The sequence below is a fragment of the Leptopilina heterotoma genome, unplaced genomic scaffold, assembly GCF_015476425.1.
Source record: "Leptopilina heterotoma isolate Lh14 unplaced genomic scaffold, ASM1547642v1 Lhet_191, whole genome shotgun sequence".
Classification (NCBI taxonomy): Eukaryota; Metazoa; Arthropoda; class Insecta; order Hymenoptera; family Figitidae; genus Leptopilina; species Leptopilina heterotoma.
In genome coordinates this window covers 481,642-602,763 of record NW_025110910.1, presented here as the reverse complement: position 1 = coordinate 602,763, position 121,122 = coordinate 481,642, and the positions used below count along the sequence as shown (strand labels likewise).

Sequence of the window (121,122 nt, the reverse complement as noted above, 5' to 3'; positions counted from 1 at the left end):
ATATGAGATGTGAAAAGTGAAACAATATTTCCTTCACTCAGGCAAAGAGGATCAGAAGTTTCATACTGCTGGTGTCATGCAGCAAAATGTTTCTAAAAGAATATATTTATCCCCATTGTGCTGAAAAATAAACCAAGCTGAATTCTTTGTGAAAGGGAAATTTTTTGAAATCTTCATAATGTTAAAAGCCTTATTTTTTTACCACTAATTGTAAGATAATGAGAAGCTGGGAAGTACAAGTAGAATTAAATTCCAACTTAAAAGATTACACTCAAGCTTTTGCAAACAGTTTGTATGAATAAACCCTAATCGTTCTGCTTTTGAGAAGATTGTTTTCAGTGGAGTTAATTTTTTTTTCATAAAGTGTTCCTCTTGCTTACTTACTAATAAATTTGTAACTTTTAAACTGCTTTCTTTTTGCCGATGAAAATTATTACCATTTACATTCTGCATCATCCAACATCAAGTTGCTATAAAAGTCACTTGAAATTCAACGGATTCGGCATTTTTCCGGATAATGTAACTAATATGATTTAGCATCCCATTACCTGCAGTAACTTGTACTTATCTAGATAGGATACATTTTATTCCATCGTTGATGTTTTATAACTTCTGATTTAAATAATTCAAATTTACTTTCGAAAATTGTTATAATTGATATTAGACAATCGACTTTTTACTGATATCCTAATTTTTGGGACAATTTACAATACATAAAAATCTGTAACATTATCTGAGTAACCGATAATCGTTCCTATATTTACAGTTGTAGAAAATAAGTTTCTTGTAACACGCGAGAAAGAATTGATTCAACCAATGTCGAACAGCAAATATTTCCATGGGAAATAACGATTACTATTTTTAGTAGATAAAAAAAAATAACAGACGACATGTAGAAGAGTGACCTAGAATCGAAAAAACTACTACGTGAAGCAATACCCACAAAAATCCCTGTAATTCGTTCGATTAACGACAATTTATAGCCTCAGTCTCTATGGACGGTGACCCACATAATCTTGCCTAGAACCGCTTCCTCTCATTCTTGTTCTTCCTTCACTTGCCGTTTCCTTCTTTCCACCCAGAAACCTCGTTCCACCAGGGCCGATAACTTCTTTGGCTCTTTTTCTTCTACCTCCCTTGCATAGATTCTTTGAGGAAGCTCCGCTTACATTTCCATTCATGCGCATTTTAGTACTTTGCTTATTGGACCATCTAAAGGTTTTAATTCTAAATAGTGTTCAATTTAATTTGTAATTATTATTATTGTTGGTGATATGGAATAAGACTTTTCAATCATTTAATAATGTGATAAAAAATTTACACGTGGTTTAGACTTACTCATCAAGACAACTATCTCTGCTGCACAACAAAAATTAAAAAATTTGCACATGGTTTAGACTTACTCATCAAAACAACTATCTCTGATTCACTCTAGCGAAAGACTGTAATTAAACCTTCGACAAACTAAATTTTATAAATATAGAATTTAATGGTTTAGATTTACTCATCAAGACAAAATTACCTCTGCTGTCTCCTGGAACAAAACACAATTCAACGGTTTTCAATAAATTATATCTTATTAGAAGCAAAATAAACTAAAACCAGATGAAAAATATTTCATTACTAAAAATTATATTCTTAAGAGGATGTAATATTATTTATAAAAAAAATAATCGAAGTTTTATAAATAAAAACAATTTATAACTTATTTCACTAAAGTATATCGCATAGAGAGGAGCAAAAAATAATTCTAAATAGCACACGTATAATATGTAACAAAAGGTAATTTACTTTTTATCACTATATCCCCAAGGAATATATCATATCATATGATAGCAATAACGAGAGTAACGGAACAAATACGCAGTTTCATTAAATATTTACGATGTGGCGATAAAAAAATAGCTGAGGAAAAATGTATGTAAAAGAATGCGGAAAATTATGCATTTTTTAAGGATTCCCCAACAGCTTCGATTTTTCTTTATTTTAAGTAGAAACCTCTAACTAGAGCATCGAGGAAGACCTTAAAGTTTTATATGGAATTTTACAGTCTATGTACATGCAAGTTGCTGACTTGATGCGTGCTTGCATATAAATTATGAATGTTACATGGGGAATGCGTCTTCTCAAGAAATATTTCAATAGTATTAAAATTAACAAATAGTTGAAAAACATATGTTTCAAACCTGGCAATTTTTTTCACAATCCGATCTATTTTTTTGATCAAACTTAACTCACAATTCAAAAGAGCTGAGATTATTTAATTTTTGCATTGGTAGTTACTTTTTGAATTACTTTTTTTATTACAAAGGGTATACGTACTTTTTCTTATAATAATTTTCGAAAATTCTTGGCGATGCTACAAAACCTAATTTGCAAACAATTTTTCTATTACATGGATGTTAAGTAACGATCGTCAACTTTTTTCATAAAAATTGTAGAACAATCTTCGTAAGCTGCTGGATTAAAAAGTCCGCTTTAATGGGAAGTAACGGCTATACTTTAGACAAGTATTTTCCATGAAGGAGAAGAAGGGTATACGATAAAAATGTATAATGGATGACTTTCTCGGAGTATATCATAAATAAAAATAACAATTACTGTATGCACGAATATATTTTATAATTACATAAACATTCATTCAACTCAAATTGTCATACGTATATGATTTTTATTGGCAATTTATTTTATACCCAGTGAAAAGGGCAATCTCCTCCTTTATATTGCCACGAATAGCCAATAAAAATGAATCGTTTTGCGATTCAACGCGACGTGAATATCAATATCTTTTATAATCATATCATATAAAAGTTTAACACATAACGACCAATGTGATAAGAAAGTAAAGAAATGCGAGTAATAAACCTTTTTTTTCAGACATCGATAATTTCAATGCAAATTGGCGGGACTTGATATAATGGAAAATCAAATTTTATTTACAAAACATTTTCCACTTATGTAAATGGAACATGGCAATTAGTTTATGTAAGTTAGCATTGGGTTCGTTTACTGTATATAGTTGGTTTGCAAATCCGGTCAATGAGAGAAATTCCCATCGCTTGAGCAAAACAAGGTGGATCGTAATTTGTTTGCCTCCATGTTTTCACCTAGAATGGAACTAGGTGACGTTCCATTACCTTCTCTTATTGATAGAATCCTCTCCAGGAAGATCTCAATTCGGATAACACGTCGAAAGAGCTTCCAAGCGAATTTCCTTTCGCATACCTCAGACACTTTTAGCATCAGCATTAGGTATACATGTGAAAAAGAAACGTCACTTGACACAAGAACGGAAATTGCGATAAGAAGAAAAATTTCCACTCTCTTGTGCTTTACGTGCGAATCAGTTTAAGGGGTTTAGCAGCAGTCAGTATTTTTAAAAAATCGATTTTTTGTTGCATTTTCTAAAATTGGTGTACTTCGGAAATATTTAATGGAATTTTTAGAAAGATGCAGTAGTTTTCGAAATGTACAACAATTACTGCGAAGGGTACTCTAACCCTTGACAAAAACTAACTAAATTTTATAAATATAGAATTTAATGGTTTAGATTTACTCATCAAAACAAAATTTTACTTCTGATGTACTCTGGCGATGCTGGCTCTTCAGTGTCTTGACCTGTAGTGCCTCTAGGCATTTGGAGATCAACGAGTCCTCCCATTAGTTGAGGTTATCAAGGGACTTATTGGTAAAATATAATTGGACATGATCCTCGAATATTCAAGAGTACCAAGAAGATGAAAATTGTGTTTTGTTATGGTCCTGTTAATAAAAGTCTTCATCCGGGTCCAACACTAAGACTCTACCTAATTCATGTGTGTTGACTAAAGATATATTTTTCAAAGAGATTGGGTAATTAAATTCGAACTCGATATCAGTGGGTTAATGAAACCAATTTACAAATTAATATAAAAAAACTACCTGCAAGAAGATCCTATTTCTCAAAAGTTGCTTGTAATTAAACTCTACCTTCTATGTGATAAAACATGAAGAGTGACAATAAAACACGAAATGCTGCTGACTGCCAATTAAAATACAAGTCAACTTTAAAATATTCTTATCTCACTTTTCTATCTAAAGTTTAAAAGACAATTTTCTAGTGTAATTAAAAAAAATAATAAACGTCGCTTGCTAGACGTTGAATTCAATTACAGCGTCTTATTAATTACGACGTTCATTCGTTTTCCTCCTTTAGAGGGAATCTCCACCTCGTCAACAGTCTTCCTTGATTAGTGAACGCGATTGCGCAAAACGAGTCACGATGTCACAAAATCCAAATTGCGTGACTAGTTCTGAATGACGAGTGTTAGATGAATTCCTGTTCAACTATAGGAAGCGGACTCGTTGCCAGGACTGTGACTCGCTCCAGGGGATCAAGTCCGGGATTCAGCGTCTGAATTTGGATTTACGATGAAACTAGTCTGGCCAAGCTCCAACTCTCATCATAATCACCGGGGTATCGATTTTACTGCGTACACCCACAGCACCGAATGGGTATTAAGGATCCGAACCTATTCATCAGACGCTCCGGTCGCTTATCGGTCAGTATTGGACTCTAGTGTGTCTGTAACTGTACAGTTTGCGCCACCCGAGATATAAAGTAACCGAAAATTAGCTACTGCAACTGTTCAATTTAAATTATTTCGAATTTATTTTTACCGAGATTTTTTAGACACATCTAGAACTTTAATCTTTAAAAAATTTATCAAAAACTTTTAGGTGACGTCTTTGGAAAAAAAAATTGTTACAATTAAGAAAAATGATAGCAGACAAAATTTTATTTTCTTGTCGGGAAAGAGGATTTTATTTATTTTAAAAAGTTTCGCCTCCGCTGGCCAGAGAATATTTATTGTTTTTATTTTGACAAAGATGTATGATCGTCAATTGATATTGGCTTACTTATTAGAGTTGTTCCAAGTGTATTATCTAAACTGCTTTCATAGAAACAAGTCAAGTAGAGTATTTACGATCTTCTTGCATCTACGAGGACAGGAGTTTCGAAACTCTCGCCATATGCTCGGAAACAGTTAATATTTCATGAGGCGTCACGTATATCATCACATTAAACCGTTTGGATTTATCTCATTCTATCCAGGGAACAATTATTATCAATTGCATTTTGTTTATGAAACATTATATTTCATTGTTGCAAATAATTTAATATTTCGTACATGTAATACTAAAAATAATTCTAAAGCTGGAAAGTCCAAGGAAGTTATTGTTTATGCAAAACAAGAAATATTCACTAGTTAGTTTATTATTTGACAAAAGAATTTTTTTATCTTATATTTAATGCTGTATAGACATATGAAGAATAATTATCACTTTCAGATGATATTTTAAATATAGAATTTACTGGTTTAGACTTACTCATCATGACAACTATCTCTGCTGTACTCTAGCGAAAGACTAATTAATTCCTGAGAAAAATAAATAAATTGCAATCCTTCCTTCCAATCTTACAGCCCTTGATCATACTCAGACGAACTATACTTGCCGAATACTGGTCAACGACCTTTATGTTTTTCCCGAAGGAATCTCTTCAATGACAAGTAAGAATAAAGATTTGTTTGGATTTTTTAAATAACTAATTATTATGAATATTCACCATATATTTAATAATCAATTATTAGGTAACAAAAAATATTACAAGAATCCAAATCCGTAAATAATTAAAAAATAACGGTTATGAAGTTTATTACTGTTTTTATTAACTTTACAAAAAATTAAATTTTTATTTGAAGCCCATATTTAATAAAGCTGTATTCTTTTGATGAAAAATGAAACTCTGTTTTATTTGAAATAAATATTTCAATATTTTTCATTTCCTGACACACTACTATTGTTTTATGGAGAGAAAACAAATTCAATTGATTGGAAATATTTTGTTTATTAACGTAAATATTTTTTAATAATGATAAAAAAAATTTTTATTTCTTTATTGTGAAATTCATCAACCTAAATCAAACGAAAAAATTTCATATTTGTTTTTGTTCATCGAAAATTATTTTTCATTGACAGTATTACCTATATTTCAATATACATTTTTTTATTGTTGTATTTTTAACAGATTTTTTTTTGCAAGATTCAAAAACTTGGTAAATGCTCTCAATATGACTTACTCGACAAAGCTCCTCTTCCTTTTCAGTTCTTTAGTAACAGTCGTTAAAAATTATAGATAGATAAAATGAACAATAACGACGAGATGTCCTCAAGTGGACGACATAAACTTTTAAGCCGTACTTGCAATTCCAAACCAATAAGACCATTGAGAAGTTTAAGAACCTTACCGTGGTCGCTGGTTACTCGACAAGTTTTATATCGACTTTTTTACCTTATACATGATGCTTTATGGACATTTGAATATATGAAGGATAATTATGAAAATATCAAAGAGGAAGAGCAATGGGAGTAGTCTATTCGACGGAATTTAAAGCTAAGTGAATTGACTTTGCCGTTGGGCGTCGATTAATTTTCTAGATAAGTTAATCAACTAGGAAAAAGATTCCTGATATTTGTTTTAATTCCGTATTTCTCTTACTTTCTGATGATGTTTTATAAATATAGAATTTAATGGTTTAGATTTACTCATCAAGACAACTATCTCTGCTGTACTCCAATTATTTGTTTTAATTCCGTATTTCCTTTACTTTCTGATGATGTTTTATAAATATAGAATTTAATGGTTTAGAATTACTCATCAAGACAAAATTGCCTCTGCTGTACTCTGACCTCTTCCGTGCCTTGGCCTCTAGTGACTAGTCGACTACTAATTAACCGGTTCTTACTCATAAAGTAAGAATAAAGTTACAATTGTTGTACCCCTAACCAAAGAATCTGAAAACCCTTAGCTAAGTATCGATTAGCCAAAAAATAACTTTTTAGGTCAACGGTATTACTTCGAAGTTCATCCAATTTTTGAAATGTTTTAGATTCACCGATAAGTCTTCCTTTGATATTCTCGGTTAATTATCCTGAAGATAAAATTAGTTTATTTCTCCGTAATATATAACTACCATACTTTTTGTCTTCATTGTCCGCAATTCACATTAAATTCGATAGGAATCTTTTTTTCGTGATATTTTGCATGACATCTAGAGTACTATCTCCACTGATGGTTTTATCGTTTCGACAAGACGGACAAATCTCTTGACGAACCAATTCGATGGTGTTATTCACAAGGGAGTTATAAGAGAACGATTTACATTTAAATGCAATAACAAGTTTTTGAATAGTTGCGCCATCCTTTCACATAAGATATGGGCAAAAATAGCGTGGCACATGCGATCATCCGGCAAAGCTCGTCATGCGATACGACGCTGTCCAAGTTTGTGCAGGAACTCCTCTCCCTTCACCTCCCCCTTTCGCTCTTTCTCTCTCTACCTCTCAAACATTCTCTTTTTCTCTTTTCCTCTTTGATCCGTCAAAAGCTCGTCTAACTAGAGATTCGATCGTTTGGTAATTCGTGACGTACCCATTTCCCGTACGTTGATGTTTCAAACACATGTAGAAAAGTGTGTGAGGGCATACAAATCGAAGGATCCAATTTCAAGATTTCCTTCCGCGGTATAAAACTTTCCGATGAAAAGTGTCGCCGAGCATCGCATCCTAGGCGAAGATACGGGAAATGCAAAATATCCACCTGTCAAGTAGATGTGCATCTCATTTTCTATATCTCTTTATGGGTACTATAGAGATAAGAATTTTAGAAAACATTCTCCATCAATGTGGAAGTAGAAGAAAAACATTTTTGTAACACACTTTTCAGGTTGTGACTGTTCACTTTTGTCGTGTATTTTTCTTTAAATCTTTATATTTATCCAAGAAGGTTGTTTTAGGGTTTTTCACTGATTGTAATCCCTGCTATGGTGACAGACTTTTGGGGGATCACCCCTTAAAGCAGGAATCTTTTCTTAATTCCTAAAATTAAATTTTAATTAATTACCTAAATTTGGATGTGATTCCCGATTATTCAAGAGCACCAGGAAGACGAAAACTAATCTCTGTTTTAGTTTTGTCAAAAAACTGTCAGTGATCATCTAGAATTAAATGCCCTATCATAAATGGTTGTGGCAATAAATTTTTATCCCTAAGACTTTTGTTCAATTTTCTTGTAGAAATCAATTTGCTATTGTTGTTTATATTTAAAAGGCCAGGAGATTAATTTCATGATTCACACACGGTGGAATGATATTAACCACATGAGTAGTGAGCCAATTGTGAGAATTGGTGATGCCTTTTCCGTTTGTGGATATAGGTTTGTTTCATGGATGCAGAATTTCAGTGGAGGGATATTTGAGAACGCTATGATGTTGGTCTACCGCTTCCATAAATCCTCGCAGTTTTGGTGTTGTCTTTTTGTATTTCGTGAAACTGAATGTCGGTTCCAGGATAGTGAGTGGCATTATTTAGCACAGATTGTACACCCAGCAAGTAACAAGAAACGCGCTGCACACGACAAAAGCTGCTCAACTTTAGTATACGATTCTTAATGCACATGAGAGTCTTTTTAGTGTGTATATACAGCTCATGGTAAAGTTACTTTATATAAACATTAAACTAGTCTTTTCTTAAGTTTTCGTAACACAAACTTGGTTTTTCGAGTCAAGTTTCCTCCATCCAAGGTAGTTGCATATTTATATACTTATATAGACACAGATAGGAGTATTTCAAAGCTTGCATGTTCAAACTTAGAGGACTTCTTTACAACTTCTATAACGATGTTATACGTCCTATTTTCAATTTTAGAAACAATTTTATAAATTTTTATATTCTCATCTTCAGATTTCTATTTTGAAATGAAAAAAATATTTGGGTACTAATTTACAGTTATTAATTTAATTACATTTTTTATAATAAGTTCCTGACAACGGCATTAGCTTAAGGTAAAAATTCTTGACAACAATTTAACAAAAATAAATATATAAATAAAAACTTAAATTTAGTCTATCAAATAATATGTCTGGACGTGATACACGATATTCAATCAGTGAGTCATTAACGAAAATCTGGCTTAATGATCATAATGTAATATTAAATTCTAATTAAACTAATAATCTTTATTATGAATAATGATGCATTCGAGAAAATCGACTGGGGAAAAGTTTCAGAAAGTAAATATTTTTTTTGAATAATTAAAACGTTCTTTTAATTATTAAAAACAAAATTTTCTGCAGTCGATACAAAACATCTGTGTAAATTAAAATTAAAATAAACTGAACAAAATATTTACTTAGTGGTATTCAAAAGCTAATGATGCTATTCATGTCTAAAAGACGAAAATGTTTTCATTCTGCGATTTAGCTTTAATATTCAAATTTTAATCATGTCGGGATAATTATGAGGAAAATTAATTGATTTATTTTCAACTAATCCACTTAATGACGAATCGAACTGATAATGATTGATATGACCTAATTTGTACAAGTATAAAACCCCTTTGCTTTTAAAAAATATTTATTCATACTTTCTTCTTCTTGAAATTAATTCACAGTTTTGGGTAAGTTTTGAATTTTGTATATTTTATCGTCCCTAACAATATTTTTTGCAAAAGTTATAATTTTTGGAAGAGATGAAAAGTGACTAAAATTAATAATAATGACGCGTGGGGAAAATAACTAAAATCAACTTGAAAATAGAGTTAGTTAGGTAATTTGTATTAGAAATCGTTTTTATAGGTTTAGAAAGTTAAAATGGTTTAGATTTACTCATCAAAACAACTATCTCTGCTGTACTCTGGCGATAGGGTCTCTTCCGTTTGATTGTTGTTATTTAAAATTGATTGTAATGATAGAATTCTTTTACAGATAGCTGAGGATAAAATGGTTGGTTTAAAGTCAATTGGTTTTTTGTTGGTGCTGATGGCAACAATCCTAATGATGATAGCTCCTTCAGCTATGGGAGAGAACTGCCTCAGTAATGGTCAGAGATGCAAATCAGATGGAACTTTGGGTAAATGTTGTTCAACCCACTGTCACCAACTAACAGGTCATGGATCTGGAAAATGCAAAAATCCGCATTAAAAAAAATGTTTATACATTTAGCACAATAAATAATTTCTATAATAAGATATACTGTATTTTTTTCTTGCAGGTTTAAATTATATTTTTAATTTCATGAGAAATAATTTTTTTAATGAAAATTTATTTCCTTATTGGATTGCATGCTGCTAAATTACGACCCTCGTGAAAATGATGCTTGCTTTTGAAGAAAGCAACTTTGCTGACAATATACAGAAAACGAGCTTTGTTAACGTAACAAGACAAGCTACTAATTACTTCGTGTCTTGAAACCCGGAATCTTTGCCACTCTTCGAGGACGTTTAAGTAGTTCGTAGATCTCAAACTATAGCTTGTTTTAATTATTCATGAAGCTATAAATTTGGCAAGCCCATTTACTGCTTTCTTAGCCAATATAGTTCTCGAAATTGCTCCTCTTCTGCTTTCGCATCGATTTCCAATTTGACTTTACGATAATCGGCGCAAACAGGGAAAGAACAAGGGTCGTTTTGCAAATTGCCGGGATGTTGAACGGCACTTGTCGATGCTCGATCCAACTGTCTTTATGTGTGTCGGTTTGCGTCTACTTCAATCTGTTCCGATTTCCTTTATATCTATACTATCCTCACTTCCAATATACACCGAAATATCAGATAGCAGGTAAAATGCGTCCTATATACAGTGAAGTTTTGTTAATAAAGGCAAGTCGCGCTTTTCAAAAACGGAAGCCAGTATCGAAACGCATACATATGTATGCATTTTGTCAGTTCCGGGGGCTATCATATTCTCGGCCCTATATACGCTCACACTAAAGCCGCCTCTACACGCAATATCCAAAACAATAGAATTTTACTGCCGCGCAATCGCACCACTACTGCAAATTCTCACACTCAACCCCTTATTCATTCTCTTTCCACTCTCATGTAAATCAACGGTACCCCAGAGGGACACTTACTCTTCACTAATAGTTGAGTGTAAATTAGAATCAAACCCGAAAGTTATGACCAATGAATTTTGACTTACAAGACTTTGGCTCAATATATACTCAAAGATACTACGTCTGGAAAGTACCACACTTTATTTTCTTTGTTATCGTCAAATCGCAACTTGAAAATTAGATGTCGCAGTTAAAAATAAATTCATTGTTCTTCATAAAAAATTAGTCCAGGAATCGCCACCAAGTTAACTTGTCGTGTACTTCCCCCAAGTGTCCTCTTCGTGTCAGTCCAGCAACAGCGACCAAGCTAACTAGTTGTGTACTGTCATCGAGTTTGTTCTTCGCATCCAGTCCAGAAAATCTCTTCAAGTATCAAGAGCCTTCTTCGAGTCTGGACCTAGTCAAATTCATTCAAGGAGATAATTTCTACTACGAGGCACATTTCTATTTTTCTAAGAACTGCATTACCTCGACATCAACTTTAAATAAATAATTCGGTCACCCCTAGGCTGAGGGGTGTTTTATCTAATTTACATCGGCACGCTTTGTCGAATTCGTCAGTCCAGAGAAAGTTGTCTTGATGAGTAAGTCTAAACCAATAATTTGGGTGACCCGAAAACAATTTGAGGGAAATCTACTGGATTCTCTGTTTCCGCTAGACATAATTTCTTCGACCTCCCACTGAAGGAGGTATCGCTTGTTGGGTCTACGACTCTAAGAATAATTTTAAAATGAATTCTGATACTTTTAAATTTTGTCCCCATTTAAATTCTCGATTGATTCCACAAAGTTCTAATTTACAGTGTCCCTGAAGACATCTGGATCTACTCTTTCTCTCTGATTCTAATTGTAAAGGATTGAAATAAAATTTTTAATAAAAATTCTCTTTCTTTCTTAAAATTCTTTTTTCTCTTTCTTAAAATACGCCTCGGTGTGAAAAAGAAAGATTTCCGTCACCTCTTGAGTTGTATTCAAAGTATTAGACTTTTGTCTATAGTATTCCATGTTATGAAGGGAGAAAAAAAATATTACCTGGATTCTCAAAGTTAATCCTCATTTACTATTCGTTAATACAAAATAAACTAGTTTAATTTTTTGGGAAATACTTTTGGAACAGTATTTAATATCCCGCTTTTTGGTATTGAAAAATTTTTTTACGACAACAATCATTCGTGAAATAATATGTATATCCACTTTTATCATCTGATAAATTTTATTTAATAATATTTGATAAAATAGAGCGAGACCTGTTGTCTGAATAATAAAAATGTCTGAGAGAAAAATATTTGCAGGAAAGTGGAGAGAAGTTGGGAGATACGAAAAGAGATATCCCATCTAATTTCGCGAAACGACGATATCCGAAGATGGAACCGGTTGATATATTATTCTCGCCACAACCTACAACTCTTAAGAGATATAGTCCCTTGCCTTTTGGAATCCTCTCTCAATGCGATGTCGTCTTTTCACATTGCTTAAGATGTAGTCTGTGATCCAAATAACCGAGCTCATAAGATTAAGTGAATCTTTGCCTTAAATTAATTATTATCGTCTATTTCAGGTGAGGATTCTGTTTGTTTTTATTAAAAACTATTCGGTATTTATTGAATCCTTGATATCGAATTGGATATCTGGTCACGATATCTAGACTGCTTCATCTACTATCAAAATACAAAGTATTAAAATATTATAAAATATATCGGAACACAAAATTACTGATTCTAATGATTTTTAAACAACTGGTAATCACTATTAATTCACTATCACTTTACTATCACTTCACTTTCACTTCCCTTTCACTTCACTCTCTCTTCACTTTCACTTCACTTTCACTTCACTCTCTCTTCACTTTCACTTGACTTTTACTTCAATATCACTTCACTATCACTTTAATATTTTAATAAATCCTAAGTGAAGTGAAAATGAGGTGAAAGTGAAGTAAAAGTCAAGTTAAAGTGAAGAGTGAGTGAAGTGAAAGTGAAGTGAAAGTAAAGTGAATATGAGGTGAAAAAGAAGTGAGAGTAAAGTGAAGTGAATATAAAGTGAAAAAGAAGTTAGAGTGAAGTGAAAGCGAAAATAAGGTGAAAGTAAATTGAGAGTGAAGTGAGAGTAAAGTGAAAATAAGGTGAAAGTGAAGTGAAAATGAGAAATAATGATTGCCGTCTGTCAAAATACTATATTGTTACCTACCTTAATAATAAATATTAAACTAAAATAATAGAGAAAGCATAAAATTAAAACATTCCGTTTTTTTTTATATTTTCCCTTAGAAATTTTTCCCTGCTCTGACAACATGTGAACTGCTTAAAAAATTTGTTTTATGGTACAATTTATAAAATTAAATTCTTTAAAAATTCCAACTCCTATACCTTTGTTAAATTTTATGCTATTAAATATGATACTTGATAAACTATTTTTTAATTTTATTTTACTGGAACCATTTAGTAGCACGAAGATTAAGAGCAAAGAGGTGAAGTGAACCTCGTTGATGTCCACCGTACAACTGACTGAAGTTATTGATTAGAAATTTATAACACCCTCTGTTCCAGAAGCAAATGTATAATTAAATAAAATCTTGTAATTATCGAAATCGTTACGAATTTAAAATTTAAATCACCTGTGTAAGCTAAACATTAAATACCTTTTACTTGTACATTTTAGTATTTAATTATCTACATCCTCTTAAAACGAATTATATCCTTTCATGTGAGTAATTATTTTCTTGAATCTCTACGATTTTATTTCATTGTGTAAAGACAAATTTCCAGAAATAGTATCAAACAACCTCTTAAGAAAGTCTATTCGTCAATTTCTTGTAACAGGGAACATATAAAGTAAACACATTAAATACTATTTTATAGTGAATTTTATGTTTTATATTGAATGAAATTTTTTTTTTTATTTACAAATAATAAAATTTTTTTAGAACTAATAATTACAGTGAGAGAATATTCATTTAAAATAATGGAATATTTCGGAGTATGGAGACCAATATCCTGGCAATCAATTTGGTCAATTAGATTATATAATCTCTACAGTATCATTATTATTATTTTACTCTCAATTCACTGTCACTTTACTTTCACTTCACTTTCAATTTCACGCTCACTTAAATTTTACTTCACTTCACTTTCACCTTATCTTTACTTCACTCTAATTTCACTCTCCCTTCACTTTTACTTCATATTCACTTCACTTAAGTGAAGGTGAAGTGAAATTGAAGTGAGAGTGAAGTGAAAGTGAAATTAGAGTGAAGTAAAGATAAGGTGAAAGTGAAGTGAAGTGAAAGTGAATTGAGACTGAGTGAGAGTGAAGTGAAAGTGAAATTAGAGTGAAGTAAAGATAAGGTGAAAGTGAAATGAAGTGAGAATTAGGTAAAAGTGAATATGAATAAGAAGTGAAGTGAAGTGAGAATGAGGTGAAAGTGAATACGAATATGAAGTAAAAGTAAAGTGAGAATGAGGTAAAAGTGAATATGAATATGAAGTGAAAGTGAAGTGAGAATGAGGTGAAAGTGAAGTGAAGTTACAAAATCGCGCAGAAAATTTTACTTTCTCTTACAATTAATCATTAATGAACTAGGTATATAAAAAGTGTAACATTTTTCTGTTTAGATACTAAAAATGTCTTACTCCGTATTCAACTTAATAAGGAAAACGAATTAAAATACTTTAAAAGGAAAAATAGAAAATAATTGTTGTACTCATTGTTACCTACCTTCATAATAAATATTAAACTAAAATAATAAATAAACCATAAAATCGCAAACATTCAGTTTATATTCCTATATTTTCCCCTTATAATATTTTAATATTTATTACAATAAAACAACACAAGACTGAAGTGACATTGAAGCCAATTTTCTACAGCACTTTAATTAGCAGAAGTTGGATACTAATTGATTATCAAATCACAGTAGACTTCCTTCCATTAATAGAAATTGCACACCCTACAGTTTTTTCCTTAAATTTTGTCTGAAAGAAGATTATGGACCCTATTTATCTGAAGTGTGATCGATAATGTAAAGAAGGGTCTACATGATAGACTTTTCCCTTCGGAACGTTTTATACTATTGTTTTCGAACTCCCTGTGTCAAAAGTTAGAAATATCAAATTACACCCAAGTTTACAAGTCTTGTTAACTTTTATAGTATCCATTTACGTAAATTTGTTTTTGACACTTGAACAGAAGAATTCCATTAAGCAAAAAAATATAAAATTGTAATAGTAGTTTTATGAATAAAAAATATAACGAAATTTCAATTATTGATAAATTCTTTTTAAAATTTATCACAAACTTTTTGAAACTTTGAAACAAACTTTGAAAACACATTTTACACATTAATTTTCAATTCGTTAAATCTACGCTTCTATTGTCGCTAAAAAATGAAAAAGCAAAACTTTCTTCTAAATATTTTCTCTACTTTTTGTAACTTCTTTCGAAAGCAATGATAAATTCTGCTAATAATAAAATAATTAAAATTATGTGATTTAGTTTTTGAGGAATTTAATTTTGTATTATTATCTTGATATACTAAATTTTGTGAGATGAGTTTTACTAATCGACGAAATAGTCGAAGTGGGAAAGCACTTAGTTACTTGTGCAAATGGTTATTCGATACAGTACAAGCTGATAGCCACGAAACGCATTTGAATCATATAATGCAAATCGTATAATGACAGTAAATTCCGCTATTGATTATTCTCACGTTATTGTTAGATTTCGTAATTTATATTTGGTTAGTAAGATAACAAAATTTGAAAAAAAATATTAAAAAAAAAATTAGTAAAAAAAAGGTTAATTAAAATTACTTTTAAGTACAATTACAACATTGTGAATAATAAAATTTTAGTTAGCCATCAAGGGGTAAATATTCTAAAATTTCTAATGATATTATAATGATAATGATTCTTGTGCGTGGTTGTTATTACTTTAATTTTGCTTGGTGCCGTGTAAAACGTCGTCTGGGGTGCCAAACCACTCAAATTTTCCGTTGAAAATCAAAAAATCATATTTCAGTTCTAGAGTTCATAAACTAGTAAAGAATAATTAGAAATAAAAATAAATTAAAATAGTTGAACTAATGCAAGTTGGTGAAAAACTCTTTTTACACGCCGATGACTTTGTATTATAAAAATTCGAGAGGGAAGAATAGCGTGAAATATTGGAGATGTCAAAATATATCTGACTATTCGGCTATAGCAACAAAACCTATGTATATAGTTTTGGGGACATCGAAGCCAGAAGCTTGCATATCTAAAGATACATTCCAGGAGAGCAAGTTTTTTAAAAATTTAAATTCCCGGTTTTTTATGGGCAAATTTATAAAACATCCATGTGAAATTTTAATCAACAATTAAACAGTTATATTGTAAAATTTTTTAAATGATTAAGAATGAGAACGAAAATTCATTAACAAAAACAAAGACATTTAAATTAAATTATTTTCAATCCTATTATTTTTTATGGTCTGTTACCAACCTAGATTGTAAATGGAATGTTGTTGAGCAACTTCTTGAAAAGTAAAAAATTTTATTATAGCTTTAAAGCGCTTTTAAATAGTAGTAACCACAGCCGAACGCTAGCAGAAGATCATAATTATCATAGAAAAACGTTTTAATTCAATTCTTTTCAAATTCATTATTTTTTATGGACAGTTAGCAACCTAGATTGCTGCAGGAGCGTTGCTGTGCAACATCCTGAAGGATAAAAAAATTTATTGTAACTTTTAAGCGCTTTTCAATAGTAGTAACCACAGCCGAACGCCAGCAGACGATCAAAATTGTTATAAAAATAATTTTAAATTAAATACCTTTTAATTTTAATAACTTTTATGGACTGTAAACAATCTAGATTGTTGCTGAACAACATCCTGAAGGATAAAAAATTTTATTGAAACTTTTAAACGCTTTTTAATATTTGTAACCACAGCCGGAAACTAGCAGGAGATCAAAATTGTCATGAAAATAATTTTAAATTAAATTCCTTTCAATATTAATAACTGTTATGGACTGTAAACAATCTAGATTGTTGCTGGGATGTTGCTGAACAACATCCTGAAGAATAAAAAATTGACGTTAACCGAGCGTGATCCTTGTCCTATTATGTTTCTAGGGAAACCGATACACTACATTAATATACTAGGCGATATATTAGGGTTTCAACCCTGAGTTAATGTTCCTAAAAATGCATCTATCCTATTTTTGCCAAAACGAAATTAAGAAAATTTCTGATAATCCTCGGAGCTTGGGTTGTTAGGAGATTAACACATTAGACACACAATCACTGAATTTAAATTTCCCTTGAATGGGAATGGGGCTTGCAGAGGAGCGACAGAAAACTTGATTTTTACTTCTGATTGTATTTTGTTTTCTATATAAATATAATGTCAAAACGATCCTCCTGCTGGGAACGTCAGCAGGCAATGAAATGCATTTCTCTTCTAGTCTATTCGATACGTAAATCTCGTAGTTTAGTTGCTACGCGAAATGGTTTAAAAGATCTGTTGATTGTGAACTCGTGACAGGTTGCACGCTTCTATCGCGTCAGGCGGTCGTTCGTAGTTGGAGTCGTCGAAGTGCGACGAGAAAAGAAAAATAGAAAAACCCTCCTGAGAGAGTTCTTTTCTGCTTCTATTCAACCCCCTGCTCAACACACATACATACATACACAGTAATAGAAAATGGAACCGATCCCCTATATGCTTCGCTTCAAGAGGAGTTTCTTGTTTGCGATTGGAAAGTGAGAGAGTGAGAGAGCAGCATGCAATATCAAAACATGTAATGGGATATCGATATTTGAGACAGCAAAGATATCGATACTTTAAAAAAAAGTGTTATGTTTATAGTGAAAAATATTTATTAAAATTGTTGTATATTTGCAGAGTCTGTATTTATGCTTACTGCAATTTTAAAAGTTTTTGCAATTCTCAACCTCCCAGTTGGAACAGAGACCTCAGTTATCCTTAGGACGTCTTCTGAACATCTTTGGAAAAACAAAAATGGCGGACTCAATATGGCGACCATTTCAGATTTTTAGAAACTTTCACATTAAAACATTTAATTTTAATTTTGGAAAAAGTGAAATGAGTGGGTACGTGCAAAAATTAATTTTGTTTGCAAAATAATGAACTATTTTGTCAAAACAAAAAATTAGTAAAAGTTTTATGTTTTGTTCCGTTGATTGTATATGCCCCCCTAACATGTTTTGTTTCATATTCAAAGTTCCATCGATAGTATAGAGTTTCGATTGGTTCGTGGTTATCGGGTGGTTCGAGATCGTTTCCAAGGGTGGTTCGACGTCGGTCGCGGTCGGCGCTCTCGGGAGGTGGCAAGAGTCGACCTCCTCCAACCACCAAGGCTGGAAATTTAGCTAAGCGCTCGCGCAGTTGTCTCGAGCGCTCCACCACGAGAGCATTTCTATTTACCGTTCCTTTTCACAAAGCTTTTGTCTCATCCTCGAGAGATAAAAAAAGCAAACGGAAAAATACGAAAATAATGAAAACTATGTAACGAAATTTCGAAAAAAAATTTTTTAAACCATAAAAATGAAAAAATGAACATAATTGTGATTACAGTGAAAAAAGGCACGTGGACACCGAGGTGATTGTGATTTAAGGGTGAAAAAAATATGTACGCATGAAAATGTGCTAAGTGAGTGAAAGTGATATTTACTGTGAAGATGAAACTCATCATAAAAGGATATAGAGATGAGTAGAGACGGTGAAAAAAAATTTTCAGCTACAAGGGTGGAGCACGTGGCGTTATTATACAATCGTGTATGACTTAAAATTCTTGCCAAAAAAAATTTTTTTCTTCCTAAACGAAAAGTAGTTTCACCCAAATAGAGAATTAAAATGAAAAAAAGACTTTCAATTTTCTGCAAATTTAACCCATTAAGGTGTGTTTGAATACAAAATTTTTTATTACAAATTTATCCAAAAACAAAATCAATGGAAATTTAAAAAAAACATTTTAATTATCATTTTACATTTAATTTTAATTTTACGGTCTATAAGGAAAAAAAGATTATTTATTTTATCACAATTTTACAATTACGTTTACTTTTTATTGCTGTTTCTGAATTAATGTTTTCTTTTATTATTCAAAGCAACTTTTTTTTTAATACCAACAAAGAATATTATATGCAACAAAAAGTTGGAGAATTTCTCATCAGTAACTCATAATTTCCTGCTATTTAAAATTTTTTTTCGAAACTTTCCATATTATCGGAGATTGTAATTACTTTTAGAAAACAAAAGAAAATCAAACAGTATTAATGGACATTTTTAAACAATAACTATTTGATAATAATTCAAATATTACAAAATTTCTATAATAATTTCATATTTTTAGAAACTTTCACATAAACGCAAATTAATGAATATTTTTAATTAACAACTATTTGATAATAATTCGAATTTAAAATAATAATTTCAGATAATTACAAACTTTCACATAAAAGCAAAATGAATAAAAACAAGTGTTTCAAACTTTTTTCGAAATTAATTTTAAAGTTAGAATTTCACAAAATTATTAACTTTCAAAAAACTCTCATATATAAATAGCTTTTTATAGAAATAGTTTTAAATAAAATATTGTAAATTTCTAATATTATCAGGGAAAAAATAGAATATAGAAAAATTAATAAAAATTTTCAATACGAAAATAGTTGAATATGTGAAAAGTTGACATTTTATAAAGGAAAAAAAAATTTTGCGAGAAATAAAAAGCAGGATGAAAAAGTTGGGCACCGCCCAAGTGGGAAAATTGTGTACAATTGTATAGAATTCTTTTTGACATATAAAAATTCATAAATGAAGTTTTTAAATAAAAGAATTCAGCATTACTTTTTTTGTTCTCGATGAATTTTTTTATTTTTCCATATTCCCAAGTTGCTCTCGATTTTTGAATAAAGACTCCCATTGCCACCCACACTTTACTATAATACTTTGCATACGAAGAGTTGCAAATTTGAACTATCAATTTTAATATCTTTTATAAAAGTTATCGTAAGCAAAAAAAATTATCATATTCGCAAAATTTGCAGATTTTAAAGTATTGGAATCGTAATCCTATGAATATTTTTTGTAATTCGTCGACAAAATTCGAATTTAATTTAAAATATCCTCAAATTAGTTATTCGCAAGGTTTTTGAACTACGTGATTGCAAATCCAAAACCAGTTTTTAAAAATACAAAATGGCGGATCGAATGTGACTGAATTTTTATTTTTTAGCGGTTTCGTTTAAATCTTGTTATTCGGGGGTTTTTTGAGTCACTGATTACGAATACAAATTCAGTTTTTAAAAATTCAAAATGGCGGATCCAATATAGCGACCAAAAAAAATTAAAACAATTAATAGAATAGTCCAATAAAAAATTATGAAAATTTGTATAAAAAATGTGGAAATTACATTAAACGAGATATTATGATAATATTCAACACAAAATGGTCCGTTTATGAGGAACAAGTTATCACATTTAAGTAATTAACATTATTATATTGACTGAGAATATTTAGTGCGCAATGTAATTAAATCCCTTGATGGACGCTATTTGGCGTTGTCAAACCCATAAAGTTAACAAGAGGTAACCAGACATTGTTTGGGAAAATTTCAAAATCCATAGTTGATGACGTGAAAAGTTAAAGTGCCAAATACACAGAGATCAAAGTAACAGTTTGTGGTAAAATGATAATGATGTACTGTACCCTGATTTTGTATAGAGATAATGGAGACATTAATTGTCAACCTTTTTCGTAAATTGCTACTCCCATAGCGCTTAAAGGGGATTCGCAAGCCCTTCGAACATAACCTTAAAGTAAAAAGCGTTGTTTAACGTAAATTAAAATCAATGTCTCTAAATTTTTAATTATCTCTATGTAGAATTATTTTACTTATATTATATGTGTAGAATTATATCTCCATGACGTCCAAAATTAAATTTTCAATCGTCGACTTAAGGACCCATGTGCGTAAGACCAAAAAAATTTAGGTTTTTGAAAAAAGTGGGGGTAAAGATCTCAAAAATAATTTTTTCCTGATTTTCAATATGGGAGTCGTTTTCAATATAATTTCGTCCTTTGAATACGATCTCGGGTATTAAAAATGTCTAGTACGTCAGGATTTTGAAAAAAGTGGGGGTAAATACTCAAAAAAGGTGATTTTGAAAGTTTAAAAGATATTTTCTTCTTTAACTTGACAGGCTAATTACCATAAGGTCTTAAGTATAAACTTGAAACTTAAACTCACGTGCGCAAAAACAAAAAATTGAAATTTTTGAAAAAAGTGGGGGTAGGAACCCCAAAAATAATTTTTTCGTGATTTTCAATATGGGTGTCATTTTTAATTTAATTTTGTCCTCTGAACTCGATCCCGGGTGCTAAAATTGTCGAGCGCTTTAGGATTTTGAGCAAAGTGGGGGGTTAAGACGGAAAAAAAGTGATTTTTAGAGTTTTTAAAATATTTTTCTCTTTAACTTTATGGGCAGACTTTTATAAGGTGTTAAACAGAAGCTGAAAATCGAAAATTCATTTTCCCTGCGATTTAAGTTTAACGTAATTTAAATTTAAAATGTCAAATTTATTCTCCTTTTTTGTATGATTTTCATATATATGTATATAACCATCAAGAAGGCAGTAATTATATATTCGTTTGCGGTCGATTATAATTTGAAATGATTTCAAGCATATGAAAATTAACGATCGCACGAAATTATATATGTAAATTTCATTCTACAATAATGCGTCGAGCTGCACTTTTAATTGAAGTTTAACTTCTCGCCTCGTCCTCCAGCGATTTTAGCGTAATTTAATACGCTCGTGAGAGCATCGCAAATTTCATTTACACCATTTGTACTGTACGATTGTGACTACTGCGTGTAGAGCGAAGAGAGAAACAAAGTGAATTGCCCATTTGACTCTCTTTCTGTCCTTTTCTTTATATACATATATATTATACGAGACCAAAGGATTCGCCATCTCCATTAATGCGGCTTGTGTTCACTGTTGGCGCTATCGATAATTTTTTTCTCGATATTTTACATTTAATATATATTCACATTCAGCAAAATTACTTATTAACCAACGAGGAAAATAATTATTGATTAAAACAAATTTCAAAAAAATATTTTAAAAATCACCTTTTTGGAAGAATTTTAATTTTTCGAATTTAGTTTATAATATTTTTCGATTTGAATAATTTTTTTTAGAATCGAATCAAGTTTTTTAAAAACGAAACTTGATAGCATAACATTGGGGTTAAAATAAAATACTTGTCCCTCTTTTTCTTTTGGGAGCAAAAAAGAAATAAATAAATAATTGCGGTTTACAATCTTTATATCTTTAGTTTCTTTGAAGTAAAAATTTAATTCGACTTTCCTCTTGCGAATGTCTTGATTATAACTCGATTTTAAATTCTGCTCTTCACAAAAGTACACGGAAAGAAGTTTTGATGGAACTTTTCTTATTAACTAAGAAAAAAAAGAAGAAAAAAAAAACTTATTTCTCTTTGTCAGTAAAAGCTTTTTAACACGCGAAACTTAATTTTTTTAGACGAAATGAGTGGTAATTATGATTTTTTTCACAATTAATTAAAGAAAAAATATGTATTGTACATTTAATGTAATACAGTTAATTGTAAAAATTTTTATAAAAATACAAAGTGAAATGAGAAAATAGTAATTTTTTCAGATTTGAAATAAATTATTACTTCATCTATTTCTGTAAAAAAAAATTTGGGAAATATATTTGTAAAAAAAATCAACTTTAAATAAAAAATTTACTTAAAGAGAACTGTTTTTCCACCAATAGCTTTACGCTTGGAATGATTAACAAATATTTTTCAAAGTAAATTATTCGTTAAATAATTTCAATGTTAAATATTCATAATAATTTCATATTTTTAGAAACTTTCACATAAAAGCAAATTTATGAGTAGAAACAAATTGAATTGAAATTAATTGACTTGAAATTAATTTCAAAGTCAGAATTTCACATAATAAGAATAAATTATTATTTTATTTATTTCTGTGAAAAAAAATTTGGGAAATATTTGTAAAGGAATCAACTTTAAACAAAAATTTACCCAAAGAGAACTTTTTTTTATCCAATATAACTGTACTTTTGAAATGATTAATAAATATTTTCTCAAAGTATGTGAACAGCAAAAAAAATTTATTTTCTCTATCAAAAATCTGAAAATAAAAAAAAATCCTAAAATAAATGTAATAATAAAGGGTCAAAAAAATGTTTACTCTGAAATATGAAGTTAAAAAAAAATAAACGTTCAAATTCTAAAGTGAAAGTTTTTTTATTGGTGAAAATATTTACAAAAAAAATTAAAAAAACTATTTCGAAAATGTGTGATTACCTAAAAAACACCTAAGCGACGAGTTTCAAGCAAATTTGATAGTAAAATGTTTAAAGCGAAGTTATTTTATACTTATATTTTTTTTGTCGGACATATTAGATCCGCCATTTTGAATTTTGAATATCTGATTGAAAATGCAGGAGTTCCGGAAACAAATTTTATAAATGTCTATAATTTCTTGACAGTAAATGAAATAATTAAATTCTTAAATTTTTTGTATTCTTTTGTAATGTTTAACTAAAATTTTATTGTAGCAATAAAATTCAGACAAACTGTGCAAACAAACTTTTTTGTATTTTTATCTTTTTTCCTTTCAATAAACAAGTAAGACGATCACGGCAATAGAATTTTAATCAGTTTCGCAGTTTAATACGATTCTATATAAATAAAGAACTGAACTATTTAAAAAGTTTCAGCTTCCATTTTATAAAAGCATTTTGACACAATTGTGAGAATTAAGTATCGAATGTTAGTTAATATGGAAAATGCCAATTAGATTGTTTCATAAACTTAATGTACTTTATCAGTTTAATAGAATTTTCGAAGATAAAAAATTGTGAAGCGAAAGAATTGTGAGAGAGAAAAAAGTGCATTGATATTCGATTTTCGTGATGATGATGATGATGATGCGCGCCTCTCGAGTAATGAAAGAATCTCGAGAGTCGTTTCTGTACCGCATGCATTACTGCGTTTGGTTTTAACGCGTGAATTCAATCAAAATGAAATTACGATCGTTCTCTACTTCGAAATTGCGTTCCTGCATTGTAGACTACTAATTGCATTCGTCCGAAAATTGAAGCCATTATCGTTTCGATTATGCTTCAGTAATTAAGAGCGCAAGAGACATTTGTAGCGGATTTTTTAAAAAAAATTTATTTTTAGTAAAATTAGTAGCGTAATTTATTAAATATTAAATTCCGTACTCCTAGGCGGATTTCATGTAATTATATTTTGTCGTTAGTTATATGCTACTGTTATGTCATAACTTAACAAAATTTATGAAATTACCTTTGCACTCACATAGCATATAATATTTTCTGAATATTTCAGTGAAAGGTTAAAATATTTTAGTGCGGATCCAATATGGCGGACTAATTTTAAATTCTAGGTAATTTCGACAGCATTTTTTCTATTTCCAATTCGTAACAAAAAAAACAATTAAATATTTAAAAATTATTGTATTTCTTGAAAAATTGAAAGTTTCTAAAAGTCGAGATTTTTAGTTCCTGTGGCAACATTTTGGTAATTGTTATAAATTCCAAAAATATACTGTTTGATAAAAAAAATCAATTTTTTGGGAAGTTAAAAGTAAAAATATAAACGTTAAATTTCATGATAAATACAGGGTTCAATTAAGCCAACTGGGATAGAAGGATTACGCACATAAAATAATTCTAGAGGCTCAAGATTCTAGGAAATGAATCAAGAACGATGGCTTATCGAAACGAGAAGAATGAATTTACGACATAATGAAAGAGGAAATGGATGTATGCACTTCAGGATGATGTATGCCACCTTCTTTGTCATCTACCTTTACAGTAAGTACTCAACGCCAAAGATTTTTTTCTATTTTTTTATTTTCTCTACTCAAAATTTTAGAATTTATATTTTTAATAATTCTTTACTTTTTTACCTTCTAAGACAAGATGATTATTAAAAATATCAAAGTAATTAAAAATGTATTGAAATAATTTTTACTAGATTCAAAATTTTCAAAATACCCCTGCAAAACAAAGTAAAATCTTCAATTCTTCAATCAGGAGACTTACTGCTCCCACCATAATTTCTGACAGACAAAATGAATGAATAAATGAAAACGAAATTATTAGAAAAAATTTCCAGTGAAAAGAGAGTAAAAATTAATTTTTATCGTCTCTATAATTCCGACAGATGGTAATTGATGCGCGCGCATAGATAGAGAATCGGGGTCACATCGATATCTCGCGTCATTTCGAATGGCTCCCATTGTAGAACAACCATAAAATTGCAAATAAAAAATGTGAATGTAACGTGTTATTACAGAAAATAACAGATTTTCCATTGATCCAAATCACTTATTAATAGTTTTGATGTCGGACTTTGTTAATTAGTTATTAAGATTCTAATGGAATTGATGATTAAATTAAGGGATGCCCATCATACCATCCTAACGAATAATGAGGTATTTACAACGCTTTAACGATACATTTGATATTTCCCACAGTTCTTAGTTCGTAATCCTCGAAAAGCACACGCGTCACGTTTGCAAAATCGTTCACTGGGATTAGAGTGTAAATTTACGATGGTTGAAGCAATAATTTTATACTAGTGACCGGCTCATAAATCTGGTGATAATAGTTACTTGTTCAATTAACCAAACAAGGAGTAAACTTACATGTACTGTTCGGACTTGGAATGTTACGGCCGTAAAAATAATAGTTATCGAAGAATTTAGATTAAGTTTATTTCGATGGTGAGATTGAAAATTACATAACCGGCTCACAAATCAGATGAACTGATAATTTGTTTCCCTTTTCCTTAATTCCCAAAAGGCATTGTCTTATGTTCATCATCGCAGACATTCTCAAATCAAAAGATTCTTATTACTCCCCTTCCTTTTCCGGTCTTAAAAATTATAGTCATCGATGAATGGCGATTAAATTAATTCGATGAAAAGAGTGAACATTACATAACCGGCTCACAAATCAGATGAACTAATAATTCCTTTTTCTTTGAATTCCCAAAAACCTTTGGGAACAGTTGCATGGGCTCCCTGACCATCCATTCAGGACAGAAGTTGAAGCAAGAGTGTCAAGCGGTACTAGATTTTACAGTATAGTCAGTATTTTTAATTTATTTAATATATTTTACAAGACTCATTATTTTAAATATTTTCTAACATTTATGTGCATAGTATGGATGTTTATTTTTATTGCTTTCTTAGAAGCAATAACGTAACGTCCGGTATTTTCCTTTAAGGTAAGGAATCTGTAGATACTATGCAATATTGCTCATAATTTAAAAATATTTCAGGAAATCTTTTACTATATGAACATGGTTCATAAGAATATTTGACATGCTTACGATTTGCTTTTGTTACCCCTTAAGGTTTTGGATTATGAGGTAGAGAACCAATTGCTCGGTAATTTCCTCAACGCCTTCGCCAGGGCCTGCTTTTAAAATTTCTTCTTGGTCACCTCAGTTTTCAATATTATCATTTTCAATCTCAGAAATCTTTGAATTTGGATTATCTTCTTCTAAGAGTTGCAAATCTTCTAAAGCTATCGCTTTCGTAGAGTCTTTCCATTGAGCAAGATTTATCTTCTCTCCTCGTTTTTTTAGTATCATAAGTCTTTTTTCAACTATTTTGCATTAAATATTCGAAAAGTGTTTCATTCGAAAAATAATTTCAAATATAACTCCATACTTTAAGATATACATTATAATGATTCATTAATAAGTAAAATTAATAATTATTAAAATACCTGGAATGTAAAATTGTCCAAAGTAATTCGAAAACATTTTTGTGATAGCGTGAAAATGTATCGATTTACACTTTAGATACTAGAGGAGCTAAATAGGTAATAATTACATAGAAGCCGAAACCCTACATTATCAAGATGGTTTGTACGCCATTGTAGAAGGCACGCATCTTTTGAATGTTTGCAGTACCCAAAAGCTATATAACCGATTCTTGCTAGCTTAAGAATTTATGGCTAACCTAAACCGAACAAAGATTCAACTCGAAAAATTAACTGCTACCATTAAATATTTATATAATAATTTCAGATAATTAGAAACTTTCACATAAAAAATTTACTGCTACCATAAGGAGAAAAATATAAAACAATTTGTATTTATTTAGAAAACTATTTTTGTATTTGAAAACAAAATAAAAAAACCACATGGGTATTTTATAATGAGTCGTACTTCTCCAATTAAAAATTCTTTTAGAGAGACCCTAGAAATTTTTAACTAGAATCCACAGGCAAAATATTGTTTGTCATAATAACTGAATTTAAAAGTATCCACAGTCGATGGATTTTGTTGAAATATTTTCGAGAGGTGAAAACTTTTCCTCGAATTCCACTTAGTCAATAGCTTTTTGACGTGAAGTTTATTTATAAATAATCAAGTATTAGTGGAACATGCAATCCGGTAAAAAATTCAACAACAAAAGCTTTGAAGCGATGCAATGTTTTTTGTGTGAAATTAGTACAAGAGAGAATAAGTTCTGTTTTTGTGTTAACGAGAATAGAAATGAATTGTGTAAAGGTAAATGAAAAAGTGCTAACGGAAAACAACAATTCTAGAAAACGTCGTCAATGTAAATGTAACCACATTTTAAATAGCATTTCCGCATGGTAAGATGGTACTTTGTCGGCCCTTCTTGCGGCAGGTGCACAATTACTGCGGGCGCCACGAATGTACTTTTCATGCTAATAAACTTAAGTAACGAACGTCCTTCGTGTTGTGGCAAGTTGAAGTACTTGGCTCGGTTGGACTCAGCGGTTGGGATTATGAGCCGGATAAAATAAGGGAGACACTGACGGCCCTTGTAACTTGCATAAGATGAAGTAAGGATGAAAAACCTCGAAAAACTGCCTTAAAATTATTGCACCACCTTTACATCTTAAACTGTAATTTAAAAAATCATAATTACTTTAATTAAGTCGAGAACTGTGTTACTATTTTAGTCAAGTTTCACTGCAATTACGTAGCTATTTCTAATGACTTCAGCTCGACATTTATATACTCTTTTTAAACTCTGACACTTTCACTCCATTTACCTCTCAACATTCATCGCTTAAATAAGGACCAGAATTCAACATTTTTTAAGACTGCTTTTTCTCCTTCTTTCTCGATTTTCTTTTTTTGGTATATAATAATAATTCCTCTGCGAAATTGTTCATTTGATTACTACCATTCTAAGACGCTCGTCTATAATCAAGAAAGAATATACCATGGAAGAACCACTTAATGACAACGAAGTCTTTTACCTATTTTTCGAAACCGATGGTTTTCAAAATCATGGGACCTTTTAGAAAAAGTTAAAGAACTACAAGATCTACGACGAGCAATAAAAACTAAGATCATTACAAGGCTATTACAATTAAAATTTTTCTTAAATTTAAGCCTAATAATAAATATTAGAATTAAGAAGATTTTTAAAATTGAGAACGATACATGTGATAATATAATCCGTAATGTTTGATAGAAAGGCTATACACATGGTACGAATAGGAATGTTCCATATGCTAACTGAATAAAATTCAGTTTGAAATCGACGATGAAACCCAGTAATGTTCACCGTAGGCAATGCAATGCCAGGATACCTCGAATCTCCATTAGAAAATGGAAAATATCAGAAACTTGGCGTTTATGTCGAATATCTGAACAATATGGAAACAGACGATATCCGTTAAACTAGATGAATTTAGTTTTGAATAATTCTCCTTTCTCCGATAAATCGTAAATGTATTGTCTACATTCGTGTTTTTGGTTTGAAAAAGATATTTGTGATTTGTAAAATTATTTAGAAGTTTGGGTGGAAATTATCTTTTGATTCCTCCAATTCGTCGTTGAGTCAGTCTCAGTTTAACTGTGAATGTGAAACACAAAACATCAATTTTCTCTTCTAGACAAAAAAATTTAAAAGTTGTCCTGATGAGTAAGTCTAAACCATATTCAAAACTTAAAATTTTTTTTTCTACACAACGGCTATTTCTAGACGAAAAATTTAAAAGTTGTTTTGATGAATAAGTCTAAACCAGTATTGTGCCAGTCGTTGAATTTTCTTAAATCCGGTCAGGGTTCTAGTGGCAAGTGGACTAACTAAAAAATTCCATTGGAGTGAAAAGGATGCTCATATCTTCGTCCTTTTCATAATAGTGGAATTATTAGTTTGTTCACTAGACCAGGGCAACTCTGGCTTCTGACTTATCCTACTAATTAACGATCACGGTTCAGGGACAATTCCGACAGATGGGATGACGATTCACTTCGTGTCACTATAATAACAAGAATTAAGACTGACTTTAAACGTTGCAATTAACATTTACAGTTGTACCATTGAAATTTTTCCCAAGGTATGTGTAAGCAGATTTCCCAAAAATCAACAATTACTCTGCCTAAATAATTTCAACAATAAATTAAAAAGTAAAATAATTAAAGGAATTCCACCTCATCCACTATTACAAGTAATCCAAAAAAAATATCTACAAATGGTTGAATAGTTAAAAAAAAGAAATTTGTCATTTAGCATTTATCAAGACGTGATAAAATCTCTCTCAGCACCGATAGGAAATGAATTCCTGGAAAATCGTCTAGCTGGATTTTGAGAAATTGAATCTGTGTGAACATAGAAACGACGTTGGAGAAAGACGAATCGTCGTTTAAGAGGAGTTAATTAATCCAAGTCTTGCAGTTAATTCGATGGAAGGACTTAGTTCCAGTGCGCGATTTTCTCGCGAATGACCCAGTTGTGGACATTGCTTTTGCTTCGTTGGCAAACAAGCATAAGGAAGATTAATCATCATTCAAGGTAGTTTAACTAGAGTTGAACCAATACAACGAGACACGTTGAAATGCAAGCAATAGAAAATAATAATTAAATCTTCAGGAACTGAAATAGAATGCTGTCAGTAATAAACTGTAATACCAGCAGCTTTGCCAAGTGCAGCAGTGTGCATTGAGCTCAAACACTATATTGATCCGAATTATCTGATCAAGAACTTCTTCTCTTATTCCATTCGATTTTCAATCGTAAAAAACGGTATAACTGTAACATCGATTCTTTTACGAGGGTCGTAAAAAAATACCTGAAATACCAGTCCGTTGAGAATTCAAAAAGATCCTAGTTATTTAATTTCGTTTAAAGTGGAAAGCAAAGCCGGTTTTTAAGATATTCTCCGTTTTCAAGTGAAAACCTTTTTTCCATTCAGTTGTACTTTAGTACGTTTATTTAAATTCTTCTTTTCGACAATTTTAATTAAATCGAAAGTTTTTCAAAGTAGAGAACTTCTATTACATCGATGAATTTTGTGATTTATCCAAATTGCTATTGTTTTTGATTGTTGCTGTAGTAGAAATATTCAATTGTGTTTCGAGATGGTTTTTTTGACATAAATTAAAACTCGTTCAATTTTAGCGAGAGGCACAACTTGAAAAGAAAGCTTGCGCTTTAGGTTGGTATCTACGAAAACTTTGGGGTGTGAAATTTTCAAAGTTTTCCAAAGTAGTTTGAAAAGAGAGAAAGTTTAACGGCAAACCGTCTCTGAAGGATCTTGAAGATACTAAAATGTTTTAGTTCTCTCTTTTTTTATCTTCTTTCTTTCCAATGTGCCATACGCTGGACGGAAGTTGTAATTAAATTTTCCCCGAGAATTACAGTAAACGACCAAAGTTTCTCATAACTGTATCAAATTGAAAAGATTATGCGCTACTTGCTAAATGAAAAACTTAGCACGTTGACAAATTTTTATTTTACATGGCGCAATAGTGCTAGTTCTAGTGTATAATTAATAAATGAAAGTGAGTAATTTTACTTTCGTGTTGATTTTTAAAATTGTGCATAAAAAGTTGGAGTTACATGGGTGAAATTCCAAGGTACTTCATGGTTTGCAGTTGATCTTGGGGACGGAAAATTTTGTTCATGGTCTTAGTTCGTGAATTAATTGATTGAATATCATTGGTTTAGATTTACTCATCAAAACAACTATTTCTGCTCTAGTCTGACTATAGGCATCTTGCGGTGAGCAGGATATTTCTGGACTGGTTCATCTGAAATGAGAAAACCAATAAATTTTCGTCAATATAATAGATTCTATATCCTGTGATTAATTGAAGGACCCAACCTTACAACTTTCACTGAAATTGTTTTTAGTAGATCGATCATAACAAGAAAGGTCATTCCCACAAAAGCTTCTTGATATCCGAAAGTATATTTTCCAATTCCCTCGTAAAAAATACAACAATAAATATTTTACCCGTTTAGCGAAATATGAAAAAGAAAAGATGGAACATACAACGTTGGAGATAAATTATATGGTAAAGAATAAAAAAAAGCTAGCTAACTAGATTTTTTGGCATGCTTATTTTATTGCAACATTTCGCTTTGAAGGAATAAAAAATTCCAATAGATTCTGATGATTCAATATTAATGGTGTATCTCTTTGGCAAACTCTCATCGAAATTTTAATTTAATACATGCCTTTGATCTATTTCCCCGATTCTCGAGGTTTCCCTGGGCAACGTGTAATGCAACCTGATTTGAATCTTTCCATACATGACCACAGGATTTACTCAAAATTGGAAATGTGGAATAATGGTATAAACCAATTCTGCTTTACAATATATTATAATTCTATGAAAATTAATTATTTTTATAGTATATTTTCGATATTCCGATAATCGGTTACATTTTTTTTCAAATGTTTTGCTCTTTTCTCAATTTGCGCCCTGTTGTGTTCTTCGCCAAGTTCTCAGATACAATCGACAATCGAGTTCTACCGGATTAAAACGAAGCTTTGAAAAACATTCGAGGCACGAAAATAGAGTTCAAGAGGAAAAGTTTAAACTTGAATTGGAGCAGTTGAGATCGACGAATACTTCGATTTCGATAGGAAATTGCTTTGAATTGAAATAAGTAAAATTCGATTTGATCTAAGAGACATTTGTAATAAGAAATTCAAAAAATGAACTAATATTAAAAAAATCACAAAATGTACCCTCACAGCATCGGGATATTCAGGATATTCCAGAGACGTCCTGGGGATATCGATTTGTTTTCGGAAGTTTGGATATCCCTGGAATATCCTCTGGATATCCATGGACGTCCCTAGGATATCCCAGAGATATCCAAACTTCCGAAAACAAATCGATATCCCCAGGACGTCTCTGGGATATCTTGAATATCCCGGTGCTGTGAGGGTACCTATGCAAATTCAGACAGTTGATAAAAAGAAGTTATTTTATATAAAATATTAACTTTACGAAAATTCACTTTTTTCGATTTCACAAATTTTTTTAATTTCAATTTTGCAACACTTCCCCGTTCTCTAACAGAGAATCGTAATAATAAAGAAAGATAAAACTCAATAAATCTGTTTATATAAAAATATAAATGGTAATTTTGTTATTAGAATCGAGATCTTTATTTCTTCTTGCACTTGATATAGAAAAATATTTGATTCAGAAAGCTATCATTTCATAGTATATTTGCACCTTACAATGCAATATAATATAAAATAAAATGAAATACAGTGCGAAGAGAAATGTGAAATTCATGGTAGTGATTCTTTCATTTTTCAAACACACAGAAAGTGTTTTTCGACAATATTTGCTCTATAACGTAATCTTCGACGAATTTCTAAAAAGGATTCACTATATTCCCCCCCCCCCCCGCCACAATGTGAAGTTATTTTATGCAAAAAAGTATTATAAAAGTAAGCAAACATAAAAGTTTTAACAAAACTGGATTTACCATAACTGCACGCGAGGTTCGTCAAAAAATTTTCATTTCTATACCATAATATAATATGAATTTTGCATATTAGACTCTTCGTATAGTAAAACATTGAGTTTTTTTTCGAAAGAATTTTAAATTTTTCAAACTTTTTCCACAAGCTCTTACAATTTCATTTCATAGTTGACGTCAGTAAATTAAGCCGTCCACTAAAGCTTTTACCGTAGTGGGATGAAATTTTTATGCTTTATTTTATTATATTAAAAAAAGGGATTTAAAAAAAACTTTTTTCTCGAGAGTGACTTGATTTTTATTAGCGAGATTGCTTTTTTATTGTCAATTAAATGGTTAAAAAAATATTTTACGACACTTCACAGTACAAAAGTTGTTTGGTCATTCATAAAAATAATTTTTATATACGAAATACATTAGTTACTTTACACGAAATTAATTTATTGCTTAGGCTGAAAATGACAATGAGTGTAGGGCAAATTTTTATTCTGCAATGATTTTCTAATTGAAAATATAAGTTGAATTAGGAATTAGCTTTCATTCTAATTTTTTTGGAATTTCTTACCTTGACTTTGACTACTGGCAAAATAGAAAAAAGTTGATAAAAAAATTATTACCTTTAGAGACTCTTCCCTGTAGTCTAGGGTTTAAATAGAGACCAAGAACAACAACAAATATTAACGGGTTCCCGAAATATTACAAAAAAAGTCGTAGGTAAGAAAAATTTTCAAACATTGATTCCTCCAATTTGCCGACGAGTGTTGAGTCAGTCTCAGTTTAACTGTGAACGTGACACACGAAACATCAACTGCCTCTTCTAGACAAAGAAATTTAAAAGTTGTCTTGATGAGTAAGTCTAAACCGTATTGAAAACTTAAAAATTAATTTTCTACACAATGTCTATTTCTAGAGAAAAAATTTGAAAGTTGTCTTGATGAGTAAGTTTAAACCACATTCAAACCTTAAAAATTAGTTTTTTACACAAGGGCTATTTCTAGACGAAAAATTTAAAAGTTGTCTTAATGAATAAGTCTAAATCATATTCGAAACTTAAAAATTAGTTTTCTACACACGTCTATTTCTAGAGAAAAAATTTAAAAAGTTGTTTTGATGAGTAAGTCTAAACCACATTCAAAACTTAAAAATTTTTTTCAGCAAAACAACCATTTCCCAGACTTTAAATCATGTTTCCTAAGAACCGAAATATTTACTACTTACTACATTGCTCAATTCATGACTGTGTCTATAACTGTATGTGAACTGACTTCTAAATTAGAAATAATATCTCCTGCTGGTAATCAAAAAACATGATCTTGAAAATACTAAAATTACCATCAGAGGTCTTCCAACAGTTTCACGTAGGACGCGTGACTAAATTGAAAATGAAACACAGAAAGAGAAAAGGAAAAGAAAATAAAAAAAATGTGAAGGAGCGACGGACGACAGCATTGTTTGCGAGCACATAAACCCCTGTTAGGAATCCCGGAATGAAGTACGCCGTTGTACCTTGCGGCTCTATTGTGCCGCCAGCTTCCATATAATAGCTCAGTAACGTGTCCCCTTACGGCGAAATAAGTTAATAACTGAGACCGAGGAAAATCTGTCCCATATATTTACGAATGTGACGCTACTCGAGATGGTGATAATTGGAAAAGGTCGGAGGTAATGACCTTTTGTTTGTAACTTTACGACAGTTGGAAAGGCCAGCCTTAATCTAGTTAGAATTGTGAACACATAACCCAGATGACTCTTTACTTTACTATCAGAAAGGTCTCACGTTGCAAAACTGTCGAGCATGTCCTCAACTACTTTAATGTTTTACAAAACTTTTCTTTGTATTAATCCATCACGTTTAAAACTATCGTTAATAAAAAATTTTCCCATTCCTACAAGTCTATGCAAATTTCCATAAAATCCACAACACCTGACGCTGAAGTCTTTTAAAAATGATAATCTAGATTTTTCCAAATTTGTAATTAAATTCCGGAAGGTTTTTTAAAATTCCCCTCCTGTCTTCTTGAATAATGCGACCTCCTTTTATATTTCAATTTGTAACGATAATATTTTTTCTGACATTGAAACAATAGTTCCTTTTCAGTTTCACAAAAGTAATGTAGATGATAAAACGATTTGTCTAAGTCTAGGAAATTGCAGAATTCAAATAAAACTTTCCATCAAGCTATAGGTTTTTTATTTTCAAAGGAAAAGAGTTGGGGATCCGGAGATGAGTTCTCGCCAAGAAAGTAAAAATGATCGGAACCTACATAACGCGTTATATTGCATTATAATGCAGTATTAAAATTACATTAAAAGATTAGTTTAATTTTTTCTAAAATTGTTAGAACTAAAAAGTAAATATGCAAATTGGGAAATTTAAGTCAGGGAAAGAGAAACAACTTGGTATTATTTTTCAAAAATAACAAAAACATAATTACTTAACTGATTAATCTAGAAACTTTGTAATTAAATAATTAGACATCGGTGAGGGGGAGACTAAGGAAAGGGCACTATTCAATTTAAACTTCGGTATAATTTAATGGAGTTTACTTTAATCCAAACAGGATTCGTAGATTAAAGTTAGATGTACATTAATCTGAACATAAAGATTTAGAAAAAAAGATAATTTTAGGAGTGATTGCAATTACCTAAACAACTTCTATTGGGATTTTTGTCTTAGGAAAAAAAACATTAGGGGGGGACGTCTGCTGATGACCAGTTAATCGACAGTCTAGATTCAGTGGTGAATTTTTGTTCCTCAGTTCGTCTGATGCCGGGCTACAAAGAGCATCTCAATCCTACAGTTAAAAAAACTTTTGTAATATTTAGGGGTACCTAAATATTTTTTGTTTGCTTAGGCACTTTTGGGAAATCTGCATACAGATACCTTGGATTCCACACTCCAAAGTTATGTGGGGATGGTCAAGTTTCAATGAAAATGCAAGTGTCAAATTAATTAAAGTCGCTAAAGATTTCCATCCTACAAAACTTTTGGGAAATATTTATTTCTTTTGGGCCCTAGGAAGATAAAGTCGAGGAGCATCCCATTTATTTCCAAAGCTATGATTCTTTGCTTCAAGTTTCCTCCCCTATGATCAAGACCCAAAACCGATTGTTCAGGCAAAAACGAATACTCCTAATTTCAAGCCATAATGTTGTAATACTCTTTAAGAATAAAAGAACCGGTTCCATTTACATTGTCCTAGTTAACAATCCTGCGTGATCGTGGGCAGTTAAAAAATGTTTTTATATTTTTATCTCCATTATAGTGTACAAAAGAAACTTTTGTTTCCCTAAAATAGCTAATTTGTCCATTTTTATCTACAAAACTATATAATAGACTAATTTAAAGAATAAACATATCATTCCATCTAAAACGCCTTTAAAATCTTTGACATAAAACTAACCGAGGTTTTAATGACTTTCAGACAACTTTCGACTCCTAAATCACTTGGTCGAAGAACTTTATGATTCTAATAATGCATAATAAACCAGAAAGTAAGGTTATCATTCATCGTTCCCCTTTTTTTCTACCAAATAACGTACCTACTTTTTAACTTTTATAAAGTATATACTATACTTGTAAAACAAGTTCTTTTATCCATTTTACATTAGTTTTGATATGCTTACTTTATCGAGGATAATACTTAGAAAATTTTTTCAATTACCATGATTTGTTAAACAAAGAAAATAATTAAAATTTTCGAATATTTCATCTGCGCAGACCAGACGGTTTTATAAATTTAAATTCCTGTACGTCAACTTAAAGTAGCTAATATTTAAAGTGCGGAAAAATTTCTTTTTTCATTCCTTTTAATACACAAGACTGTAAAAATGTGAAACGAAGATAAGCGACTCATTAAGGTGGTACGTTGACAAGTTGCTACCCCAAAAGATAAGAATAGAAGTCGCGTGCAAGATCGCTGCCATTCTCAGCGAGCAGGATTTCTGCTCAGGACTCGAGCAAATTGCGGATTACTTTCAAATCCAGGGATTTCTCAGTAGCGTACTTTAAATTCTAGATCTTCAAATAAATGTGTCTTGATTCTTTTTTATTCTCTTTTATACCCAGTGATGACTAAAGTTGCAAAAAAAAAATTTAATCTCTTTAATTCTCTTACTAACTTTCACTCAGCAGTTGACACGACACTCACAATATCCTATTATCTGCTCAGCGAAAAGATTTTTATCTACCTTATGTTGTTCCACGACTATTCTGCAATTTTATTTTTCTTCTCTTGTCTGTTTTATTCAATTCCCTTTAGGGATTTAATTTTTTTAATTCTTTATTTCACTGTTTTCAATAGTCGAAATATTTCTTTTCCAATTCATCTTTGAACTTGTATTTTATTTAGAATTTCATGAGGTAAACAAGCCACTTAGAGTAGGTGAATGATTATGGGAGGGCAAAACCTGACTAAAATCATAAGATGTAGTTAAAATTTGGGGTCTGATTTTCAAAATTCAAAATGGCGGATTTAATATGGCGGACAAATTTTTAAAAACAGTTGGATTCTTATAAAAGTTGGTATCGTGTCCAGTAAAAACCGTTAACCCTTATTGGGTGGTTTTGGAGTTTGATGATTCCTCCAATTCGCCGTTGAGTCAGTCTCAGTTCGACTGTGAACGTGATAAACGAAACATCAATTGTATGTTTTAGACAAAAAAAATTAAAAGTTGTTTTGATGAGTAAGTCTAAACCATATTCAAAACTTAAAAATTAGTTTTCTGCAAAACGGCTATTTCTAGACAAAAAAATTTACAAGTTTGTCTTGATGAGTAAGTCTAAACCATATGGTCTCGTGTCCAGTAAAAACCGTCGCCCTTTACTTGTGAGCTTTTGGGGTCTGATTACATATGTAATGTCTGATTATCAAAATTCAAAATGGCGGATCTAATATGGCAGACAAATTATTGTTTTTTATATTAACTACGGGTTAATAATTATAAGATAATGTAATAATTGATCTAATTACAGGCAAGATGTTGCTTTAAAAGAAACTAAAATGTTTAATTTATTTAAAGCTTTAATCCTTCCCTCAAAATGATTAATAATCATCTTGATTCTCTATTATTTAAATGAAACAATCAACCCTCGCCTTAGCTCGGAACGAAGCATTCTCGCATTATGATTCTCATTTGCAAAACTGAGAACGCAATTTGGACAGGAAATTATTTTACCAAAATTTAATACTCGAATTTTGGGGAAAGACGACATAATATGGTACATGTGGTTATCGGTTTAATTCTGCAGATGCATTATTAGATAATAAAATGCAGGAATTTAATGGCTCGACATAAAACCTCATGCTTATTCGACAAACGTCATTCACCAATTATTTGCCGTCAGTAAAAAAAATTTTTAAATTTTCATTTCATGTCGAACTTTATTAGAACGATCGTTTTTAATTATAACTAATTGTTTCGAATCGCCATACAGTTATTAATACCTGAAATAATTTTTTATTTTGCAAAAAAGTATGAAAATGAAGAGATTTAAAGATTAATATTTATACCGAGAAAAATGTGAATGTTTTCTAAAAATTACGAGTACCAGAAAGCTTTAGATTTCTCGTTGCGGTTTAGAAGTAATTTATTAAAAAAAACCGCGAGTCGAAAGTTTTGAATCTCAAGGCGAGTACGTATGCTTACTTCAACTTTTATTTATTTATTTTTTTTCAAAATAAAAATGTAGGTATACATCAGGTAAAGCTACATCAATACTTTACAAATTTAATGAGTCGCCGTATACTAAAAAGTTTGTTAACATTTCTATTTCGTTAAATCGGAAGATTTTAGTATTCTATTTATGAACACGTCGTATTCATGAATATTTGTTGAAAAGCAAAACAAATTATATTTTCAATCCTGTGAAAATTAAAATTTCAGCTCTTATATTCAGTATACACAGTATTAGAAAGTAATTAAACTTTGTGTTTCGTGCACCAAATTTCGTTGCAGTTACTACCTCTGTAATAAAATAACTATATATTGGTTCATTTGCTGCGTGTCTGTAATGGAAGGCAATAGAACCAATAATTTCTCATTAGATATAAAATACTATGAAATTATTGAATTTAGCGATGTGGATAAACAGGGAATTGGAAAAATGAGCAATATTAAAAATTAAATTATTTTTGCATTCTTTCGAATTTCCTGTATGAGCGATGTTAGACTCTTAAGTCCCTCCTTGATTTGTTATTATAATTTTTTAATGAACAATAAAAAAGGATCATTACATATAAGAATAAAATTTTTTATGAGAAAAGAACTGTAAGTAAAATAGCGCACATTTAAAAATTCTTTAAATACGTTATTGTCAAACAACTTTATTGCTAAGTGTTAATACGACCTTAAGTGGTAAAGTACTTTACTGTTTACTCTATTCCCTCCAAGAACACTTTATTAAAACGCAAAGTATGAATTCCACATAGTAGTAACAGCTCATCGATAAAACTTCACTACAAGGGATAACAATAAATATTGATTCCGTAAAATATAACATTTCTCATATTTTCACTTCGTAGATTTAAAATATATATTATCCCCACAAATTATTAAAAGCAGCTTTTATCAAAGTACTAAAAGCATTTTATTGTATTTAATTTAAAAAGTGGATAAATAAAATTTTTTAAAAATTACAAACAGGTTGCAAATTAAAATTTTTTATACGTTTCAATAAATGCATGTAAATGTATTTAGAAGAATTTATAATATGTGGGATTTTATATTAAGCTTAATTTAATTAAAGGGGAATATTTGTGGAGAAGTGAAGGCATGCGTTTTAATTTATTGCTGCAAATGTAAATTAAAGCTTGGATTAATAATGCGAATTGGACCCTGGAAATGGAGGTTGCATTCTCTTTGATTTATTTTAAATCGAGGAAACTGTAATTTTAGTCATAAACTCAATGTTCAGATTTCATATAAACTGTATTTCTCATGTTTTATTGCGAAACATATGTTTGTTACAGATTTTTAGTTCTTAATATTTCATTTTCTTTTTATACGCGCATCGAAATTTCTCTCTTCGCGAATTTATTAGGTGCAAAATTCATTATTTTTTTTAAATCGAAGTTTCGTAACGAGTATACATTTTGCGACTTAGCTTTATTTTTTGTTTCGATATTAGTAACGAAATTACTAATAGTAGAAAGACGGTAGATTCAACTCTGTTTTAGGGTCTTACGCCTGCCTTGGAATTTTTCTTAAGCGAAAATAAAAATTCAAAATGGCGGATCCAATATGGCGGACAAATTTTTAAAAAATAATTCGTATCTTATAAAAATTGGTGCACAACAAAATATTACTGGATCTACTCTTTCACACAATATAATTAGGCAGGGCTTTGCAATTGTATTCCATTCGATTTATTCTTGTGACGTAAGAGCAGAACTTCTGCATGACAGTGGGTTTGACAACTTATGTAATTATTAGTCGCAAACAACCTGTACAATAATTTTCCGGGTGCTATTGTTTGCACCTGTCACAGAATTCAAAATAGAATCTCCAATCTTAGGCTCATTCTTCTACACGAGACACTGACCAACTAGATGTCTGCATCTGATGTTACTATGTGCTGAATTTGTTTCGCATCTTCATTGTCACTTGAAACTAAGTATTTTATTTTTCATCTCCCATGTTCATCATCACAGACATTCTCAAATCTAAACATTCCTATTGCTCCCCTCCCTTTCTTAAAAATTAAATCGATGAATGTCGATTAAATTAATTTGATGAAAAGAATGAACATTACATAACCGGCTCACAAATCAGATGAACTAATAATTCGTTGCATCTTGTTTAGAAATTAGCAATTATTTGTTTTATTTTCATGTTTACAATTTTCTCCTCAGGGTTTTCATCTCTTACTCACGATAGTCATCGATGATTTCTTCTATGAATGTAGATTAAATTAATTTAATAGAGAGAGTGAAAATAAAATAACCGGCTCACAAATCAGATGAACTTATAATTCGTTGTCACAGGCGTTCTCAAATCTAAACATTCTAATTGCTCCCCTCCCATTTCCTTAATTCCCAAAAACCTTTGCGAACAGTCGCACATGGACTCTCCGAACATCCGTTCAGGTCAGAAGTTGAAGCGAGAGTGTCAAGCGGTACTGATTTCCCACCCAAGCAGACTTCACTGCGGGGTACCATTTTTTAGTGTTGATCAACTTCTATCAAGAATATCACAGTAAGTTTAATAATTTAACACTTATTTTCTGGACTAAGAGCAAGGACTGGATAATCGCGTCTCATGACACGTGGAGTAGGTAACTTAGCATTAACTTGATGAGCTCATTTTGCTCCCTCTTTTTTTTCATAACTTGGTTTGTCCTTTTACTAAATGTAGTGGTAATGTAGAGGTCAACAAAAAGAGGGCATCATGGGTACGGAAATTCTCTTTTGTCAATTTCTCTCAAGATGCATTTATGCGTTAAAAACTATCAGGAAAAGATCGTAGAATTGAATTTAGAACTGTGTACTTTATCTCATCCTACAACCATTTACAAAGTGCGCCACAACCACGTTTCATGCAGAGCTAGGTCCATGGCGGATGCGGCACCGCACTACAATGACGTAATTCACTGCCTAAATGTGTTGTGTGTCTACTTTTCCGACAATTTTCTTCCCTTCTGTTTATTTACCCACCGTCGTCTCTAATTTTCTAAAAAATATTAATTAAATTTTCATTAAATGTTTAATATTATTTAAAAATTTCACAACTTTCAGTTTAATTTTAATTTCCATTATAAACTCTTCTTAGGAAAAATTTAAAAAGATCATATTAATTCATACATTTTTCTCAAAGTAAGATATAAATTTTCTCCTCTAAAATTATATTTAACCGATAGCTTGCAAATGTCTGCAACTGTATCTAAATTACGCCATTACAAATCTAAATTGGATAATTTCATTTTCTTCTTTCCTTAAATTTTCTACGAGATTTCCTCAAGTACAAGTTTCCACTTCAATACCCTGGTAGTTGCTTTACCTAAGTAAAAGGCTTTTTCTTTATTCCTGCACAAGCAGTAAAATGGAAATGACATGTCGTATGGAGTTCGATAAAAGTTGAGAGAGAAAAAAGCGTTTCCTCTCTGCTCCCTGTAGTTTGTGAAAATAAAATATAATTCTTTATTGTTATTTTTACAGATATTTTGTCCTTTAAAGTAATGAAATCTTTTTTTATGGTCTGACTAAAAAATTTTTTGAATTAAAGTAAAAGTCTGTATTTGCTTTTCTTTCTTGGTTGGTTTTTAAATAAATATTTTCCCACCACATTTAGTAGGCTCATTGACTTATCCTCATCCTAAATTAGGTTTAATTCTGAAACTAAATTTAAACTAGGAAAATTGATAAAACTATAATTTATATTTAATATTTTATTGCAAAGATTCAGTCCTCTGGAATAAATCGGATTTAAATCCCAGACGTAGCATTAACATTGCACTATAAATCCAATTACATCGGCTGTAATTCTGTAGAAGTTTGTCTGAATCATTCTAAAGGAGATGGATTCTCGCTGAAGTTAGGTCTATACACTTTCTAGTTAAACTAGCAATGAATTAAAGTCTAACTTTACCATACATGGGAAATTTTCCCTTAAAAGATTTGCAAATTGTTTTGAAATACTTTGTCTTTTTGAATATTTGTTAAAAGTATCTATTTAATTTTAGCTGCGAACGAACATTTAAGTTTGGATCACTATGGCAAACGAACTCAAAGTCTCTAAGAGAACTGTTGAGTTTGTTACAAGAGAAATTCCATTTTATTAAAACTATAGTAATTTAGTGAAATTCCTAGGAAGGAAAATTAGTGTTCTGTAATTTTTAATTACATGCTGAAATAAATACTGGACGTAAATAAGAACGTTAGAACTAATTAAAACTAGAGAGGAAGTACGTCAAAGAATAACCACTAATTATAATTTTCATTTATGGTTTGCATAAATTTTCTCCCATAAACTTGATACAGTTTTCGAGTCACAAAAGAAATTTTATGTAAAGTTTCATTAACATAGACTGGGTCCAGTTGACTTGACTTTTTTTCTCTCTCTATGTTTATATATTTGTGTGGGAAGTATATATTCACTGCAGGAATATAAAATATACATATTCATTGTACATGTAGAGTCTCTTCAAAGTTGAGTATAGTGGTATTCCCCTTCGGACTATAGTCGAAGCACTACAGTTGGTTCGCGTCTTCATATAGGCACTCAGCAACCGAAGCTCCCCGCGGGATCTCATCTCCCGTCCCATGTCTTCCGCTGGCATGTCTGCCTCGTTGCTCTAGCCTCCGTCTTTCTACTTCGTTCTACATCCGTCTTTTCCAACCTTTGCTCTCCCATCCTCGTCCTTGTTCTCTCCTCTTTCCCTAGTCCCACACTCCTGCCGCATCTGTTTGAACAACGAGGTGAATATTATTCCCCCGACTACCCAAGACTTTCTACGTACATAACCGAGTTTCCTCTATGTGCTCTTTTTCGAAAAAAGAGACTTACAAGCAGCGTTTTGAAAACGATTTCAACTTTATCTTCAAATGCGATTAACCTCCCTTGAAAGGGAACACTTGACGTTCTCAAAAAGTAATGTTTGTTGATGTGGAGCATTGTGGACTGGAATTTCAACTAGCAGATCTGTTGGTCGCAAGAAAAGAGGAAATGCCGCGACTAAGCTCGTCTGCGTGTCGGACCCCCGCGTAGAATGTTTGCATAGCAAGTATAACGCGAAAAGAGGACGAAAAATTAAACAGAATTCTTCTAACCAATGGAGTCCAGTGATAGCTGTTTTGAGTGAGGTTTCGGTTAATTAAATATTAAACAATTTATGAATATTGTTTCTCAACCGGTCAGTCCATACGCGTAGTACCTGCGCCGTCTTAATTTATCACATCACGGTGACTACCATGAATTGGTGACTAGCTGGAATTAATTGCGTTACTCTTCTCTGGGTCCCTGATCATACTGGATTTATTGAAAATGATAGAGCGGATGAACTAACCAAAGTAGGTGCTATGGAACAATTCCGGAAACTATTATATCCATAGGATGTCTTACAGATCTCCTGAGATATCTTAAGGCCACCCTAATCCAAATTAGGATATCTAAATTTCCAGGTGCGATTATGACGTCCGTAGGCTATCCTCGAATATCCGTTGCTGTTAGGGTTTGAATTAATATTTAAAATTAAGGATTCAAAAATTAAATCGAAGTTGCCTAATAATGTTAAATAGAATTCCTAACATGATCACCATCGACAAACATACCTTAACGAAGAACATAAATAGTTCGTCGTCACTGGGAGAAAGGAGAAGTTGGGAGTAATCGACAGTGGTGCGAGCCAGACTTTGGTCAGACAATACAAAGCCTCAAAACTATAGTTCCGGATACCGACAATCTTGGTGGAGTCTAGAAATTGCATTCTAGAATAGACCAGGGAATTCTGCACATGGCGTACTACGAGAAATTCACGTAACTTTTTGTTGCACGCATAGTTGAATCTGTAGCATTCCATATATAGGTAAAGGGATAGTATATATCCCTGCGCAAAACTTTTCTAGTATCTTCCGCTTCCGTAAATAACGTATATGTATATTAGAGAGCTATTCGAGAATGCACAGAATAATAAATATGTAGGAAATGTTATGTGCTCTTATTCCAATTCCTTTTTGGAATTATTCTTAATCGCTGAAATAATGTAACTTCTTATTTACTTTATTTATCAGTTTAGGTAATGCGTACGCGTCACATTTGCAAAAGCGTATAAAAATTAATTGACGACGGAAAATCAATAGTTAAGTCACAAGTCTGGAGATAATGAATACTTGCTTAATATTTAGAACAACAAGTAAACTTTATTCTGTTCGAACATACAAGATTTATGGACAAAATTATTATTTCTAAAGGGTCAAACTTAAACTTAATGATGGTATTGTCACTACGCAAACGTAATTATAACTTTGTATCGAAGAAATCTGAAGACTGACAATGAATTTGCATTGGGTTTTATGGTAGCAAATTTTCTCTAGCGGAAAGCAAGAAGATCAAAGATCACCCCACCGCTAAGCTTCACTTCTAGATCATCCTAAGTATTGAATCACTTCTTGGAGCTTTGTGAACACCTGCACATATAGTATATCGCGAGTACCACTATTCCATGGGTTAGTAAACAATCCCATCAGCAAAACTAAGCTGACGTTTCAGCTGAAATTCAATGTCTTGAATTTCAAAGAAAGAATTTTGTTACCAGAATGGAACAGCGTATAAAATTTTATTTATTCGTGCTTAACGCGAAAAAATTAATTTCAAATAATTCGTCTAATTCCGCAATTCATCCAGTGACTATTTTTCAAAAGGGGACGATTAGAAATATATAGTTCTATTCCCAAAACTTGCAAATTCAAACAAAAAGTTGTGTAGTATAGATTTTCCTTTCAAAAGCAGAGGTGTTTTTCTATGACAGTGAATGCAAAATAAGTTTAATATTTAATTGACTTAGGCAAACTTGAATTTGAATTTCATGTAGAGTTTACCACGGCAGAACTGGCATCTTTCATGCAAATATTTAGTGCATACGTCTTGCTTGTTTACTTTGCTCGCATACAGGTGTAAGTGTAAATAATTGTAAATTACACACAAGGTTTGAATTTACAACAGACGCAAGGCAAAATTATATATTGTAACGCAGTTACAAAATGGCGTACACCTAAATTAATTTTCTAAATTAATAAACCTAGGGAATTAACCTAATTCATTGAAACAGTTTTTATTTTTACTGTATAACAATTTATTTATCAATCCTTTTAGATAATTTCCAGTCTAGATCTGCAGATTATAAACTCAATTATCTTTTTTTTTGTTTCAGGTTCACCTGTACAATGTTCCAGACTATTTAATACGGATTTTCTTCAAGAATGGCCTACACCAGAGACTGGTCCTTATTTCGACACGACTGCCCCTGCGAACGTGACGGGTCTCGTAGGGAAACCAGTTCACCTAGTGTGCAGAGTAAAGAACCTCGGTAATCGAACTGTAAGTACCATGACGTGATCGATAGTACTTTTGCATTTGAAGAAGTGAGGTCATAATGCTCTAACTCTACAGGCAATAATAGGAAACGTGATCGAAATTACCGTAATAGTCTCAAATAATGACAATGCTTGGTATCAAAATGAAAATATCGATATTTTTCCCGTACTTCAAAAGTAGTTCTCCAATTACATTGTCATGAAATAATCAACATAATTTAAATAAGGATTATAATTTCCTTCAGCAACAATTTGATGCTCAGGGATTATTTCTCCTAAATTCATTGACCACCAGAGTCTAAACAATATTAACCTTTTCATATTTAGTTACACTTGGCAAATTTAATTACAACACCCAAAAGGACGCGTAGAAATTAACATTAAGTTTATGTTCTGGTTACTTGGTATCTAATTGCTCCCAAGGGTCAGCTTAGAGGTACGAAAAGTTCCATGTTAGGAAATTTGTTATTTGTTAAAGGTTCTTTGTATACAAATAAAAGTATACAACTTCCAGTAATTAAGATAGTTATTCGTACATTTCGAAATACTGTTTCAAGTAATAGTGGAAATATATTACTTGAAAATTAACACTGGGAAAAATTCTATAGATAGAAACGTCAAATTCTGATCAAAAACTACAAAGTTTTAACACAGTATCGTAGCTCTATCTATTCTTAAATTACATATTTAAATTTTGTGAACAAAATTCCGAATTTTAGGTATACGTTTATTTTATATTCATAGGACAGTCATAAAACAAAATTGATGTACCTAAAAAAATATAAGAAATTGAATATTAATGAGGTTCCTGACCCGAATGGTATTCCTCGAGACCTCATCAGAGCTTGCCGGTCTTCTCTATTACATCCCTTGAATTTACTATTCAACTTACCAGTATCCTTCCCCATCCGAATGGAAAATAGGAATTTAATTTAATTTTATTATGTGTAGACCACCGAAACGGAGTCGATTTAAAAAAATGAGATAGTGTCTTTCCCTTTACCTTTTATATTATGTTACGTCAAAACAAGAAACCCTGTTTTCCCGGTTTTAAATTAGTTTCAGAATTGAACCCACTTTAGGATGAGTATATGTTAATGAGCCTATAAAATTTTGTGAGAGAATACAAACAATTTTAACAATGTTTATTTCTCCTTTCATTAAAAGTTACAACAATAGGGTTGTAATCTCAAATATTTTAATATCTGATGAGCAATAAAATTTAATATTAGACATTAACTTCATAGCCCTGTAATCAGAGTGTGGACATAAATGTTTACAACACTCCACAGTATCTATTTCATCCCGCGTAAAATACTGTGACAGTTTCTCAATTATTGTTCAAATTAGAAATACCTACCCATGATTTATTGAAATAGAATTCATAATAATAGTAGAATTAAACTCTTAACTTTCTAATCGCTTTGAAATATTGTTTTCATTTATTCAGAACAATAAAAATTTTCCCATTTTCCACTAGAAGCATTATACGAAAATGTTGTTAAACTTTTAAAAATATTATTCTTTTAAAAGACTTTGGGCTTTTTGTGAAAATACATCACCGCATGTGTGATAAGATAAGTATGAAAAGAAAATAGAGAAAATAAAACATCAAGGTATAAAGGGAAAAAGTGAGAGAGAGAGGTGACTGTAGTAATTGTACGCAAAGTGCATAATATTCATTACCCTTTTTTGTAGAAACGTGATTGAGATCTCTATCACGAAATTATATAACTAAAAATGAAAATAAACGAAATAATTTTCTGGGTTTAAAGAGAATTTTTAAATTAAATGAATGTTTATACTCTGGGGTCTGTAATTGTGATTATTTTTATTACTGTTTTTGCACTGTCGGGATATTCTTCAAAATATGACAAATACTAGCTCAATTATTCTTTAATTAATATGCTGAATGGTACTCTTGTTTCGAGTTTCAAAATATAACTTTCAACTTGATATCGTCAACAAATGATACTGAGTTTCTACTTGAGACTATGGTTAGTGACGATGTGGGGAGTGGTGGCTCGACGTTTCCCCTCTTGCTCTCCAAGTTCATGACTGAACGTCAACTAAGAGGAACAGGAAGTTTCCTCTCTTATAGAATATATAAGCCTTGACACGTTTTACGCCGTATTGAATTTAATTTATTTTTCATTTTGATTAACTACAGTTTATTGACAGAGTAGAGCAGAGATAAGTTGTTTTGATGAGTAAGTCTAAACCATTACAGTACCAGTCATTGATAAGTTGTCTTGATGAGTAAGTCTAAACCAGTGTTAGTCGGTAAATTAGTAATAAAAAAATTAACAAACATCAGGATCATCATAGTGAGTAAGTCAGATCCAGTATTGTGCCAGTCGCGTCTCGTAGTTGGCAGAAATCTGCTTGACAAGTTGTTCAGGCAAAATTTCCTCTGACGATTAAGTTCTAATTACTAAATAATTATCCACTGAATTGCAGATTTATTCAGTGTTTTCAAATCCTAATTTTTATTTTTCCAGGTGTCATGGGTTAGGCATCGAGACATTCATTTGCTAACCGTTGGTCGTTACACATACACAAGCGATCAGCGTTTCGAAGCATTACACGCACCACACACCGAGGAATGGACCCTAAGGATTCGATATCCTCAACGGAAGGATTCTGGAATCTACGAATGCCAAATTTCTACTACTCCACCAATTGGTCATCCCGTGAATCTCAATATTGTTGGTGAGTAAATTAGAAATATATTTCGCTGGCAAATTAATTTTTATAGATATCTCCAAAAAGGACCAATCCCTTAATGTCACGTTCCAAAATAACAGAAACCAGACAAGGTTCATGTAAAGAAATTCTTCCTGGCAAACTCCTGATATTTCCCTTACTATTAGGAGAGGAAAATACAAATTACTTTTTTTTAATTAATACTTTAAATTAAAGAACGAAAAGGAAAATTAATATAAACTCCCGTTTTAAAAAAAGTTTTTGTTCCTGCAAATATAATTATATCTATTTTTCATGTCACTTTCCATATACAAAAACTAAAATGACAATTAAAAATATTCATCATTAAATATCGCTCCTCTGGGGAAAAGTCAGATAGACATAATGAGGGAAGCAGGAATACTTGCATACACACGTACAATTCAGATACAAATTGTGATTGTTCCACGAATAAATAATGCAACGCGAATACCACCGAGCACTATCTTGAAACTAGCTCGCTATCTGAAAATTATCTGTTCTCTCGTTTACTCTGAATTCACTAGAAATTCAAGGAAGGAGAAACCACTACTTAGATTAACACTGCAATTAGCCTCACCTTAGAGCGAAGACCTATTCTCTTATTTGTTTAAGAAATTTTCACCTCAAACTCAAATTAATCTTTGAATAAAGATTCTCAACAATAGACCAAAAATTCTAAGAGAAAAAAATTATTGTAGTAAAAGAGGTTTTTTACTTTAATGCCCCCAGAACGAAAGGAGGAAATTTCTAAAAATAGAAAATTTTCTTGAAGGTTTTTAGGAACTCTGATTACCAATTCGAGGTCAGTTTTCAAAATTCAAAATGGCGGATCCAATATGGCGGATTTTTTTAAAAATTCATTGAATTAGCTTGAAACTTGGTATTCGGAGGTTTTTGGGGTCGCTGATTAAGAATCTGCTGTCAGATTATTAAAATTCCAAATGGCGGATACAATATGGCGGACGAATTTTTTGCTTGGGGACTTTTGGGAAATCTACATACAAACACCTTGGCTCTCCTGCGTCAGTAGTTAAAATCTAAAACTATTTCAATGTCAAAGCGGAATTTACAGCACAACAACAAGAATTAGTTAGTCAGTTTCTAAAAGAATATATTTTGAAACAAAAAAAATGCCCCCAAAGAGGATAATGAGAAAATGAGAAAGAATTTTAAATTAAAATGATCATTTTAAAAAAGATAATTTTTATGATATTTTATTTCCCGTTTTCTTGCCTTTATTTTCTTTTCTTCTAATCCTTTTCTCTTCTCAACCGGGAAGTTGAAAAGTTCTTGGTGAAAAATAGTGGAAGAATGACTGCCCTCTTTGACGGAACTGTGGGATTTTTTCTCCTTTTGTTTTTTCTCCTTCTTACCAGAAAATTGTCGACCGGAGACAAATCTTTCATTCACAGGAAAGGAAACTTATCAGTGAAGCACATTAAATCTTTAAGAAAGATAATAATTCTCCGAAAAAAAGAAGAAAAAGCTCCTTAAAGACTTTATTATAAAGAACATCAGAAGCAGACAATAATACACAAAGTATAACAAAATATTATTTTCTTAAAACTTGAAAAGATATCGATAAAAAATTTTCTACTTTTAAACTTTATTTGTTGTTTACTTTCGAAAAAAGCTTTAAATTTACCAATTGAACAACATAAAAACACACTGTATTATCATTGTAACAAAGGCATCAATTAAAGAGCATGTTTTTTTTACGAATTTCAGTTTGAAATCCAAACGAATTATAAATGGAATGACTAACTAGTATTCGTGAAACAAACTCGTTAAACGAGAATAAAACACCTAACAAAGGGTTGATGTCACTGAAGTCCTTTGATGCTATTGTCTGACGAAAAAGCAATCTTGTTCACTTTCTACTTCTCTTTGGATTGAAACACCCTTTTTTTAGAAAATCTTTTTAGAACTAGTAATAGTTACACGTTGCTACTACTTTTTTAAACATGTAACCAAGAGTAGAATTTTTCCTTCAATAAAAAAAAATTGACAAAAGTTTTCGTAAAAGAAATTTAAAAATCCTGTTCCCTCAAATAATTATTATTGTTCGAAAAATAATTTTTCCCAACAGTATTATTATTCGTAATTTATATGACAAAAAAAGCGAAATAACTGCCAGACAGCAGTATATTATCATGATCGGGTGATTACACTATAGCTGAGCTTAATCAAAATTTTTTCTTTTTAACTTTTCGCATCAATAAATTCCACTGACAATGCTATCATGTTCATTGATAAATGCTTCATTGACAGTTAAAAATAATAGCTTGGAAAAATAAATTTCAATATATTTGATGAATTGCAGTTTATTTATTAAAATTCATTTACTAAAAAATAAAAATCCCTAACTATGAAAAAAAGTAATATCAATTTTAAAAAGTAGATAAATGTACATATTTAAAATTATCTCCCTCTGGAATTTTTTGACCGAACACAAAAATGTAATCGAATTTAGGAAATTAATATTTTCATCGCTCTAAAAGGGAGAAAGAGAGAGCCAAGGTAGTGGTAATTTTATGAATTAAAATTTTCATATATAGGTATATTATTTGAACAATTGCCAAGCCGCTCAGAGAAAACAAACCGCAAAGAGTAGCACAAGGTTCAAAGTAAAGTTGCTTTGAGGTAGAGAAAAAGAGAACATTAACAATTTACAACAAAAAATAGTTGATGTTATCTTCATGATAAGTAGGTTGGAACTGACTCTCTAGAAAATTAGGTTAGTAAATTCATTTTATAATTAAATTATATTCGTATTTAGAACAAAGTAACTGATGGTTAGAAATAGGATCAAAAGGGATCGAGTCAATTTTTTTTATTTTAACCTATTCTCTATGTAGATTTAATTTTTTAAATTTATATACTTTTTACGACATCAATGAGCTGCTAACTTAACCAAGGTTAAGGGGTGAGTACTTTTCTTCTACCAGAGGAATTCGAGACAATGTTCCTTCTTTCAATTTACCTCTTATCCGATCATCCCAAGTCCTAAATCCAATTCGAATCTATTAGCAAGGGAGAATAATTCAACACAGGTCATGAAAAACGAAAGTATCTTGCTATTTTTAACACAAAGATGAATATTTTTTTTATTTGACCTATTGGATCCACTATTTTGAATTTTCAAAAACTAACTACAGACTCGTAATCAGCGACCCCAAAAACCCCCGAGTCATAAATTTGAAGCTAATTGAAAGATTTTTATTTTTTGGTCCGCCATATTGGATCCGCCATTTTTAATTTTGAAAATCTAACTACAGAATCGCAATCAGCGACCTCGAAAACCCCCGAGTCATATATTTGAAGCTAATTGAACGATTTTCAATTTTTTCGTCCGCCATATTGGATCCGCCATTTTGAATTTTAAAATTCTAACAACAGGATCGTAATCAGCGACCCCGAAAACCCCCGAGTCATACATTTGAAGCTAATTGAATGAATTTTAATTTTTTTCGTCCGCCATATTGGATCCGCCATTTTGAATTTTCTAAAACGATCTATGGAGTCGTAAGCAGCGACTACGAAAACCTCTAAATCATCCAGCTTTTTGTGAGTATGAAAGAAATATATAAGAAAAAGTACCGCAAAATGTTGACTGAAGAAAAATTAACAATTATAATTAAAATAGTCATTTATGATTGTGAACAACATTAATGAATGTGGAGGATAGTTTCATGTGTGCATTGCAGTGTAATATACAGGAGGTTGTATCACTATAGCTATTTCTTTTCATTCCCAACGCGACGGCTTATGAGAAATTTCAAGGGAGGCAAGGCTAACCACATATCCGTCAGTGTTGGCCCCACATAATGACGTAACTTACCAACAGACAAATGTGCTTCATGAATTAATGTTACAAGAAGACAACCAAAACTATCATGACCATGTGTTATACACCATCTTGCCATGAGCACGATATGCTTTACGTTTATAAAACTTTCCTCTAAAGGTAGAACATTATTCACATTGATTTTTAAGTTCATTAAAATATTTTCAAGTAGGAGTTAGGTACGAGAATTATAATTGCTTAATAATTCGTAATTAAGAATAATTAAAAAATAAGGAATTAAATTTTTAATAACTTCCGAGTAGTTTCAAGTACTTTATTTTGACATATTTTAATAATAAAAATAATTTTTCTTTAAACTTCTATAAATAATTTTCGAGAGCTCCGGCTAATATTGGTTTAGACTTACTCATCAAAACAACTATTCTGATCTACTCTGTAGATAGGCATCTTGCGGTGAGCAGGATACTTCTGGACTGGATCATCTAAAAGGAAAAAACTAAAAAAATTTCTTTAATATAATAGATTATCCTGGGATTAACAGGAGGAATAAACAAAATAATAATTTTTTCTGCATCTTCAGCATCTTCTAGAACTTTTTTGGTCTTGTTCATTCACAATAGGCAGGTAGTAAAAAGGGACAGACGCTTCGACAATGTTTACAAACTTGAATGTAACTTGGGGAATATTTAACGGATTGCTCTGAAATTTTCTGAGTGCACTCTTAAATATTACATTTATTACGAAAATGCATTTAAAGAAACTCGATTTTTTCAAAATCCTCATTGGATGTAACCCCTTAAGGAACATCTACTTTTGTAGTAGTAAACTTTTTTGAGAATGTTACTTTTAGACTAGTTTTAGATTAGATTAACATTTTTCAGCATATAATTGTTCGTAAATAATTAGTTACTCGATATACTTTCTAGGGGAATCGAAACTTCAAACGGAACATAAATTCAACAAACTTACTAAATCCGCATCATTCTCAGTTCTGTAAGTTTTGAACATTAACTCGTTGATTGACACAATGTAAACTAATTTACTCAACAATATCCCATTATAGATTCTCAAATTGGCTACATCAAAGTATGGAACTCTGTCATGTGCTCACATCGAAATGCTTCAGTTCCAAACATTTCGTAACAAGTTATCGACAAATTTTTTAATTTTCTAATTAGATATCTCACTGGGTATAAAAATATCTAAAAACTCTGGGTCGTTTGATTACGAATCCCGTATAGATTTTAAAAAATGGCAGATCCCATATGGCGGATGATGATATTAAAAATTAACAACATTCCCTTTTCCCCCTTCCTTCCTTTCCGAATAATTTTGTAAAAAAACTGGAGGGGATGAGAATGGATTGAGAATTTAAACGTACAGACGAAAACGACAGTGTTCATTCAGAAGTTGAGCTGATGACATGAGGGGAGATTTGTGATGTTTTGGATTATGGAGAGCTAACAGAAGGAGAATAATAATTTGGTATGTTAATTTCTGCTGCTTGTAATTATAATTGCTCTTAAGATCTGGGCTTCGTCCCCTAGCTGCTGTAAAACCTCTCCCTTTTCTTAAGGTAAACACTGAATCTGTTCAAATAAAGCAACGAGGTAATACCTACGGCTCTGCTGAATTATCAATTTTACGTTTCATTTAAAAAATGTTTGTTGTGCCGTTTTTACCTCAGACAAATTTCGTTTAAGAAGTCTTTGATTTTCTGATCCATCTTCATTGTTTGATATAAAAAATAAATTCACACATTAAATTAAACTTGAGTTTTTGTTTAAACATAATATTGACCACTAGCAGGAACGCTATGTTTCAACTGAGATCAACATGTAAATATTGTTTTAGGTCCATCTGCTTGAGTCACCTTTCTGAATTGATTAGACTGTCTAGAGATCTAGTTACACTGTACAAAAATACACAATATTTGTCATATATTATAATATTGATTACAAACAATAGATTATACATAAAATAAAGTAACAAAACGAAAAAATACATAATTTCAGGATAAATAAAGTTTTCCTATTTTTGACGTAGCGAAAAAATAATTTCCAATCTTGGCTTTCAACCAAACTATTTTCAAGCGGTTAAACATAAATAAAGAATGGGAGTAAATTGAGAATTTACCAAAAAAAAGTTAAATGCGGAACTACACGTTTTGCTCTAGCGATTTTGTTTTAAAGTACAGAAATTTCACGAACGAAGAAAGTCGCTTTCGGCTTTATATATAGAGAATGATCTAGAATTGTCGGGTTTTCGGTTCTGGTTATCACGCTTGCATTAACTTTCCATTATCTGATATTCACGTCTTGATTCCATTCAATCTCTTTAAGTGTTACTTTTAGTTTTCGACTGTTATTCATCGCTTGTGTTCTGTTAAAAAACTTTGTTACACCGTGGTTTTCAAATTATTCAAATTGCTGTAATTTTGGAAAATTGGGTTAAAGTAGACTTTTTTTAATAAATATAAAAGTTTATATAAATATAAAAATATGTTTTTAGAAATAATTGTGGATCTGATAACATCTTCGGTTAAGAAGTCGAAAACTTAAAGTACCTGGGGATAATATTTCGAAGAGTGAATCTTTGGAAAATTTATTTATTTCTCTGAAAAATTAACTTAATAATTAACTTTAAAGAATTAATTTATTAATTCCTTCTCACTGTATTTGATGTTCTTAAGTTCTGATGATGTTCCGGTTTTTTAATTGCAGGTGGAAAATTGATTTCCCAATGAGGAGCCTTAGATACTAGACCATTATATATGTGTACTCTAAACTTCCCGTCAGACCAGTTGTGGTAAGACTGAGAAGAGCGAAGTTTGCATTTTAGTGGTTAATGTAGGCTGGATCTCTCCCTAAATTGATAGATTTACTATAAATTTGAATGCAATATGCTGGTGTGAGTTAGAATCTCACAACTGTCTGAGTGGATTTCGGTGTTCACCCTTTCTCGTATCGCAATTAATTACTCGATATCCAGTAGTTTTTTCGCGTTAAGCACAAATAAATAAAATTTTATACTCCTACAGGCAGCTTATATGCTCTCCTTCAAGTTTTCGTACATTTTTTTAAAACCGTGGTATTATTATTAATTCGTGGCTTTAGTTATTATTTTGTTCAGGAACTAAAGATTGTGATAGAAATGACGCGGTTTTCAAAAAGCCGGGCGAACCGGAGGGGAAGCATACATGCAGTTACCTGTATTATCTTATACGCGCATTCGTCGATCTACCCAGCAGTCATAGCGTTGTGTCATGAGATCAAATTAATTCATGGGACAATATCGATAAAATTACGCCCACTTATTAAACACAGCAAATGTATAATTAATCAATTAGACGTATTTGGAAAGGTTATACTTGATTCAACAATTATCTCCCATTGGACTCAACGCTTTATTGTATAAAATAATTTCCATTTCTGAACACATAGTTAAAGTCAATAATTTGTCGCGTCCATTTCAAATGGTGGAATCCTAGTCATCAGCAAAAAAAAAACAATTGGCTGGTGTGCTCGTGCACAAAAGCTTAAATGTTTACTCGAAACTCGACTCCATGTAATTCCACGTAATTAGATATTTTTCGGAAGCCTTTACTAAAATATACTTTACTAAAAGTAACGATTATTATTAATCAAAAAGTCTAAAAGAATTCAGAAACGGTTTCACAAAAATGTGACCAATAATTTCATGGAAGGGAGGATAGAAATAAAAAAAGAAGAGGGAATGGTGATAAATAAAGAAAAAGAGAGAGGTGGATTGGGGGATTGAAGATGTAGCAATAAAAGGGTGAATATTCGAATAGTGGAATTTGAACCCACCAATGCGGCAAAAAGTCCATCTAAAGTGTAGATGCAAAATACCAACGGAAAATTCGTATTGCTCTTGTGGCGTTATTTGTGTTCTCTTTTCAAGTCCGAATTGAAATAAGAAAGCAAATACAATGCATTCTTGTTTATCTCCCTTTTTTCAAACCCTTATCTTTTGAAAAGAATTCAGAGAACCATTTTATAGCCATTCTGATGCCTGAATATTGTATCATCCCAACTTTTACTAGTTCCGAATTATCGGAAATGTACTTTTAGCCATTGAGAATAATTAAATTCTACGATATTTTAAACATTCTATCTATTTCATTAATTTCATTGTCAAACAACATTATCAAATTCAATTAAGTGCAAAAGTTTAACAGTTAATGCCTGATTGGAAATTAGAGCAGGATTTGGATCATGATTAACCAATTAACATGTTGAATAGTACGTGTTATCATTTTTACTTAATTAGCATACATGAGGATTCAATTTACTAATCAGAGATAATGAGGTTGGGAAGGGGTCACTACCTATCATCGACTGGGTATAGTCAAATATTAATATAGTTCTTGATTTTCTAATTTATATTGATAGCTCTGAACGACACTATCTCAACTCTGGTGCGTGTTGTAATTCTGTATTAACTCTGAGACGTTCGTGAAAACTGTCTCAACTCGAACGACGCATTGTATTCTGTCTCAACTCTAGAGAGTCGCTGTATAATGTAGTAACTGTTGTGAACCAACAAGGGAACACAAACAATAATGTCGAACAATTAAATATCTTTAATTTATTCAGAAAAATTGTCTTCGGTTAAACTACAAATTGTAGGATTAATTTTTACAACAATGTCGTCTATCGATATTCCAAAGTTAATGCTGAATATATTGGGAAATATGAGTGGACAACGGTCACTTTAGATCTTGCAATGCTGTGCAATATGTTAGTAAACGTCAGGACAATATCGATCTTCTACTACCACGTAAACAGCACCTGAGTGTGATATGTGACACAAATAGTTATTCAGATAAGGCAAGAGATAATTAGAGTGTCCTCGGGGAATCCGCATCTACAATTCAGGTCCTGGAACCTGGATTGGCACTTAGATAAACAATCTACTCCATATACTAAACCAGCTTCAAGCGATAGATGAATTAAAATTTATCCAAAAATAATATTTCCACAAAAGAAGTAATAAAATCATTCAAAACCCACTTTTTCGGAATAATTCCATTTTTCCACTTTTTGGCAATATTCAAAGTTTTCCCATCGACCTAATTCGGGGAAAGAGTTCCAGATAGAAGTAGTATGTGTTATTAGTGAAATCGAATTTTTTACCCAAAAAAAAGCTTGCTTTTCGTTTCATGGAGAATATGAATTTTCGATAAAAAAAAAGGGATTTGAAATAGTAGCAACAGAAATCTGGCCAATCATCACGAAACATGGGCGAAACGTTTTCGTCGTAGCGACACGTGTCGACGGTGATTTATTAGACGTGCCGGAACCGAAAAGTAATCGCCGGTTTCCCATCGGGTGGACAGTAATCGTTTATCGTGTAATGATTTATCGCAAAATGGAATTGGACAAAATACAGTAGTATATGATGCGTGATTCACAGTAGATATAATTTTGTCATTTATGTACGAAATTTAGTTTGGTAGGCACCCTACGTGATCGTAATTAATTACAATCACTGCGGGTAATTGGTGGAACAATTAGAACTTATAACTTCTTAGTCCATGACATTTACCACGAATCAAACTACACGAAAAGAATCATAATTGACAATAAGGTTTGTTAACATGTGACAATAGGTTGAACCAAAAACATCATCTACAGTGTGATTTAGTTTAGTTAAATTAGAAAAGGAATTATATTTAATTAGCGTCATCTCTCAACGCTTTCTTTCTGATGATGAGTCCCAAATCAACTACTTATTAAATTACAAATTCTGATATCTGTAATTGTAGTCTGCAGAGAGTGAGAGTTAGGAGATTAACACATTATGCACACTTTCTGAATTTACAGTTATTGAATTGACAATTAGGAAAACTCCTAATAGTCCGCAAAGAGTGAGGATTAAGGAGATTAACACATTAGACACACTTTCTGAATTTACAGTTATTAAATTGACGATTTCACAGTTAATTCAGAATACTATTTAGGAAAACTCCTAATAGTCTGCAGAGAGCAACGCTTTCTTTTTGATAGTGAGTCTCAAGTGAGCTACTTATCAAATTACAGATTTTGTTATCTACGCTCGGTAATTATCTGCGGCCGATAAAACAGATAGTCACAACTTTCGATAGTCCTTAATTCAATATGGCTGCTGACAGTGTTTTGACAGGACCTAAACAAAGAATTGTTTTCCTCTTCCTGGTGTTCTTGAATATTCGTGAATCACATCCAAATTCTAATAAGCTGATAATGCTACTTAACCTTCTACAACAATAATAAAATGAAATCTCAGTCTGAGAATTCGGGATTCCAAAAGGATTTCCGGTAGAGTACTTGATCCCTCCTCTTTGATTAATTAGAATTGTAGAGTAATCTAATGAAAGTGTTGTAACGTTTTTTTTATCAAACTATTGAGAGGAAATTGTTGAATTCGTTTTTTCAAGACGGTGATTCGGAATATGATATTACATGGAGTGGTATTAGATTGGAATATAAAAAGACGTCGAATAATGATGGGAAGCAATATACCTGCAAAGCACTGTGTTGTCACATAATATGAACATTCTCCCGCAGAAAACGAGGATCTCGAACAAAAGGCGATCGACCACCGAGGATTTTCCTCGACCTCCTTCGGTCAGCAAACTTGCGATATGAGAATCGGAAGGCTCAACAGCAGTCATAAGGATCAAATGGACCATGGAGATTGCTAATGAACTATCTATTCTTGCACACGTTGTTCGATTTTATATCAAGCATAGCCATCTCGACGGGATGTTACATTAACAATACTTTCTTACTGAAATAATTCGCCTGCAAATGAGTTTTATTTTTCACTGTTGGACTTGATGCTGGATTTAATTATTAATTGAATAAAAGTCCCATCGCAATAATTGTGAACATAGATAAGTAATGTGGACTTTTACATGCAGCAACAGGAGTTTCGAGGAAAAAAAGTTTCCATTATCAAAAATATGATGAAAACTTTTAAAAATCGGTCAGACTTGAATATTCCACGAGGGAACTAAATCAGATTTATTTTCTAGCTACTTGAACCAGAGCTGGAGAATAATTGGCATTTCAGAGAAGTCAAAATTTATGGGTACGTCGGTAATGTCAGTGGTTCAAAATTTCAAATTTTGGTAAATATAAAATTAAGTAGGTCTTCTTTATTCTTTTTTCAAATGTTAACTCTACGCGACTAAACGGACCGAATAATTAAATGTATCTTTAGTGAAAAATTAAAATCTGATAAAATAAAGATCTTCAACAATGTTGGTATTGACTTTAATTTTTACTTAGTAATTATTTTTCTTTTCTGCTGCATTCGTACCAAGTAGCAAGATGAGTATCTGAAAATTATTCCACGAAATACAACTACCTAGACGTAATGACTCTCGATGGCATAATGCACACTTAAAGGGCACTTAAGGATTGATCTTCGATACTAATTAGAGTCAATTGCTGACCAGTTTCCTCAGGTATGTAGCTAACGTGATCGGTATGGGAAATTCACTTAATGACGAATTTCCAATTTCATTGAAGACCCATGAGATTCGAAATTAATTGTCAATTGACAAATTCCTCTTTCCGCTTTTTTCCGTTTCCTACCTCTATTAAAAAATTGTCATCTACCAACAGCAGGGAGACCGAAAACAAAAAAAACAATTTCCGTATATATTTTGAAAAACGGAACTCATTTCTTTATGTTTCCTCTTCGAATATACAAAATCGTTCCCACTCTGAATCTGAAAAAGTTAAACCAAGTGAAAAGCTAATGAACCGAAAGTATCGCAAATATATACCTGTCTGAAAGTTGAAAATAATGTTTCCTATGTATTATCGGTTTTAAAGTTTTGCTTCTCTAAAGTAGCCGATATCACATTACCAAAAGACCATATAGCGGAGAACCACAGTAAGGCGAGTGGAAAGAAATATGACACGAGTTTGTAATGTACATTGTCGACAATGAAACGATAGATGATCACAAATTTTTCCGATTAGAAAATTTCTATTTTCTCTATGAGATATAAATTATTTTTATTGAAATTCCAACGTATTTTTAACTATCTTTAGATATTTTTCGATGAGAAAAATAAAAAGAAAAGATAGATTTTCTGTTCGTAATTCGGTCATTCTAATTTAGATCTAAGGAAAAGCAGAACGTGTTTTATTCTTCGTGAAATGTCTTCGTCGCAAAAGATTTTCGTTCCGGCTAGTACGTGTAACGTATTGTCTCGATTTGACTTGGATTCCTTGCCAAGCGGCCAAATGATGCAGAAAAGTATGAAAAGAGAGAAATTGCCAGTTTTGTAATTTCAAATAGAATTCCAAATAGGAGATCTAAACTTCAAAAAGGAAAATGTAATCTACATGGTATTTCGAACGACTGGCTATTTATAATGCATATATACACTATCTGAAATTAGATCTAAAATTACATCTAATAACGTTCAATTTACGGAAATATTGAATTCTTCATTAGAATTCGATTTTATGTCAAAAAGTTCCGCGCAATCAGAATATTACCGTTATGTCATATAGGAAAAAGGAAATTGCATTCACATTTTGAGGTTTTTGTTTTGAATTGCAATAATGCTCCGGTTTAACACCACACAAATCAAAATTAAAGTAATACTATCCGCGCACAATGATCGGAATAAGTAAAAATCTTTATGTCTGCGCCACTTCTTAATTCTGGGTAAAACAATTCATACCGTGAATTTCAACAGTTAATCTTTAATTTACCTACTTTAGGTTACCAATGCTTCCAATCGCCTTTGTATCCTTCAGAGTGGAAGGCTTCTTGTTAAATTTTCCTTTGATTTTAATCCCCGCTTTGTAATAGATTTTGCTCTTACCACTCTCATGTTACTGACATCTGAATTATCTTCCTTGTGGAGTTTGCTTAGAACCGTATACGTCTTTCCTCTAGCGACTTAGATCGTTGAATGTGTTTACTATTTTCGTTTCTGTAAAGTGTTCATTGTTACTCAAGTCAAAGGAGAAACCGAATAATTTAAGTAAATCTATCCTGTACTTTAGAAGATCGAATTTATTTTTGTCTTATGTTGTTTTAATTTAATTGGAAGTGCGAAATCAGGGAAACGCATTTGTGGTGAATGCAATAAAAAATAATTAAGTTTATTTTAATGTGTGAACTTATTCTTTATATTAAACAATGAAGATAGATAAGACAATCAAACATTTCTTAAATGTAGTATGGCTGAGGTAAAAATGTCATCACAAACAGTTCTCAAATGAAACGTAAAATTGATAATTCAGCAGAGTCTTATTAGCTCATTGACTCATTTTGGACAGATTCAGTGTTTACCTTAAGAAAAGGGAGAGGTTTTACAGCAGCTAGGGGACGAAGCCCAGATCTTAAGAGCAATCATAATTACAAGCAGCAGAAATTAACATACCAAATTATTATTCTCCTTCCGTTAGCACTCCATGATCCAAAACATCGCAAATCTTCCCTCATGTCAGCAGCTTAACTTCTGAATAAACACTGTCGTTTTCGTCTCTCCGTTTAACTTCTCAATCCATCCTCATCCCCTCCAGTTTTTGTCACGAAATTATTCGGAAAAGAAGAAAGGGAAAAGTGGATGGCCATCCTTTGGACGTTCTAAGAATAATTATGTCCCCTTTCCTAGCTTCCTGCTTGCCAATTCCATGTTATTTTTGATAAATTAAAAATGGCGGATCCAATATGTCGGAAGAAATTACAATTTTTAGCTCACTATTGACTATTCGGCGTCCTGAATTACGACTCCGATGTTATTTTCTCAAAATTTACAATGTGCATAGTAATCTTCAAATATTTGTTTTTGTAATCTCAATGTAAGTTAAAACTTTCCAATTTGCAATTTAATTACTGGACTGAATTCTAAATGAATATTTATTTAGTAAAATGTTGTGGAACAGAAATATCTTTAATTTCAAAGTACTATTTACCAGCATAACATTTATTTTACGTATCATAAAATTTCTGAAGAAAATGTGCGTCCATGAAGTGTTTATTTTTCAAATAAAGGTTTATGTGGGGTAAAAAAAGCAATCCTATATAGTTTCTGGGATAGTTGGATTTAGCTTTTTACCCGAGGATACCAGAAATAGATGTTAGGTGGGTTAAAGGTTCGCCCGGTTTCTCTCCTTATTTTTTTTTTTTTGAAAAAGAGAGTAAAGATGAGGCGAGACGACTCGTCTAGCATTCCCTTAACGCGATCTATGCTCAGCGGGTAGAGTAAAAGGCACATCAAAGGCGACCTTATCTCTGATACTATAAAGGTTTCGCTTTCCGAACTAAAAGTGACTGCTCTCTCTCTCTCTCTCAATTTCTTAGTTGCTACGAGCAACGGCAACGTTGCAACTTGAGATAAGATCTTCGAAACGAGCTTATGCCTTTCGTTTTTTTTCTGCTTGTTTATAGAACCAATCACCGATGTCGTAGGTGGACCGGACCTTTTTATCAACAAGGGCAGCACAATCAACCTCACGTGCCTCGTCAAGTACGCCCCAGAGCCACCCTCAGCCATGGTTTGGAGCCACAACCAAGAGGTAAAATATTCTCAAGTTCTTTTTAAAATAGCCGCTAGCTATTTCGATACATTACAGTGAAGATTGCTATTTACATTTTTATATGCTAGTTAAAATTTAAATTCAAGTTGAAAATAATTTTTAAATTCAGGGTCGAATCTTCTACTAATTTCAAATTGTGCCAAACAAGTTTAATTTAATTAAAAAATATTAAAAAAGAGTTTCCCTTTCTATTAAGAAAGGGTTCGACTTAACTGCTAGCACACAAGGGTTTAGAGCAAAGTTCTCTCAATTGAAAAATACCAGGAATGTTGAACAAGCCTTCTGTATTTTATGAGCCAGATGATAGTATCAAAGTGGACTTACCGAAGTTGTGTCTGACTTTAGGAACAATTATTTTTAACTTATTTTGTCTTTAACAGCAATATTGATAGTATTACAGCAATTGTATTGTTCTATCTGGGTGGGAAATTAAACCAAGATTGAGTAATAAAATAAAATTTTTTAATAAGTAATAAAATCAGTTGATTTTCAACAATTCTGACGCGAAGAATACAACCTGAAATGGAAAGATTGTTGTGCAGAGATAGTAAAGTTTTTCATCCTCGAGGGTTGAATTTACTTTCCCTTTTCCTATCTGCGATGAGTATTCCAACCATATAGAGGTAGATTGCCATCTACTTAGAAGCTTATTTACTCCACGTTAAATTGTAATAGAAAACAACATGACATCTTTGGGTGCTCTAAAAATAAACCCCTACTCAAGTGCCATAGATCGATCTAAATGAAACTGGTCCTATTTTGTAAAGGACAAAAAATGTTGGAATTGTTTTTTTGGTAAAATTTTTAAAGCCACCAACAATGCGGTAAGATTTAACAATTGTATTTTCACAAATGTAATGAAGATTACGTAAATATTCCTTTTGAAATGAACCACAATGGTAATCACTATGCTTGTCTAACCAGTTTTAGCTGAAACAGAAGAAAGGTCTAATAACATTTATGATCATACTTGAGAGCGGGAATTCTCGTCGATAAAGCCAAATGCAACCTTTACGTGTACGTACTATATATATATCGCAATGTATTCTCTTTATTCGCAGGCGATTAACTTCGACTCTCCAAGAGGTGGTATTAGCCTGGTTACCGAAAAGGGACCCGTGACTTCCAGCCGTTTACTCATTCAGAAAGCAATTCTAAAGGATTCTGGTCTCTACACCTGCGCGCCAAGTAATGCCCATCCAAATAGCGTTCGAGTTCACATTCTTAATGGTAAAAAATTCTCGTTTCTAACTACTCATTAAATACTGAAAGCTCTCCTTCTAATTGCCCTCTGTAGATTTTATTTTTTCGGTATTTTATTTTCCTTTCTAATATCCTATCGTGGTTGGAATCAATTTGGTTGGGGAACTTTCATTGCAATTGGGAAGAAGTGATTGCAATTTGAAAGAGTTTTAAGTTTTTAAGTAATACTTTTATAGTTTACTACTAATTTCAGCGTCAGGTTTTTATTTCGAACATTTTAGGTCGCTGCTTTGTTACTTGACAATAGATTTCAAAATACAAAATGGCGGATCCAATATGGCGGAGAGAAAATTTTAAATTTGTTAGATTTTTATAAAACTTGGTATCTAAGAGCTATCTGGATCGCGGATTACGAATCTGACATCAGATTTTCAAAATTCAAAATGGCGGATCCAATATGGCGGATGGAAGTTTTTAAATTCGATGTATTTTTATAAATCTTGGTATCTAAGGGCTTTCGGGGTCGCTGATTACGAATCTGATGTCAGATTTACAAAATTCAAAATGGCGGATCCAATATGGCGGACCAAAATTTTCAAATTCAATGGATTTTTATAAAAATTGGTATCTAAGGGTTATATGAGCCGCTGATTACGAATTTGACGTCAGATTTTCAAAATTCAAAATGGCGGATCCAATATGGCGGACCAAAATTTGTAAATTTGATGGATTTTTATAAAATTTGGTATCTAAGAGTTTTTGGGGTTACTGATTACGAATTTGATGTTAGATTTTTAAATTTGAAAATAAAAAAAAAACAGCCGCCAAACGATATAGTTTTACTGCTTTAAAAATGAGTTGTTAATTAAAGAGGAAAGAAAGTTGGACGTCAGGATAAAAATAAATTCTCCATCGAAGTGAAATTGAATTATTTAATTGCCATCAAGTATTGAAGCCAAGAAAAAAAAGTAAAAGTTCAATAAAATTTCGAGAATATATCAATTGCAAACGTTACAATGAAACACTCTAGCTGAGGCTTTGTTTCAGAAGAACACCCAGCGGCAATGCATCACGGAAGTGGTGACAGAATGGCAGCGACGTTACTTCCGGTCGTCCTACTTCTCAGGATGATATTCTAGTAGCCAAAGCACAACGTTAGTCAAAACGAAGACTTTGCGAAACTTCCAAGTGCAACAAACGTAAGATCAACAAACAATATTGGCTTACCTAAAAGTGGAAATGCTGACTCAACAATCACACGGAGAAAATGATGCCTAAATACTTTTATTTCAAAAATGTAATATAAACCATTTTTACTCAAAAAAAAGAGAAACTATCTTATTTAATTACAGATATTATTTTCTCCGCGTGTTTTGATATTGTATATCGAGAGCAATTGCATGTTGTGTGTGTACCTGTATTTGATGATGATTATCGATCATGTCCGCTATTTTCTAAGTCAAGCCAGCAAATTGTTTTGAAAACAATTTTTTCTACACGAAGAATCGAGAAACTGAAAATCGATAATTCATTCAAAATGATGAGAAATGTACATTGATATTTTATTAATTCAAATTAAACGATGGAGATAATATACTTTCAAAAATTAACTCGGAAACTTTATTAGCTGAATTATGTCAAGTGTTTCTACCTTGAGAAAGTATTCTTCAAGATGGATTTGCTACGAGGCTAAATTATAGTCTTAGTGGAACTATTTAACGTAATGCGGATGAGTTATCAAGATTTGGCTTTAAATTTTCGTCTTGTTTTCACAGTAATAAAGCCGGAATAAAATGTATCTAATGAGACTTCATTGTAATTAATTCGGTAAAATTGTTTTATTTTCGAGTCTTTTAATTACAGTAGGAGAAGAAAAAGTAATTTATTCTAGTTTCATTTGAGAAAATAAAAAAAAAACTTCCTTAAAAAAATTTTTAATAAAATTTTCTTTTATACGATTTTGGAAGGTTTTTTTCCGAAAAAAAAATTCTCGAGGTTGGAACACTTGAGAAAATTTGCCTCATAAAAAAAATTCTATAAGCACCTTCAGTCTGACTGTTTTGGTAAAGAATCATTTATTTTAATTTAAAGTCGATTTGAAAAAATGTATTTCACTTTATAAATCACTTTTTATAATGGATTTTTTTTCTTTTTTTTTCTTTTTTTCAACCTCGTTTTCAACGACATTCAGTCGGATTTTAATATTTAACAATTGAGTTAACTTTACATTTCGATAAATCTTCATTAAATAATTCATATTTTATCAACCGTGTATATTGAAAGTCTATCATTTCCACCCCTAATATAAGAAATATGAAATTCTTCCTTCACGACTGCGGAGATGTTGTATAATATAAAAATGAGAATAAAGATGGAACTGTATTAACTGAAAATGTATTGTACCTGCCCTTATTAAAAAGTATGACTTGGAAGAAAATATGACATTTATATGTCGGACTTTTTATTGATTACAGAATGAAAATAACAGAAACAGTTTATTTTCTATTTGTACAATGTCATTTATTTTCTGGTACTGCAAAAGGAATGATTGACATTATTTTTATGTAAAGATGGGTTTTGTCATATAAAATTGAAATGAAAAATAAAAATTTTTTTTCTACTAAAAAAATTTTTAAAAAAATAAAAATTTAAAAAAATTTTTATTTTCAAATTTACTTTCAATAGTGTAAAAATTAATTTATTTAGTTATTAAAAAACATTTTATTGTAAAAATACTCTGCTTTTTTATTGTTAAATTTCGACAGCAAAAAAATAATTAATAATATCTACTTTCACTTTTTTTATTTTTCCTCACTTTCATTTTTTTACTTTTTTATCGTAAAAATAACAAATAAATTTCAATTTTATATGAATTTACCCATCTACTTTCGTATTTTGTTAGTGAAAAATTTTTTACAATAAAATCAGTGATGAAATATTGAAAAAATATCGAAGACAAACTTTTTCAATGATTCAACATTAATTTGAAACGAATTTAAAAAATATTTCCATTTCTTTTTATTTTAAAACAATACTTTCTCTTTATGCAGAAATAGTTATTATCGTATCAAGGGCGCAAAATAGGTGATTGCGGCGATGGCGAGATGAAGGGACCGAGGGGACATTTTCGCGCCCGAGGCGAAGCCGAGGGTGCGAAAGTGTCCCCGAGGTCCCGAAATCTCGCCAAAGTCGTAATCACCTTTGCGCCCATATTGCGAACATAATTTTTTGTCCTAACTGCATGAAAAGTATGGCATTCAGGGCACGAGCGAAGCGGGCGCAAAAGTACAGCAAGCGGGCGTAAAAGTACTTTTGCGCCCGCTCGGGCTAGATGAAGCGGGCGCAAAAGTACTTTTGCGCCCACTTGTGTGACGTCAGCGGGCGTAAAAGAACTTTTGCGCCCGCTTCCCCGGCCCCGGGCGAGAATCAGTTATTTTGCGCCCACTTTAAGTGCCCGAAATGACATACTTTTCGTGCAGCTAGGACAAAAAAGTATTTTTTTCATACTGTAAAATGTTTTTCTTTTAAAATTAAAAAAAAAAATTTTATTTTTTTATTTCAAAAAAAATTTTTTTTTTAATTTTTTCATTTAAAATTTAAAAAAAAATTTTAATTTTCTTTATTAAAAAATACTTGTAATAGTTTATTTTCAAATCAGTCAAAAATTCACTGCTTTAAATTTGATTTCGAACTGTTAAAAAATTCATTGATTTTCATAAAGATTGATGCGGTTTTTATTAATGACTAAGTGTCAATCATATTTCATCACTACAGGAAGCTATATATACTGAGCTATATATAGTATAATGATGAGCATTGTAAATAAACACTTCTTTGTACATATCACTGGACAGAGTAAATAGATTAAGCGTTAAAAATTGCATTAACCACTATGTCAAAGAATCATTTCACGCTTATGTTGTAAAACTCTTTTTTGTAACAAAAAGTCTTTTGTAAATTCCCATTCATTAAACTTAGTATAAGATAAACTAATTATTTTACTCACCAAAATCTGGTGTTGAAAACATTTTTACATTTTTTTTTTCCTTAAATATAAAAAGCAAAATGAGACAAAATTATTCGAATGTTGTGCAAGTGTTAAAGTTTGCGGTAAATTTTATCGTGCATTGTTATTGTATTTTTTTTACATTATACAATCGTAAATTTCGAAAAAGAATCATTCTTTTAAAAATAATTTTTGAAATATTTTATTTTTGAAAAGCACGAAAAACATAAATGAATTATTTAAAAATGGCCTATTGTATGAAACATTAGTGTTGAGCCCTTTTCGAAATTCACGATTCATTTATTCATTGCAATTTGTATTACGAATTTCAGTTCAGGTTGCGCTACATAAAATATTTATAATCGAGCATATGGGGTGATTTGTCATTTTACATTGTATCATAGACCGTCAAAAAAAAAAAAAAATAAACGTAAAAAATTTCTCTCAATTTCTATTTATAAATTGTTTTCTATAATTATAATTTTTAAAATTTTATTCCCCTTTTAAAAATTATTCGACTTATCGAATTTTTATCCAGGTAAGTAAACAATTACTTTACTAGAAATAAAAAAAATTATAATAAATAATTAAGAGTAAAATAAAAATTAGAAGGGGTTGAGAAAGACATTTCGATTTTTACTTCTTCTTCGAAAAAAAAATCGCGTTTACTTTGATATCTGTTTAGGTTAAAGTGTATCAGACGCACGGACCGTGAGAATGACCCATGGCCTCTTGCACGGACCGTTAGAAAGACCCAGGGCCTTTCTCACGGTCCGTGCGAGAGGCCATGGGTCTTTCTCACGGTCCGTGCGTCACAACAAAAATTGTGATTTAAATTTAAAAAACACAGTCAGGGTTGGACCACCTATTAAATATATTAGTAAAACCCCATTAAGGTAAGAAATTCGAAATAAACACGTGACCCAACAGTCACATGCTGTTAAATTTATTGATCCAAAAAAAGAGTGCAAGGAAAAATCATGTTCAGCCTCGAGAGAATAGAAAAACTTCTCTTACAATGAAACATTTTAAAATAACCCTCAGTTTCATTTGTGAAGTTATAATGGCACAAGTTCGAGGCGGTTTATATCTTGGTTAAAACGACGGTAAGCAGTAAAAATGTCCTTCTTGGTGTAAGCGAAAAAAAGGGAATAAATTGCTTTTAGTAGAAGGAAAAATCACAAGCATCTCGAGCGTGTTTCATAATTTACAATCTTTATGTACTTTGTTACGACGTCATTTGTCGAAAGTAGAGAAAAGGTTGTTGTGTAGAAGAAAACTTAATAATTTTAAACGTCTCTTCTTTCCTTGCATTTTTTCCCAAAAAAAAAAATCTACACACATTAATTTTTTTCAGCTTTGAAGATTAAATAAGAAGAGAGAGAGAGAGAGAGGGGGGGGGCAAGTTTTATCATTCCTCTACATGAATTTTCGCTCTATTATTATTTTCCCAGCTCTATTACATAATAAACTTTTGGGGTGATATATTTTTGTGTGAATTCGGGTCATGGTGTATCAAAATTGAGTTGGTTTATTCTTTATTGTAAAAAGAAAATTGTGCTTCGGGTAGGAATGCCCTACATTTGAAAACTAGACAAGTCGATTCCGGGAGTTTCTTTCTATAGAGCAGACCTACTCTCTTTCTCTCTCTCTCTCTCTTTCCCTCGTGGTACACGAAAAGTTACTGGAGTAAAGCGACTGCAAAATCGTTTTCAAGCAAAACTTGGTACGTGGAACGTCCAAGTTCTTAACTTCCGAATGCCAGATTGTTGCTGCAAGAGCTTGGTAAAAACGATTGTTTTTTCACCAACTTCTTCCTTCCAATTTCAATGCGAGTCGAATTTTCACGGAAGTATAGAGATAACGGATTTTTCCACCCTCGATGAGAGACTTTTTCGCCAATCAACGCTTTCGTTTCAGTGACTTCCGCGTCTTTAGGTAATATTACACTAATGGGATATCGATATCAAAATTATGTCAACAGTATCGTTGGGTAACCTCAGAATAGAAAGGTTTCTAATTACATAAGTTCGTTCTATTTATTCTTTCGGCAAATAATACACTTAATTGTTCAAATAATGCGGGGTAGTTATTTATCCTATTGTCTTATGTCTAGATGACGAAAAAAATACATGCGGCGACTGAAGAAAATCCCATTGACATTTCGCGGTATCGAAATGGAATTTTTTACTTGTTACCATTAAGGTGGCAGCGGTGGGATTTTTCGATTAAATACAAAATTTTTTCATTCCGATGTTGCTTCCAATGATGAAAAACGTATCAAGCTATAGAATTTTTTGGTATTTTTCAAATTGTCGTTATTCTAGTGACAACAGAATAGGATTTTTTCAGATTTTTTCAAATATTATCATTTAGGTGGCAGCGGTGGGATTTTTGTAGTTTTTACATTACCGTTCGCTTTTCAATTGATAGTTGTGAAATTTTCAGAGTTTTTCAGTGTTAGATTCAAATCTGAAACCAATTTAAAACCGAGAAACGTTAGGTTAGATTTAAAAAGATTTCTTGTTTTGACGTAACAGTACGTTTTACAATATTGCTGTTACATTGAATTCAGATTTGTAATCAGAGACAAAAAAAATTTCAGTAATTAGGGAAATATATAAATATTGTTATATATAAACTCTGACCACTATTATAATATAATTTGTAGTGTTGTTAATATTATTTATTTAATGTATTAACAGTACTGGCTAAGCCGAATTTTCCGGTGAGTATGCCGGAGCTCTTCTCCCATGCCTGTCATTACTTTTCGTGTATGACCGGTGTTACGGATTTAGTTGGGAAATTATTTATTAGAAATTAAATTAACTTTCAGTTCCTCCTCTTCGGATTACCTCTCCTAAACGGATTAGGTTCAGATTCTGTGGGCTTCTTTGGTACATAAAAATTTGATCTGCAATAGAAGAATTTGTCGAAACGATCGAACTTTAACTAGCTTTAAAATAATTCCTTTCTAATCAGAATATATTTATACAAATACCATTGGCTTTTTGCAAACGAAAAAGAAAATTAAAAAAAATCTTTATTCATGACTAATTTAAAGAGAAAAAAACAGCTACCAACTGCAATTTTCAACTATCCAATAAGGTACAATATTCTAGTTTCAGCTTGCATAAAAGAGTGACGCTCGAGACAGTTGAGCAATAATACCTCCTGCAGTGACGAAGACTGCTAAATGGACACGCAGAATTGCCACTTTCCTTTTGAAAGCTTACAACGGAGAGAACATGCGCTAGGCAAAATTAAAAGAAAATACTAGAAGCTTTCTCTTGTAAATTCCAAAGATTATACTCCTCGGAAAAGTGAGCTGAAATGCGAGCTAAAAAGTAATTTCACAAGCTGTAAATTTTACAGACCAATTGTCCATTTATCTGACCAATAGTCAACGGGTTAGAATCTCTGTTTCTGAAAAAAGTCATTTCTAAAAGCGTTTATTTCTATCCTTCCTATTTTTTTAGATAGGAAATTAAATCCACGGATGCAAAAAGAAAAAACTCCACATGATGCGAATTAAATTTTTCCATGAATCTTTGACTCGGGGAAAAATATTTTCCGCCAAATTTCAAGCTCCCTATTCTCCAACTCTCCGAATAATTGTGTGCAGCACTGTTTGCAGGGGGACATGAACAGAACTGGGCGAGAGAAAACGAGGAAGCAGAGCAGGCTTTGGGGGAGAGATTCTCGAGTCGAGGAGGAACGGAACAATCCGAGTAGAAGCAGTTCGTTGAACACTATATAGGGACGATACGATTGCAATGTCTCGAATGAGTCGCTTTTTCATTAGGCAAAACGCTCTGGGCTCCACTCAAAGCTACTTTAATTGTTTTATAGAGGCACCGAGCTAAGTGGAACATGCTTCCTTGGTGTTTGGTTCTCCTTGCTTCTTGTAACCAGGGAAAGAATTGGAGTCGCCCTCGTTAAAAGAGAATATTCACGCGATGAAAGCCTCAAAAGTCATTTTTAGAATATGTTATTTTTAGTTATTCTGATTTCTCTTTATTTTTCACAGTAGGGGAAAAAAATTTATTCTTACATTAATCGAATATTGAATACGAATTTAATTGTTGAAGGGACGGTAAATTTACACTGCAATAAATAACACAAAAAGTAATTTTCTCCTTTTGCTGTGCCATACTGCAATGCGACGTCTAGATCTCCATCTTTTAATTCAAATCGAGTTCCGTCATCAAAAGAGACATTGACTTCTTTATATATGGAAAACTACGCGTATTTTGGCGTGCCTCCAGCTAAAAATGTTACTGCTGAATTTTTTACGTAATTCAAAGCTAGAAAAAAAATTTTTAAAAAGAAGCTGTATATTAATTTAATAATGGAATTTTTATTAATTAGTGACTATACCTTAATTACGTGTGATAATTAATATTTTCCGATTTGTTAAAATCAATTACAATTTACGTTACTCCTTTCTTACTTAATTGGACTCCCATTTCCTCTCAACTAACAATGAGCCTCATCAAAAATAATTGGAACATTTCAGTTCAAAAAATATTTTCTTTTTAACCAAAATTCACTCATATCTTCTCAAAAATGATAGCGTTTAATTTTTTTCTAAAGGAGGTGTAGAAATAAAAATTGGAGATGAAAGTTGAGAATACACATTGGGTAAGAGAAAAGGATAGGGGTTAACTTTTATAATTGCGGATCAGTGACTTGCAATACATTATTTACTTGACGAGAAATTCACACATTTGACCTCGAATTCATCCGGATCAGGATATTAATAAAAAGTAATTTCAGACTATCGGGGATTAAATTAATATATTTTATTCGACGACGTCAATATGGGTAAAGGAAACCAAAAATAGAAGTCTAGGAACTGGTGGATAAAAGTTAAGTAGGTTATAATTGAATTAAGATCCTCGCATCCTTTATAATGTGTCCAAGAATAATAAATGTAAAAATAAGTATGAAATTCTTCTGTAATAATTTGAATGTGGAAGAGAATGATTAAATCCATTTGAATTGGGAAATTAATAAAATTATTGTATTTTATATCTTTAAATATCTATTTGAAATTAAAATTGGAATTAATTGATGACCATCATCAAGAGAAAGGTGGTAAGAAAACCTAAATTTTAAAAAAATCCTAAAAATCAATGTGGTAAATGGCTTCATATAGAATTGTCTATTCAAACTGGAAGTAGGTAACTAAAATCAATTCTGCATTCTTGTGGTGTAGGCAAACAATTCACAGGTTAAAGTACAAGCAATACGTCAACGTCAGTTGCATTTGCTAACGATTAGTTTTTTTGTGGGGATGAGAAAGAATGTTGAATAATGAACGGGACATAATCACTTATCATAAGACATTGTAGATAAATCGTGATATAATTATAAATTATTGCAGGGGTCCGATTTGTAGAATTAATTTATTCTTGCTGTTTGGTTGTCCTTTAGTGAAAAGTCCCGCGACCTCGACAAGGTCTACGGAACATATCCATGATGCATATGATGTTTCCTCGAGGAAAACCGGTTTCCTAGCATATCGATGACATCTATGATGTTCGGCAGTGGATAACCATTAGCGGAGTGTCTTAGCAGGATTAAGGCTTAAGCCACTCCTGCTTGCCCACTGTTCAGCAATCAATGATGATCAGAAATAAATAAATCACTAACTTGGCAATCTGCTAAGTTCGCAATTTTGTTATTTGTAATCCCGACCCAGGATCTATGTCAACTAGTGCAACACATGATGGGTTATACTTTGACTAATTATTCCCAAACACGACCTCCTTTCAATTACGATGGGTTTTACAACCTGAACACCAAGACATGCCGACCATTACTGACGACCCTCACTGCACGCATGGTGGTGTGTGTAATTATTTGCTTTGCTCTTATACCACGACTCTGACAACCCCTTTAGTCTCTTCTTACGACACACGGTGGAATTACAGCTGGCCTATTTTGAGTCCGAGACTACCACGGGGAATTTGCTAGACCAAGGATAATTTCCGTAGCACTTGGCAATTTCTCAACAGGAGTGATTCCACTGAGACCTGTTCTTACACCGCAGGAGCAAACCAGAGTGCGTTTGACCTATTTACTAGACCGAAGTAGGTTGTCTAATTACCGAATTTTCCAGTTCTGACCTAACTGCCATCATGTTCAAATCCTTACATTCGAATCCCTGCTGCATCACTGTTTGGACTTTTTAACTGACCCCAAATGGTTAAACGACTACTTTTATTATTCGCATTTTTCCAAGGTTATTAGACATAGACTAGCAAGCTGTGACTCTTGTCAGAAAAACAGTCTTAGACAAATTATGCTGAGATGAGAAATTATGCGCCAAAAAAACCGGGAGAAAATCTATCAACTGATTTACGGTTCGATACCAACTTTTAAGGAAGGATTCGAATGTGTTTTATCATCAATAGATGCACTTAGCAAATATGTGAAATTGTATACCAGTAGAAAAATGACCACAAAAGCGCTAATTAATAAAATTTTCAATCATCACATAAAATTGGAAGAAACCGAGAATATCATTTCTGATCAAGGTACTCAATTTACTTCAGGGACATGGACTGACAAATTAAAAGAAGAAGGGATACAACCGGGATTTTTATCAATTAGATACTTCGCCCTACTTTCTGTTACTGGTTCCATTTTCCAATGGACTATTACATCAAAATTATTTAGCAAAGATTTACAAGTAGTAGTATTTGCTGATAAAGTCCATGCATCATCATTATTTGCAAAACGATGAATATAAAAATTAGTTTGTATTTACTTCAGCAAATTCCACCCGCAGTGACTTTGTGACAATTCTTCTTCACGATGATAACATTTTTCAATAGTTTTAACGACAAATGAAATATTTCCCAACAAAAAAAAAATATTTCTTTCTCAAAATACAAAAACTAGACATTTCCATCAAAATCAACCATGTCACATATGTGCTTTATTACCACTCAACCGAATTTTTCCGCATGAATAAAAAAATTCTTTAGCTATAATATTAAAAATGACAAATTCTATTTCAGGATCTTTTGCAAGAGACAGATGTTTGAATTTTAATTGAAAAAACTGACGCAAATAACAGACTGGAATAGTGTAAGCAAATATCCAAAAAAAAAGTATAGTAAATGTTCAAAACCTAAGGATAGTGACATTGTTGGAGTGCTGATAAAAAATTCAGACTTTAATTAAGAATACGAAAGAAAAGCCGGTGTGTAAATACCGACTGAAATTAAATTCCGAGCACTCTCTAGTGCCAGTGGAGCATTAATAATAAAATGCACCTCGTATGTCAGACTCATCGTGTAAAATCGTTGTTGGGTCACAAAAGTTTGTTGAAAAAAAAAAGCTTCAAAACAAATCCAATGAAACGAGCAAAGTTTGAAAACATTAACGTTCATAGTAACGAACATGTACACAAATACGAGAATACACGTAATGCAGAGTCGAACTACCAGGGGCAGGAGGTAAAAGTTTTTTTGAAATCTATTTTTAGTTATTACTACAACTATACTTGTATTCAATGAATTCTAACTCCATTCAGGATTTTTTTTATTTTTCATTCATTAATATTGTGGAAAATTATACAATGCCCCTTCTCAAGAAGGGATTTTTATTTCATTAATTAAAGTTCCAAAGTTGTTCTCGCACAATCTGAATAGAAATTAGTTTTTATTTTTATATCCAAATTTAATTTACTGGATATAGCTTTTCATTGAATCACGATAGGGATTAATGTATTTTATTTCTGGCTTATCATTTATTTATAGGTTAAAGATTAATTATTACTAATTGGAATATTAAACTGAAAGATGATCTATAATAATAAATTTGATACTATCGGAAATAGAGTAGTTAATTATTATAAAGATATGTATAAACAGACTGTTTTAGCAAAAGTTTCAATAACATATAACGCAACCTGAATTTTAATTCTAATTTGGAATATTGAGGCGAAGTTTGTTTTTCTTAATTGCATAACAAAAATAGAGCGCGGTGAACACGAGGACAAAAAAATTTAACAAAAAAAAAGACGAAGGGGTTGGAAAGTAACACTTTAACGAAAGTGGCTCCTATATCTTGAATCGTCTATTCAGACTTCATTAAAATTTATAAAATATTATATTCTTCCTGTTAGGAGATGTACACCTCTCAAGTTTAATATAATGTGTATATCATTTTTAAGTTGATTTATGTTGAAAAATATAATGTTATCCGACATGATATATAGACAAAGTATGGTACGGGTTTTTTTTATCGAATTTAAGGTTTTTGAGGCGACGACCTACTATATTTATACGACATACTTTTTAACAATGTGAGCTCCGAGTAAAAGGGAGAAATGGATGTCGAGTTTTCAACAGCGGTGTCATATATTAGGAAATAGTCTGGCAAAAGGTATTTCCCTAGTTGGATTGGCCCTTGGACAAATGGGGGTCGCCGACGCGACGTCTTATCATGACTGCGTGTCAGTAACCTTCTCTCTGTATACATGCATACATATATATAAATGTTATCCGCAACCTGACCTCGCTCCCCTCTTCGTTTACACCCTTAACCCACAAGCTTTGTCTGCTTACCCTCTCGAATCTATTTTCACTGACGTGCCAACGATTCAAGCATAACGCGTCATCAGTCCTCGAAAATTTCTCCTTTTCCTGGCAAACACTCCCCGTCCGAAAGTTCAAACAACCTATGAATTAAATTTCTACCACTCGTCGTGAATCGATCCTCCTACCTAAACAACCAGACTCAACTTTTGATGCTTGTTTTTTTTATTCCCATCCCTCGCTCTCGCGTTGAGAAAATAAGTTTAAATGTACTTCTCTCCTAAAAAAGAAAGAAAAAATTATCGAAAGTTTTAGTTAACGTTTATTGCCTATCTTCTTTTATTAGAAAACTTCTTTTAGTTCGCAATATTTTTTACAACGGCAATTGGCAATGAATTATTGATTTGTAAACTTAATACTGAGTAGGGAGTTACTTTTTTGAAAAAGGTTTTTGCACATGAGGGTGAATACGGTGAATTTCTGAAAACCCACGTGTTCCAAACATGGAAATTATTATCTCACACTTGCGTATTTAACAATTCTCATTCTTATATCATATGATTGAAATACCATTTCAAACGCTAATTAATATTTTCAATGATCGCATAAAGGAATTCAAAAAACAATATCGTTTCCCATCAAGGCACGCAATTTGCTTCAGGGACGTGGATTGGCAAATTAAAAGTAGAAGCGATACAACCGGTATTTTCATCAATTAGATACTTGCAGCAAAAGTTTAAAAAATATTACAAAAGGGAACATGAATTCGCAATTCAGAGTTTATTGACAAAAATAAAGGTGTACCTATCGCATTTCTATTCTTCACCTCGACTCATCCCTGGTGTCGAAATTCCTCTGATTTCTTGACGAACGTCAATTACAATTTCAAGTTAGAGGATAATTTAATCTGGTAAACCGCGTGTCTAATTTTCTGTGCTAATGGAATTTCGTCAGCGCGCTTTGTTTGTACGTGGCGACGAAGCTGCGAGACTACGAATCGCAGCGAGCTATGGAAGATTGTTGCAACTGCCTCCATCATGCAATTACGCACTATTAATTATTAACGATGAATACATCAATTCCTCTGATATTTCACAATTGATTAAATTCCCTCTCATCAATGAATAATAATTATCATGAAGAATATTAATTTCAAATATTATTCATGCACTTACAAAATTGAAATATAATACAAGTCCGAAGAAGTTTCGTTATATGGTAATACAGGATGCGTTGTAAAATAAAACAGGCTTTAGTATTAATTGTATAAACTTTATTAACTGTATAAACTGGATAAACTGTATAAATTGTATAAAATCCACGTTTTAGTTAAATATGCGAATGAACAGTGAATATTCTTTGGCATATTACGCATGTAATTTGCTGTAATGATCCAGCTATCTATAATCATGATATGAGGATCCGGGTTGTATTATGCAGTGGATAATATGTATCACATTTTGAGGTATAAATAAAGACATAGCTAACGCTGTCAATGCAAAAGGTGCAAAATACACATTACGATAATGTCTGTACGTGCACGCATGCATAAATCTAATCGATTGCTACCACAATTCTCGCTCGTACACGATAGGATTTGACAATACATCACGGATCAAACAGCATAGTAATTCAGCCAGTTGGTACAGGGTTAATACAATAGGTCAATCGACATGTGGTGCACCCATCCTGGCATATTCGACCATAATCATTTATGTGTACCTGAATTTGACTGACGCCTGTGTCTATTGTGTATACCCTTAGCCGTTGCCTTTAATTATTTAATGTCATAATTTAAATCACCATTAAATTTTAGCCTGAAATTCGATTTCTCCTCGTGGTGGAGGACCAAACTCGGTGCAAACAAAAATAACCCAGCAAAGAGAGTTAGTGTTATGGAAATACTTCATTTAAAAAAGGATGTTAATGTTGAATTCGTTAGCCTGTGTTGTGTCAACATCACCGAATGCCAACTTCAATCCAGGATCGAGACCTTTCATCACCTCGAATTCGTCAAGATGATGATGATTTGCAGATTGTTGATCAGTAGGGTCAAAGTTAATCATTTCTTTAGGGTTTGCTGAATCCAAAATGATCGGCAGCCCAACACTGTCTGTTATTCTGGTTTTTAGAAAATGCATGGCTTAGTGGAAATAATTGTTATTCATCAAAGGAAAGAGTAAATATTTAAATTTGATTCGCAAAGTATAATAAAAAAACATTTTTAGGATGATCGAATTATTAAGAAGATAACCTATCTTTTCAGTTTACGATCGACACAATCCTTTTATGACGTTAACATCTTATGAAGAAAACACAGTAGCGAAGTAGGCAAGCAAACATTATAAATTTCATTTTACTGCATGTGGAAATGGTTTACGAGATTTTCCACGTGAAGCTTGCGCCGTTTCTTGATATTAAATAAGCAACACGTTTCCGGATCTTTTGCTAAATAAAGCATCGAGTAACGAGGAGCTGGACGTTTCGCGAACATTCCGAGAGAGAGCTTTATGGAGAGTCGACGCCCTAATGCGGTACAGTTTATCATGGTTTATGCAACGTGTTAATGGAACCGCGAATTAAGAGGTCTATAAATTTACTCTTTTGCTGACTGCTCAACTTGATGGTACCTCAGAGTAATTCTTCAACAACGAAGAATTGTTTGCATAAGGTGAGTTTATTCCAACAGAGAAAGTTCCACACTTCCACATTGTGACACTCAAAGAGACGCACTGAAATAGTTTTTTCTACTTAAAAAATCTACAACAAAGTTTAAAATTCAAAAAGACGAAAATATTCTTAAATAATTAATCAATTTGGTTGTAAAACTATTTCATTACTCTAAGTTCTATCTTGATTTACATCTACCACTTAGATTAGAGGAATATAATTAAACTTTTAATTAGGATTCTCTATCAAAATGTTTGTAAGCACTCTGCATAAGCTGAGGGGGGGTGGATGTGTCTTTGGGATTTTCGACTCTACACTAGGCAATTAGGACTCAACTTGGCTGACCGTTAGACCGCAGGTGCACCAACTACTCTCCTTAATTGAAGCTACGTCCTTTTGGAGACATGGAATGTATCCCCAAACTTTCCTTTCAATAACAAATTTCCTTTCTCAATGAAAATTAACGATCAGCACTGAATTAGGTGAATTCTGCTTGCCTAAATTTCTAAACTTTTGGTCCAACAGTGGAAATCGATACATTGGTTCGAGCTAAGCGATGTAAGGAGAGATATAAAACTTTGGTTTTAAAAAAAAAGATCATTTAATTTTTCTAATCACTATTCTGTAATTATAAAATACGACGAGATTTTTAAAGGGAAAGTTTAATACTCAACGTTTAAACAAAATTTCTTTACCAATACTTTTATGGAGAAATTCATTAAGCATGCAGTCATGTTCAAAGAGCGTTGTAAGTTAACCTGAAAGTGCATTTTCAAGTTGAGACTTTAGTTGAAATATCAAAAGGTTAGGGGACTCATGAATTTTGCCAGTCCCTTTGAAAATGGAGTTATTAAATCATCCAAACCAAAATGCTTTATCGAGCTTCTCGCGGCAGATTACCGCGGGTTCAGAGAATCAGAACATATTTTATCAGAGGAATAATCTCAGAAGGTACTCAAGGATTTTGATTGATAGAGTCTGATGTCGACTTGATAAATCTTGTCGTCTTTTATTAAAAGTTATTTTTTGCTTTTACAAACTGTTATCTCTGAAACCGTTACATAAAATATCCAAAAGTATAATCGTAGATAGAAATTGTGATTTGATATCCAGTTAATTAAATCCTTTTCTGATCACTTTTAGAATAATTCCACAATCTAGATTCCTGTTACCGACATTTACCGACAGTCACCAAAAACGTAAATTTTGATACTTTTTTCATCCTGGGATTAAATAAAATTATTTCACAAATTCTTAATCTAAACTCAATTATGTTTTCGCCACTATTTGAAAATTTAATATAAAAAGGAAAATATCTTGAAATGTAGATCATTGTGAGATTGCAAGTACCCACACAATGTGTGTGCGTATGTGTTGGGTTAGGTCTAAGATAAGCTAAGCGATAAAGGACTTTCATCGTCATCACGAATATACGATCCAGCAGGGAAGAACGATAGCGTAATCAACGTCAACGAAGAGGATTCTTATCGTCAATTTCATCCCTCAACTTGTTTCGTAACCCGAAGTTCAACAAACACATTCGAGCCTTGAAATTGTCGACGAAAATATCTTATAAAAACATTTTGTGGGATAAAAAGAAAGTATAAAAATCTAATCAATGGATGCCGTTGCAGTTTGGCTTCCTTTTTTTTCATTGTATTTTTCCATTCCCCTAGAATTAAATTATTTACTGATTAAAAAGAAGGTGTAAAGTGTTTAAAAAAATATTTTTACACTTTTCGACATTATAACTTTTACATTGTGGAATCAAGAACTATAATGCAAACTACTTTTCCAAAACATATTAAAAATTAGTATTATAATTTCAAAACAACTTCCCTGTTGGGAAACATTTTCCAAAATTGACCTATTTAAATTCTCTAAATAAATGATTAAACAGAGAGAAAGTTGAAAATTAACAACAACTCTATTTGTACAATTGCATTATTTACCAGCTTTTTGGGGTTTATAAATGAATTTCCAATTCGATAAGGGGTAAAAAGTTATCAACGTAATTAAGAACTCAACAAACAAATAAAAACATTTAGGATCATTTATAACCAGACAAAATTCTCCATTTATGACAACACTTATTATTTTCTTTATTATAACGAGTGTGGTAAATGCAGACATTTTGTATTGTACACGCGACGACGCGTGCTCAAAAACACTTCGCACCTACTTGCGTAAATACAAAACTGAAAGCGTGTAGAATTCGATAAGATCCGTAACGGCCATATTCCAATCATGATAGTAAAGTGAAAACTGATATAATTAATATAATGCGAAGCGAGCTTTCAGTCGGAATTTATTTCCTAATCGTCGTAAGTCCCGCAAAAATATAGGAAAAGGGAAAAATAACTGACTGTTTAAAAATTGATTTCCGTTCAGGTTCACTACATTAATCACCATAGGTCTTGACAGCGTATGATGACTGCGTTCATCAAATGTAAAACGTAACCCCAGAAAAAAATACATAAACATTAATAATAATTATAATGAAGACATTCTTTATGTACCCCTAACGTTTATGACCCTAACACTACGAAATAATAAATGTGACAAATTCTTATTTTGGGGTTCGATACTAGGGTCCTCCCTAATATCCTAATCTGCCTATTTATTTCTTTTCTTAACATTTCTTTGCAACGAAAAAGTAGTATTTTCGAAAACATAGTAATTACTGTAAGAGAAATGGTTAGGTATGAAAACAAGTTGCTGAAAAGGTTACCCTTTATCAATTATTCAATCAAATCAGATTGAAGGTTCCGATCGAGGAACGTGTTATAATATTTACTGATATTGCAGGCTATCTACTCAAATACGAGAAAATATTTTCAACAACTGTGGGTAGGGATCGATTCCAAACTACTTGAGTATTTTATGAGTTTTTCCAATGTGAAGAGTGTTTGAAGATGTTTCATTTGAAGACTTAAGTTGTTGATTCTGAGATTCCAATTCTTAGCGCGGATAGAGAAATCGAACATACCAATTTCGTGTGTGTGTGTGTGTGTGTGTTACGCAATCCACCGCATTGTAAATTCGCTTTGACATATATAACAACATTCGCTTACTATACAAAGGCAGAATCGAAGTCGGGTACCCATGACTATAAGCATCGATAGTAGCTAAAGGTAATGGGACGGGAAACTTAGTTGAAGGAGAGAACCGTTTCGTTGTCAACGGAGTAAACTTGTTCCTTGTGTTAGAAACGTTCTACATACAGTGGATTCCTCTTACCTTCCTCTCTCTCTCTCTCTCTCTCCCACTCTCGGTCTTCCTCCCTTGTGTTGATAGATGGTAATTTTGGCAAACATTATGTTACTAGAGCGTAGACGATTCCTTTGGAAATTACCAATCTAAGGTAACTATTTTCAGGGAACATCCTATCTATTTCAAATAGAAGGAGATTATAAAATAGTGGGGTGTTTATTTTAATAGTGGGTTAAACCTTCCACCCAGTGTATATATTGTTACAGAAACAAATTTCTGTTTCAGAACAAAAAAAAATTTTTGTTCCAAAAATGATGCACTAACCTACATGAGACGAATTCCAACACGTGTGACATTCGTGAATCATCTTGCATTATAAATAAGTCAAATTTTGGTAGAAGTTTCAAAGATCTGATATTGAAACCTTATATTTAATTTCGAAGTATCGAAATTGGATTTTTTACTTGTCATTAAGGTGGCAGCTAGGTGGCAGCGGTGGGATTGTTCGATTATACGAAATTTCGTCATTCCAATGTTGCTTCCAATGATGAAAAACGTATCAAACTATAGAATAGTGACTAGCAGACCCTATTCCAGTGGCAGCAGAAGGATTTTGTTTGGAATTTTTCAGATATTATTCAGGTGGCAGCGGTGGGATTTTTGTAGTTCGCTTTTCAACTGCCAAAACCCATTGTATGCCCTATTATAATTATAAAACCCTTTCATTCTTAGAATAATTAATGACGAAGATTTATAAAAGGGACGTAACATTAATTTTCATAAGAAAACTGTCATTTTTACATTTAACAAACTATAGATACTTTTTGTAATTTATCACTAAGACGAAGCCGAGGACAAAGTCTTTATAAAGCACTATAGACATCCATTTTTCTAAATTAAACATTTTTTTTTTATTTTGCAAAATGAGTTTAATTATTTATTAAAACTTTTTTTCATTATTCAGAAATGTGACACTTTGAAGAGAGTTAAAAAAGTGTTGATAAGTATATTATCGAAGGAAAGGTGGCTAACGAGGGAGCAGATAGTTACTTAAGTGTTAGCACTTCTTCTTTAACTTATAAACCGCAAGTCCTCGTTGCACTCCAGTAAGATGAGGTTGAAATAAAAGGGAACGAAGTTTAAAGACAGTTAAAGGGAAGATAAAGAAAGGGACGCGGGATAAATTGCCTGGAATAATCGGATACTATCCGTCATCGTCAAAAATGACCTGACCCTACGCTTTAGCATAGCATGTGCATAGCAGCATTTCTATTGGTGTGAAAACTTCTTATCTTTTCTGTTGAGAAAAAAAAAATACTGCACTATATACCGATAACAGTTTATTCCCTTAAAGTGACGAGAAACTATCTAAAGCAGAGTATTTTTTTGACTTTTTTAAAACGATGATAAAATTTCTCTTCAAAAATTTCGTTTCGTTAAATTTAAGTTTGAGGTCATCAAAAAATTATGTCTTTAACAGTTTCTCTACTGCTTGAAAAGTTAATTTTCCATTGAAGCCAGGTCGTTGAAATTTAGAAATAGATCAATCGATGCCTTATTTTAAGTCGACTATAATCTAATAACGATACCTTAAAATTTTAATGATAAATAAAAATCTATCTCTTAAAAAGGAAACGTTCCTATAAGTTTTTGATTTTTTTACAGCCAATAACTTTATTAATCTCAGGTTGTAAAAGGATTCTAAACAGGTTAGTGGATAAACTTCTAGAAATTTAATGGAAAATTATTAAACAAAATAATAGAATTTTGGAATCTGTTATCAAAAATTCAAAATGGCGGATAAACATGGCGGACAGCTTTATAAAAATTTGTTGTCAGTTTTCAAAAATTCAAAATGGCGGATGTTAAAATTAAAAAATAAAAATCTCCGATTGCAGCGTGAAGTGTTGGTGATGAATTTTCATAAATTATCATATTTTCAGTTAATTTATTAACTTTTTAAACTATTTTATGTTTTCGGACGTGACAACACAAAGTGAATTACACAAACATTTAAAAAAAAAGAGACAAAAAACCTTAAAATCAAGTAAAAAAAAGATTGTATTGTTAAAAGTCACATATTGTGGATTGACATAAAATTTAACAGCATCACCTGCAAATAATATCGATATATACTTTTTTTATTTTTATAAAGATCATAAAAATATCGAATTTCTATTTGTGACCAGATATTGCATCAACTTTTTTTTTATGGCCTTTCTTTCACGTTTGGCTTTAAATTCAATAGCAGGCAGTGACATAAATTTTATTTTTCCTTCTACAATTATCATTTATCATAGAAAGTATATATTCATAAGAATTTAAAAAATTTTAATTTTAATTATCGAATTAATTATCCTAAAAATAAAAAAAAGGTTATATTATTCATTGTTCTAAATCTAAATTCATACTAAATCTAAATTCTAAAGATGAAATTTAAATATTTTCCTTATAAAACAAGAAAAAAATATTAAAATTTGAAATAAAAAAAAGTGTGTTCTATTTCCATTTAGTTAAAAATATAAGTATTATAAATACATCGACAATGATTTACATTTTATTTACTTAAAGATTACAATAGAATGTGTGTATATGAAGACATGATTTCGAATTTATCGATCAAATCAACCTATCTTTGAAAGCAGCACGTATGTATTGAAATTTTATTCTCTAATAAAAAGAAACTATTTAGAAAAATTTTATTTTTATAATAAAAAGAAACTATTTAAAAATTTTTATTTTTATAATAAAATGCAGACCTATTAAATAAGTAGCTTATAATTTTTATCTCTTTGAAAAGTAAAATATTTTTTCAAGATAAACAATAAGTTTTTCGAAGAATTTTATTTACTTTATCTAGCAGACCTAGACATAGAATATTTTTAGTGTCAATAAAAAATAATCAATTCTCTCAAAAGTAGTAACGAAAAGTTGTAAGTTAAAAAAAAACTTTTCAGTAATAAGGTCTTGAAGTAAATGAAAAAGTGAACAAAAAATCATGCATTGGAATTTAAAAAGGTTGTTATTTATATACAGACAATTAAGAATTGATTACCATAATCAATTTTTTTTTTAAATTTATTTTTTCCTTTTTTTCTATTTATTAGAAATTAAAATGAATAATTTATTGTGTTGATTAAAAAAGCATTGAGAAATAAGAACTAATAATTTTTCATTAGTCCATGAAAATTGTCATTAATTAACAAATGGGTGTAAAGTACTTTTACTGCGAGGAAAAATATTCTTTGTCTGCAAAAATGTTTTCTTGCACATTATCGATACACGATTTTATACAACATAAAAGATTTTATTAATTTACATTTTTTTTTAAAAAATTAAAATTTAAAAAAATTTTAAGAAACTTAAATATTTAAAAAATTTTAGTGGAGATAAAAATAAAAATGCAAAAATTTGTGAATTGCTCTGGTGTAGTGTAAAAATTGGATTGTGTCAAATTATAGTAGATGGTGACAGGAAGAAAATAAGATTTTATATTTTTATTAGTGTAAAGAATATTTAAAAATAAATAAATTTCAAAAATTGATCCAGGGTATTGTGTATTTTTCATAGTTACTAAATTATTCTTATTTAATTACGTTTAGAATGAAGTATCTGCTTTTGAAAGTTCTCCTAATAATTGCCGTATCAACAAAGTAAGTATTTTTTTATAATCCTATTTATTTGACTGGTCAAAAAAAAATTAAAAATATATAAATATTTTACTTATTAAAAATATATAATAGAAATTTTAATTTTAATAAAAAAATTTAATAGAAATGAAATACAAAAAATTCTTTTTTTTTCAAATTCAAAAATTGAAGACAAGGTCTGCTAAATGAAAAAGAAATTTCGAAGAGAAGAAAAATAATCATTGACACTGACGCTGGGGCTGACGACGCTGTAGGTATTCTCCTAGCACTAAAATGCGAATCAGCAGAAAAGGAAATTAAAATTCTTGCTATAACTTGTACTTACGGTAATACAAATATAACAAATGTTGAAATGAACGTTCAAAAAATTCTCACTATTGCTGGAAGAGAAGACGTAAGTAGAAAAATTCAAAAAAAAATTTCATTTCCATACAGTTTTACTGAATAAACTTTTTATTCATTCCTTCAAATAGATTCCCATCTATACGGGTGCTTATAGACCATTAATTAAATTTTGGGAATCCACCAACTATTTTGGACAGGATGGATTAAGTGATTTTGAATTTAATCAGACAATCATAGCTGAAATTGATAAATCGAAGCACGCGTCAGATGCGATGATACATTATGTTAAAAAATATCCAGGTGAACTGTTGTTTTTATCAAAGTTTTTTTTTTTTTTGTAAAATATTTATTTGTTGTGAATATTTTTCTTCAGGAGAAGTTACAATCATTGTCCTCGGACCTACAACAAATATAGCAATGGCCATAAATCTTGATTCGGAATTTGTAGAAAATATTGGACAATTAGTTGTTATGGGATCAACTGTCACTGGCTCAGGAAGTGTATCACCTGGTGTTGATTTTAATTTCGGTTGTGATCCAGAGAGTAATTCAATATTAATGAATTCCACCCAGAAACCAATTATTCTTGTGCCAAGAGAAGTATCATTAAGCAGTCCAATGTATTTGGTAAACATTTTATTTTTAATCAATTTTCTTCTCTATGAAACTAAAAAATTTTAAAAAAACCAAAAATGTATTTCAATATTTTTTTAATTTTTTCAAATTTTCAATATTTTCTATAACCTTTTTCTTGTAGGAATGGAGGAAAAACACTTTGGGAATTATAGACTCCTCGGCTGTGAGGTTTTTAAATAAGGCAGAAAATATTTTTAGCGAAACAACAAGTATTTACTGGTCGTCAGCTGATTCGAGAACTATTGCTATCACTCTGTGGGGTATGGGTTTACTAAAAACGAATTATTCGAAATTTCAAGTCATACCAGTTCGGGAGGGTGAAGCTAGGGGTTCGGTTCTTGTCGACAAAATCACAAAGGAAGGGAAATCTTTTAATGCTCTAGCTGCATTGTCAATGGATGTTGACGAATTTAAGAGAATATTGATTCATTATTTAAGTATAGAATAGAATTAATATTTTAAAAATAATTTTAATATTTTAATTTTTAATATTTTATATTTGTATATTTACGTATTTATAATAAATTATGTACTTAATTTTCAAATAAAGAAAAGAATTTTTGACTCTTATTCCTATACTGAACCACTTTTGTCAAAATGAAGACATTAAATCCAAAAAACAGAATAATAACCAAACACCATATTACAATGTACAGCTTTTACAATTATCATATTTTAATTTGAATACCATTTGTTTTTTTTTTAAAAAAAGAGAAAAACAAAACTAAAGGAAAATATACACTTCAATTTAGGTATGTATATTTTTATGTGCAAATGAATTTTTTACCTTAAAATGTATTTTTCATCAGCAACCAGTGCCTTTTGTGGGCGAATTCTTTCCGCAAACGTGAAACTGCTGAAGGTATGAATTTCGTAACATAACGCTTTATGACCTCACAGCTAAGCTTAATAACTAACATAAGTTATGACAGTCCCTCGACTCATGTGCTCGTTTCAACTCGGAATTGCGAAGAGACGAGCACGTATTTCCACACCTTTTTGAAGCAGGAATACAAAATTTTTGAGTAGAAAAAAAAAGAATAATTATTATACAAAACTGCGAAAATATTTTTTTTTTATTTAAAATTACTTATCAGGAGAAATTTTTTAATTATACCGAAGCAAAAAAAAATTATTCTTTTTTTTACAAAAAAATTGTCTTTTTGAAAATTTTATTTAATACTTATTTTAAATTTTTAATGTGTAGGAATTTAGTGTGGAAAACAGGCAAGCTCTGAAATGAAATTTAATTCGAGTTAATTAGCATATCATTTAATTACTTAGTTTCAGAAATTTAGCTAATTAGTCTTCTTTGTCAAGTTAAAATAAAGTAAAATGTTTGAAACGCTCATATTCTGGTTGATGTATTTTCCAGGGACATATGGTGAAAACTCTTCCTTTCATGTGCTCGCACACAATACACGTAGCATATGAGGAAGTATTCTCTCGTATAATTTTACTATTTTATATATCGCAGTGTAATCTTCCTTCTGATATGCATTTCTTATGGTTGCCTTTACCGCACGTCGCATGAGACATTATACCCACTGTCTGTTCTCTTGTTCATTTTCCAACTGACGCCTTCTCTTTCTCTCACTCTGCTTTTCCCTTTCAGCTTTTTTCCCCTCCTTTCTCTCTTTTTTTTTATTTTTTTCTGCGTTGTTTCATCCACCTTTATCTCTTTTTCTACGACTAGGACCAGCTTTGAATCCTGAGAGGCTAGCGCGAAACAAAAAGTCTGAAAAAGCGACCATAAGGGAAATTTCCTAAGGCCACATAGTAAAATATTTCACATTATTCGCATTTTCACATTTATTAACTACTTTTATAATTAAATGAATTGAATTTTTTTCCTGGATTATAATATTAAACTGTTTTTATACTTTATAACTTTATACATTTTACAATTATTTACAATTGCGATAGAAAACTTTTAAAATATTTAAAAATATTGCCAAACCGGAATTATATGTTTCTATAATTAATGTATTTTTAAAATAGCGTCACTGCAATTTAAAAAACAAAAACCCCGGCTTGATAAAGTAATAATTTAAAAGACAAATGTAAATATTAACATAAAGATAATAAACATATAAAATATCTGAATCGAATTTATTGGTCGTAAAGTCTAAATGATTTTATACAATTGTAAATAACATAACTCGGCCTCTAATCTCAGAGCATACAAAGTTTTATAGTTGTTTGAAGATAAATTTGAATTCCAAATCCAAAGCGATTGCAGATGCTGCAAACAGGTGTAAAATACATCTTCTTAAACGGCTTCAAGGATGGTTATTGGAAATTTTCACGATTCCTATAAAATTGTAATAAAAACTTCTTATATGTAATTCGTATTATTAACCATTTCATATCGATGAAATATTTATCATCCAATTAAAAAATCACTGTTCTCTCTAATATTGAAGCAGTATTTTGGCAGAAATTCCATAATCACATTACTGAATGCATGGTATGATTATATTTTGATGTGTTAATGAGAGGGAATTTCATTGAAACGAAGAAAATAGGGAATAAATCATTTATTACCATAGTTAGTTTAATCCTTTTCGATTATTGTTTCCTAGTTTTCTATTTTGCTTCTTTTTATCTTTTACCTAAAATTTTATACCATTAGGCTGACCACCTTAAAGCAGATGACGAAATTAGTTATTTTGTATCAGTATATTTTTTCTCCGAAAAGTTTGAATATTCTTTGATAATAGAGATTCCGCCAAGGTTAGTAAAACTTTCGACTAAGTTTACCACCTGGTTTCACGCTTGTCCGATTTTTCGTAAACTTTGATTCTCTTTTAGAGAATAAAGTTTTCTAGCTTCTTGAGGCGACAATTCGTTTTCGTTTTACAATCAGTGACAGGAAGAGCAAATTCGCACTCTACACTTGTGAACAGATTGAAATTATTCAATAAATATAGCCTATTGTAACAACCTAAAAATATATTCGTTGGTAGGTTAACTTTTTTTAATTTAGGAGATTAACACATTATACACAACTTTCTGAATTTTCTATTAACGATTTCCCAATTAATTCAGAAGACTATTAGGAAAGCTTCTAATAGTCCGAAGAGAGTGAGGATTTAGGAGATTAACACATTATACACAACTTTTTGAATTACCAGTTATCAAATTAACGATTTCCTAGTTAATTCAGAATGCTATTAGGAAACCTCCTAATAGTCCGCAGAGAGTAAAGGTTTAGGAGATTAGCACATTATACACAACTTTCTGAATTTACAGTTTTCAAATTAATGACCGATCTGTCAGTCAGGTAGGCCGTTGCTATTCTATTGACAGGACTGAAACAAAGAATACTGTTCCTCATCTTAATCCTTTTGAATATTCGAGATTCACATCCAAATATATGCACCAAGAAGTTCTTCCCCTGCTGTGACTTCCCTGAAAGTTCACAATAAATAGAATTAAAAAAAATAGTTATAAAAATATTAAAAATAACATGTGTCATTTAATGTCTGCTCCTAGTAAATTATATTCTATTAACAATAAATAATTATATAAAATGTTAATTTTGTTATGCCACTCACTCTGACCCTAACCCTTTAAAAAAATAAAAAGTGATGAAAGATTAAACACCTCGAGGCGACAGATAGCATACACAAATATAAACACAAAAGTAGTAATGTAACTTAAACACGACAGACAATCGTTTATTGATTAAACTCTACTATTTCGTTTAGTTGCCAGTCTTCATTACCGGATGTCGAGGAGAAGGCGGACTAGGACATTGAAACACGACACAGTCGTCACGTAAACCGCGCTCGTGACTTGAATCGCGAGCTTTTTCTTATTGCTTGGTCCTTATCTCTTACAGTATCGAAATATAGTACAATCCTATGCAAAATCCTTCGTGATTTTGCGAAATTCTAATAAAATAACTTTACGATCATTCTGTTACCAGAATATAAATAAATATTTCTTTTCTAAAAACCAAGTTAAAAGGATTAAATTTTCATACATTTTGAAAATTACAATTTTGAAAAAAGCTTAAAGTCATTAAAAGTTAAACTATTTGGAACACTTCCAATTTCAAATTCGTAAACGACGACTTTAATAAAAGTGGAAAATTATTCAGGGAATATAATCATTTTATAATAATTTTATTATCAAGTTTGTATCGCAAATTAAATTTATTTACAGTTACAGTTAATGTATAATTGATTCTATAATGTGTTTTTGACAATAAGTTTGTTAGAGGCGCTCCTGATTCTGAATAAATAAATAAGATGTCCATGAATAAACGATGTTGTACATTCTACTCTCTAGGAACGAGAAAATACCAATTGATACTGCTTTATTAATAGTAAACATGCAAATATTTCAGAAAGCAGTATTTCCTCCAGAGTAGCTTAAATATTCTAGCAATTACAAATTTTGTTTATTGAATTCTCCTCTAATTTTTTTATAAACGAAGATTTGGGTTATTAAAGTAATGTAAAATTCTAAAATTTATCCGTTTTTTGCTTTATCTGAAGAATATGATATCTATTCCTTCACAAGATTAGCACATCATTTAGTCATTAGCCAGGAAGACGCCAATAGTCTGCCAATAGTCCTAATAGTCTGCAGAGAGTGAGAGTTAAGGAGATTAACACATTATACACACTTTTTGAATTTACATTTATCAAATTAACGATTTTCCAGATAATTCAGAATGCTATGAAGAAAACTAAGGTTCAAAACCCAGGTGAATCAAAAAAAGGTTTTTTAGTCAGTATTAGTGACTCTAGTGAAATGGGAGTTTCCTGGGGATGCGTTAAACTAATTAATAATTAAACCAAAGGAAAGTATTATTTATGTTATGTATTCAACGGAAAGCAGTTACAACAATAGCCTTATGTTTTAAAAATATAATAAAATATTGATATTCACCATTATGGTTGAAAAGGCAGTGGAAAGTGGTTGCTTCGTAAATTATATAACAAGCGGTGTGTAAATTGTTCGGTTATGCGATGTGCAGACCATATTCTGGCATAATGCAACAGCCCACGACGCAGCGCGTTTGATGCGATCATTTATAAACACATCCGAGCGCTATTAATCACGCGTTTCAACGGTTCGACGAACGCACTAATTGAACGATTCGATACGTTCCTCGAACCGTATTGATCCTGACCACATCGATACGACCGGTAATAGGGAATTGCATTTGAATTCGACTCTTATTATATCGACCAGAGCCCTTTCAACGTAGCGGATTAGTCGATCGACAGCGATTTGCATAAATGAATGTTTGCTACTTTCCATTAACACACCTATACCCCCCTTCTCTCACTCTATGTCTCTCCACGGAATTCGCATTTGTGATGTTACTGCTCAACCCCACGCGGGAATGTACGTGACAATGCGATCTTAATCTATACTGTTTTTTTTAATTTATTTTACTGACACTGACAGTAAATTTGATTTAACCCTTATTTAGTTATTTACCTATTCTCAAGATATAGTCGAATTGAATGTCGACTTTTAAAATTGATTAGCAATTGCTAATCCCTTAAATATTAAACTACGAATAAACTCTGATTTATAGAATTTTTAACTAACTGATTGGCGATTATTGAATAAGGTGAAATTTTAGCAACCGCTAAAGCTGGTTAATTTGCAAAAGTCTAGTGGACCGTTATATTCAGGAAGGGATCGTTGCAAGCGTTAGTATGCACATCTTGCCTTGTTCCTCCATCACAACAGATAACCAAAGTATACAAGCATCTATTCTGTAGTTTCTGTCAGCAAGCAAACACCCTCCAGCGATCAACAGCAACACATTTAGACTGCACATACTTAGACGTCGTTACAATTTTAAATCAGGAATTGTGGTCTATGTACTTAATAAATTAAATCTTCTGCTGAACATCATGCAAAATCTGACACTTTCAACAATGAAAATAACTGGAATTTTTACTAATTTGCCTGACACACTTTCACTATTATTAGTAGGTCACTAAAACTCTGACTTTTGACTTATCTTACTAATTAACGATCACGGTCCGGGAACAATTCCGACAGATGGCTTGACGATTCACATCGTCTCAATATATTCATAATCAAATTCTTTAATTCGATTGCCGCTACTTGAGAGCATCTTAAAAATGTTTCAAAAGTCATCTTTCAAATCCTTTACGAACTGGTGACTCTGATGTTTTAGGAGTAATCCATGTGGGTGATCACGATATTGTTTAGGAAACAGATAATGATTTAACAAGGGGAAGATACCGAAATAGGGAGATTACATTCATACCATGCTTCTGAATACTAGTCGAGATTATCTACTAGGCAAAGAATAAGTAGCAACATCAACAACAGCATAACTGGGGTGGCTACTATAGCTATGCAGGCGGATAAAGTAAACGTCAAACTAACACTGGTCAGGTAGGTATATAAGAGGAGAGTCCTTCATCGACTGTTTACACTGGAGTTTATAGACTAAGTTAATTACCACAATGCTGCATGGTTCGTGCAGTGAAACAACTTCAACATCAATCACTTAACGTCCGCGTTACGAAAGACTTTGAGCAACAGCCGACAGGCACGCACCTTTTTATACAAAAAAAGTCTATGGATAACAAATTTTATTCAGAGATTTTTGCCTTACTGACAGTAATTACATTATTCAATGGAATTTCTATCTACATTCATCATATTAGATTTCTTCTCGCTTCCAGAAAAGTAATTGGGTTTATTCAGCAAAGGCAGTTTTCGACTATTCATTATTCTTTTTATTTTCTTTTACTAAAAATAGGCTATTGCAGTTTCACGATGCAAATTTTCAATCAATATTCAAAAGAATTATTTAAGGATAATTACAACGATTACATAGCTAATTCATAATGCTATTAGAAAAACTCTTAATAGTCCGCAGAGAGTGAGGGTTTAGGAGATTAACACATTAGACACACCTTCTGAATTTATATTTATCAAATTAACAATTTCCCAGTTAATTCAGAAAGCTATTAGGAAAACTCCTAATAGTCCGCAGAGAGTGAAGGTTAAGGAGATTAACACATTATACACAACTTTCTGAATTTAAAGTTATCAAATTAATGACCGATCTGTCAGTCACGTAGGCCGTTGCGACTGTTTTGACAGGACCGCAACAAAGAATATTTTTGCTCATCTTGATCCTTTCGAATATTCGAGATTCACATCCAAATATATGCACCCAGAAGCTCTTCCCCTGCTGTGAGTTCCTTGAAAGTTTCTAACAAATAAATTAAAGAAAGTGGTTACGGAGAAATTAAAAAAATATATATTTTATTGACATGATTCATTAACTAACTTCCGTTCAAATATCACGTACTACCATTTAAATAATACAAAAATATAACTTAAATATTTTCGTCCCACTATTTCTGCGCCATAATACAATGACGTGAAAGTGTGAAAAATAAAAATTAATTCTGTAAGAAAGAATGGCAAATAAATTAATATAGGAAATAAGAGAATAGATATGAAAGTTTTCAAAGAAATGAGGTCGAATGTAGGTTGTTTATGGGTAAATAGAAAACGAAGGAAAAAAATGTTGGTGGGAGGGGTTCTCGAATGCTCCTTCGGCACGCTCCACAGCTCATTGACCATAATTCAAAGCACAGACAGAGCAGCATCTGGAGCAATGCCATCGAACGATTGCGTCACATAATGGAATTTGACAAGGACATCCTTTATAATAATCAAAGATAATTATTTAATTTTACATCAAAAACCATTACTCTGATGCATCACGAATTTTTATAAAATTTTATTTCACACACATTACTAACATCAATGTCGAACCTATTTCTGAAATACGTATTTGTAACTTTCCCAGGAGAATCGATTATTTTCGAATACTTAATGCTTTAATAAGATAAACTTTAACTACTGAGGGAATTTGTTACTTTCTAAGTCTTGACTGACTTTACTGGGAGCTTTAACGTACTCAATACAAAGTTAAATTTAAACTTTTGAAAGGTCAACATAATTAGTAAATTAATCACTTTAAGAAGGGTTCTATTGTACCGTGCATCAAAAAAAGAGCTACCAATTTCAAGAATCGAGTTCAGGTCCAGTGTAACGCATTTAAAGTTTCAACTTACTGTTTTGTCCAGAAGAGGCACTTGATGTTTCGCGTTTCACGTTCATAGTTAAAATGAAAATGTCATTCCCGTTTGATTGAAAATCTACAGTCATATGAGAACAGATTTAGATAATTACTATTAATTGACAATATTTTAATTTAAAAATTAAATTACTGTTGGAAGACAAAAGTTTGCCAGGTCACAAGATTTAGGTTACGTTGCAGAGTAAATTCTTGCGCGTATAGCAAACCTTAAATAGACACAGACAAAACCTCTGAACCACTCTGAGAATTCCATGAAACTTTAAACAGTCTTGCAAAGGAATGTTGCATCATCGGGTTACTTGATCCCGCAGGACACAGTCGTATTACGTAAAATGAGATCGTAGACAAACTTATGCGAAAAGGAGATAAGAACATATTTACTGATCCAAAATCGGTAGCTAGTGCTAACACCACCAACCACCAATTCAGTTCCTCAAAATTGAGAAATTAATAATTCAGTAACTTGATGCAGTCATTTAATTAATATGGCCTTGTTGTTTATTGTTTAGGAGATTAACACATTATACACAACTTTCGAAATTGCTGTCAGGTAGGAGTAATAGTAGAAAAATGTTAAAAAGGAAAGGGAGATTTAAAATTGAAAAGATAATTTAATTGCCTTATATTACTCCATAACTGAAAGGGAGTTTCCGAAAGGAACGTCTAGAGAAAATAGTAGACAATATCAACCCACTTTCTTTTAGCATATCATAGCCACTCGTGAATGCATAGAATTTTTATATTCTTTGTATTCACAGATTATTCCCGCTGTGGTATAGTGGGTAATAGACGTCGCACTGCCAACACGCCTGCTGTGACTTTTCTGCTTTAGCAAAGATAGCAAATTCAGCAGCTCGTTTCCTACATTCCTTAATCTCCCTCTCACTTTCAACGTCTTACTTTTTCTCTCCTGAATTCTCCGTTCTCAAATAAACGCTGCATTCGTGCACCCTCACATTTCACCTATCAACGGAAATTAAACAATCTTGTGAAAATGAGTTTCAGTAGTGACATCCGTCTTTGTTCCCTCGACCGTACATCACAAGTACCATTGCTTTAAATTTAAGTTTGCTTACGGTTATAGACCAGGAGGTGAATCATCATTATTTTTACATCATTTAGTAAATATTTAGTCACTCTAATACGAATCTATGGAAAATTAGGATTCTAGTGACAATGGGGGTACCATGTCTATATTTATAAATCTTATTGTTGTTATTAGTTGTTTAGGAGATTAACACATTATACACAATTTTTTTTTAAATTTATCAAATTGTACATTTGGAGTGGACACGGCGTGTGATTTTTATTTTTTATATAATATATAATATTTGATTGATTTCAAACTAATTTTGAAGTCACACGATGCAGCCTTTAATTTAAGATGGACTTGTTGTTAATTGTTTAGGAGATTAACACATTATACACAACTTTTTTTTAAATTTATCAAATCAATTTTGTGTATTTTGGAGTAGTAGAAACTTAAAGTCTGAAGGTAGTTCCCAGGAAAATATCAGTCAAGCCAAAAGGTGTGGTTTTTAGTGGGTCGGTCTGAACAAGAGCGGTCATCCTTACATAACATGAGAGTATGGGCTTTCAGGTATCCTGTCTTGAAAGTATTCCTCCAAGGGTTATGCAAATTTTTCAATTTCCTCCTAAAAATAAAAAAATAATATAAATCAATTTTATTACTTTCAGAATTTCTTAAGGCAGCATCCGCAACTGTAATGCGTAGAAAGAACCTTTTTAAAAAATGTTTCTTAATATAACAATTAAATCTTATTATTTTAATAAATATTTCCTATGAAAATAACGTCTTTGTTCCGGTAACACAACTACTTTTTCCAGTAAAAATAACATAAAGTTGTCTTTCTTTAGGTAACGCTATTCTTTTCTTAGTCTATCCAACAAGAATATCATAAGAATTTTTTCTTTTAAATAATTTGCATATTTACTCGTTTCATAATAAAGATTCTAACAAAGACTATTTCTGATAAAAAAAGACACAAATTTTCTTTACTTTTCTTAACGTTTACTTTAAAAGGAAGTAAATTTATTTTCTTTTAGCTGAAGAACCCATGTCGCAAAATTAAGATTCTTACTTCTTTTTTTCATCCAAATTCCTTTTGAAATACAAAATTAAATAAATGAAAATAATGAAATGTGTAAAAATAAATAAATTGTAATTATCATTCTAGATGCTCCTTTACTCAATAATATTGCTCTTTTATTTTTGTTTCAAAATTATTTTTGTATTTAAAGTACTAAACCGAATAAACACAAATAAGTTATTTAACCTGTCAGCAAACATGATTGACATATTTAAAAACAATTTTTGGATTCCCTTCTCGTTGCTCTAAAAGTTTTGATTGACACACATATAAATAGAATTGTTTGATTCCATTCTTGTTTGTTAAGCATTTTTTTATTCTGCTGTTAAACAAACCTCGAACAACATTTTTCAGTATATTTCTTTTGGAAAAAATCGGTTATTCTTTTTGCATATCTCGGAATATATTTACCTTGATTCCACCAGGAAATTCAGTATTCGCTCCGAAAATTCATTTCTCTGTGAAAAAACTTTATACTGTAGATACAGGGTCGTTATACGAGTCGCCATACCATGCGTTTCGTGTCCTTTGGCCAAGATATTTTTTTTTATTGCTTTACGCGAGTTGTCAGACGTTGATTTATGAAATTCTTTTCTATACAAAACTAAAAATGCGACTTGCATCGTAAAAGAGAGATGATAGATCAAAGATTTAGGGCAATGAGATATATATGAAACTTAGAAAAAAAGAAAAACCCGCAATAAGCATTAATCCATTTCCATCAAAAATGTTAAAGTGATTCGAATTGTGAGAAGAAAGAGATTGTGGTTTTTTTTGTTAGAAAAACTTGTATAAGAAGAATTGCATCAATACGAGCGTGAAACTAGTTCTATATTCCATCTTAATAATGAGAATGTAATGGAGAAAAACGCAATCGATTTTCAAGCATTTCTACAAATATCAAACCGTAATTCTCCATCGCGGTATCCATTTCCAGCAACCAATGATATTTGAGCTGACATAGGGTCGACTGAGCTTATTTTCAATCTCTGTTTCGTTTCGCTTCTTGTACCTTTGTGCCAAAGCATATCAACTTCTCGACCAATGGGAGAATTCTCCTTCTCATCCAAAAACGAATTTCTCTCTAAAACCTCGCCTCCTGAGCAATCTCTTCTGCTCTAATTTACACCCTTGTAGCTCTAACCATTTCTCTAAATTTCATTTTCCCTTTGCATTCACATCCAACCGGCTTTCAACGTCCTAGGATGTCTTCTTAAAATTTATTCTGCATTTATAATCCGAAATTCGTTAACTAAACTAATTTGTTAAAGCTTATTTTATTGTATAATATAAATTATTTTATTGATTTCAAAATAATTTTGAAGTCACACGATGCAGTATTTAATTTAAGACGGTCTTGTTGTTAATAGTTTAGGAGATTAACACATTATAGACAATTTTAAGACGGTTTTGTTGTTAATAGTTTAGGAGATTAACACATTAGACACATCTTTCTGAATTTACATTTATCAAATTAATGACCCTTCTGTCATCCAGGTAGGCGTCATATCTCTGCGCTTTCTTCTTGAAAGTGAGTCCTAAGTGAACTACTTAATTACAGATTTTGTTATCCGCGCTCGGTAATTATCTGCGGCCGATAAAGTAGAACACCAATTTATCCACAGTTGTGTTCTGCTCTTGAATTCAAAAGTCAGCTAGCCCTTTAGTACCTGTAACAAAAATAAATTAAAAATCAAATACAAACTCGTAAATTGTTTTCATAAACTGGTTTATTATTTAATACAAAAGGTGTGTAATATAAAACTAACATCGAGCGAAGAATACGATTTGAAGCATTAAATGTCGAAAGATAACAGAGGAAAGGCGAAAATAAGAAAGAGCTGGGAAAGTTGTAAAAAGAGAAGAAAAAGAATGAACGTGTTGAAAAAAAATCTTCTGGTCTTGGAAACCTTTACGAGCCATCAACTTTGCTGCGCAAACACCGTCAAACGCATGCACCATTAAGCTATGAAAAGAGGATGAAAAAATCCTCTATAAGGAAGAATCGCGCCAGAAATGAAAAAAGAAACACAAAAAACAAAAGGGTCGATATGGAGAGGGAAGAATGCAGTTGAATGGGAGGATTTGGTGATTCGAGGACTATTTACTTTTTGTTCCCTTACACATGTCGTATGTTACGTTTCAATGACCATGCTACTTTGAAAGTACTTGAATGCTTCCAAGAACCCTTCAACATTCACCAAAAAACATTCCTCTAACAATAAATGGTTTTCTTCTGCTTACAATTTTGATAAAGTGTTATTTTTTTCTGACATTCAATTACATTCGAGATTCCATCTTATGGTTTTAGAAAATTTACCAGCAGGGGAATTTAAATTTAAAAAGATACCTTTAGAAATGTTTAACTTAACCTGGGTCCATGGATGTAATAAACTTTCCAAGGAATTAGATGTAAAGAAACAAAAAGCGTAAAAGTTTAAGATAAGTAAAAGATCGTAACAAACGTCTCAACTATACCTGAAAGCATTTTAAACACCAGTATTACATTTAGGGCAGTATATTGCCTGAAGCTTTACTCTCGACACATTTGCTGCTCGAATCGTTACAAAGAAACATAAAACGACTTGGCTAACGTGGAAATATTCGATTCCCTTTTATTTCGAAATTATTCCCTCGGAAATAGAATTCTAAATTATTTATTTTCTGTTTGAAATTAAATGATTAATGATTCGAAAATACTGTCCCATAATTACTAAAATCCAGTCTAAAATCTAGGTCATAGATGTTTTATTTTTCATAAATTCAGTTACGTATGAAATTTGTGCATTTATATTAACAGGGAAAAAATTATTTTAATTAACAGTAGTTTCAAGTATCTTAGTTTAAATGAGTAGAAGTTTCTTGATTATTAAAGAACAGTTTTGAGGGTTCGCTCGGCAAGAGTTACTTTACGAGCGACAAAGCGCCCAAGGCAAAGATTTCCGCTTTAGGATGACGCACAAAACCTTAAAGTGACAGTCTGCTTTCCCGAGAAACTAACTGCTGTCAAGTTAAAAAAGTTTACAAAGTACGTTTTCTGAAACGTTATTAAAGGCAGTAACACTTTCAGGACACTTGGTTTACTTTCAAAGATCATAGACTAGAACTCTTTCAGAATAAATTTAAAATATATTTAAACTGTAGAAAATTATGAAAAAACAAGAATTAGAGCGTGCATAATTTATTAGAATAATTATCTCTTTAAAATTTTAATTAAAAATAATTATATCTTTATTAGAGATTCGTTATGTTTAAATCTAATTTTTTTTTAATATCAGTTGCAGATGTATATCAACAATGGTTAAAATTGCTAAAATATTCTATTCAGTGTGCATTTTAATGTTATACAGAATATAATAAGTTAATTTTGCAGTAAATCCAAGATTGCAAGTGCAACGGCTGATTCCGCCTTTCGGCAGTTGTCACGATTTCATTTGCATCTAATCCACTTGAAAGGAACCTAGTTACTCGAGGTTCAGTTAAGAAATTCCACTTCTTAGATTTTACACCAGACGGTACGTCCACTTAGTAATGAATTGACTATGCTTTACTTTACTTTTAAGATTTAGTTCTTAAATAAAATGTTTAGCATTTAGAAAAGAGAAATAAGATAAAAGTATCAATTTCTAAAAAATAAGTTTTTGATAGGAACATTGAAACTGTTTGGCATATAAGAAAAGGCAAAAACTTATGTTATTTTCTTGAAAAAACTTGTCACATTGATTCTCAAAGGGAGACAAGTTTACGTAACTATTATTATCGTGTACATTTTGCATTTACATCGAGCCAATTTCAAAGACGAGAAACAAGTCAGTATACTTGATGCTTTGAGAGCAGTAGAGGAATTTTTGTTTGAATATCGATCCCACGGAGACTGAACTCATACAAAAGACCTTCGTTGCTTTCGTTCTTTTTCTTTGATATGTCAGTTTCGCTCATCCTCTTCTTTTTAGGTGTATATATATACAGCATGCCTTCGCGCGAATGAGAAAAGTACCGCGTTGAGCGCGCGTGCTGAGACAATATCACCAAATTGATTTTTTTACTCTTTGTTCCATCTCCCTATTTTCATCTACTACAGTTGGGATTCCTGAAAAAAGCTTGCTAGGGACCACCATCATCGTTGAACCAAATTCGCAGTAAGTAAAATTAGAAAAAAATGAACTTCTATTCAATTCTTATTATTATTTAATTTTACGTCAACTACAATTAACTACTTTACTTGCAGGGGGATACCGAAGCAGATGGGATTAAAATTAGAAATAATAAACATAAAAAATGTTAACATCGTAATGAAAAATAAAAATCCCACGCTATGACCACTCCAAAATACACCAAATTAATTTGATAAATATAAAAAAATGTGTATAATGTGTTAATCTCCTTAATTGTTAACAACAAGACCATTTTAAATCGAAGACTGCATCGTCGTTCAACCAAATTCGCAGTAAGTAAAATTAGAAAAAATGAACTTCTATTTGGTTCTTATTAGTATTTAATTATACGTCAACTACAATCAACTACTTTACTTGTAGGGGATACCAAAGCACGTGGGACAAAAAGAAGGAAATAATAAATATAAAAAATGTTAGAATTGTAATAAAAAAAATCCCACGCCGTGTCCACTCCAAAATACACCAAATTAATTTGATAAATATAAAAAAATGTGTATAATGTGTTAATCTCCTAAACTATTAACAACAAGGCCATCATAAATTAAAAACTGCACCGTGTGACTTCAAAATTAGTTTGAAAAATAATCAGTAAATAAAAACATTTTTCGATGGATTGTTTTAGATTTCACTAATACGCAAACACAGAGATAGAACTGAATGAATACTTATGAATAATTGACCCTATAAATTGTTGTCTCTTCCAGACTTTGTTCAAGCCATTGATCCGTATGTCGGATACTGAGAAGCTCTGTAGGCAAGAAGGGGAAACATAGCTCCATTGTTCTAAATACATCTTGAGATATCGAGAGAATATTCCATGGAAATCTCTTCTTGACTAAACCACATGGTAAGTTGAAAGGGCTACATTTTCGGTAACCGGATGATTCAAAAAAAAATTTTCCTATTCATTTCCTAAATCCATTTAATAATACCAAATCTTTCTGTTATGTTAGTTTTGTTGATAAAAAAGGGGGAAAAATTTTTCATGACTAGTTTGTCATTTAGTTTTTACCAAACCACAAACCCTGTAATATTAACTCCTTTTGTTTGCCACACCCCAGAGACTGAGCTTTACGTCTGAATTGTTTAACGTACGCACTGCTCTTTGACTAACCACTAGAACTGAACTTTGTGCTTGATCTACGAATACCCAGGATAACAGCATCGGGACAATCTGAATAAATAAAATTCTTGTAGCTTACTTTCAAATTCGTTCACTTTATACAAATTGTATTCATTTACATTTAGACATTTAAAAAAGAAGTGAATTTTAACTTCTTTAACAGTGGTAGAATAGTTTTAAAAATAAAATTCAATTACTAGATATATGATGGGGGAAAAATTTCAAACGCTTTTGAGAACGTATAAGGTTATAGGAAATCTATGAAAATATAATAGTCGGATAAAGTGCATTGCGAACAAGTTTTTAACTATAGTGCTGGAGATGCTTGTTCTTTTTATCATAAAATCCTAGTACTATATATTTATACATTAATGGGAGACATCGTTATGTAGTTACGTAATTTTTTTCTCATAAAAAGATTCTTTTGCTTTCTTTCCGTTCCGCTCTCATCTACGAAGATGATTTAGTAAGGCGAAGCAGCTTTAATTTAACGCGTCACTAGATATATCGACCATTTTGTTTGTCGCTCGCCCTTGTTATCATACCGCCTTATCTGACAAACAGGAACCCAATTCCGAAATTCTATCTCTAAATTAAATAATATTATTAATCATTTGAAAAAAAGGGGAACAATGTAAAAAGATTGGAATTCTTTCCTGAATGTTGTATTTATCAACATGTACTGGATCCATTTCCACTAAATCTAATATTCATCTGAAGATTTATTTTTAGATGAACTAAGTACTATTAAAAACTAACAGAGTTCATTCAAAGGGAGTAATAAAATAAAGTGGATGCGTGGGCGTATCTTTGGAGCCACATACAGACACACGAAAACAGGGGAGAAAAAAATTATAATTAATCTTGATAAATAATTATTCTGAATAGTGTTAAGTAAAAATGATGAATGTTTATCCATCATCCAAATGCTGAAAACGTGTACAAAAGTCGAAAAAGTAATTAAATTTTTCTGACTGACGTAAGTCTTTCGAGGTCGTTGAATAAGAATCTGACAAAAACATTTAGGGTACCCGATAAAAATTCGATTTATGTGTTGCTCAATTAGGAAAAGAATAATGATATCTGAATGTCAGTAGTTAGGCTATGTTCTCCTTTAACTCCTTTTTCTTATGCAGAACAAAATTTTTATGGGATTCAACAGCGTCTAAGGAAGTAAAGTTTGCAAGGTTTTCAGGTCAGCGCCGGAGGAAATGAGAAAGATTCTTGCAAGGACAAGAAAAAATAGACCATGAATATCAACAAAAGTCTAGGACCAGGAAACAAAAACCCTAGGATCGTCACTTACAAAGTTTAAAGCCTAACGGTAGTTCCGTTAAAATGAGGAATGTTCAAGCAAAAGGGGATGTTCATCGATTTTAGTATAAATCCACAATCTCCTATAACAAAAAAAATGTCTAGTTAGTTTCTTTCAATTTTTTATTATTATTCAGCAAAGAATTGCATACATAAAATGCACGCATGGTTTTGAATACTTTATCATTTATTTTAAATTGAAAAAGCTTCCCAATGCTGTAAGTGAGCAAAAGCAATAACGTAATGGAAGACTCAGATGACCCACATTTCTGTGGACTGTTGGTAAATGATATCGCACACTGGCTTGTGTGCCAACTTGATCGACGAAATCCTCTATTGTTAAGTACACCTTGCACACAAATAAATCCAAAAAAGAAATATATATATATATATATTGTTCCCCTAGCAGTTCAACTACTTTTCTCTTTGCTTTTCGTTCTCTATAAAATGATGTACACGTTATGAACTCTTGCACCTCAAATTCTATGATTTCAAATTCCTAGCACATTTTTGAAATATAATGAAAATTATTTTTATTTCACACACATAACTTTTTCTCGTACAGAAAATTGAAACATTCTTGAAATATTCGTTCTGGGAATTTTATATTTATTTCTCAAATGTTGGTGATCAGCTTTAATTTTTTTAATTTACAAATTTATTGTAAGTACCAAATTACTAGACTGTAAATAATGTATTGGATTTTTTTTTCACTAAAAATAAGTATCCTGTATGAACATGAAGAAGAAAATAATCTCCTTAGTAAAGCAGATGCATTAGAAAAATTAAAAAATTAAAAATTCCACGCCGTGTCCACTCCAAAATACACAAAATTAAATTGTGTATTTAAAAAAAATTTTAAAAAAAGTTGTGTATAATGTGTTAATCTCCTAAACTATTAACAACAAGGACATATTCTTAAATTAAAGACTGCATCATCGTTGATCTAAATTCACAGTAAGTATAATTAGAAAAAAATAAACTACTATCTTTGTCATCTTTATCATTTTTATCATCCTCATTCTTAAAAAGTTTGTTTGAAAATTCTTATTTTGGAATTTTAGGGTACCTTAATTTTAAGACACGATATAAATTTATAAAATTGCAGAATTTATAATGTCGGAAGTTAAAAATATATATGAAAAGATGAATATATAAAGGGCATGAAAAAAAAGGCAGAAATAGTATGAAATATAACTCAGAAAGAAAATAAAAAAAACTGAAAAAGGATTCACTGGATAAAAAGAAAAATGAGGTTATAGAAAGATAAGTGAGAGAAAAAAGAAAGAAAACAGTGAAGAAGAAATAGAGCCAAGTAGAAGAAACGAGGGTAAAAAAATGTCAAAGAAAAATATGGAAATCCTCGATTTAAAGGATCAAAACGATATAAACTGCAGTAAAGGAAAAGATACTTAAAAGTGTATTTATAATTCTCACGCGGATATAAATATTTATATTTTTTTTAGTTATAAATATTTTTACAACAAAAAATTAAATTAAATGAGGATAAAAATTTTGTAGATATTTAAATTGATGATAAGAAACAATTTTGTTTGCACTAAAAACGTTATGTCTAGTCGCGGTTGATGAGAGAACGGAAAATGGATGCCTGAGTATTATATTTCTTCAAAGTAGCGACGCAAAGACGACAGTTATGTATCCGGGAAAACGTGTATGTTATGAAAAAGTGGTCCCAGTGCTCTACAAGTTACTCTATATAGAGATCACTTTACTTAATTTGGAAGCATCTTCTTCCACTCTTGCAGGTGGAGAGGCACTTATGTTAAAATGTAAATTCTACAGAAATTGCTACTTTATATTAAAAACTATTATAATTTAATTTACTTTAAAGAATAAAAGTGGATTTTCACGAATCATGAAATGTTTAATACTTCAAATATACATCGTTAATTTGCAGCATTGTAAATATTTTTCTGCGATAAATAATAATTTTGAAAAATGTGGTTTCAAAATATAATGGTGCCATGAAAAATATACTTTAAAACTATATACCAGCAATTACTATTAATTGGGGAATAATAATGAAACTTATTTAATACCCTTCTAGATTTGGTCATAAAAATATATTTATAGTCCTAATTTACTACCGGGAAAGTATTATTTTGTGTGCAGATAAAAAAAGGTAAAGAAGATTACGTAACAACGTCTTTTGATTTTATAGCTTAATCACCTTATTTGTTGTGATATAAATTACAGGATTTTTTATATTCTTTCTTTTATTACATCTTTCAAACTTGAAATTTTTGACATAAAACCAATTTTTGATCGACATTTATGGAAGTTACTTTCTGAGATTGATGGGAATTTATTTTTAGTAACGAAACAAAAAGTAATTAAATTAATACAAATCAACGGTTCAAAGTATATTGAACTTTAAAATTATCTAATAAACAAAAGTTTGAAAGTGTTTCTATGGCACCATCTATCGTAGAGGGAATTAAACCGTAACCCACAGCATCTACTTTATCTGTTTCGTTTAGAACATCAGTTCGATCTTATAATTCCTTTAATTAACCATGACGAGGGATCAAATACTGAAAAAAAAAAAAATTTCCGAACGCATTGACTCTTGTAAAGCGAAAGAGAGAAAAAGGTGATGTTGCAAAAATTGATAAATTTAAAATTAGATAGTTTTAATAAAAAAAATCTGCGAAGCACTCAAAGGATGCTCTTTGACAACCCTTGAAATATAATTAATTCAATTTATGTGCAGAATGGAAAGGGTAACTTGATCTTGAATTTGTAGACGTGCTCTCAAAGTAAGTGCTTCTAATGTCAGATTGAATAAGAGGAACTGATGAAGGGTAATGCCCTTGGTCACTATCAAGTACTTGCACTCAATCTCGGAAATTGTAAAGTTACATCGCAAATCTTTTTGCTACAAAAGGGCTTAGATATACTAAAAATTATCCTGCATATTCAACTCAAAACGAAAATGTCTTGCTAGTTGAATAGAAAAAAGAATTTCCAGTACTTTCTTAGTTTAATGAAACCAATTGCATAATATTGTGAGGAAACAAAATTGAATGCAGTGATGCTCTCTTGTTTTTGGTGAGCCATGTGAAATTATTGCGACGTCTCTTTACGACACAATGACTAGAAAATTCAACGCTCGCGTCTTTTCTAAAGACAGGAAAATTTATCAGTGGGTACTTTACAACTTGACCGAAAGTAAGAGTAATGCCACCGACTCATGCTCTAAGGAAGAACCATTTAAGTCAAAAGCTTCTTTGCACAGTGTTCTTCACAAAAGCTCTTTCATTAATCAGGAATTAAATAAATTTTTTTTCTACGCTTTGGAACCACTTCTCTTCTTCAACAATTTCGACAATGACAGTTTTAAACGTTTTAAACACAAAAACCGAATTAATAGATTTAGAAAGAAAATTGCAAAATAAAATGATGGGGAAGATAATTTTTTACTTGCTGAACCCCAAGGAAATTATCAACTGTGACCCCACTGATCAACAATCGTCAAATCATCACTATCATCCTGACGAATTCAAGGTTATGAAAGGTTTCGATCCAGGATTGAAGTTCGCATTCGGTGGTGTTGAGAGAACACAGGCCCTCAATCCAGTTAAATATTACAATGACTTTTTATTAAGACAATTTGTTAATAATATTATTAAACATTTACTGCTTATCAGAATTAGTATAATTATCAAATCACAATTTGTTTAAATCACTTTGAGAAATATTATGATGTCTGATCCTATTCTCCAGATCAATAGCGTCTTTACCTGTAAAAATTCTCTTATGCTCTGTATCAATTGAAATATCACCAGAATCACCAGCTTCTTGGAATGCAAGATCAGACAAATTTGAACTTAGAGAATTCTCCCTAGAAACGTTAAGTAATATTGATTGCAAATAATCCAGTAGGATAATTAGTTAAACATTAGTTTTCTTTTTGGAATCATAAAAACTTTGGTAAATGATTAATTCTACATAAAAGTGGATTTGACAGTTACCTGTAAGGCGCAATGATGAGAATCTTCTTATCTCGAGGTACTGGATCCTTAATTATAGACCCTGGTTTTGGAGTGGTAAACTCTTTTTTAATATGTTTTTTTACACAATGTTTCCCTACGACTTTATCTTTGGCAATCCAGTTGTGAAGCAGATGCCTATAGTCATCGTTGTCGGTGTTTCGTTTTTCAGGCTTAAAGGCTTTGAAGGAATTCCCATGTGACTGGAGATATTGCATTAGACTAACATCCACGAACCGATCGATAAATCTGTGTTGTTCCTCAGGAGCTAGTAGGTGATTTTTTGGGGAAATTTCGATTTCTCTTCTAGACTTACAAGTTTTTTTGCAGGGCCTAGTTCCTATGCAGTCCTTCTTCTGTTTTGGCGTTTTACCACCGCAGTCTTTTAATTCCGTTACGACGTCATCTTCTCCAGGATGGGCTCCCGGTTTCACACACTGCACTTTTCGACGACGAAAACCCTTTTTTTTGTTACAAGCATTGCATGCACTCCACTGACTGACTCTCCATCTAATTTTATTTCAATTAACGGATTGTGAAAGAGGAAAACATTCCAAAACTTAGGGGACTTACTTCGAAGGGCAGGGCTGCTCATTGCATATTTGAGTTTTTGTCTCTGGACGTGGGACGCTGGAACAAAAATTGTTGGACACTTTTCCACCTATTTCCTCCAGACAAGTTGCTTCTGATTTCTGCAAATGGTCAAAAGGTTTGTCCATTTTATTAATTAGTGATTACGAACCGAAGATATAAAATATTTTCGTACCTTTGTACCTCCTCCACATTTCGCACTACATTCTGACCACTCCAAAAATTCCCACGCATAATTAGATATCTGTTCGGTTTTTCCAGATTTAACATAATAGTCATAATGAACTCCCGGATTGGTTTTTCCAAAAAAGGCATACTAGAATATAAACTAGTATAAATTATTACAATAGTTTCATTAGAATAAATGTAAAAACTTGAAGAATACCTGTAATTGTATATCCTCACTAATTGGTCCCTTTATTACCAGATCTTCTTGATCAGTTTCAGGATGTGTGTAAATAATAATGGAACCAGCACAGGGATAATCTCCATTAAGTTGCTCCTCACTAATTATTTTTATCCAAAAGTAAAACAGTTAATTTTCTAACCTTCATGACAACGAATTTATAATTATTTTCCAAAGTACTTTAACACGTACAAACCACTATTTAGACAATATTTGTTTTCATTTTCAAGTTTAACAGCCAACATGTTTTCATTTGGTTTTCTCTCGAACATGTGAATGTTCGTACTTCCTTTTGGCACTGTTACTACTTTCTGATAATCTACGGACATATGTTAACAATATCTTTGTACAATGGGAAATATAGTACATGGGGAATATAGAATTGAAAAGAATTTAAATACTTTTTAGTTTTTCGGCAGTAAAATCTCCTTGTTCGTGTTTGCAACTAACACCGGTACCCTTGCAAATTCCACAAGTATCTTCAATTGCATCTGAATCTATTTTCCAGTCACATCCAACGTTCTGCATCAAGCATACAACAAGTTAAAGATAAATAAATTCTTAAATAGATAAATAAATTTTTGAATCAATCAAAAAGTTAATTTATCATCAAAAGTTAATTCGATGATAAAAGTTTATTACTCTGCAAACTCCGGATATACACATATTGTTAGTTCCAGCTTTACAGGAAGTTCCGTCTTTCACCACTCGAGCAAGCTCCATATAGACTTTCTTTTCATTTATACATTTCAGTGAACACAAATTTGACTTATCTTTTGTGTAAGGTGTCCACGTATGTAATCCGTCATCCTTAACTTTCTTCTTGTTAAATTCACTACATTGAACAGCACGAAAAGCAGGAGCTGAGGGATCACAAGGCTGAAATAAATATTTATCAGTTCAACATGAGAGGAACAAAAACAATTCACATCCGAAATTACAAATTAGTCTTTGGAAATTGTATTTCGAAAAGATAAAATACCAAACCTTGATATTGCAAATTTCGAATTTCTTTCTCTCCCCAATGCAAAATCTACCACCATTCGATGGAGCCGGTTTATCACATTCTCTTTCCACAGTTTTGACGCCCCCACCGCATGTTCTAGAGCATTCGCTCATCGGTCCCCACTCACCCCAACCGCCATTCACTGCTGACGGACGAGAACCAATGTCCACACATTGCTTATGAATGCACCACTGAATAAAGTCGAAATTAAAAACGTATAACAATATGACAATATTTCATATGCAGTCATTCAATTAAATACACATTGTGCATGCCACGAAGCAGAAAAAAAATTCTGTATAAAATTTTTCTCTCGTTTTATTTCATATGAAAGTGTGACACTATTTTTTTCCACAAACCTTATTTGTACCACAATTAGAACCCTCTGCTGGTGGAGAATCATTTGTTAGGCATTGATCTCCTTCTTGACACCAAAGAGACGCACAGTCACCTTTTTTATCACACGCCTTCGAATTGTTCAATAGTAAATTACATTGATAGTCCAGTCCGTACATTGCTCCAGGCAGCATATTTGGGTACTTGAAATTATCCGGAGGACTTTTTGGATCATCTGTTAGGCAATCTCCCAAACCGGTACTGTCAAATATTTATAAATTGATTATTTTTTGATTTGAGTAAATTGATTACTTTTTGAAAAAGTGGATGAAAAAGGCAAAAGGAATTAATGAATGCAAGTGGAAAATAGTTTACTCCATTAAAGTGGTTATAAATTTTCTGCTGCATGTGGACCATCTTAAAGTGTAACTGAAGACAATAGGCGACATGACAAAGTAACTTTCATCCTTGTCTTGAGAGGGACAGCCGCTGATTTCTTCAGTGTCATGGGCAGAACCTAAACTGCAGAGATAAAATTTGTCTTTGATAAAGTTTTCAATTAGGAATTGCAATTCAATTAGGAATTACAATTCAATTCAAAATTACAATTCAATTATAAATTGCAACTGAATTCGGAATTACAATTAAATTAAGGAATTACAATTAAATTTTTAATTTTAATTTAATTACGAATTACAATGCAATTAAGGAATTACAATTGAATTCTTAATTACAATTCAATTAGGCATTGCAATTCAATTCGGAATTAAAATTCAGTTAGGAATTGCAATTTAATTCGAAATTACAATTCAATTAGAAATTACAATTCATTGAAGGAATTACAATTGAATTCATAATTACAATTAAATTAGGAATTACAATTGAATTCTTCATTACAATTCAATTAAAGAATTACAATTGAATTCTTAATTATAATTGAATAAGGAATTACGATTCAATTAGGAATTACAATTCAATTAAAGAATTACAATTTCATTCTTAATTACAATTCAATTAGGAATTACAATTCAATTTATAAACTACAATTGAGTTCTTAATTACAATTCAAATAGAAATTACAATTGAATTCTTAATTACAATTCAATTCAGAATTACAATTAAGGAATTACAATTGAATTCTTAAATTCAATTTAATTACGAATTACAATGCAAATTAAGGAATTACAATAGAATTCTTAATTACAATTCAATTAGGATATACAATTGAAATCTTAATTACATTTAAATTCTTAATTACAATTAAATTAAGGAATTACAATTAAATTCTTAATTACAATGCAATTAAGGAATTACAATTGAATTCTTAATTACAATTCAATTCAGAATTACAATTGAATTCTTAATTTCAATTTAATTACGAATTACAATGCAATTAAGGAATTACAATTGAATTCATAATTACAATTCAATTAGGAATTACAATTGAATTCTTAATTATAATTCAATTACGAATCGGAATTACGATTCAATTAAGAAATTACAATTGAATTCTTAATTACAATTCAATTAGGATTCGGAATTACAATTCAAAAAAGGCATTATAATTCAATTAAGAATTACAATTTAATTAAGGAATTGCATTTTAATTAAGGAATTGCATTTCAATTAAGGAATTACAATTTAATTTAGGAATTACAATTGAATTCTTAATTACAATTCAATTAGGGATTGCAATTCTATTCAAAATTACAATTCAATTCGGAATTATAATTCAATTAGAAATTACAATTCTATTAATGAATTACAATTGAAATCTTAATTACAATTTAATTAGGAATTATAAATTTAATTAAGGATTTACAATTGAATTCTTAATTACAATTTAATTAAAGAATTACAATTGAATTCATAATTTCAATTCAATTAAGAATTATAATTCAAATAAGGAATTACAATTAAATTCTTAATTAGAATGCAATTAAGGAATTACAATTGAATTCTTGATTACAGTTCAATTAAGTATTGCAATTTAATTAAGGAATTACAATTAAATTCTTAATTACAATTCAATTAGGATATACAATTGAAATCTTAATTACATTTGAATTTTTAATTACAATTAAATTCTTAATTAGAATGCAATTAAGGAATTACAATTGAATTCTTGATTACAGTTCAATTAAGTATTGCAATTTAATTAAGGAATTACAATTAAATTCTTAATTACAATTCAATTAGGATATACAATTGAAATCTTAATTACATTTGAATTCTTAATTACAATTAAATTCTTAATTACAATGCAATTTAGAAATTACAATTGAATTCTTAATTTCAATTTAATTACGAATTACAATGCAATTAAGAAATTACAATAGAATTCTTTAATACAATTCAATTAGGAATTGCAATTCAATTCGGAATTACAATTCAATTAGGAATCGCAATTCAATTCGAAATTACAATTAAATTAGCAATAACAATTTAAGTAAGAAATTGCAATTGAATTAGCAATTACAATTCAATTAAGGAACTACAATTAAATTAGCAATTACTATTTAATTAAGAAATTACAAATCAATTATGAATCGTAATTATAATTCAATTAAGGAATTACAATTGAATTCTTAATTTCAATTCAATTAAGAATTATAATTCAATTAAGGATCTACAATTAAATTCTTAATTACAATGCAATTAAGGAATTACAATTTAATTAAGGAATTGGAATTAAATTCTTAATTACAATTAAGGAATTACACTTGAATTCTTAATTTCCATTTAATTGCGAATTACTATTCAATTAAGGAATTACAATTGAATTAGCAATTACTATTCAATTAAGGAGTTACAATTGAATTCTTAATTACGATTCAATTAGGAATTACAATTCAGTTAAGAAATTACAATTCAGTTAAGAAATTACAATTTAATTCTTAATTACTATTTAATTAAGGAATTACAATTAAATTCTTAATTACAATTCAATTAAGGAAATACAATTGAATTCTTAGTTACAATTAAATTAAGGAATTACAATTATATTCTTAATTACAATTCAATTAAGGAATTACAATTGAATTTTAATTACGAATCAATTAGGAATTGGAATTATAATTCAATTAAGGAATTACAATTGAATTCCTTATTACAATTCAATTAGGAATTACAATTTAGTTAAGGAATTACAATTCAATTCTTAGTTACAAGTACATTAAGGAATTTCAATTTAATTCTTAATTACTATTTAATTAAGGAATTACAATTGAATTCTTAATTTCAATTCAAATCGGAATTACAATCCTATTAAGGAATTACAATTCAATTCTTAATTACTATTCAAGGAAGGAGTTACAATTGAATTCTTAATTACAATTCAATTAAGGAATTACAATTGAATTTTAACTACAAGTCAATTAGGAATCGGAATTACAATCCTATTAAGGAATTACAATTCAATTCTTAATTACTATTCAAGTAAGGAGTTACAATTGAATTCTTAATTACAATTCAATTAGGAATTACAATTCAGTTAAGGAATTACAATTTAATTCTTAATTACTATTTAATTAAGGAATTACAATTAAATTCTCAATTACTATTTAATTAAGGAATTACAATTGAATTCTTAGTTACAATTAAATTAAGGAATAACAATTACATTCTTAATTAAAATTCAATTGTAATTCCTTAATTAAATTTTAATTAAGAATTCAATTGTAATTCCTTAATTTAATTGTAACTAAGAATTGAATTGTAATTCCTAATTGAATTGTAATTAGGAATCGGAATTAGAATTCAATTAAGGAATTTTAATTAAATTCTTAATTACAATGCAATTAAAGAATTACAATTGAATTCTTAATTAGAATTTAATTCAGAATTACAATTAAGGAATTACAATTAAATTTTTAATTTTAACTTAATTACGAATTAAAATGCAATTAAGGAATTACAATTGAATTCTTAACTACAATTTAATTAGGAATTGCAATTCAATTCGGAATTACAATTTAATTAGGAATTGCAATTCAATTCGAAATTACAATTCAATTAGGAATTACAATTCAATCAAGGAATTACATTTCAATTAGCAATTACAATTCAATTAAGGAATTACAATTGAATTATCAATTAAAATTCAATTAAGGAATTACAATTGTATTCTTAATTACAATTTAATTATAAATTACAATTTATTTAAGGAATAACAATTGAATTTTTAATTACAATTCAATTAGGAATTGCAAAATATTTCTACTATTAAAGCGGCCTTTACTTGTGTCCAACTTCATGGGTGATTACAACTCCTAGCAGAAGTCCACTATCTTCATTAATACAGGCTGCTTTTGCTCTGTCACAAACTGCCGAAACGTAAGCTAAACCCATCAAGCCACAATCGTCCACCTCGTCACAAATGTCATATCTGGAAAGAGAACCATTTCGGTACCACGAAAAGCACTTGATTTGAGTGTTTTCTTGAAATAATTAATTCAATTCAAGGCAGTACTAATATTTATATCACTTAGGAAACCTTGTAATCAGAATAGCAAGATCATGATGATTTGGATGAGTATGGGACTCAGGGTTCATCTTCATCGCCCATTTGGCAAAACTTGCCAGAGTCACATCAGCATTCGTACTAATTGTTAAATCTATCTGAAAAGTTGCAGGTTTTTAATGAAATCATCAAATCGAAATTTACCTAAGTGAATATTTCCTTGTAGGTCAACCCCTTACATTTCCGGATATATCGGAAATATTCAAACTAATGTTAGAGAATAGGAGCAAACTCACTTCCTCTTTTTCTTGCTCTAAATAGACCATCCGCACAACAACAAAGTCAATTTGATTTCCAACGGAACTGTCGTGATAAAAATCTGACACCATATTCGATATTGTCAGTAGATACTGTTGATAATCCGTTCCCTTGTGGAAATCCAAAAATTTCTTATCGGCTATGATTGCCGCTTCAATGTATCGATGAACACTATGAATTCCTCCTGCTGTCTTGTCACTTCGTTTAGTTTCGTTATGACCTATCGTCTGCGATGATAATTCCCGTTCTCTTCTCTCCAATTGTTCAACCCAAGCAGCTTCCCAATTGTCTAAAAAATTTCTCCAATTAATTCCCTCTTTTTGGTGATGTAAAAACAACTAACCATTAGTTCCACAGAATTTCTCATCATTTTCGTGGGGAGCACTTCTTTTATAAGCTACATGCACATGTTGTCCATCAGTTTCAGGATTCGCCTGATGCAAAGGTTCGATGAAATAACGTCCTTGATTGGTATGCACATACCCGACCTGCAACGGATTTACAATCACAGTTGTGATTATTGTTTGATTGAAAATTTTAAGTATTAAAATTCAAGATGTAATAATATTCCGGAAAAGAAATTAAAATTAATTAATTTGACTGATTCCTTCGAATCAAAGAACAGAAATGTTTCATTCTAAAGCTTATCAAGTTTCTTGTTATGCTTCCCTTGAGTACATGCAAATTAATAAATTCATTTGCACATAGATCGACGGGATGTTGCACTGTCGCCAATTCAGCGACGTTTCTCTATCATAAATTCAGGATTAAAACGCAATTGGAAACTAGCAACAAAACGCAGATCTCGAATTTCTAGCTGTCTGGGTTGCTTGAGTTGTAAAATTATTCCGACATTAAAAGCTCTCTGCCAATAACAAGAGTGTTGCTTTCGTAACAACAATTTGAATTTCAAATCCTAACAAGGCGTAAGCTTGTAATTTAAGTTTCTGAATTGAAAATTGAACTGTTTTTAAAAATCGGCAAAAGTAGAAAATAGATATATGTGGAATTGAGTAATTATATACTAACAACACCGTCGCAGAGGGATAAGGCTGCTCTCGAAGACTTTTGTCCCCTGACGGTACCCCTGTAATGGCATTGATGATCAGACACCCTCTTAAATTGAAGACCTTTGTTCAAATCGGTACTGATCCCTTTTCCCCTGATTTCAATCACCATTTCAGGAGAGATAAAATCGTGGAATGGTGTTAACTCAACATGGTGCTCAATTCCATTAAACGGAAGAACCAAATGCAATTTGTCCTCATTGTCATCGTTGATTGATCTTTTTCGTCTTGCGTCAACTTCACGACGATCGTAATATCCAGGGAGAAAGTATGTTTCCAAATTTCCGTCATGAAATACACGACGTGGCACCAATAAGTGTGGGTCCTTTATGTCCCTCGTGAACCTGCCTTGAATAAATAAATAAATTCAATTTTCATAGTCGAAAAAAGTAACCAAAAAAAATTGTGATGGGTCATTATTTTAGTTCAGACTAATTTGGAATCAAAAAGGTTATTTTCTTTTTGGAAGGGGGAAATATTTATCGCAGCAGTTTGAAGGGAGAAAAATGAAAAAGCAAGTGACGCATGGGTAGAGGAGGAAGGAATGAAACAGAGCATTCAATGTGAATATCGATTCCGACACGGAGCCTCAGGGTTAGGAGTGACAAACCGAATTCAGGGAAGGCGAGATTGATGGCACCAGCAAAATGAGATCGAACTTACCTACCATGGTAAATACTCCCCGGGCTCTTGGTATATTTGTCCAGGATTTTCCCACTGGCGTTAAGCTTATTCGTTGAAATATCACAGAGTATTAAAAAAAATGTCACCAGAAGCATTTTCGTTATTCAAACTTTACTTCAACTTTCCAAATATCAACAACAACTCACGTTAATGACATGTCAATAACAAGTCAAACAAAGCACTCGAGGGGAATCTTTTTCAAGCGTCCTTCAGTTTACTTCATATTCTCCACATCGAAATTATTTTGTTAGCAACCAGTAAATACCCTTTACAATCTAAATTCGTGCGCGGCTAATTCCTTCCTTACTTTTAAAATTAAAATTTCTTTTTAATTAATTCAAATTTAATTGAATTAGGTTAAGTAATTTATTATTTAGATCAATCAAACTGACCCGAAAACAATTTGTGGGAAATCTACTGCATTCTCTGTTTCCGCTAGACAAAGTCATTTCCTCGACCTGACACTGAAGCTTGTTGAGGTCTACGACTCTAATAATAATTTTTAGTGTCCCTAAAGACATCTGGATCTATTCTTTCTCTCTGATTCTAATTGTAAAAAATTCAAATAAAAACTTTAATAACTTTCAAGTTACTTTTTCATAAAACCTGTCCGATGCCGGACAATTTAAATATATAATTCAGGATATTTTGGTTTTATTCTGAGACATAACATAATTATGAAAAAATACCTGAAGAAGATTTAGATGATTATAGTTAAACAAAATAAAAAATTTTCTCCTTCTCGGTACAAGTGAACAAAAAAATTGTTTTTGGAAAAATAATGCAAAAATCCAAAAACGTAACTAAAATATTGATGTTTTAATATAAAATTTTATTGTTCGTATTTTACGAACCGTAATTGAACGATACGGTTTTTGGGAACAATTTAAAAACAAAGTCGTTATCATGAGGGACAATCATGCAGAACAGAGAATTGCATACGAGAGAATTTAGCAGACTATTTATCCGACGCTCGGCATTCGCTTCAGTACAAATAGTAAATAATCCGTGTATGGCATATTCAACGAGGAGCCCAGCGAATTTCGGTACGCGTGTCACGCATTTGATTCTAGTGTACGTCCATTGTCATGGCACTTTATACATGGAACAAATCAATTTTTTTGTCCCCTTTTTCTTAATCGAATAATATAGTAAATAAAATTAAAGATTCCATGAATATAGATACAAATCACAATATTTGTTGGTGAATTAATATTTTTTAATTTACAAATTTTCACAGGGTATATCTAAAATAAAAAAAAACTCGATTCAGAAATGCTGCAGTCGATATTGTGACAAAGAAAACATAATTTTTTGTGATTCTACTTTTTTTGCTATAAATTCAAAATGGCGGATCCAATATGGCTGACGACGAAAGTGGGAACATTTTCTACTCGAAGTTTTCCAGGGTTGTTGATTAAGAATTCGGTATCTATTTGTAAAAAAAAATGAAAGTAACTTGGTAACAATTTTCAATTTAAATTTTTTTTTAATTGTAATCCAGTTTGGGGTACAAAAATTTTTTTAGAATTAATTTTACACAAATTTAGCAGATTGTTCGATTTCTAAATCTAATATCAGATAAAGAAGAGAGAGAGAGAAAGAGGAAATGAAAGAAAAAAAGAATTGAAATTTAAAGGAAAAATAAATTAAAAATCCAGTTTGAAAATTGTATTTTTAGAAGAATCGTCTATATACCATTACAATTGACGTGCATTGCAAAAGGTCGATAACTCGATGTTGCAGGATTATAATTTAACCAATACCCGCTTTGCTCTTCGTTTATCTCTCTTATTATTAAAAAAAAGCTTTCACTCGTAAATCCAAAAAGATACTACTGCAATATTTTCTTGTTGGAATACCCTTGGGTATATTTAGCAGGGGAGAATTTTATCTAAATCAGAATAACCATTATTATATATACGAAGAAAAACAATTTTTAACAAAAAAAAACACCAATGCTCAATACTATAAAAAAATTGTTTCCGTTCAATAAAAAAAATTAATTTTCTATTTATATCTGATTTACAACAAAATCAACGAGAAAATAAAAATCAGAAATTGTAAAATTTACCCTTATACCTAGAATATGAGAAATCGTTCATGTTAAAAATTCTAAAAAAAAAGTTATAATTAAAATCCCTTATTTCTATTTTGAAAAAAATAAAATATTTGTTTTTAAAAATCCAAAATGATAATTTTTCCCTTTTTAAAAAAATGTGCTACATTTGCAGTGGTTTGATATAAGAAAAAAGAGATAATAAATATTTTATTATTCTAAGAAAAAGTAATAGCAAAAGGAAAAGATAAAAAATATGCTTTTCTTATTCTCATGTACATATATAGATTATGATGTACGTAGATAATAAATAACTTTTTCAGAAATAAATATAAAATTTTATGTAGGTATATAAATAATTTTTTTTTTCAAAAACAGATATAAAACAACCTTCTTTCGACTAAGTTATATTCTACTTTTACAAAAGGTAATTCTTAAATATTTTCTAAATATTGTTATAAAAGGACATTTGAACTATTTATTAGGAATTTTTTCTGAGAAAACTATTAAGTATTTAAATTAAAAAAATTAATCTACTTATAAAGGGTACTTTGAACTTTATTTTGACATATTTTATTTAAGAATCTAATTTTTTTTAAACTTATAGGAAAGAATTTGCGAAAGCTCTGGCTAACATTGGTTTAGGCTTACTCATCAAAACAACTATTTGTTCTCTACTCTGTCAACATAGGCATCTTACTGTGAGCAGAATTTTTAAAATTCTAATATTACCTGAAATGAATATCATTATTTACATGGGAATATTATTTTTGCTGTTGCTTACAAACATCGATGTCAAGAACTCTCAATTATTAAAAATTGGTAGAATATTCTGCGATAATTCAAAGTATCATGAAAATAATGAATTTATTGTTAGTGACACTACTCAACAAATTAAATCAAAGGAAAATGTAAATCACTTCTTGCATCTTAATGTAGAGGAAATATTTTTTGGACTTTTTACGAATCTGCCAAAAATGAAAGATTTGCAGTTAACGATCTTGAGTGTTACTACTGATGCTCTAATTTCTGCTTTATTCGTAACAAAATTTCTCAGTCTTGGAATGGATTTTGCCAGTGAATTTTCAAGAACTTCATTTTCTCAACAGACTGCTAGTGGTTTGATGAAAAGGAAATCATTACAGTTTACAATTTTCAAAGGAATCATTGTAACCGAGATTGTCACGAAACTTTTGAAGCTTATTACAAATCCAGCAGTAGCAGAAAATGTCACATCCATACAAATACGAAAGAAAAATTTTCAATCACTTTTTTGGATTAGGTATAGGAATATTGATAAGTTTCTGATTCATAAGTGCAGTGAAAGTACTGCAATGAATATTATAAAACATTACTGCTTTAGTTCACCACGATTCGGAGTAATGTATTATTTCATCAAATATATTTCTGACAATGGATATCCATCGGAAGCGTATGATAAGTATTGGCTAAAAGATCCTAAGTTGTACGAAAAATTAAGATTTAATTTGTATTTAGAAGTTGGTTTATCAAAAAGAGCAGCAATTGAACGTATGCATAATATTTATAACCAAGAAGAGATGAATCTAATAAAAGATAATCCAGAAAAGTTATTTGCTGACTACTTGACTAATAAATTATTTGACAAAATTACTTTTGATGATTATTACGCCATAAAAAATTTCTTGGTTAATGATTTCCCTACTATAAATGTAGAGCATCATATTTTTTGGAGAATGAAGAAAGCACTGTACAGTTTGGTTATTAGACAATGGGATTTAAAGCCTGTGAAATCTACAAAGAAAATGATATGCACACTACGAAGTAATTCGTTCGCTAATTCAAAACGTTCTTTATGGTTTCTCGAATTTACTATTTGTAATGAATATTTTAATGGAACAGAAAATTACAATACTATTAATGTCCCATTTATAGAGGGCAACCATCATTCTGTCGCGGAACTAACAATTCCATTAAGGTTTGTGATTGAATTAAAAGACATTGATGCTAATTTAAATCAGTACATAATTATTCCCCATACAAAAACAACATTGTTAGAAATTAGAAAACACTCGATTAATAATGGAATTAATATATATAAAATTAATTCAAGGTTTAGAAGTTTCATACATTCTGAATTGCTAGCAGACGTTGCAAATAAAGTTTCT

At 31.2% G+C, this 121,122-nt stretch overlaps 4 protein-coding genes across 7 annotated transcripts in view; 3 read left to right on the top strand and 1 right to left on the bottom strand.

Annotated features, from left to right (window-relative positions):
* Window positions 1-17,482: 17,482 nt before the first annotated feature.
* Window positions 17,483-66,680, top strand: LOC122500881 (zwei Ig domain protein zig-8-like). 2 transcript variants are annotated; one of them, XM_043610023.1, is made up of 7 exons: window positions 17,483-18,831; window positions 24,647-24,839; window positions 45,624-45,790; window positions 48,288-48,498; window positions 62,753-62,880; window positions 63,963-64,131; window positions 65,152-66,680. In XM_043610023.1, the coding sequence occupies exons 2-7, from the start codon at window positions 24,719-24,721 to the stop codon at window positions 65,241-65,243; spliced, it is 888 nt and encodes a 295-aa protein (XP_043465958.1). In that variant the 5' UTR covers window positions 17,483-18,831; window positions 24,647-24,718; the 3' UTR covers window positions 65,244-66,680. The 2 variants fall into 2 exon arrangements, with proteins under 2 accessions (XP_043465958.1, XP_043465959.1); XM_043610024.1 differs by having other exon boundaries at window positions 17,788-18,831; window positions 65,155-66,680.
* Window positions 66,681-85,138: 18,458 nt separating this feature from the next.
* Window positions 85,139-87,666, top strand: LOC122500880 (probable uridine nucleosidase 2). 2 transcript variants are annotated; one of them, XM_043610022.1, is made up of 6 exons: window positions 85,139-85,196; window positions 86,151-86,201; window positions 86,370-86,592; window positions 86,672-86,843; window positions 86,917-87,170; window positions 87,301-87,666. In XM_043610022.1, exons 2-6 carry the CDS (start codon window positions 86,152-86,154, stop codon window positions 87,625-87,627), a joined length of 1,026 nt encoding a protein of 341 aa, XP_043465957.1. In that variant the 5' UTR covers window positions 85,139-85,196; window position 86,151; the 3' UTR covers window positions 87,628-87,666. The 2 variants fall into 2 exon arrangements, with proteins under 2 accessions (XP_043465957.1, XP_043465956.1); XM_043610021.1 differs by lacking the exon at window positions 85,139-85,196 and adding an exon at window positions 85,463-85,566.
* A 20,057-nt stretch (window positions 87,667-107,723) lies between these two features.
* Window positions 107,724-117,019, bottom strand: LOC122500761 (A disintegrin and metalloproteinase with thrombospondin motifs 12-like). The gene is made up of 17 exons (XM_043609848.1): window positions 116,896-117,019; window positions 116,195-116,580; window positions 115,509-115,653; window positions 115,144-115,454; window positions 114,881-115,005; window positions 114,626-114,772; window positions 110,761-110,907; window positions 110,409-110,646; window positions 110,031-110,240; window positions 109,686-109,922; window positions 109,445-109,565; window positions 109,236-109,362; window positions 109,023-109,143; window positions 108,813-108,953; window positions 108,620-108,738; window positions 108,029-108,556; window positions 107,724-107,898 (listed from the first exon to the last, which is right to left on the bottom strand). Exons 1-17 carry the CDS (start codon window positions 116,900-116,902, stop codon window positions 107,724-107,726), a joined length of 3,285 nt encoding a protein of 1,094 aa, XP_043465783.1. The 5' UTR covers window positions 116,903-117,019.
* Window positions 117,020-119,350: 2,331 nt separating this feature from the next.
* Window positions 119,351-121,122, top strand: part of LOC122500879 — a 2,064-nt gene continuing 292 nt past the window's right edge. The window contains exons 1-3 of one of the 2 annotated variants that reach the window (XM_043610020.1): window positions 119,351-119,402; window positions 119,583-120,932; window positions 121,068-121,122. The exon at window positions 121,068-121,122 is cut by the window's right edge and continues 292 nt beyond it. In XM_043610020.1, the coding sequence (XP_043465955.1) occupies window positions 119,713-120,932; window positions 121,068-121,122 (1,275 nt within the window). In that variant the 5' untranslated portion in view covers window positions 119,351-119,402; window positions 119,583-119,712. Of the gene's footprint in view, window positions 119,403-119,582 lie in introns of both variants that reach the window. The other variant, XM_043610019.1, reaches the window with a different exon arrangement.

Bases quoted from the DNA above. Each gene is read 5' to 3' on its own strand.
- LOC122500881 (XM_043610023.1), top strand. From the start codon at position 24,719: ATGAATCAAGAACGATGGCTTATCGAAACGAGAAGAATGAATTTACGA. The intron at 45,791-48,287 runs GTAAGTACCATG...TTATTTTTCCAG, and splicing joins AGAACCTCGGTAATCGAACT to GTGTCATGGGTTAGGCATCG. The intron at 48,499-62,752 runs GTGAGTAAATTA...GCTTGTTTATAG, and splicing joins CGTGAATCTCAATATTGTTG to AACCAATCACCGATGTCGTA.
- LOC122500880 (XM_043610021.1), top strand. From the start codon at position 85,547: ATGCATTGGAATTTAAAAAG. The intron at 85,567-86,150 runs GTTGTTATTTAT...AATTACGTTTAG, and splicing joins ATGCATTGGAATTTAAAAAG to AATGAAGTATCTGCTTTTGA. The intron at 86,593-86,671 runs GTAAGTAGAAAA...TCCTTCAAATAG, and splicing joins CTATTGCTGGAAGAGAAGAC to ATTCCCATCTATACGGGTGC.
- LOC122500761 (XM_043609848.1), bottom strand. The intron at 110,241-110,408 runs GTTTGTGGAAAA...GACTTTATTCAG, and splicing joins CTAATTGTGGTACAAATAAG to TGGTGCATTCATAAGCAATG. The intron at 109,923-110,030 runs GTTTGGTATTTT...TATTTATTTCAG, and splicing joins TCGAAATTTGCAATATCAAG to CCTTGTGATCCCTCAGCTCC.